At 35.8% G+C, this 143,392-nt stretch overlaps 1 protein-coding gene and 3 non-coding genes across 8 annotated transcripts; 3 read left to right on the top strand and 1 right to left on the bottom strand.

Annotated features, from left to right (window-relative positions):
- The first annotated feature begins 1,807 nt into the window (after nucleotides 1-1,807).
- Nucleotides 1,808-1,886, top strand: LOC114681951. The gene has a single exon (XR_003732965.1). It is a non-coding gene; the product is annotated as a small nucleolar RNA SNORD115 (small nucleolar RNA).
- A 1,762-nt stretch (nucleotides 1,887-3,648) lies between these two features.
- Nucleotides 3,649-3,727, top strand: LOC114681953. The gene has a single exon (XR_003732967.1). It is a non-coding gene; the product is annotated as a small nucleolar RNA SNORD115 (small nucleolar RNA).
- A 6,550-nt stretch (nucleotides 3,728-10,277) lies between these two features.
- Nucleotides 10,278-10,341, top strand: LOC114681954. The gene has a single exon (XR_003732968.1). It is a non-coding gene; the product is annotated as a small nucleolar RNA SNORD109A (small nucleolar RNA).
- Nucleotides 10,342-48,850: 38,509 nt separating this feature from the next.
- Ube3a (ubiquitin protein ligase E3A) lies at nucleotides 48,851-142,294 on the bottom strand. 5 transcript variants are annotated; one of them, XM_028855709.2, is made up of 13 exons: nucleotides 141,683-142,293; nucleotides 126,712-126,775; nucleotides 124,238-124,357; nucleotides 120,632-120,676; nucleotides 87,275-87,570; nucleotides 81,991-83,333; nucleotides 72,431-72,575; nucleotides 70,505-70,710; nucleotides 69,541-69,705; nucleotides 68,131-68,286; nucleotides 67,941-68,014; nucleotides 50,245-50,388; nucleotides 48,851-49,100 (listed from the first exon to the last, which is right to left on the bottom strand). In XM_028855709.2, the coding sequence occupies exons 3-13, from the start codon at nucleotides 124,255-124,257 to the stop codon at nucleotides 48,980-48,982; spliced, it is 2,715 nt and encodes a 904-aa protein (XP_028711542.1). In that variant the 5' UTR covers nucleotides 124,258-124,357; nucleotides 126,712-126,775; nucleotides 141,683-142,293; the 3' UTR covers nucleotides 48,851-48,979. The 5 variants fall into 5 exon arrangements, with proteins under 5 accessions (XP_028711542.1, XP_037054138.1, XP_028711543.1 ...); XM_037198243.1 differs by lacking the exon at nucleotides 124,238-124,357 and having other exon boundaries at nucleotides 141,683-142,294; XM_028855710.2 differs by lacking the exon at nucleotides 126,712-126,775.
- Nucleotides 142,295-143,392: the final 1,098 nt, after the last annotated feature.

The raw sequence follows: 143,392 nt of genomic DNA, 5'->3' as shown, positions 1-143,392 counted from the left end.
GATGACATAAAAATCATGCTCAATAGGATTACGCTGAGGCCCAGGCTGAAGGGCAGGGGAGAAACAGGTGCCTGGTCGCCTTGTGGCTTCCTTGAGGCCCAATTGGCAGGCCCTGCTTCCCGAAGCCCTGTTTTCCCCTCCTGGGGAATCCAAGCTATCCAGGTGCACATACCTAGGAGAGCCCTCAGGGCTCCATTCCAAAGCACCTCGTGTGACTCTCTATCCTTGGGCAAGGCTTTAGCGGCAAACATGCTGCTCATGTCCCCGCCTCTTCTGCTGTCTTTCAGTGACCCGGGATGCCGTTTCAGAGCCCGCAGCATCCTGGCACATTTCAGGTAATTGGAAAGAGCAAACCAAGGGCTGGGATCTCTAAACATCATGTGCCCTTGCCTTCTAAGGCCTCTGACACACCCAGAACTTTTCCACCTTGGAAGCAAGGCCTCCAGACTCTTGGTTGACGGCGCCAAACTTCTACCCCTCCAACCTGTGGGTGCCGAGTGGGATTCCAAATGTATACACTGTTCTGGACAATTCCAAAGGAATTGGACAGGAGCCACTGATCAGGGACTGCCTTGCAACACCCATAGGTGGAGTCAGGAGGCCCAGGGCTTCTCTGGGTCATGGCACAGGGATAGTACAAGTTAGCCTTCACTTGAACCCCACCCCCAGCCTAGTTTTGTCTTTGGACCTCCCAAACAGTTTGGCATGGGCAGGGAAAGACCTTCCAGGTCACATTGTGACACAAGGCATGAGACACACGTCCTTCACGAAGGGGCTTTCAGGAAGGGCCATCTGACACACCCTAGGGCTCCCGCAGAACCCCGCCAACTTCTAGGGCATACTGCACTTAGAGACATCTGGAATATTCTACTGCTGGATTGGACCCACAAAGCGTTCCCTCCCCATGTGACTTAGAGAGGCAACTTGATTGACCTCCCATGCACCATTCCCCAGCTGCCAAGGCGAGATTGTGTTTCAGGGAAGGCAAACTCTTCCTGGCCACGAGGCCAAGAGCCCTCACTGTTTTCAGAGCCTCCCAACCATAGGCGTTCCCAACGAATTTCAGCTCCGTCCATAAATATACGACAAAGCTCAGAAAACACACTTCTGTGACCACTGTGATGAGGATTTTTCCACTGGGGTGTAGACCAGGCATGTGACACAGGCTGGGGACCAGCAAATGACACGCTGGATAGATTGGATTTTTTTAATGGATTGATTTGTCTGTGGGTACCAGCCATTATATATACATACATATGGTGCTCTACCACAGAGAACTGCTGACAGGTCTCTGACTTGGTGCGGCCAAGGCAGGAATCACAAGGAAGAAAGTTGTAATTACCTCTGTACAGTGCCTTGACAATTGTCATCAGTCTAAGTCTCAATGTCAGAGCACGAGGGGAAAGGTGCCCTTTCTGAAAAACTCAAGTTAAAATTTGGGCAAGCCGGATAGACACTGATCCCTTCCTGTGTGGCAGGAGTCGCTCTTTGATGTTCCAAGGGCCAGAGATTTACTAAACCTTGTTATGGGTTCAGACCATGGTCCCAAAATCCCTAGGACTGTGCTGTGTCATCAGTGGCCCATCTCAAGAGTGCCCTGACATCCTCCCCTTTCTTCCTCCCAAAGAGGTGCCCTTAGGAAGAAGAGATCTCATTCTGCTGCATCCCTTGAAACAGAGTTCACCAGGCCGGGCTGTCCTTTGGACCTAACCTTCTCACAGCCAAGGCCCTCATCAGCACTGACAGCCCTGGTAAGCAATTTTGTTTTTGTCCTAAACGCATGTGTAGCTGTGCTCTCCGGAGACCTGGGTCTATGATGACAAACCTATGTCAGGAAGAGAGATGATGACATAAAAATCATGCTCAATAGGATTACGCTGAGGCCCAGGCTGCAGGGCGGGGGAGAAACAGGTGCCTGGTCACCTTGTGGCTTCCTTGAGGCCCAATTCGCAGGGCCTGCTTCCCAAAGCCCTGTTTCCTGTCCTGGGGAATCCTAGCTATTCTGGTGCACGTACCTAGGAGAGCCCTCAGGGCTCCATTCCAAAGCACCTCTTGTGACTCTCTAGCCTCGGGCAAGGCTTTAGCGGCCAACACGCTGCTCATATCCCTGTCTCTTTTGCTATCTTTCAGTGACCCGGAGTGCCATTTCAGAGCCTGCAGCATCTTGGCACATTTCAGGTAATTGTAAATAGCAAACCAAGGGCTGGGATCTCTAAACATCATGTGCCCTCGCCTTCTAATTCCTCTGAAACACCATGAACCTTTCCACCTTAGAAGCAAGGCCTCCAGACTCTGGCCTGATGGCGGCAAACTTCTATCCCTCCAACCTGTGGGTTCTGAATGGCAATTCCAAATGTATACACTGTCCTAGACCATTCCAAAGGAATTGGACAGGAGCCACTGATCAGGGACTGCCGTGCAACACCCATAGGTGGAGTCAGGAGGCCCAGGGCTTCTCTGGGTCATGGCACGGGGATAGTACAAGTTAGCCTTCACTTGAACTCCACCCCCAGCCTAGTTTTGTCTTTGGACCTCCCAAACAGATTGGGATGGGCAGGGAAAGACCTTCAAGGTCACATTGTGACACAAGGCATGAGACCCACGTCCTCCAGGAAGGGGCTTTCAGGAAGGGCCATCTGACACACCCTAGGGCTCCCGCAGAACCCCGCCAACTTCTAGGGCATACCGCACTTAGAGACATCTGGAACATTCTACTGCTGATTTGGACCCACAAAGCGTTCTCTCCCCATGTGACTTAGAGAGGCAACTTGATTGACCTCGATGCACCATTCCCCAGCTGCCAAGGCGAGATTGTGTTTCAGGGAAGGCAAACTCTTCCTGGCCACGAGGCCAAGAGCCCTCACTGTTTTCAGAGCCTCCCAACCATAGGCGTTCCCATTGTATTTCAGCTCCATCCATACATATCCGACAAAGCTCTGAAAACACACGTCTGTGACCACTGTGATGTGGAATTTCCCCAGCGGTGTAGACCAGGCATGTGACACAGGCTGGGGACTAGCAAATGACCCGCTGGATAGATTGGAATTTTTTATGGATTGATTTGTCTGTGGGTATCAGTCATTATATATACATCCATACGGTGCTCTACCACAGAGAACTGCTGACATGTCTCTGACTTGATGGGGCCAAGGCAGGAATCACAAGGAAAAAATTTGTAATTAGCTCTGTACAGTGCCTTGACAATTGTCATCAGTCTAAGTCTCAAAGTCAGAGCACGAGGGGAATGGTGCCCTTTCTGAAAATCTCAAGTTAAAATTTGGGCAGGCCAGAAAGACACTGATCCCTTCCTGTGTGGCAGGAGTCACTCTTTGATGTTCCAAGGGCCAGAGATTTACTAAACCTTGTTATGGGTTCAGACCATGGTCCCATAATCCCTCCGACTGTGCAGTGTCATCAGTGGCCCATCTCAAGAGTGCCCTGACATCCTCCCCTTTCTTCCTCCCAAAGAGGTGCCCTTAGGAAGAAGAGATCTCATTCTGCTGCATCCCTTGAAGCAGAGTTCACCAGGCCGGGCTATCCTTTGGACCTAACCTTCTCACAGCCAAGGCCCTCATCAGCACTGGCAGCCCTGGTAAGCAATGTTGTTTGTGTCCTAAACGCATGTGTAGCTGTGCTCTCCGGAGACCTGGGTCTATGATGACAAACCTATGTCACGAAGAGAATTGATGACATAAAAATCATGCTCAATAGGATTACGCTGTGGCCCAGGCTGCAGGGCAGGGGAGAAACAGGTGCCTGGTCGCCTTGTGGCTTCCTTGAGGCCCAATTCGCAGGCCCTGCTTCCCAAAGCCCTGTTTCCCGTCCTGGGGAATCCTAGCTATTCTGGTGCACATACCTAGGAGATCCCTCAGGGCTCCATTCCAAAGCACCTCTTGTGACTCTCTAGCCTCGGGCAAGGCTTTAGCGGCCAACACGCTGCCCATGTCCCTGTCTCTTGTGCTATCTTTCATGACCCGGAGTGCCATTTCAGAGCCTGCAGCATCTTGGCACATTTCAGGTAATTGTAAATAGCAAACCAAGGGCTGGGATCTCTAAACATCATGTGCCCTCGCCTTCTAAGGCCTCTGAAACACCAAGAACCTTTCCACCTTAGAAGCAAGGCCTCCAGGCTCTGGCCTGATGGCGGCAAACTTCTATCCCTCCAACCTGTGGGTTCTGAATGGCAATTCCAAATGTATACACTGTCCTGGACCATTCCAAAGGAATTGGACAGGAGCCACTGATCAGGGACTGCTGTGCAACACCCATAGGTGGAGTCAGGAGGCCCAGGGCTTCTCTGGGTCATGGCACGGGGATAGTACATGTTAGCCTTCACTTGAACCCCATCCCCAGCCTAGTTTTGTCTTTGGACCTCCCAAACAGATTGGGACGGGCAGGGAAAGACCTTCAAGGTCACATTGTGACACAAGGCATGAGACCCACATCCTTCACGAAGGGGCTTTCAGGAAGGGCCATCTGACACACCCTAGGGCTCCCGCAGAACCCCGCCAACTTCTAAGGCATACCGCACTTAGAGACATCTGGAACATTCTACTGCTGGATTGGACCCACAAAGTGTTCCCTCCCCATGTGACTTAGAGAGGCAACTTGATTGACCTCGATGCACCATTCCCCAGCTGCCAAGGCGAGATTGTGTTTCAGGGAAGGCAAACTCTTCCTGGCCCCGAGGCCAAGAGCCCTCACTGTTTTCAGAGCCTCCCAACCATAGGCGTTCCCAATGAATTTCAGCTCCATCCATATCCGACAAAGCTCTGAAAACACACTTCTGTGACCACTGTGATGTGGACTTTCCCCAGCGGTGTAGACCAGGCATGTGACACAGGCTGGGGACTAGCAAATGACCCGCTGGATAGATTGGATTTTTTTATGGATTGATTTGTCTGTGGGCATCAGTCATTATATATACATCCATACGGTGCTCTACCACAGAGAACTGCTGACATGTCTCTGACTTGATGGGGCCAAGGCAGGAATCACAAGGAAAAAATTTGTAATTAGCTCTGTACAGTGCCTTGACAATTGTCATCAGTCTAAGTCTCAAAGTCAGAGCACGAGGGGAAAGGTGCCCTTTCTTTTTTTTTTTTTTTTTTTTTTTTTTTTTTTTTTTTGCTTATAAACTGTATGGCCACAGCAGACTTCTTGTTATATAGTTCTTATATCTTAAATTAACCCATATCTATTAGTCTATAAGTTGCCACGTGGCTCGTGGCTTATTGGTACCTTACATTTCACTTTTCATGGTGGCCGCTGGCAGCGTCTCTCTGCCTCAGCCTTCCTGTCCCCAGAATTCTCTTCTCTGCTTGTCCCACCTATACTTCCTGCCTGGCTTTTGGCCAATCAGTGTTTTAGTGGCTTTAGTGGCCAACAGGTTGCTCATGTCCCTGTCTCTTCTGCTGTCTTTCAGTGACCTGGGATGCCGTTTTCGAGCCCACAGCATCCTGGCACATTTCAGGTAATTGGAAATAGCAAACCAAGGGCTGGAATCTCTAAACGTCGTGTGCCCTCGCCTTCTTTGGGCTCTGACACACCCAGAACCTTTCCACCTTGGAAGCAAGGCCTCCCGGCTCTCACCTGATGACAGCAGTCTTCTACCCTTCCAACCTGTGGGTGCCGAATGGCAATTCCAAATGTGTACACTGTCCTGGACAATTCCAAGGGAATTGGACAAGTGCCACTGATCCGGAATTCAGGGCAACTCCCATAGGTGGAGTCAGGAAGCCCAGGGCTTCTCTCGGTCATGGCATTGTGATAGGACAAATTAGGTTTCACTTGACTGCCCCTCCTATATTTGTCCTTGTACATCCTATACAGTTTGCATAGGGCAGGTGAAGACCTTCAAGATCATATTGTGACACAATGCATGGGACCCATGTCCTTCACGAAGGGTCATTCACCAAGGTCCAACTGGCACACCCCAGAGTTCATGCTGAACCCCATCAACTTCTTGGGCATTTCGGATTTATTGACATCTGGAACATTCTACTGCTGGATAGGGCCCACAAAGTGTTCCCAACCCTTTGTCTTAAATAGGCAACTTGATTGACCTCCCATCCCTCAGTCTACATCAGTCAGGTGGTATTTCTTTTCAGGGCAGGTATTCTTTTCCTGGTTGCAAGGCCAAGAGCCCTTATTGTTTAGAGACACTCTCAACTGTAGGCATTCTCAACAAATTTCAGCTCCATGCATATCCTGCAAAGCTCTAACAACATACTTCTGTGACCGCTGTGATGTAGAATTTTCCCAGGTGAGTATAGCAGGCAAGTGACATAGGGTGGGGACCTGCAAATGATGCCCCTTGTGTAATGGTTTTTTTTTTGGAGTGATTTTTCTGTGAGTATCAGCCTTTATATATACACACATATATGGTGCTCTACCCTGGAGAATGATGACAGGTTCTGATTTGGTGGGCCCAAGGCAGGAATCACAAGGAAAAAAGATTTAATTAGCCCTGTATAGTATCTTGACATTTGTCACCAGTCTAATGCTAAAAGTCAGAGCATGAGTGGAAAGGTCCTCTATTGAAAACCTCAAGTTAAAATCTGGGCAGTTGAGAAAAGTACCTGTCTTTTTCTGTGTGGCAGGACTCACTGTTTGATTTTCCAAGTGCCAGAGATATCCTGAACCTTATCATTCGTTCAGACCATGGTTCCATCCTGTATACTGGTGCAGTGTCATCAGTGGCCCATCTCAGGTGTGTCCTGACAGCCTCCCCTGTCTTCTTCCCATAAAGGTTCCCGTATTCAGATGAGAACTCATTCTGCTTCATTCCTTGAGGAAGAGTTCACCATGCTAAGCTGTCCTTTGTGCCTAATCTTCTCACAGAAAAGGCCCTCATCAGGGGAAATGTAGTGATATTTTATTTGTATGTTAATAAATAAAGTTTGTGTGGAGATTATAGGAAATAGATATCTAGCCATAAACAAAATCAGATGGTGGTAGTACATGCCCTTAATCCAATCACATGTCACACAGAGTCACTGTGTATTCAAGGACACAGCCAAGTGTGGTGACACAGGCATTTAATCCTAGTACCAATCATAGAAACCTGGATATGTGTCCAGACAGGTACTGATAAGAAAGTGATTTGACATGGCAATGTACCTATTTCTAAGAACCAGTAAGAGGGCAGAACAGCAAGGCAATAAAGGCACAGATTAGATAGCAAGAAGCTGCTTCTCTTGTGATGATATGATGTTGTTGTGAACTAAGGTTAGTTGGTGGCTATTCCTATTTCTCTGATCTCTATGGTTTTCACCCCTGTTAAAAAAAAATTGACTTTATAATGGAATATCCTATTTTCTCCATCAATGGTGATTGAAAGTTGCCTGGTATAGTAACCTTTTCTGGCATATGTGGTATCTTAATGTCTGTCACGTATCTATCCAAACTCTTCTAGAGTCTATCTATCCAGGCTCCTTTAGAGTGGACTTTGAGCATTCGGGGGTAATTCTAATATATCTGCCTTCATATGTTGCTTGTTGTTTTTCACATGCAGCTTTTAATATTCTTTCAATGTTGTGTAAGTTTAATGTTGTGATTTTTAGGTGGCAAGGGGACTTTATTTTCATATCCAATCTTTTTGGTGTTCTGTATGTTAATAAATAAAGTTTGTGTGGAGATTAGAGGAAATAGATATCTAGCCATAAACAAAATCTTGTATCTTCATAGGCATTTGTCTCTTAAGATTAGGTAAATTTTCCTGTGTTATATTGTTTTAATGATTTTGTGAGTCTTTGAACTGAGTTTCTTGTCCTCCCTCTATACCTATTATTTTTAGGTTTTGTCTCTTCATAATGTTTCAGATTTCCTGGATGTTTGTGTAAAGATTTTTTTAGATTTAATATTTTGGTACCTATTTCTTTGATCATATCTTCAATGCATGGCAGTCTCTATTCCATCTCTTGCCTCCTGTTGGTGAAGCCTGCCTCTGTAGTTCCTTTTTGAAATCCTAAAGTTTTCATTTCCATAATTCTGTTTGTGTTTTATTTATTGCTTCTTTTTACATGTTCAAGTCTTTAACAGCTTTATTCATTTCCTTAAACTATTTGTGTGTTCCAGGTTTCTTTAAGGGATTTATTCATTTATACTTTAAGGACCTCTATCATATAGTTCGGTTTAAGGTCTTTCTTGAACTTCAGCCATGTCGGAATATTCAAGGTCTGCTGTGGTAGTATAGCTGGGATCTAGTGGGAATATAGTGCCCTGGATAATATTGATTGTATTGATTGGCAAATATACTTGCACCTCAGCATCTGAGTTTGGAATTGTTAAAGGTCTAGGTGCTCATTTCTGGATTTGTCTTTCTTGAGTGGTTTCTGTTTCCTTTCTGGATTTTTGGAGTGTGATAGATGTGTCACCTATTTTCCTGGCCTATTCAGCTGATGTTGAAATCTGGGTAACTGGGATGAATTGGGGAAGGAAGGTTGAGGAGAAGGTCTTTATGATCCATTGGAAATAGTGTCAAAGAGGAAAGGGAGACCACAAGAGGTTTCTAGCTCCAGATCTGGAAATAAGACTGGGGCTATTGGCTCTCAGGAGTAGTAGGTGAGGTGTGGGTCTGCCTTAAGCATGCTTGTTGCCCTGAGAAGAGATACCCATGGGTAAGCAATGGGTGCCTGCTGGAGTTGGTGTCAGGGACAAAGCAATAAGCTGGAAGAGGTTAGGAGGGATTGTTTGTGGGATCCACAGGAGATGCACACAGGAGTGAGGGAATCCTACAGCTGATATTGTGTTGCAGCTCTACAGATGAGACTGTGGAATTGAGTCTTTCTCAATTGAGAGAGAAGAAAGTGTCTGTGGGAAACTTACCTCGTCTCTTGTAAGGTGTGGCCTGTGGTTTAGCAGGGGGTATCTGCTGGCATTGGTGGCTTGGATAAAGCAACAAATAGAGGAATGGAGGTTAAGAGGGAATGGTCTGTGGGATCCAAAAAAGATGTGGTGGGGGTGAGAGAAGGATGCAACTGGTGTTCAGTTGCAGAACTAGGGATGAGACTGGGGATTGGGTCTTTTTGAACACAGAGAGAGGAGGTCTGCAGGAAGCATACCTCCTGTGTGGCTTTCTGCTCTTGCACAAACCTCAAATGACCAACCAACATTGCTCAGGTCCTTGTCCCCTCTTGTGTCTTTCAGTGATCTGTGATGCCTTCTTTGACCCCACAGCATCACACTTTTCAGGTAACATGAAATATAAGGCCTATAAATTGTGTTCAGAAAGGCCAACGGCTCTCCTCCACCCATTAGAATTTCTGTCTAGTTCTAATGACATTCGAATCATCCCACCCATAGGGGTGGTTTCTGTACATCACCTACCACTTAGGCCTATGTGTCAGGAACTGGAGATACAATTTATCTTGCTTGGGTAAATTCTAAGACACTTGGACATAAACAACTGATCAGGTTAAAAAAAGAGGATTATGCATAGCTATAGTTGGGATACCTTGAGGTGGCCATGCTAAGGGGATGTAGGAATTTACCATTAACTTTCCTGCCTACTCTTTAACATCTGCTTCCCATCACACTGGTAATGGAGTGGACCAACACTTCAAGGGCTTATTGTGAAAATAGTCATCCAAACTACAAACCTGGAAGACTCTTCATAAAAAGTTGCCAGATTGGCAGCCCTAGAACACATCAAAGATACCAATATCACTTCTCAGGTCAATTGGACACACTGATAACTAGAAAATTCTGGTGGTGGACTGTGGTTCTGAGTATCCTTGACTATAAGCCCTTCATTTGGGACTTAGTGATCAATCTCCAAACCTGCAGGCAACACAAACTGTGGTAGGCAAGTACATCACAACAGGCATTCTCTTCTGGACCTCAGTGCCAGAATAAAATTAGCAGAACAAGATGCAGAGTCATTTAAAGACCTTCTAGTACTGCCAAATATGAGCTAGCTAGTGTTAACAGTGAAATGAGTGAGTAGTAGGGTGAGTGGAGTGGCCATTTGTGCTTTCCTTGCCCTTGTTAATATTTATCCATACATTCCTGTGTGTGCTGGGCCTCATGTAATTCAGGATCTAGGTTCTGGAGGTCTTTCTGCTTAATGGCACGATGCATTGATGATTTGATATAGGGCATACAAAACCCACTCTCAAATGTTCCTTCCTCTTGGTCACCTTTCACATTGCCAGCAGGTACTTGTTCATAAAGTAAGCAAATAGTCTACTGCACAATCATACACTTTCAAAACACAGCTTGCCCAGGTTTTGTCTGGCTGGGGAAATATTCATCTTTTAAAAGATGACTTATCTGGATCAATGATGAAAACAACTCTCTGAAAATGGTGAATAACATACAAATGGCAATCAGAGGTTCAGAAATGAGTCCTTCAAATAAGACAAATAAGATTTTCACAGTCTGCCTTTGCCTCATGAGCCACTGGTGAAGTCCTCTAACCACTATGTGTGGATTTTGTCTCCTAGCTTTTGAGATAATGTGTATAGTAATTTTGTCTAGTGACCAAGATTTGCATCATTCTTACCGTGAATGGAGCTGCTGACACTTTCATCAAGGAAATTTATAACAAATAAGAATAATGGAAATAAGGAATCAAAAGCAGGGCAAGGAACTGGAATATATGCTGACAGTCATACTAGCATTTCAAAAACAATATTGCTTTCCTGTTAGGTAAGTATAATGGAACATACTTTTTACATCTTCTATTAGTGTTAAGGTTTTTTTAGGCAATTTCTTTTCTTTTTTATTGTTTTAGTGACCTAAGACTGGAAAATTCAGTTCAAATACCATAGGTGAGTAACTATAAACTTTATAAACTGTATGTATTGTTCAGTATGCAAATTTCTGAAGTCTATATATCTTTTTTGGAGTCTTGATGGAGGTTACTGTTGTGATATTTTTTGAAACTTTATCTAAAGATTCATTATTGAGTGTTTGTTGCTTCTACTCTTTCCTTTTCTCTTTAGTGATTTTCTATAATATGTAAAAGGTGTAAATTTAAGGAAATTTATTTTAATAATTTTATATTGAATAAAAATTAGTAAGATCAAGTTGTTGTAAAACAATATCACACTGTACCTATTTGATTATTTACTAGAGTAATATATACTTTTGTATAAGTATTCTGTATTCAACAGATAGTAAAATATACCATCAGTCTAGTGTCTATTGGTTGAGGTTATTTCTTGAGAATGTTGGCTAGTAGATGGTATTTTACTTGGTGCTTAATGGTTGATGTCCTCAGAACAGGACAAATAGTCATAAGGAAAACATTAATATATGATACTTTGGTGGTACAATGGTTTGATTAAGAATGGCCCCTATAAACTCATGTGTTTGAATGCTTGGTTAACAGAGCATGGCATTATTAGGAGGTATGGCCTTGTTGGAGTAGGTGTGGCCTTGTTGAAGAAAATGTGTCACTAAAGGGTGGGCTTTGAGATCTCAGATGCTCAAGCTAGGACTAATGTGGCATTCTTTTCCTGATATCTGCTGATCCAGCCGTAGAACCCCCATCTATCTTTCCAGCACCATGTCTGCCTGCATGCCACCATGTTTGACAGGTACATTGTGAGAAAGCACAATAAACTAGTATATTGCTATTTAAGATATCTTAAATAACATTTATTAAAAATAAATTTTGTTAATATAAGTAAAATTGTTAGTTTTACTGTTTACAAACATATATCATGGTAATAGAATTTAACATTGACATTGATGCCATAAAAATCTTAATTTTCAATCATCCCACTACTTCTAATTATAAACCAAAGTGTGAATACTAAAATTTAAAGGATCCAAGTAATTGTATGCATAGGTTTCTAAGTTTCTATATTATTTATAATAAGATATTTTTTTTTTTTGGTTTTTCGAGACAGGGTTTCTCTATGTAGCTTTGTGCCTTTCCTAGAACTCACTTGGTAGCCCAGGCTGGCCTCGAACTCACAGAGATCTGCCTGCCTCTGCCTCCCAAGTGCTGGGATTAAAGGCGTGCACCACCTCCACCCGGCAAGATATTCTTGAATCACAAATTTATAACTTAATTTTATTGTTGTCAAACAGTGAAAAGTCAAAATGAACTACAATAATATCATATTAAGAAATTAATTAGGATAGACTACATGGTATGAATTTGGATAAATTTATAAGAAAAAATGCTCTGACATATTTTCCAAACTCTTAATATTTTAATACAAGTTTTAAAAAATGTTCCTTTACCTCTAAAGAATTTGAGTATATGTGGCATATAAGATTTTTTATTAATTGGATCTGTTCATTGACAATTTCATGCATGTACAAAATACATTCTGATTACTCTTACTCCCCTCATTTCCCCTCTCATACCCTTGTAAATCCACCCTATTGACAATAAATCCCTTTCTTATGTTTATATCTTTTTGTTTTATAAGCCAGTTAGTTTAGCAAGGGTCATGTCTGTCACTATGGGTTTGGAACTATCCAGTAGAGATTGTAGACTCACCAGCGGGTACAAATCTGAAAATAATGGCTCTATAAATAGTTTATCAAGAAAGGTAGGTCCCCATGAGTCCATCCTCTATACATGGCTGTTTGTGATAGTTCAAGTTTTGTGCTGGACTAATGTGGGTAACCACCACTGCTATGAGTTCATAGTTGCATAGTTCATCACATCCCGAGAAAGTTTTTCATATCCCTTATATCTATCTTCAGGTTCTTACATTCTTTCTACTCCCTCTTCCATGAGCCTTACATGGAATGGTATAAATGTGTTTTTAGTTGAGTACTTAACCACCTGTGAGAATTTTATTAATCCATCATCCTGACTATATATGAACAAATAAGAAAAGAAAAACATAATTAGGTTCCCAAGACACAGGGCAGTGGTTTTCAAATACCCTAAAGCTGAGACCATTTAATACAGTCCCTCATGCTGTGGTGATCACCAAAACATAAAATTATTTTGTTGCTACTTCATAACTGGAATTTTGCTAGTTATGAATTGTAACATAAATATCTGATATGCAGGATATCTGATATATGACCCCACAAAGGGCTGTGACCCATAGATTGAGAAATACTGACATAAGGGGTTTTAATCTAGAATGCTTGTGCAAAAATATAAATGTGAGTGGTATATAACATATACCGATTATTTTCATGTAATCGACAGGCCTTATAAATAATGAAACTTACATCTTTGTTTTATATTAATAACCCAATTAAGTCTGTATGGGTTTTCCACATGAATGACAGGTGTGTGTGTGAGTGTGTGTGTGTGTGTGTGTGTGTGTGTGTGTGTGTGTGTGTGTACGAGAGAAGCGCTATAACTGTAGTTTCCCAGATCTGGAGCAAACACATAAGAATTTTCTGCAAACAAGGCAATTTCAAATCCCTAAATATGTAATATTTCACTAGCATTTCATCACTCCTTTCTAAATATATAGTTTGTATGAACATAAATCAAAGACAATTTGGAGCCATCTTGAATGGGTGGTAATGCATTATTTATATACATACAGTTTTGACGATGGTGAGGAGAATGAGGGAAATGACAAAAGTAGGCCTGCTAGAACAGAAATGCAGGTAGAAGTTTAATGCCCTTGATTTGGATAGAAAATTGGAAAAACACATATGACAAGAAATCATTCATGTGACTCCTTTATTGAGAGAAATTAGCTAATTTTTGATAAACTGGAAATACTGGATATTGTCTTGAGTTACTTCTGGTAATATAGTCCATAGATGTGAATATGACAGTAATATTGTTTTTCCAACATGGAAATAACTTCTTGGGTACTGAGAAGAGATAGAATTGGTAAAAAGCAGGTTTGTATCGGATGTTTTAGTGTTCATGGCCTTTTGTTCTAGTCATCTCAGTGATACATGCTGAAAGTTTAACCTTGCAGCAATATTTATTCTTTTTAATTTTCCGAAGTGTCAAGCTGCCATCTCCCAAACTCTTGTTCTCCTACTATTGTTCTGCTATACTGTTCTGCTAAAGTTGATTAAGTGGACATACTGCTAGCTTTAATAAGCTAAAGGTGAAGAATAAAGCATCTTGAGAATCTAGACAACAGCTATGTCAGAAAGTAATCCAGTTATATAAAAAGCCTAACTTGTCAGGAACAGTCTTACCAAAATCAATGATGAGCACAATCATCTGAGGACTGTGAAGTATTTTAAGATGTCAAACAGAAAACAGCTAAAATTCCTTTGGTAGCAAAAAAGGATTTCAAGAATTATCTATGTGATGACCTTTTTACTCACAATATTCCTACATAACACTTTTCTTTATTTCCTTAATAAATAATATTGTCAAAATGACTTCCCTGGGGAGACTTTAGCCTTAATGTTTCACATTAAGGAGAAGTTTGATATTTTAACTATTGTGAATAGTTTGATATTGGTTGAATCAAAGGACTTGAGTGAATACTTGATTACAAAGCCATTAAAAATACACACATACATTTGATTACATTAGAGAAATATACATATCTCTATTACAGAAATAAAATGTAACCAAACTGTTATAAAGGGGCATGTAACTCAGTAATGTTGAGAAAGTTCTATGAGAATAGACACAAGTAATACCTAAAGACAATTGTGTTAGTTCATTGTAATTGCTGTTTATTATTTTCTAAATTGATTTATTTGCTTCTTCCTTTGCCATTTATTTCTCTGTCAGGTAGAATAGAAGTGGTAACATCAGGTTGAGGAATAGAAATCAGCAGATTCCTTTGTCATTACAAGTGATAAGATAGTAATATAATTAGTTGTTACATTTAGAATGAGTACAGTTCATACAAAACATGTTGATTTAATTCCACAATGGATTGAAATTAGCAGGGAAATATTTATTGATAATCTCCAAAATATTTGAAAAAAAATGAGAACTTCTAAGCAATTCATTGGACAAAGAAGACATAAAAAGAGAAACTGAGAAGCATTTCAAACTAAATACATATAAAAAATTAATAACTTCAAATTCAAATGTAGCTAAACTGGCTTGGGAAGATTTTGTTTTTGTTTTTGGAGACAGGGTTTCTCTGTGTAGCTTTGCGCCTGTCCTAGAAGTCACTCTGCAGTCCAGGTCAGCCTCGAACTCACAGAGATCTGCCTGGCTCTACCTCCCAAGTGCACTACCACTGCCCTGCTGGGAAGATTTTTATAGAACTGAAATTCTTATATTACAAATAATTAGAAGCCTTTAATAAATGGCATTATATTCAAATGAATGGCTTTACACTCCAGTATAAGAAACTTAAGAATGACATAACACATGTCATATAAGAATAAGAGAAATAGCACATTCATAAAGAGAACAGAAAGTAATCAAATATATACTTATACATTATATATTTACACATAAATATACATACATACATACATGCATATATAGAGGGAGATAGAATGAGAATGTGTTAAATTAAATTAAAAGTAACCCATTAAAGAATGCAGAAAGAATTAATGAAAACCTAGTCCCCGGGGTAAAGGTTAATAACTGGACTGTCATTTATATCTTCTGAGAGTGGGAAAATCAGTTTTCTCCAATGAAGGGACATTGGGTATATAAACCACTCAAGGGCAGATCTTCTGTTCAGGAGTAGCTAGTCAAAATATAATAGGCTCCACGGTTTAGTTTTTTGTTTATTTGTTTTTTTTATAGTTTGTGTGTTTTTATTTGGTCACGGTGTTTTTTTCTTTTGGGGTATTATCAAATTTTGTTTTTTTTTTCATTTGGGGAAGTTTGTTGTTGTATTAGAATTTTTTTTGAGAAAAAACAAAGTTGGGTATGTAGGGATGGGGAGAGGATTTGGAAAGAACTCATAAACCCAGCAACTTAGATGGTATAAAAATTTTCACTTGAAAGATGCAAATATAAAAATTAAGTCAGTAAGTAGATAACCAAAATAGTATTTTATAAAAAAAAATTTTATTAAAAATATTCTTGCAAGGAAATATAGATTACACTGAACTTTATAACCTAAATTCCATATGATCTTCCAGAAGATACAGAAGAAGGGAATAATTCCAAATTCAACATATATGAAAAGCAGTATCTTCATAGAAAAAATCCTACATTTAAAATGAGGCTATACAAAAATATTTTTTATGAGCATGTATATCTGTGTTCAAATTTTTAGAAATAAAATCTAACAATTTATAACCATGTTTCATGATTAAATCAAATTAAGCATAGAATCAAATTTGGTTTAACATTTAAAAATAAATCTGTATTTGTAAATCCCTAGAAATTCAAAGTGAAAACATTTAAAATGTAATTATCTATAAAATATGTGTTTACATAAATACTCAAAATTAGCCAGGCATAGGCACATACATGTGATCTTAGCATTCAGGAAGCTACAAAGCAGGAAAATGTTGGTTTGAAGACCAACTTGACAACAAAGTGATACTCTTTCAAACAAAAGTCAAAATTAATATTTATATTTTTGGAAAGTAACCAAAGACTTACACATTTCCAAAGAATATTTATGCAAGAAAACCTTCTGATTCTCAGTAAGAAAAACAGAATAACTATTTGGATCTGCTAATAAGTTCTCTAGAAAAAATATAGCCTGCGGTGGTGGTATTGTGTTCCCCAAAATATTGTGCACTCCAATAAACTTATCTGGGGTCAGAGAACAGAACAGCCACAATATTAAACATAGGATTCTATCATTTCAGAAGCAGAGATCTGCCTGGATCTCTGTGAGTTCAAGGCCACACTGGAAATAGTCCAGCATGGTGACTCACGCCTTTAATCCCAGGAAGTAATGGCAGGAGGTAGAAAAGTATTTAAGGCATGAGGACAAGGAATTAAAGCCTGGTTAAGCTTTTAGGCTTTTGAGCAGCAGTTCAGCTGAGATTCATTCTGGATGAGGACTGAAGAGGCTTCCAGTCTGAGGAAACAGGATCAGCTGAGGAATTGGCGGGTGAGGAAGCTGTGGCTTGTTCTGCTTCTCTGGTCTTCCAGCGTTGATCCCAATATGTGGCTCCCAGGTTTGTTTTCATTAATAGGACCTTTTAAGATTCATGCTACAATAGCCCATGAAATTTTTAGTTATTTGGGCTGATGCAGAGACTTTTCTATTAGTAGATTCCCATACCAGTGTTAAGCATAAAGAATTAATAGCAATTATTGACTATCATATAAGGTTAAATAACTAACAGTAACTGGAAGAAAAACACAACAAAATAATGAAAATGTAAAAACAATGGATGATAAAGATACATGTTGTGGTATATAAAAAGAGTTCTTTGGAAAACAGTAACACACTGCTTTTTATATGAAGTCCACATGAATGTGCAGAATGTATGGTAGCATAGGAAATACTTGAAGTTCCTAGATGCTTACTTCTTAAATATCACAAGCCCCTGTGCAAGCAGTAGGTTAAGGATAAGAAACAATTTTGAGCTACCTGAATACCACATGTGAAACAAAATACACGTAGAGAAAGTCCCTTAATAAAGAGTGAGTGACATATTGGTTATTTAGGAAAATTTTTAGCTAATCATTATATGTGCTCAAAGCTGCAAATATAAATCATTATCCACACATTACAATATACAAATTTTATACAGGAAAATCATGAAAAAGAACAGAGTAGCATCAAAAACAAACTATATGAATGGAGAAAACCTATTTGCATATGTAATGTTCAGTTTCCAAGAAAATAAAAAAATATACAAAGAAATAGTAAATTATGGCACATGCACAGAAAAAGAAATCAACAGAAAGTATTCCAAAGGAAAGAAAGGTGTTGGACTTACTAGACATTAAGTCAACTTTTAAAAATATATCCAAAGAACTAAAGAAAAACATCAGTAAAGATTTTAGTAAAGTATGAAGCTGACGCTTCAACAAATATAGACTGTTATTAAGATATGGATAATAAAAAAGAACTACATAAAAATTCCTCAGTTTAGAAATAAAATAAGTGGGTAATGCTTCCATCCAACGCTGAAAAAAATTAAAATATATATGACATAAAGGACCCTCAAGAATGGATTTGTAGCAGACAAGAAATCCACTAACTTGAAGATGTTCCAATTAAGATTATCTAGTCCAGGTATCAAGGGGGAAGCTAATAATGGAGAAAAATGAACTGAACAGAAGAGAACCATAGAAAACCATCCTTATACCAATGTATACATTAATGGGAGTCCAAGCAGGAAAATAGAGAAAGGGGAAAAATTGAAGAATGATAGCTCAAAGCTTCCCAAATACGAAGGAAAACACTAATGTACCCAATAATAATATCAAGAAGCTCCAAGTAAGATAGATTTGAAGACAAAAACCTAATTCCAAAGAGAAAAGCATCATTGTGAATTTCAAATAACTAATAAAAACAGAATGGTGAAGACTGTAAGAGTAACATTGAAAACATGATTCTTATCATAAACTGTGTAAAACAGCAAGTATTATATATATATATATATATATATATAATATACAGTATATATACATATTAAAAGTAATGAAACAAAATATTTAATAATTTAATATGTAACAAAATACACTCCTTAAATTGAGAAATGAATACATTTCTAAGAAAACACAAATTTGGAGAAACCCTTTTTTATACATAGAGCCCTGAAAAAGTGCTAAGGAAACTTCTAACATATAAAATAGGAAGACACTAGACAGTTAAATAAATCCACATCAGGAAATAAAAAAAAAACAGAAAACATAGTATCTGTAAATTTAAAATAAAACATAAATGTACTTTGCATGTGACATTTGTTTTTTATTTAGTTTATAATATTTCATGAAAATTCCGTGTTGATAGTCTCATATAATTATGGAGCAATTGAAGAATGATGGCATACAGGAGTTTTCTATCAACACCCCACAAAATTATCAACAGCAGAAAGAACCTGAGAACCTCTGGAAATAGCATGGGAGCACACATCACCTACTGGTCTGACTCTGGGGAAGAAATTTGTGAGTTCCAGGGTATGACCTAAGGAAAAAGTAACAAAAGGCTTTCTGAATTAATCTAGGATTAGAGGAATAAGAAAAGTCATACAACTTTACAGCTTTGTGGGAAAAAAATGAAGCAAATTTATGAGCTGAAAAAAATCAAAGCTTCAGTACCTTAAGCATTATTGAGGGGTGAAGGTAATTCCCTCTCAAAGCTAGTTACTGAAGACTGGGAGATGGGCCTCCTTCAAATGCATTTACAGCAGTAAAATAATTTTTTTAAAAAAAGGAATATCAAGGAAACAAGGAATCACCCAGTAAATATGATGACTTTGCAATAATTCATCCCAAATAAGATAAGGTCCATAAATAAATTGCTAGAGAAAAAACAGAATGATTGTCTTAAGAAAGCTCAGCAAGCTGTATGGACAAAAAATATAACAAAATCTGAAAATAACTACATGGACAATTAGAATTCTTCCATAAAACAGAAATAGAGACAAGAAATTTTAAAGTCCAAAATTGAGAAGCTGAATAATACAACAGCAGATTTGATGAAGCCGAAAAAAGTCTTAACTTAAAAAGTAGGTCATCTGAGGGACTGGCTCTTCCTGAGAACCCAAGATCAATCCTCAGCATCCACATGGTGTCTTACAGCTAGCTATAAGATATGATGCTCTCTTCTGGTCTCTGTAGGTACTGCATACAAGTGGTATGGGAGTCCAAGACAGACTCTATTTTCTTTATTTTCCTTCTTGGACTCCCATTAATGTATGGTAGAGACATAAATGAAGGCAAAACACCCATTCACAAAAGATAAAAATAAAGGAAGAAATTGCTAACTTGAAATTATCCACTAGGTGAGGGAAATTATAAATAAAAAGCTTATAGAATTAACATGGCATCATCAAAAGAAATATAAGGATTATAGTAGTTAAGAAGAAGAAACAAAGAGACAGAAAGCTTAAAGACATAATGGCTTAAAACTTCCCAAATCTGGCTTGGCAGCGGTGGCGCATGCCTTTAATCCCAGCACTTGGGAAGCAGAGCCAGGCTGATCTCTGTGTGTTTGAGGCCAGCCTGATCTACAGAGTGAGATCAAGGACAGGCACCAAAATTACATGGAGAAACCTTGTCTCAAAAAACCAAAAAACAAAACAAAACAAAATCCTCCCCAAATCTGTGGCACAATATGGACATCAAAATAATACAGTTCAAATATTCCCAAACATATTAAAACTTCACAAAGACACATATAATAAAAAATAAATGTCTAGCTAATCACCTTGCAAGCACCAATCACTAAGAGTCATGATATATATATAATTCTATGCTACAATTATATGCATATAACAAGTAAATTCTACTGAAAACTCTGTATATTAAAGGAATAAATTTGAAAGAATGTAGTGAAAATAGACCCATTACATATAAGGGATCATTTATAGTCAAAATATTTCTGAGAAAAATAACTTACAGACAAGAAAAGAGTGTGATAATATATTCTATCTTCTGAAAGAGACTGTGGAAAGTTGGTCTTCTTTCTTACAGTAGCCATTTATTTTTATTTATTTATTATTTATTTATTTACTTACTTATTTTAACTTATTCTTAATTTTCTATTTTACATACCAATCACAATTCCCCCTCTTCCCTCCTCCTGCTCCTCCAACCTCCCCCCTCAACCCATACCCATTCCCTCTTCCAAGAAGGTAAGGCCTCCCATGGGGTGTCAGCAGAGCCTGGTATATTCAGTAGAGCCTGGTCCAAGTCCCTCACCCTGCCTCAAGGCTATGTGTCCCACCATAGGTAGTGGGCTCCAAAAAGCCATCTCATGCACCAGGGATGTATTCTGACCCTACTGCCAGGGGGCCCCTTAAGCAGATCAAGCTACACAACTGTTTCTCTTATGCAGAGAACCTAGCTCAGTCCATGGAGGCTCCACAGGTGTTGGTCTAAATTTCATGAGTTCCCACTAGTTTGGTTTGGTTGTCTCTGTACATTTCCACATCATGATTTTGATGCCCCTTACTTTTAGAATCCCTTTTCTCTCTCTTTGACTGGACTCCTGGAGCTGGACCTGGTATTTGGCTGTGGATCTCTGCATCTGCTTCCATCAGTTACTGGAGAAAGGCTCTATGATGACAGTTAGGGTACTCACCGAACTGATTACTGGGTAACCCTCTCCATTAGTGCTAGTAGTCTAAGCTGGGGTCATCCTTATGGATTCCTGGGAATTTCCCTAGTACCTAGTTTCTCCCTATCCTCATGATGTCTCCCTCTATCACGGTATCTCTTTTATTGCTCTCCCACTCCATCCCTTTTCCAGCTCAACCATCCCATTCATTTATGTTCTCAGATGGCTCAGCCATTAAAGGCTAGGCTCACAATGAAAAATATATCAGTTGTCATATTTATATCTGATAAGATAGATTTCAAGCCAAAGATAAGAGATAAAGTCAATGTATTTTAATAAAGAGAAAATTCCTCAAGACTATATAAACATATATGCACCAAATGTTAGCAATGTAATTTCATACCACAAACAGTATGAGGCACCGAGGGGAGGATAAACCTATATAAAATAAATAATATAGTGACTTCAATACCCTAGTCTCATCAATAGATAGACTGTACAGACAAAAATAACAGATAAATTTCAGATGAGCTACATCATAAGCCCAGGATGAGATGAAATGATTAGCTGATAAGTTCCTTCAGATCATTAGTGAAGCATTATCATCAATCTTTCCCAAATTATTTCCTAAAATAGAAAGTTAAAAAAGAGCAACATAATTTATGAGGCCAGTATTACATTGATACAAAGCTTGGATAAAGAGACAACAAAGAAATCTATACACAAATTTCCATGATAAACATGCATACAAAAAATTAATAAAATTATCAACCAAATCCAAAAGTACATTTTAAAAGATGATGTACCATAATCAAACTGGCTTCATTCCAGAGATACAAAGATAGTTCAACATATACAAATCAGTATGTGTTAACAAACATGTACAAATATGTAACAAAGGCTTAAGGACAGAAATTAGATAATAATTGCAATAAATACAAAACAGCCTTTGAATAATCTCCATCATCCCTTCATGAAAAAAGACTCCAAAGAAACTAAGAATAGAAAGACCACAGCTTACTATAATAAAAGCTATGAATATAAGATTATAACCCAGGTGGATCTCTGTGAGTTCGAGGCCAGCCTGGACTACCAAGTGAGTCCTAGGAAAGGCGCAAAGCTACACAGAGAAACCCCGTCTCGAAAAACCAAAAAAAAAAAAAAAAAAAAAAAAAGATTATAACCAACATCATACTCAATGGGACAAAAACTGAAAGCACTTCCTCTAGTATTAGGAGACAAGTATATCTTGCCTCTCCATAATTATGCAATATAATGTTTGAATTCTTTGCCTGGGTAATAAAGCAATGTAAATAAAGCATAGATTAAATGAAATAATTCAATTCATTCCTACTGCAGACAGTATGGACCCTAAAACTCTCACCAAAGAGGAAGACAAACTTTGATCTGACAAACACTTCTAACAAAATGGAAGGATATAAAAATCAAAATACAAAGGTCAACTGCTTTTCTATATGATAACTAACATTCTGCATAGGAGACTGGTCCAATTTACAAGGATCTAAAAAAAAAATAACAGCTAGAAATAAGTCTTACCAAGAAGGTAAGTAAGCTCAACAATGAAAATCTTAAAACACTTCCAAAAGAAATCAAAGACACTACAGGATGAATTGGTAGAGTTAATGTTGTAAAAATAGCCATGTAACAGAAAGTGATTTACATTTTCAATGTAATCCCTATCAAAATACCAAATATTCTTCAAAAAATTATTTTAAATGTTAAAAGTCATACAGAAGTACAAAGGACTATGCACTAAGCACTCCTAAGCAGAAAGAGCAATATTGGAATTGCCATAGTATGGAATTTCAAACATACTATAGAGCCATTATGTTGAAACAACATGATACTTGCACAAAAACTAAAATATAGACCAATACACTATGCAAACTAAATATACAAATCAAAACCAAAACCAAAAACAAACAAACAAACAAACAGAAATAAGCCCATGCAGTTATGGCCACTGGTTTTGATATAATTTCAAAAATCATGTGTAAGGATTAAATACAGCAACTTCAACAAATGCTTCTGGGAAACTTAATATGCACATGTTAAAGATTGAAATTTGATAGCTCTGTCTCACACTTCATGAAACCCACTCAAAACAAGAAAAGACTTTAACATAAGACCTGAAGGACTGAAGCTGCTAACAGGAAAAACACTCAAAGGTATAGACACAGGCAAGAATCTTCTGAAAGGAACTCAAGTAAGTCAGAAAATAATGGCAAGAATTTTCAAGTATAAAATTAGGACATTTCTATGCAGCAAAAGAGACAAAAGTCAAATCTGTAAAGATGGGTGAGTTGTCACATTATATACTCACAGAATAGCTTGGTTTGGTGCCACACTACCTCTAACTCCAGTTGCAAGCAATCTGCTGCCCCCAGGTCCCTGCATACACATGGTGCATATACTCTCATGAAGGCTCACACACATAAAAATAAACAAATGAATAAATAAATCTTTTTTAAAGAGTCAAGTTTCAGCCTACAAAATTTGAGAAAATTTTTGCCACTTATACATTTGAAGGGAACTAGTATCAAGAATATATAAAATGCTACAAATATTAAAAATCAAACTATAAGTAATGAGTAAAACAGCAAAAAAAGGGCCAATAAATATATGAAATAACAATCAGTATTCTTAGCTATTAAGGAAATACAAATAAAAAGATTGGGATTCCATCTTGTCTCCACTGAAAAAGCTATCATTAAGATAACAGGTAGGGCTCCTTCTGGAGATAGTTCTTTTAGTATAATTTCTGTCTTCCAAGCATGAGGACATGAATTTCAGCTATAGAACTTAAATAAAAAGAAGCCAGGTCTGGTAACATATGCTGTAATGCCACTGCTGAAGAGACTGAGATAGGTTGGATCCCTGGGACTCACTGTCTAGGTAGTGTAAGCTACATTTCCACGCCAGTGAGAGACCCTATCTCAAAGCAAAGAAAAACAAGCAAGCAAACAGCAACAATAACCACAAAACAAACAACAGGTAAACAGAACCTGAAGAAAGACACCCAAGATTGACTTCTAGCCTCCATATGCCTGTACACATGTCCATGCACACACACCCCACACACATGAAAAGCAACAACAGAAAATACTGAGGAGGGGTGTGAGGGGGACCGTTATACAAAGCTGGTGATAATATAAATTAGTCCAGCCACTATGAAAGTCTGTGTAGATGTTCCTCAAGAAAACAAAAAATGACAAACAACCAGGTGATGTGGCAATACCACTCTTGGAAATATAATTCAATACAGAATAGAGGTATGAGACCATCCTTGTTCACTGTGAAACTGTTGCTGGCTCTGCAGCTGGGGTCTTGCTGTCTCTGATCGCAGGGGAATGGGGTGGGTAGATGCAGAGTCAATGAATACAGACTCCGGGAGGTTTGCAAGGTGTCTCTCTTTCATTAAACAAAGAGCTGAGGTTTATATATATGGATTTTTGGCGGGCTTTGCTTCTGGCTGCTGTGGTGTTTCTTGGTTGGCTCTAGGCTGCATGTCATCATCTTTTGGTTTGGGGCTTATGGGTCAGATTTCCTCTGGCCAGAGTGCTCTCTGCACATGTCACATCTCTTTGTTTGCTTAAGGCATGGCCCAGTGCTTTGGTCTTACCCACCTCAGTGAAACAATTTTTTTTTTTTTGTTTTTTTTTTGAGACATGGTTTCTCTGTGTAGCTTGTGCTTTTCCTGGATCTCGCTCTGTAGACCAGGCTGGCCTCAAACTCACAAAGATCCACCTGGCTCTGCCTCCCGTGTGCTGGGATTAAGGGCATGCGCCACCAATGCCCGGCTTCAGTGAAACAATTTAAAATGGAGGTGGTATAAATCAGTTTTGATGTCTATTAGCACATTAACAGAAAAATGAGCTTTTCTTTATCTCTAAAGAATGAAATGATCACATTTACAGGAAAATATTTCAATGGAACCACACTTAAATTATATTAAGTGAAAATAGCCATACTCAGAAAGACAAAATGTCAGAATTTCTCTCTTATTTAGAACCTAGATTTCACACACATGCACACAGATATACACACACACACACATGAACGGCAGAGAAGTAGGGGAGGGAGGTATTCAGGGAAACGGGGAGGTTAGCAATAGGAAGACAAGGTCAATAGAAGAGAGTAATAAGAATATGGTAAATATGGTTGGAGTAGATAATGTATTTTAATGAAAATGCCATGAAACCTACCACTTTGTACAAGAAATATATTCTATTAAAGCAAAGAAGAAACATTTATCTAGCCATCTACTACATTTTTGTAGTTATTAACTATAGATTGCATGATCTCTGACATTCCACCACACAGTATACATTGGCTGCATCTATGATGCTAAACATATCAGAATTAACATCATTATAATTTTCGATTTACTGGCTTGAAAACCTGTTAGTACAAAATTCAGGCTTTCAGTAAAAGTTACAATATTTTACTTAACTGTATTTTTATAATTAAAACCTACTGACATGATTATGGAAACACAATTATAGCATTTAGCACAAGTTAACATACACACACACTTCTTCCTTACATTTGTGATTGAGTTTAACAGTGAGAACGTGTAGCCTTTGCTTTCTATTTGGAATGTTACTGGTCCTTATTTTAATTTCTTCAATAAGTACATATTTGCTTAGATTTCTATTTATTGTGTGAGCTTTATCAGGTCAATTGACCAAGGAGTTGGTCAATTTCAGTGAGGTTATTAAATTGGACGCAGAAATGATCATTTTTAAAGTTAGAACAGCATTATCAATTTTATTTATCTTTTCTAAAACATAGCTTTTAGTTTTCTTGATTCATTTGGTTTTGTTAATTCTAGTAAAAAACTTTTCATTAGTTTAACATCACTATTTTTTCCTGTTTTACTTTAGATTGAATTGTTTTTCTAGTTGCCTGAGGTAGAAAAATATTAATTTTAGAATTTTCTTTTTCATCATTGCTGTAAATTTCTAAGGATTTTTTCATGCATTCTGAAGTTATATTTTCATTACTTTAAAATAATTTTCAATTTCTTGAAACTTCTTATCTAACATAATTTACAAGTAAGTTTAATTTGGACTAGGACTGTAGCTCAGTGGGAAAAGGTATGTAGCTCACATACATTATTGCCTAGCATATGTGAGACATAGGCTTTGAATCTCAGCACTGAAAAAATATGTTTTAAAATCCGAAAATGCAGTGGACATGAGACCAAATTCCAAATCAGATTTCATACCTAGTGCCAGATTGATAAGAGCCCTATGCTGTCCTTATTCTTTAGAGGTGATTATATGTTTAATTTACATTTAAAATTTGTTTTTATTTTCTCTGAGTATTTTTCAGGAAGGGCAGAGTAGAAAATTATCATAATATTAGTTACCTTTGAGAGAATATATAAAAATGAGAAAAGGCTTTTGACTGCTACTTTATCTCTACTGATTATTTGGTGTGGGATAATCTAATGAATATTGATCATCTGATTAAAAGTATACAAAAGAACCTATGCAGCACTCAGGTATATTTTGACACAATAAATAAAATCAATCCTGTGAAGCACTCAATTTAGAGGCATGTTCATTTCAAATAGTTACTGCTGTAGTTTTCTGATAATTCTCTTACTAAGTGAATGTAGTATTTTAAATTCAGAATTAAATGTTCATTTGACTCTTAGAACACTACAATTTTCTGGTCTTGGTGCATATATAATTATTAAAAGAATTAAAACTTTTAAAAAACCTCTGTAAATTCTTAGCACTTTTTCAATTATGTTATTGATTTAAAGTTTAATTGCATTGTGGTCTCAAAGAAGCATTACATGTCTTATGTGTTGTGGGTACTGTTGTTCAGATCCTGAACAACAGATTCCTTTCACACATTCTCAATTCTTGTGTGCAGGGTGGGGAGGGCTGGCACAAAACCCAGGCACAGTTCAATTTCACTAATTCTTTCATTTGTCATTGGTATTTCATTTGAGTACATCCATCAAATTTTTAGTTGCATAATTTTATTTCTGTAATTTGCATTTAGTTGTTTTTTACAACTTTATTTCCTGAAAATAAAATTGTCTTCATTTTCATGATGATTGAAATTGTACTCTGTAGAATATTTATGGTGACACCTTAAAATCCTATAGATATTTCCAACATCTGATTCGTGTTGATGTTGGCACTTGCAGAATATCTTCCATTATTGAAGGTATAAGTTTCTTACAATTTGCTATAATGAAAGGTTTTTCAGTCATGACTACGACATTTAGTAATTATGTGACTCTCAGTCTAATAGAATCTTTAATCAGTCCTCCTATGTAGCTATAGCTCAAGGTCATAGTGACTGCAAATCCAGCTTCCTACTTCACCAGGTTCACCACTACCCAGCAAAAAAAAGGGAGTCTAACTGGTTTACTTGTATGGTTAGAATGGATTTCCGCTTCTTAGTCCCACTTATACTTTCCCAACATAATGCAATAAATTAAGTCACTATTGCCTCCTATTGAGGATGTGGTTTTGGTTTTTCATTGTAACCTACTGATGCTGGGTTGAAGAATCTGAGTTTTGCTTATTTTCATTTATATTAGGTGTAACTGGAAGTTCAAATCTCTACTGGGACCACTGATAAAAAGGTGTGCTTCACATAGGGTTGAACAGTGATGACTAGCCTTGTCTAACACTAATTCTTACTACCTTTGTGTTGGGGGTAGTTGAAGAGATCTTAATGTTCCCCTAAACTCCATTGATATAACTCTAGTAGAGAATCCAGATCTCCTCATGGCACCACTGGAAGGTGATAGAAGTTCAGTTGACACAACCCTGGCAAGGGAATTGATACACTATTATTACCAGTACATTTTTCCTATTCCGTGTTGTCATTTCTTATGAAATATAAACATTGAGTGGAAAGTAATAAAGTCATTTTGCATGTACTAGAAATACATTTAACATTACCTAACAGGGAAAAAATAATTCCCAGATAGATATTCTTAAGCAGAATGTGCCATACTATAGAGGAATTACTAGCTACTATAGTAAAGGATGAAAAAATAATGGTCTTGCAGGTTTGAAAAGGAAGAAAAACATTTATTCACAGATGACATGATTATCAATGAAGAATCCCAAAGAATCTAAAAACAAAACAAACAACCTGAAGTTTGACTAGGAATTACATATATATCTTACAATAAGAGCAGGGAATATTCTTGTATCTTGCTATTTATCTTCCAGTTACTTCATTATAATGAATTCACTTTTGTTCAACTATCTTACTTCCTAAGGCTTTATTTACACACCACTAAAGAGCAGAGAGGACTATTCTTTTGTTTCTCAGTGCAGATCAGTGACATGACTTGAGTACAGAAAACATAAATCTTACATAAAGTAGCAAATGCAGAACTCTTTGCTAGTCTGGTTTTATCTAGATACAGATAAACTTACGACACTAGTACAATGACTGTTTATTGCTCACCAAGAATAATGTTTATGGATGCCTACTTACTTGGGCAGAAGATAGAACAAATGGTTTCTCTTATGAAAATTGAATAGCTATATAATACAAATATAGAAATTGTAGTTTTCTTTATGAATCATAACTAGATTTGACTTTCACTCAACCTGTCTATCTTGGGAACATTTGATGTATTGGCAAGGGGTTCCAAACTTTAGACAATGTAGCACAACTTTGTTATCTACAAAGTTCTCTGTAGAGGAATTTCTAAATGGTCTTAATAAATAAAAAACACAGAGCCAGAAATTTGGGTTAAAGCCCAAGAGAAAGATCAGAAGAATAGGACAAACCATGAGCTAACCTCACCTCACCAACTCCATAGCTTCCAAAGTAAGCAACTTCCTGTCTACCCAGACTTATATGCCTTGCTGTTCTGCCATCTGATTTGCTGTCTAGCTATACAACTTCCTCTTCCTGGCCAGCTCTGTTACTTCCTGTCTGTACAGGCCTCCAGAATTTATGGTAGGTACTAGGATTAAAGGCATGTTTCACCACACTTGGCTCTGTTCCCCAGTGTGGCCTTCAACACACAGAGATTCTGCCTGCTAAGTGATAGGATTAAGGGTATGTGCTACTGCTGCCTGACTTCATTTACTTTAAATGGCTTGCTATTTCCTCTGATCTCCAGGCAAACTTTATTTATTAAAGCACAAGTAAAATATCACGTTTCAGTTCTCAGTTAAGGATTGTCACACACACACACACACACACACACACACACACACACACACCCTCAAATCTTACCTTAAGTAAATTTACAATTTTGTTACATTGTATCCCTAGCTATCCTTGTTTCATGAGGCCACATTCAGCCTACAGGCCACAGGTTGAACATATTTGGATAGTTTAAGCTCAGTGTTACCTTGATGGCTTTTTGTCTTGATAATCTGTGCACTCTAAAGTAGCATATAAAGGTCTTAGGCTGCATGAATGCTATCTCTCACTTTTCATTGTTCAACAATTGCTTTCTACATTTACACAAACCAATATTGGGTGGATATATATTTACAACTGTCATATCTCCACTTTGAGTCTAACATGTGACAATCAGGTGAAACGTATCTCCTTAAGACAGCAGTTTTGTTGTATTTTATTTCATTAAAAAAATAATTCCACCACTTTATTCCATTTGGTTGAATAATTCAATCCATTTACATTCAAGGTAAGTTCTGATAAGGAATGTTATCATTTTGGTTTTTTTCTGGTGGTTCTGTAAGTCATTTTTCAATTTTCATTGTCTTCGTTGTAGTTAAGCAAATTTCTCTAAAATTTGTATTGTAGGTTTTGAATTTTGGTTATAATAAGGCTTACAAAAGGATAATTAAACAAATACTCTTAAGGTATTAACAAATAATTTAATATCTCCCTTTCTCTCTCTTCCTCTCTCTTTCAAATTTCCCCTTTCCTCCCTTTTGAATTTTCAGGTCACATTTTAAAGGATTACAAAATGCCTATCTCTTAATGTTATTGCATTTATTAGAATAGCTTTGGCCACCTCTGGTGGCACATACCTTTAATTCCAACACTTGGAATGCAAAGGTTGGTGGATCTCTGTGAGTTGGAGGTCAGTCTACTCTACAAGGTGAATTCTAGATGAGCCATGAACTCATAATGAGACCATAAACAAAGAATAATACTTTTTATTGTGATATTTATATAGAAGGTATCAGGAAGTCTTTTACTTTCAGATTTATTATTTTTAATTTTTGCAGTGTTGAGATAAAATTTAAGGCAGTACACATTCTAGGCAAGCAGTCTACCTTTAAACTTTGTATCTGGTTCCCTTTCTACTTTCATTAACCATTTTTGTAGGGCTGGGAAATCAAACCAAAGGCTTTATTCACCCTAGGCAAGAAATCAACTACTGAGCCAAAGGCTCTGTTCATTTAACATTTTGCATAAGGCAGGTCACTGTTTATCACCTTAATTTTTAGGAAGAGAAAGGGTAGTCTGCAAAGTCTCTCTTTTGTTCTGAAGGACAGTTATATTAGGCATAGTAATTCTTGGTTGGCAGCAACCCCCCCCCCCTTAATAGCTTGAATATGGATTCATTTAGGGGTGACTGGAACATAGAAACTGATCTAATTAGTGTATTAAACCTAATTAGTGGGTTAATCTGAAGGTATTATTGGGGAATGTTAGGTGGAACAAATAGTTCACTGGGGCTGTGGTCTGGAGGTCTGAGCCTTGTCTTTGGCCTTTCCAAACCAATGGAGGCAGTAGATCATTGACTGAAACCCCCAATACCATTAGCCAAAACACGTTTCCTCTTTTTAAACTGTTCAAGTATTCATCACAGAATTGAGAAGCTAAAGTATTCTTTAGCATTTTAAATACCATCCTACTTTCTCAAGGCATGATGTTTCTGTTGGGATATATGCTTCATATATGAGAGGACTCATATACTATGTTTTCAACATTCTCATTTTTTTCTTGGTGTGTGTGTGTGTGTGTGTGTGTGTGTGTAACACAAGATTACAATTATGTCCTGGGGCATAATATATAGATTAAACCCAGAGACTGGTGAACTTCCTATACCTGGATATCTTTCTGCTAGTATAGGAAGTTTCCTGTCATGAATACTTGTCTCTAAACCTTTCTCTTTATTTTAACTTGAACACAAATCATTCAAACATTTGTCCTGTTTTAACACTTTGTGCTTTTAATATATTCCAGGGAATTGGGTAATCAAAACAAATGTGCCAACTTCAAGCTCAAACATTTGCCTTTTAATAGTGTTCCACCAATCCCACAAGCTTTTTTAAACTCCTTGTTCATTTTTCTCTTCTCTCTATATATTTTCAGATAATTAATCATCTAGATAAGGTTTTCATTTTTTAACAACTTGTCATTTCACTGATGTTATTTTCCAGCTAATTTTGTTTACTATTATTTCATTCTTTTATCCTTACAGTCACTTATTGTTTCTCATTTTGAATTCTCAATTAATCTTAAATGTCAGTTCAATTTGTAGTTTGGTGCTCTAATAAAGTTATTTTCATAACTTTCACATAATCTTTCTGGTAGTTCACACATTTTCATTTCTTTGTGATTAGCCATTTGTTGTTTGTTTTTCCCCATCTTACAATAATTCTGACATCACCTTTGACTCTTGTAATAAGGGCATGGCATTTGTATACTGAAGTATTCATTCCAGATTTTGCAGTCTTCCTTTGAAAATGCCTGTTCAAAGATCCTGGACAGACCGCTGTGGCCTCTGGGCCCATACCAATACAGCCTTTGAAACACTAGGGTGTTATCTCATTACAACACTGAACTGGCTGGCATAATGCTGCACTGGAATTTTGTGTCTATTGATTCAGGCACATATTTAAGAAATACTCAAAACCTACAAGCTACTAAGGCTAAAACAGCACTAAAACATGCCTAAATTTCATCACCACCAAGCTCCCTGTAGTCAACCAGTAGTGTATAATATAAGCAAATGCAGATAAGTTCCATCTGGTTGGTGCTACAAGTTCCTGCCTAATACTGGGGAAAGGGTTGAAGCTCAAATCACAGGCATCTTCTTACAGAGACCACAACATTTGCTCAGTAAAGGGTTTCATTGACAGTCCTGGTTAGTATTGGGGTCCTTAGTAAAATTCCATGCTTATTTATCCATTTCATTCAGTGTAATGACTGAATATCACTTTATGAATATACTGTTTTGTTTATATATTAGTTGATGAATATTTGGATTTTTCTCTACATATTGACTATTTTGAAGAGTGTTGCTTTGAAAATTGGTGGAAAGCTTTTGTTTGAACACTTCAGTTCATTTGGCAATATACTTATAGTTCAAATCAAGTCATATAAATAGTTCTCTTTAGTTTACTGAGGAACCACCAATTTCTTTCTACCATGTCAGCATAATTTTCCATTCCTATTAATACGAGAAAAATTCTAATTTCTCATATACTTACCAATATTTAATTCTCCTCTTTGAAGAGGAAAGCCACCTAATGGGTATAATGAAGCATCTGATTTTGATGTAGTTTTCACTTGACTAAGGAAAACTAATTTTGGGTGCCTTTTCAGGTACTTGTCACTATGTGTATGTATGCCTTAAAATCTAAAGTTTAGATGTCAATGTCTTTTACTTTGTCCATTATTTAACTCAGTCTCCTTGGCTGCAGAATTACTATATGCATAATTCCTACATATTTCAGAATTTCTCAATTTGCTGTTACTGATTTGTTGGCCCATTCCATTATAATCAAGAAATATGTGTGCATGGTGATTTAAAATTTTATTGTTGTTCTTGCTTTTTTTCTTCTGCTGTGTTTTATATTTAGCTTTAGTTTTTGACAACAGGGTGGTGATATGTAGCTCAAGTTTACCTTGGCTTTCTGAGTGTGTACCTCAAAGCATATGACATCAGATTGGCATGAAAAATTAAGACTGGGTTTGTGGCTTAATATATAGATTTTCTTAGAAAAATTTTAGGTGGAACAAAGAAAAACATATATACTACAACCTTTGGGCAGAGGAATAGTCTTGATTTTTTAGGTCTGAATTAATCTATAATATAATATAATGTCTTTTATTTTGTATTGGTCAGTTTTCTACCCATTAGTGAAAGTAAGATATTATGTATATTAATGTGGAACTGTCCTTTTCACCTTTCAGTTTTGTTAATGGTTACTTTTTTTGGAGATTTGAAATTTACAGCATTGGAAATACTGTTATGTTGTCTTAGTCAATTGACTCTCTTAATCCCCGCACACTATTCCTTGTCTCCTCTAAGCATCTCATTTTTAAAGTGGCTACCACCATTCCTCCAAGTCTGAATACAGATCTCTTGCTCCCTGCCCTAACTCACTTTTGTCATTTGCATAGAGCCTTTCCCCCATTCTTTCACTGTTGACCTGCTTTTTTTTCCTGCTTACTTCTGTGCCTTTAGTGTAATGCATTTAAAGTGATGGCTGACAAAATGATACTTGCTTTAAATAGTTTGGATTTTGTGTCTCTGAACTTACTTACTTATTTAATTTGAAACTGGGTCTCACTAAGTAGCCCTGGCTGGCCTTAAACTCAGAGATCCTCCTGCTTCTGCCTCCCCAGTGCTGAGATTAAAGAGATGAGCCAACTACATCTGAATTTAAAAAAAATCAATCTAGTAGTAATGAGTTCTCATAGCTTTTGAGAATGTTTTAATGTTACATCCATTTTTGCAGAAAATTCCCTGGATACAAAACCTCAGTGTTATTTTTATGTTCTCTCTCTCCACCCTCCTCCACTCTTCTCCCTTCATTCCTCTCCTCTCAGTTCCTATGAATCTATCTTCCTCTTTCCTTTAGATGTCTAAAATTTTATTAAGTCAGCCAATAATTTAATTTGAAGTATATAAATTTGAGTTGTCTTTTGTTTTAGACTCTTTCTCTGGCTTTTAATAAGTGTGATAATGTATCTTGACACACATACACACCCTTCCTTTAGAGTTTATCCTAGACTATACAGGATATCTTACTCATGTAAATTTATGCCTCAAAAATTTTGCAGTTTTTCAGCCACTATTCTGAAATTTTTCTCTTCTAGATATTCTATATTGGTTCCTTTAATTGTATATTACAATTATAAACCCTGTACACTTTTTAACCTCCTGCTTCATTCTGTTCCTCATACGTAATTCAAATGTCATGTCTTCACTTCTGCCAGCTCAGATTTTTTTCCTTGAACACTATAATGAATATTTAAAGTTGTGAGTTCATTTTGTCAGGTCCATTGTTTTGATTGGTTCCTTTTTGTACTTTGGTGATATTTTTATTTGCCTTATGTATGTTTCATTTCCTCCATTATTGTTTTCCTTTTGCTCTTTTACCATAACTAAGGCACTTTAGAATCTTAAGTCCAGCTATCTACACTTCTTCAGAGATGGTATCTGCCAATTTACATTCTTCTCTTCAGTTTGCTATATATTCCTATTTCTGTGTGCTCTTAGTTTTTGTTACAAATAGGCATTTGAAAATATAGTCATCATTCCCATCTTGGTTAGAGAAATCTAATCAGTTTAAATGAAACTTAGGGAGGGTCTTCTTATATATCTTCCTGGGCATGCATTTTTCCTAAGCCCATGTATGATTTTCTCAATGGTCCTATATAAAAAGCTACTCTTTATTAGCCTCTGTTGTTTTTTCCAAGGTTTGTCTGGGTCTACAATAGCACTGCTACCTTCCCCAGCCACACCACACTCTGCTCCCTATGTTTTGGCTTAGTTGAGATAGAAAATATTCCTTTAAGTAGCCCTCAGAAATGTAGGTCTTTCATAGGGAAGTTTTGGTGCAAATCCAAGTAAAATCATTTTAAGGGCAAGTTTTGCTTATAGAGCTCCAAAAATGTTACTTTTTCAAGTTTTTGATGGTTCTAAAGGAGACCAAGTTTTTCTCACAAATCGTTTTAAGGGCCTTTTGCATGCTAGGTAAGCAATATTCCACTGCAGTAAATCAACAACCCTGATTGTCCTACTGAGATTTGCTTTATGGTTCAGAATAAGGTCTGCTTTGGCAAGTGCTCAAAATGTAAATGAAAAAAATGTACACATCACTGTTGTATGAGGTGCTTTGTCACTTAAGGTAGTTAGTGATCATGTTCAAGTAACTAAGTACTCTACAGCTTTACTGTTATCCTAAGAATGACTCAAACAAGTATTTAAGATCTATAACTTTAATTGCAGATGTTTTTTTCCTTTGTGGTTCAGTTACATTAGATTTTGCTTCCAGTAATCAAGGGCTGTTCTTAAGTACAGGTTTGTCTTCTGGTTACATAACTCCTTAGCCACTATTAACTTATTATTTGCTTCAAAGCATATTTTGCTATTAACATAGCTCAGCATTTCTTTTGACAAGCTGTTATTTTTGTCTCCATCCTCTTTAAAACCCATTTCTCCTTAAAGTCTACTTCCAATATTCTTATGCATTGCATAGTTCTTTGTAAAGAATCCATACAAAATTCTGTCTTTTCAATGCAGAATTTATATTATAAAATTATCACTTTGCTATTCAGTTTGTTAGTCCCATTATATATTCCTCTTGTTTCTATTGAGCATTGAATTAGTTTCCTAAGGCTTCTGTATTACCACACACTAAGTGAGACAGTATAAGAGAAATTCATTGTGTTAATTTTGGAGTCTAAACAAAGTAACATTCACCTTTTTAAAAAGTCAAAGTATCATCAGGGCCATACTTTATCTAAAACCTGTATGGGATAATCCTTGTCTCTTATAGGTTCTGATTTTTTTTTTTTAAAGTAATCCCCGGCATTCCTTGTCTCTCAGAAGCAATGGCCCAATCTCTTGCTCCTTAATACACACTCATTTCTTCCTATGTGTGTATGCTGTCCTTATCCAATAAGGGTATCAGGCATACTAAATCAGAGCTCATTCTAAAACCATCATCCTCAGATGACTACAACTGAAAAGATGTTATTTCCAAACAAGCTCCCCTTCATAGGCATTAGGACTTCAATATATCATGTTGGGGGAGAGGTTAGACCATAGTTTGTGTGATTGCCTTTTAAATATGTTGTGTTATTAACTTCAACTGTTTGATCTAATGGGCGTTTTAGAGCTTATAGTATACATCTTGATCAGTCTACCTTCAGGCTACAACCTTTGTGAATAGTATAAGAAAGTTACAATGGTGTTTTCTCATTCCTCATCCTTGATCAATATTTGCAGTTTGAATATTATTAACAATATGATAGCTTTTAAGAACTGTTATTTCTGGCTGACTTAATTGTGTGATGTTTGTGTATACACATTACTCTGCTCTCCCTTGTATATTTGCATTCTGCATCATTTCCTGCTACCTGAAAGTTATATGTCAGATTCTTCTCATCACTATTTAGGTTAATGGGTTATGTGAATTAGTATAATTTTCTTCATGCTTACAGTTATTTTAAATCTGTATGTACAGTTTATCACATTTATATTTGACTGTGTCTTAAAATATTCCTTGTTGCTTCTGCCTTTCCTCCTGTTATGGCACTTTCATTTTCATACTACAGATATTAGGGCTAAATTATTGCTTCTCTTGTTACCATTATGGTAGCTAAATGTTAGTCCTTGTCAACATTCCTTATGAAATAGCAACCTGCAGCTAACTGTCCCAGGTACCTGACGATTTTAAGTCTTAACACCTGGACAGCTGAGCTTAGTTTAAGGAAATTAATGTACCAGTGTTTTACCAGGGTAACTAAATGTTTTGAGGCATTTCTTTAGTTTTAGATATAAGAGACGCTCAAGTTTTGGTGTTTATGTATTTTCAAAAGTACTATCAAGGATAATTTTAACACAACTTCAAAGCTATTACCCGCCTTGGAAACCTTCCAGCATTCTGACTTCCTCCCTTAGGTGCCCCTTTCCAGGCCCACCTTCACACCTCTCTTTCTACATTGTAGCACACAGAAAGGGCAAAGCTCAGGTTGCAATGAGGCAAGTGAATTGCTACCTTCTGCCTTTTCATTTCCCCTTCTGATTTTCTGATTTTAGAACTAGTTAAAAGACAAGGCCAGTGAAATGGCTCAGTAGGTAAAGTGTATTTGTTGCTAAGCCTGACAACTTGTTCAATCCCCCAAAGCCACACAATAGAGAAAACCAACTCAAAGTTTCCTTGCACATGCACACTCGAAGAATACTGAGCAAAATCTTTTTTCATTGTTTGTTTTGTTTTGTTTTTCGAGACAGGGTTTCTCTATGTAGTTTTGGTGCCTGTCCTGGATCTCGTTCTGTAGACCAGACTGACCTTGAACTCAGAGAGATCTGCCTGACTCTGCTTCCCAAGGGTGGGATTAAAGGCATGCACCACCACTGCTCAGCACTGAGCAAAATCTTATCAAATAACAAATACACACACAAAATAAACTAATAATGTAAGAGTTGAAAAACAGACTTTGACAAATTAAGAACATACTGAGGTGGGGTGGAGAAACATGAGCAAGTCAGTTTTACTTGATATGTTTGTTGATGTACACATTCTCTGGGGGACCCTTTGGATGCTAAAGATCAGGTATATATACCCTTCTATAGCATCTGTGCAGAGGATCAGAAAGAACCACACCTCTATTTTTTTTTAACAGAAGGAACATGGAAACTCATTGCTACCACCTAAATAGGAGGGTGGTTTTTCCTCTGGTATAGTGACAAAGTACATTAGTTAGCTTTGTTTTTTGTCTTATATCCCTCCAACAAAGCTATGAGCAGAGGCAATTCAATGCAGTAGAGTACTGGCTTAAGGGCTGTGTGCGTCAAAACAGTCTATACAACCCTGACAAACACCATAACTTTCTAGGCTTCAGATCCCCTCATCACTTGGGCTATGTGATCTGATTGCCTCTCTGCTTTTGTTCTGTAATCCAAGAGCAGTAGAGCGGCCCAGAACTCCTACTTCCTCTAAGCTTTAGGAAACTGTCAGTAGTTACAGAGAAGCTCTACACATTTTGTACCTGCCCAGAGCTTGCTCAGTGGTCAGAAGCAATTTGGACTCAGTGACAGATTTGGACTGTGATGAAGGCCTGAAGAACCCTGAACCTCATGCATCTACTATTTGAGAAACTTGACTCTATATTCCACTGACCAGGCTAAGAATATATTTGGGGTCATCTCTCCAAATTACCTATCAGCCATTCATTAGGGGAAACATGGCCTAGATTCATGAAAATTTATTTTGATTTAGGCAACATCTTCAAATTTAGAAGTCACTCATAATTTCATTTCACCCATAGAAATAATATCTCTTCACTCAATATAAGACAAAGGTAGAGTCTCCTTGGTAAGAAAGGTGACAAATCTACCACAGATTAATATTTTTACTCAGATAGCAAAGCAAAGTTGTCACTACTAGGGGTGGGGATAAATGCAGATGGAGTCTACAGGATGTGAAATTCCAGAATAATAAGGTTTGATGTGCTGCAAGAAGGGGCAGAAGTGTTGCAGGCATGCAAAGTTCTGAAGAGATTTGGGGATAGTCTGGGAAATAAAAGAGAATTAGGAGGCAAGGAGTCTAGGTGATTTACACATGGCATAGATGACCATCAGTGGACCCTACAATGGGGAGATTATAGCTATATATATAAGGACAGTCACTGACAAATCTAACAAGTAACAAACATGAATTCCAAAACAGCTGGAGTCACATAATACACAAATAACTCAAAACAGATCAGCAGTGTATGTGAAGGTACACATGGGATTAAGGAATGACATAACAGAAAAAGTAGCCCTTATCATTTATACAGGAGCTTGAAGAGGGAGGGAGAAAGAATAACACTAAGGGGGTTTGAAACCACCACAGGAAATCATATTTTGTTTAGATAAAATTATGTAATATATGTATCTTTAGCCAGTACTCAAGTGTTGTACAGAACCACTGACAAGAAGAAAAGGCAAGTCTTAAATTGGTGAGATGGCTCAGTGGGTAAAGGCCAGCACCAAGCAACACCTGAGTTTGATCCCTGGGACCCAGATGGTGGAGAGAACCAACTTCAGAAACACAACAAAATAAGTTTAAAATGTGATTTAAAAAATAAATAACAAGCTTTTTAAACAAACCCTTGGACAAAGTGTGGAATACTCCAAAAAGAAAAAGTCAAACACAAAACACCTCTGAGGACTAGAGAATGTACACATACACACACATAGACCCAGCATTGCTGACTCACATCAAAGCCACCCTAAGCCAAGACACTGTCATAGGTCAAAGAACCAAGAATGTTATATAGACTCAAAAGTCCATCAAACTTCTCATGTTTTGCTAGAGTAACCTGGTGAAACATGTAAGGGAGCAACTACATGCTCCACAAGAAAAATAGTAATCAAGAGACTGAAAGTAATGACTTTTACCTTTCCCAGCAATATTCAGCATCTGTGTAATACTACCAATAAAATATCTTAACCTTGCCTTCAAGACTGTTACTGAACTCAGCACACATGAGGGAAAATTTTCTTCTACAAAATCACAGCAACAGGCAAGATTTAATAACACAGCAAACTCAGGTCATGACCAGTCAGATGAACATAATGAAAAAAAGTGAGAATGTGCAACGAAGATGAGGTCAAGATGGGACCAGGGAATTCTTGAACTTTCTATACCAAGTTTTATCTTTGGAGAAAATTAAGTTTATAAGGAGAAATATATTAAGAAAGGACTCTGAGAAACATTTTTGGCAACAACACTTTCTCTAAAAGAAAAAAGTAAAAGAATTTGGGGAATATTGAAATGTTATCTTTTCTTTAAAATTTAAAACCAGCTTGGGGTGGGAATCCAGTTATAATTTTTAAAGTATAATTTTTATAATTTTATAATTTTTCTAGAGTAAAAATCCAAAATGACTACAGAATAGACCCCTACACACACCCCAACTGAACCTAACATTCAGGACAATGATCCATGAAGGAAGCTGGCTAAACCAGGACGCTCTGGTGAGATGATTGTGTGTTAAGTGGAGGATCTAGTTTCTAGCTGTATTTGTATGTATGCAATAGGTGAGTGATCTTGGGCAAAAAAATGATTTATAGGTTTGGACCTGGGATATCCTAAAATAAGGGTTGAGCAACCTAATCTTTTGGGTTACTTTTAGCCTCAAGCATTCACAATCAAATTATCTCAAAAGCAGATATTGGAACGATATTTTAAAAATAAATAAATAAATCTTTAATTATGTATACAGCATGTATGCCTGCAGGCCAGAAGAGGGCACCAGATCTCATTACAAGATGGTTGTGAGCCACCATCTGGTTGCAGGGAATTGAACTCAGGACATCTGGAAGAGCAGTCAGGGCTCTTAACCTCTGAGCCATCTCTTCAGCCCTGGAAAGATAGTCTTGTATAACCTAAAATACTAGCCATTTTCTCTCTAGTGAGAGGTCAGCATTTTAGACCTTATTCCTTGAAGTTGTTACCATTTAAGTGGTTGGGACGTGTGTGTGTGTGTGTGTGTGTGTGTGTGTGTGTGTGTGTGTGTGTAATGGCATTTAAATGAAAATGTTAGGGATCTCTTCTACATATTTCCCAAATATTACCGTCTATGCTAGAAAACACTGAGTTCATCTTTAAATAAATGCATTCACACCACTTAGCTCATCAATAAATAACTGCAGGTTTAAAGTGTTACTAGATAACTAAAGGCACACCTAACTAGGCAAAGGACTTATGTCTCAAAAAGTAAGTGCTGTTTGTTCTATAAGACAATTTCACATGGACTGTTTTCATTTCCTTATTTTCCCTTATGAGTTGGTTATGTAAAAACAGAAAGTATAGATCATAAAGACCAAAAACATACCCTTGCATAAGTAAAGTGATTATGAATGCAATTTAAGGACTTGGAGGAATAAGTAAAAAGTAGCATAATAATGAAGGGATGATTTAAAGTCACATACAAAAACCTGGATTTACCCATCACCTTTTAAGGAATAAAGGACAAGCAAGCTCATTTTCTTCTATTGTTTTTCCAAAATGGGTGTAAACGTAAGACCACTGAAGGATTGTGTTATCCTTGCACAATAGAGAAAAGGTGCAAGGAGTGTCTGAATGTTAGTAAAGCTGTACCCAGGATGGGTCTTCATATACAGGAACAATTTTTGTAACAATTTTTCTTTTTACTGGTAGTTTTATAGAAGTATGCAAAAGGTCTGGTTGGCTAACCAGGTCACGTCTTTGCAATCATTTAATTCATACATTCAATCAACAGATATGAATTACAGAGTGGTCATTGGGATTAAAAAAAGTGAGACCATCCCTACTCTTGTACAGCTCAGTGAGGAACTAAAAGCAAAAAACTGAAGTAAATACACAAATACAAATGACCTGGAAGAACTATGGTACATATTCTGAGAAACACAATATAAATATATATTGTTCCTAAATTATTATATTGGGAGCTCTAAGTGGGAGCTCGTAAAAGATGCAAGTATTTTGAAAACAACTTCTGAAATGCAGTTAGGTAACAGACTAGCTTCCATTACCCAAGTGTACACCATCTAGTTACAAACTAGAATCCCTTTGGACAATCTTATCTTGAAACACTTCCTGCTACATCTATTTCTAGGCAAGTCTAGTTTATATGAGAACCTGGGCTCCATCTCCCAATCTTCCAAGGTCCCTCAAAACAAATCTTACTACTGTGGTCTTTGGAATCTACCAAGAAAGGTCAAATAGCACAATGAAGCACAGTGATGGGACCTGAGAGAAAAACTAACAATTATTTTAGAGTTAATATTACAACTATTTGAAATATCTGCACTTGGCTAACTGGATTTAATATAGTGTATATCAGGTTATCTAATAGTTATAATGAGAGTTGTAATTGGAAAATAGAGCTAGTGGTATGGAGATGGTAAGAAGTAGGATGAAAATAAGATTCTAAGACAGTCTGATCATTGTATGATTACAAAAAGTATATTCAAATTTTGATGTAGATCCCTCAGGTTGAGCTACAAACAAAAGCAAGTCTCTAACCTGATCTAGTAAGGAAGCCTGATCTAGTAAGGATAACACAGATAAAGTCAAGGAAACCAATAAACCATTTTTTCTCATTTTGCTTTACTGTGAGTTCTTTGTGTAATTTTCAAATGATAGTTCTTCCATGGACTTTATCTTTAGTCTTCTCTCCTCCCTTCATTATTGTTTCCTGATCATAATACTCCAGGGAAACAGTCCAAACTGTGCAATTACACACTATTATAAACACTCTGGGCTTTGCATGTATGTCTAGTCCAGTAAGATCCTCTCTGTGTATGACACCTTAATTAAGCAAAGCAGCTCTGAATTAAACTGAAGCATCCAGCAACCTGGAAAACAGCAAACATCCAATAGTTTTGTTAATGAAAAAAAAATGTTAGTGAAAATCTTTAACTTCTGTTAGATTATGATAACAGCAACTTTTAAAATGTTTAACATATAGATTATTCTTCATCATAGATATTATCCCACATTTCTTAAATCCTTTGCATAGATCTGATGATGCAGACTTTATGTATGTATAATGTTGGTGGGGTACAAAAGTTTTTGTTTTTTGTTTTGTTTGTTTGTTTTTTAACGTGGTCTCTGTATTTTTTCTGGTGAGGAAACATCAAGCTTTGAGACTTTGGGGGTCATATTCAGGAAACAAAATGTTTATTTTGTGAGCACCAAATATCCCATAGTACTTAAATATTAAAATGTCTTTTTAACCGAAGATTTTAAGTCTTCCTGCTCAGGTCTTCCTATGGATGTAAAGCCTGAATGTAGGGCCTATAGCAACTTGACACCCCCACAAGCCCCACACCCACATACACACTCCTTCCATCATCCTTTAGGCTTAAGGGCTATTTAGGGCACTTCTGCACTAGAGGGAATCATAGAAAAGATATTGTCTTAGTTATCAAGTTGTTAGGATTATGAGAAAGTTGTGGTAGGGTGTGGGGTATTAATAACTTCCTTTCAAAAATTTACCTTCTTGGCAATCCCACCTGAAATTCTTTGGCTTTCCCATTAGCTTCCAATGCTTCCTACTGTGAATGCATCTATGTTGGGTAGCACTCTGCTTCTAGGTGTGTGTCTTAATGAGAGGTCATTTGTGCTAGGTAATTCTTAAGACAGCTGATGGCTTATCTCCTCTAATAACTACACACAGCTCGTGAGAAACACCCATCTTGACCAAAGATGGATGTTAACTGCCCTTTATTCAGCTGCCAAAGGCCACGCCACTCATGTCTTACCTTGGAATCCCTGCAAGAGTCAATCACCATTCCTGTGACACCCAATATCTAAAGATCACAGATTAAGTCTCAAAGTATGTAATTTCAAACACACCTCACTGGGTTTAAGAATACTTGGAAAGCCTCTGGCATATTTTGAGACCAGTCTTACCCTGATAGCAAAACCAAAGATAAGAGAAAAAAAAAACAAAAACTACAGACTAATATCATTTATGAATATAAATGCAAATATGCTAAACAAAATACTAGCAAACCAAATCCAGCAGCATAGAAAATGGTTTATGTAGCATAGACAAGTGGGGTTATTCCAGGAATGCAAGATTTGTTCAATATACAAAAATCCATCAATGTAATACAACATATCAATAGAATAAAGACAAAAACTACATGACAACCTTAATAGATACAGAAGCATTTGACAAAATTCAATACTCTTTTTTTTGATAAAAAAAAAACACTCAATAAAGTAGGAATAGATGGAAATTTCCTCAACTTTGCAGCATCTATGAAAAACCCACAGCTAACATCATATTTAATGGTGAAAGAACTAATGATTTCCCCCTAATATCAGGAACAAGAAAAAGATGCCTACTCTTGCCACTTCTATTTAATATTATACCGGACGTGCTAGCCAGGGCACTTAGGAAGAAAAATAAAGAATCTAGATTGGAAAGGAAGCCAAATTATTTCTATTAACAGATGCACAATCTTGTAAACAGAATCAGCTCAGAATACCTATAGTATACAAGGTCAATACACAAAATTCAATTATTTCTAGATGCTTGCAATGAATTCAAAAATTAAAAAAATTGTAATAGCATCAAAAAAAAAACCTTCAAAAAACATTTAACCCAAAAAAAATCAAGATGTATACACTAAAATCTATAAAACAGCATTGAAAGAAATTACAGACCTAAATAAATGGAAAGACACTCCATGTTTATGGATTAGAAAATTTAATACTGTTAAAATACCAACATACTTCAATCTGATGTATCGAATCAACACAAAAACTATCAAAATCGCAGGTGCTTGTTATGCAAAAATTAACAAATTGATCCTAAAATCCATGTGGAAAGCAAAGGACCCAGAACAGGTAAAATGATCCTGAAGTAGAACAAAGTTGGTGAACTCACACATTCTAAATTCAAAACTTACTACAAGGGTACAATTAAGACAATGTGGTACTGGTATAAGAACAGACACAAAGGACAATGGATTAAAGTCCAAGAGTCCATTTTTACAGTCACTTGTGTGTGTGTGTGTGTGTGTGTGTGTGTGTGTGTGTGTGTGTGTGTGTGTTGGGGGGGTTGTTTTGTTTTTGACAAGGATGCCAAGCCCACTCATAAAGAAATAATTATTAGTCTATGTAACAATTAGTTATTTGTTCTACTGGATACTCACATATTAAAGAATGAAACTGGGTCCCTAAAATGCACCACATGCAAAAATGGATCAAAGACCTAAATTTAAGAACTAAAACCATAAGATGCTTACAAGACATAAGAGAAATGAAAATTTAATGTGTACACAAAGTATTCATAGTTGTATTCATAATATGCAAAAAGCAGAAACAACACAACTATCCACAACCAAATAGACAAGCAAAAAAATACATTATATCAATACAATGACAATATTCGGTCACAAAAGAAACAGTACCGATACATGCTACCACAAGAATGTACTTTGAACTCATTACTTTGGGGACAGTGGGGGAACAGACAAAAAAGGCCACATATCATATGACTCCATTAACATGAAATGTCCAAAATAGGCAAATTCATAGGCATATGTAGATGAGTAGTTGTCAGGGTCTGGGGGTTAAGAACAGGCAGTCACAACTAATGGATACAGAAAACTTTTTACAGTGATGAAAATGCTCTGGAATTATATATAATGACAACTTCACAACTCTGTGAATATACTATAACCACAAATTTTACACTTATTAAAAGGGTGAATTTTATACTATCTCAAACAAAGATGAGAGAAAGCACATCTCTTCCATTTAAAGGTGGATGAGATAAGATCAATTCTTCCAAAATAAAATCTTTATTTCAGACAATTCCAATCTGTTTGTTTTTTTTGTTTGTTTGTTGTTTTTTTTTTTTTAGTTAACAAGCAAAGGTTAGGAGAACTCCTCTCAGGATGTCTTCCAAGATGTTATCTAGCATCTGTATAGTAATTTCATTAAAACCACCCCAGAGATAAGGTACAATTGAGTATAATCCAAATCAAGGGAATGGCAGGGCCAAAACTAAACTCAGGAGTCATTTCACTGAACGCTGTAATCACGAATCTCAACCACTCTGTACTACTATTTTCCTTATTCCTTCCACATCATTTTCTATGAATTTTGGGGAAATGAAAAATAATGAGGATAATGATCTTAGAAAAATAATTAGGATATTGATTCTAGGTCCCATGCATGTCAGCCTAAGAATCTTAATTTGATACTTGATTTTTTCTTTCAAGGGGAAGATAACAAATATTAGGTGGTCATATGGGCCCACCCATACCACTAGTCTGGCTGTATGACTTTTGGTAAGGTGTATAACCTCTCAAGTTACAGCGATTGGCCTATTTTGTGCAAGAACCATATGCAGTTACTCAGCAGTCACTGAAAGTTCTCTTCAGAATTTACAGGAATCTGATTTACAAAGAATAAGAAAATGTTAAATATGACTCACATACATTTACAGAGAACTGCATCTGGAGGACTCCTCCATGAAAATTTGAGGGACTAGTAATAGGAGAATGATTTAAGGTGCCAGCTGCCATCTTTGCTGGGATAAATAGAAGTGTGTGGGTAGCATAAAGAAGGTGGCTTCTGCTATCTAGCTTACAAGAGAAGGTAGAAAGCAGTCACAAAAACTTGCTTTCAACAATCTAGTCTTTTCAACTCTCTGACTTCCTTTTCCATGAGCCAATATGATTCAGTGAGTCCAGAATATGAATATGTGTGTGTGTACACACATATACCTAAGAGACAAAAAAAATCTATGGTGATCAATGGAATAAGAGGAGAAAAGAGAAGAGAAGCAGCAAGCAGAAGTTGCTATTATTATTTTACTCTGGTGGCTGTGGTAAGGGTAGAAACTAGGATAAAGGTAGTATTAAAATCAGCAAGTAAAGCGATGAACATCACAAAGAGTAGCCTCAGAAAAACACTTCTTTCTCCAGTACGTTATATGGATTCTTGAGAAAAAATTCCTTAAAACAGGTTTAAGTTTCAGCATAGCCACCTTATGGAAACAGGGAGTGATGCTGCCCAATTATAAGCATGTGCCACATGTTAACATGAACAAGTTCTCTGAAGCCTCATTTATAGGTTTCCTTGGATATATACCTTCCTATACAGGGATGTATCTCCAAATAAAGCTAAGGTAATTGTAAGTGGATTGGATCACACAATTAACTATAAACCACAATATATACAATTAGACACTCAATACATTTGCTGCAGCTGCAGCTGCCAAGTCTCCAGAAAAATTTTGCTGCAGGCTGTGCTTTTATGCTGTAAGTTTGAAATGTTCTACAACAGTAAAAGGTATTCTTTTACTCATAAGATACTGTTTCTTGACATTCTAAGAAAGCAATAATGAAAAGGCAGCCATAACAATGTGGTAACATGCTGAGAAAAACTGAATAGGAAGTAAATCAGAGTTTATTTTTTCCTCTTAAAACTTTTTAGGGAATTTTTTCCCACTTTCTCTTAATATATTGATGTTACTTCTGTCTGATAATCTATATTATCACTTGAAAACTTTCACACAGTTATAATATCACAACTACTTCAATACTGTAGTGATAATAAAACTTGAGAACTAAAGAACACAAATTTCTTCACAAATTTATTTTATAAAATGTACCCACTTAATTTGTCTTCTTATTACTTTCATAATACGTTAAGAAGCACAGTGGATGAGAGAGGCCCTTTAAGATGACTATAGTCACATTTAGGGGTCTTAGAATCAAGGTAGCATACATACCACAATAGTGTTCTAAAGGCTAGCCCAGAAAAAAACCCATATTACCTTATCACAATATGGAAAGCACTGAGTTCTTTTTCCCATTAAGATATAATTTGTTTTTTTAAGCCACTGCTTTATTTAGCATTACAGTAAATAATAGTTCTGTGTCAACTACTACAAGAATGAAAAAAAGAAAACTCTGACAGACATCCTTTTCCCACTTCCAATGATTTGAAAGCTACTTATTTTCTCCCCTGCCAATTTTAAAATATAAGGTTGATTTGCACTAACTGTTAAAACAATCAAGGCACAAGCTCAACAAATTAGCTGCAGCTTGTAGTAAAATGATATACCAGTATGTATCTCCTTAAAAATACATAATTCTTTTATTTTATTATGCAACAAAAGAAATTAACATCACAGACATAGAAGACTACCAATGGGAAACTACATTAAATATCCAGTAATTTAAGCCTATTTGTACTTTCCTATAGCACATGAAATATTTAACACTTTTTGAAGTAAAATTTAATTTGGGGGATATACAATGTAATTCTCAGGAGTAATAGTTCCATTCATTTGCAGGCCTGCTTACTGTGTGACTAAGTAACACAAGGCACAGTAGCCATCCTTTCTGTTATGCTGCAACACTGATCGTGTGTCTTGGAAAATAGTTGATTAAACAAGATGATGGCAACAGAAGGGGAGACTTTGGATTGTCTATTAAAATCTAGGTAATAATAAAGATTCATTTTAAGTGCACTTTTACATGCTTGTTTATACAACAAACTTTCTAATTTTGTTGCAGTAGGCTTGACTACCCTATCATTTGGCCAAATGCACTTTCCCCAGTAAACTTAAAACAACAACAAAAACAAAAACAAAAAATCCCTGTCCTTTCATATACTAAGAGGATTGGCTACTGAAACAGTTCATTGCAAGACACATGAAGACAACGTACTGTGGCATGAGTTGTTTTAATTTGTTGTGCTGTTACTAAAGAAAAGTTCTGAGGGCTGTGATTCAAACATTCCAAGTTCTCCCTTCCATCTTTATTAGATCTCAAAAATTTGTACAGAAAACTCTTTGGGGGCTAGAACAGCAGTACTTGCACCACACTGTTTCCAAGACTTCAAGTTTCAAAAGAAAATTGATAGGAGGAAAAAAAAAAAAAAAAAAAGGTCCTGATTTGAATTAGATACAGGGACAAAAAAAAAAAAAAAAAAAAAAACACCAAAACCAAAACCAAAATAAAACAAAACAAAACAAAACAAAAAAAACAAAAAAAACCACCACCACCACCAAAACCAAAACACCAAATACTTGAAGATTACATGGTCTACAAATGGTGGCAATGTTTTCCTTTCGAGAGTAGTTTTGTTGGTATATATATTTTAAATACTCAAAAAGGCTCAACCTCAAGCAGTAATAAACACAAGCAAAAGTGATTTAACCCTTAAAATAAATATTCAGAAAAACCTCTCTGTACATACAAGTGAAAGAATATGTAACACTTTCACACAAAAAAATAATTATAATAATAATAAAGGATTTGTTCATATATGTAGCTGAAATCTGCTGTTCCAGCCCACAATGTCCCCAATGAAGAAGGGAGGCGCAGACATAGATGACTACTGTGGTTCATTATCTTACAGCCTTTTTGTACTGGGACACTATCACCACCAAATTATCCCTCTTACTATATTTATTAAGTTTTTTTAAGGTTTTTCTTTTTTTTTTTCTTGTTTTTGTTTTTGTTTTCGTTTTGTTTACAGCATGCCAAATCCTTTGGCATATGTGATGGCCTTCAACAATCTCTCTTTAAGTTTTTCTTTGTTTGAATATTCCGGAAGTAAAAGGACATTAAAGCAAGTATGAGATGTAGGTAACCTAAATAGAGAGAAAGAGAAAAACAGGAAAATCGTTAAGTCAGAAAAAATACGCTCAGTGTTAAATGCTCCTATTAGATGCTTATCTAGTTAAGATGGTTTGTAATGAGAAACTACAGATTATATCATAAACATTGTACTGTTCATCTACAAAGATCAGTTGGTCTTTATTTTATGAAATAATGCTAATATGATGAAGGTGATAGTGATGATAGTAACATTTTGCATTTATTAAGTTTACACTCATTGTTTTAGATACTTAAACCTTCGTAGTTCGTTTAAATCTTCAGACAACAAACATACAAGATAATACTAAACCCACTTAAAAGCTAAAGTTATTAAATAACTTACTCTCAAGTTGAAAAATAATTCAAACGTAGTATTAAAGATTTCAGAGTCTGTGCTCTTTAATACTGATTAGAAATGCAGTTGGCAAAATGACAATGAAATTGAGTGGATGGAAAATATAAATTAATTAAAATTAAGAGCCATAATGTATCAAATAAAGGAGAAAAGACAGCAATGAAAATATATGTTGATGTATAGCAAAGTCAACATACTTCTAAGGCTATATTGTCCAGCCCCACCATAAATTAGTAAGTATTTAATGGGGAAAGGATACAATTAAATGTCAAAATTATGTAACTCAGGATTAGAATAAACTTTAAAGAACTAAGAATCCTCTACATTTCAGTGTAAGCATTCTAAATGGCTTTTTTTTTTTTTGGTTTTTCGAGACAGGGTTTCTCTGTGTAGCATTGCGCCTTTCCTGGAACTCACTTGGTAGCCCAGGCTGGCCTCGAACTCACAGAGATCCGCCTGCCTCTGCCTCCCGAATGCTGGGATTAAAGGCGTGCCCGGCCCTAAATGGCTTTCTTAACAAACTGTAAAACAAAGGAGAGGATACATCATACCAATTTGACATACTCTGAACTCATGTAGCTCCACAATTACTTTTTAAGTATGTCAACTTTACAATTGAGTAGTAAAGGCAAAATATTCCCTCCACTGATTTTTTTGTTGACTTGGCTATTTCTATATAACAGCAGAAGAGAACACAGAGGCTAAATGTTGCCTCTGCTCACATGTGTGCAGCATGAGGTGAAAGGTTTATAGTAGGTATGGAGTTGCACTTCAATAATTACCTTTCTGTGTCTGGGCCATTTTTGGCTATGATCATCTTCAATTTTCCCAGCCCTCCAACAGGTGCTCTGTCTGTGCCTGTTGTAAACTGTAAGAAGAGTCTTTTCTGTTCATCTGTAAATGAATGAACAACTTCCCAGAACTCCCTAATGAAAAAAGATACAATACTAGTTTTAATTTGACATTATTACAAACACAAGCTCATTGTTACTACAACATCATTAAGGACAATTTTACAGTTAACACTAGAGATACCAATATCATCCGGAATATATTTTATTTACCATTCTTCCATTACTCTGTTTACTTATTCCGTACTCAACTTTGTGAAGGCAAGGTGGTAACAGATTTAGATTATAAGAAAAACATGAACTGAAGTAAAAAAAAAAAATACAGACTTAATAGCAAGAATACAAATGTACTTTTCATATAGTGTTTTTGAGCAAGAGGTACAATGGTATTTATACCACATGTATTAACTATAAGATATACCTGGCTGACTAAAACCTATAAACTAAATTTAATAACGCAATAAACTTTATGTTACTATAAATTCAAAAAACAACACACAAGCTCATAATGAACAATTTTGGTTTGCTTTAATTAGTTATCTGTAAAATGAGTATGTTTGAATCAGCTATCCATAAAATGCATATAGCAATAATTTACAGCTAAGAAACTAAAGATTTCAGAAAAAATTCAAAATTATTTTTAATTGGCAATAGAGTATATTTTATGCTTTATATTTAAAGTTCTTTCCAAAATAATCTTAGAAGAGGGCTAAATAGATTGCTCAGTGGTTAACTGCACTTGCGGTTTAATATGTTAACTCCTTCATGCTATATTTTGTCACCTCTACTAGCTCCATGACATGACATCACACATTCAGTCTCTCTCTCTCTCTCTCTCTCTCTCTCTCTCTCTCTCTCTCTCTCTCTCTCTCTCTCTCTCACACACACACACACACACACACACACAGAAATATAAGAAAAAAATTTAATCTCAAAAAAGACATCAAGCTTTTCAAGCTTTTGAGATTCTATCCTTTTGACATTCTGATATACTAGTTTTATTACCCAAATGTTGGTATTTTTATTGCTATAAACCATTATTCTGACATTAATCACATTATTTCCAAAATTTCAATATCCAAAAGCTTTATCAGATTTCATGGCTTTCTTCAATCTCTTATCATGATTCCTATAAAACTAATACACACCTAGAGAAAATAATAATGGTACACACATTCAACAGGAAACTGGACTAGGAATTTTTGCAAGAATTCCCCATTTAGAAGGAAAAGCTCATACTTCCATTTGTAGACGTCGTTTTTGGGGGTTGGCAGGAGAAAAGTAATCTACTGCAGCGCCAAGACTCCTCCTAGGACACAAAAGCTACACAGGAGCCATTGGCAGCTAATGGCTGTTGGAGAAGGGAAAATCAGATTTTCTTTGGGAGTGTGTCCATGGACAGGTTGACCATGTTCCAGTGCATGGGTTCACAGGCATGCATATTTGGGTCACTCTACTTTTAGACTAGGGGGTTAGTTTTTAAAAAGAAGGCCTAAGTTGGGAAGGGGCTTGGGGAGTGCAGTAAATCTAGTAGGAGTTGGAAAAGGGTGTAAGGGGTAATATGATCAAAATACACTGTATACATATTTGAAATTTTCAAAGAATAAATTATTTTAAAAAGTTTAAAGCTGTATTGTAAGATGTGTGGTTAAAATAAAAGCCTTCTCACACTCAAGGCTCTGACCTAATCCATCATCTAAGAAGGCAGACATTCAGGCATCACTACGGATCATGGAGGAAGCAGATAAATCATGGTCACAGTGACCAGGTCTGGCTATGTTCCATTTCTATAGTTGTTTTTAAAATAACAAAAATCCTCAGAGGTCCATAAAATCTACTTAATGAAAACAATGCTGAAAGAGATCTCCTCTTCATGTTATACCCTACTAAAATCTTTTAATTAAAAAAGTATGTATTTAGAAAGCTCAAATAAAGTATCAAATAGATCATATCCTATTCACATTCTCCAAAATCTATTCAGATCAAAGAGAGAGACAGAGACAGAGACAGAGGGAGACAGAGAGAAAGAGTGTAATAAAAATCTATGCAGAGAATAAAACTAGGCCTTCAAGTAATAAATCTCCAAAGACAGAAGATAAACAGAGTTAGGGACCATACTAGGACCAAACAAAATGGCAGGCATAGGAAGTTGTAAAGAAAAGAGTGACAAAGTTTTTCAAAAGGGATAGATATGCCTGATGAAAGGGTTTCGAACTAAAATAAGATATAGTTAAAAGCCTAGAGAGCACTGGATCGTGTAAAGCAGAACCAAATGTTAATGAAATATTGTACAGCAGTAAAAAGAGACCCCCTTCAACAGAGAAACCACTTAACGTGACTCTAGAATACTTTGCTCCCCCATGACATTTATTAACAGCAGGTCCAGGCAAAAAAATATAAAAAAAAAAGTAAATGAGAAAAAAAAATGTAATTTTAAATACAAATACAAATATTATGAGGAGTCCTGCAAATAAGAAACAAAGCTTTCTGGCACAGGAAAGTACATAAGAAAGACTGAATCATGAATAATTTAAACGTTAACATGAAAAGTTCAGCCACAAAGAATGCCATGGATCAAAAAAAAAAAAAAAGAGAGATGAATAAATTCAAATGGAAATGAAAATACTAGAAAATTCTGAAACACTATGCATAGGAGAAAAAAAGAAGTCATTTCTATTTGACAATCATCCAGTATTTGTATCTGACATCAGTGTAAAAACAAAAGGCAAGATGGGAGCAGGTAAGGGAGGGGGAGAAAGAGAGAGGAGATAAAATAATTGAAACTAAAGAAATGCATATCAAAGTAGAATAGAAAAAAATTGTTAAGTACATTGACAAAACCTTTCACTTAGTAAAAACCCTAATAAATAAAGATAAATGGCAATGTAGAGGAAATACTGTAAATTTTTCTATCATAAGGACCAATGTCTTTAATGTGTAAGAAAAGGATATGTAAAAAAAGGATAAGGGAAAGGATATGTAAAAGATATTCCTATAATTAATTCAGCACTTATGAGGTGGAGGCAAAAGTTAGGCCTAGGCAAGATCTTGTCAAAACAAACAAACAAAAAGGAAAAAGATCAATAACTGAACAGTAAAATTAAATATATTAATATTAAAAATACAGATAGTTAATACAGTGTCCATGTATTAAAGAAAGAAAAATACATGTCCATGAAGATTTAAAAACCTACATTGCATCAATACTTTGTGGCAGTAGTAGGCAAGCAAAAATGTTGCAGAAGTAACTTCTACATTAATGAGGGATTGCTTTTGAGATATACTTAAAAGAAGATTATTTCTAGGTTTGTTCCTTGAAAGTCCTACCAGCAATAACATTCAATAGTAAATCATAATCCTAAATGCAATTCTCTAATCATTTCTTTGGACAATGTTTTATTCCAGGGTAGAGGATAGTAATGTTCAAGATAAGCTAAAATTTCAAACTTTAATGGAGTCATGTGTCATGTTAAAAATAAAGTCCTAAAACACATACACTACATAAAAAAAATCCATGAATTCATAGTATTTGAACACAAAAATAAACTCGCCTAACATTATTTAAATTGTCACATTATCTCTTCATTTTCTCAAACGTAAATACATTTGACTTTACCTTTTCAACAAACTCTGTTCTTAAGGCAATAAAATAGTGCTTGCTGATACAAAAAAAGATAGGAAAATAGGAGAATGACAGATGTAAAATGATCAGATAAAAGGAAACTGTTTCCTTAAATCGACATTTTTGTAATCTCAGGTTAAATGGTGAAATAATGGATTAAAGAAAGAGACAAAAATAAGATACATACAAGGCAAAGAACTATCAAGTCACAGCTATTTTGCTTTAGCTCTACAATCTCTGTCAAAAGAACAAATTTAATTAGAAAAATCAGACACCTACATTAATGTTTTATCTCAGTCTACTGCAAATAAGACAGAAGGAAAATTAGGAAGGAGTTAGGGGGCAGTGAATCAGCCAAGTAGTGTTGTTATGGTTCCTGCCCTGACACCCTTCAATGATAGATTGTGAACTGGATGGGTACAAAAATATACAAGGCTTCATAAGCCCAAACCACATATAGCAAATATGAACATTTCACTTAACAGAAATGTTTGCTTCTCATAATAAGACACTTTCTAAAGTCAAAAAGGCACAGTCTTCAACGTGACAGGGAGGTTTAAAGATAAATTTGCTGAAATGGAGAAACAAAGACAGAAAGAATTAAAAAAAAAAAATGAACATGCAGAAGAAAGGAGGATGTGTTTTTATAAAAAGAAAAAGAAGACCGGACAGTGGTGGCGCACACCTTTAATCCCAGCACTCGGGAAGCAGAGGCAGGCGGATCTCCCTGTGAGTTCAAGGCCAGCCTGGACTACAGAGGGAATTCCAGGAAAGGCACAAAGCTACATAGAGAAACCCTGTCTCAAAAAAAAAAAAAAAAAAAAAAAAGGAAAAGAAAAGAAAAAGGGAAAGTGAATTAGTAAATAGCTGAGCAAATTAAGAACATAATACAGGAACTAACAGTGGTACCTGTCAAATCATACATCTAGAAAAGGCAATTTTGGAGATCTAGAGACAGAATTAAGAAAAGAACTGAAGAACTGGGGCAACAAAGACAGAAAAATTGAAAGATGCAAGAGGAAGAAGAAACATAACATTTAAAGTGAAGAGTGCTTTTGAAGAGGCTAAGAGGAAAATTGTAGATGTGAGGGAAAAAAACAAAGATACACACAGACTGACTCTCTCTCTCTCTCTCTCTCTCTCTCTCTCTCTCTCTCACACACACACACACACACACACACACACACACACAAATGTAAAGAGCATAGCCCTGAAAAACTCAAAACTCAGTTTTGACAAAGCAGAAAGGCAAAGAAGAAAAGTAAAAAAAGAAAACAGATGAGACTGAAAGGAGACTGAAGAAGGAAAAAATTCATCTACTGAATCAAGGAGAAGTAAGGTACTGAATGATTCCAGAGATGTTAAAAACAATATCGTATACTAAGACAGCTGGAAATTAATTTTTAAGAAAACTAAAGCCAAAAATGGAAGAAGAATGATTAACAAAGGAGCAACAGGAATACAAGCTAGAAACAGAAAACAAACAAACAAAAACAGAGAACTAAGACAAGAAATGGGAAAAGAGGAAGAAAATGAAACCTTTTGACTGAGCAGAGAATATGAAGAACTAATCAAATTAAAAGCAGTAGTTCTATCCACACTGAAAACCATAAAAAAAAAGGTTGAAACAAGTTAATATTTCTGAACAAAAAATACAGAAAAAAATAAGCAAAAAGGACTGCAATTGAATTTGAAATTAAAGAGAAACAGAAAACTTTCACAAGGCAAATGGATCTAAAACTTGCAAAGAAGAAATGAAGCTCTACTCATAAGGTGAGCATGAAAACTATATTTGAACAAACAACTAAGGAAAGAGAAGCACAAAGAAAAATTAAAAAACAAGAGTTACTAACTCAGTTTGAAATAAAATAAACTGAAGTAGTTCTACAAAAGAAAAAAGTTGAGGAGAAAAAAGGGAAGTAGCACTATGATTGACTTCACTGTGAAAGGTGAAGAGCAAATCAAATCAGAAGCTCAATGTTTCAAAAAGTTGGAAAAACAAAAACATATCAATTGTACATGTATACCCCTTAGATTTAAAGTAATAGGAGCACCAGAGCCAGAAATTCCAAGGTGATCTGAGATAGAAATATTGCAGGATGGAGAATATGGCCAGTAGATTGAAAGGAGAAGCTTACTGGTATTATTTACCAGAAGAAGGAAGAACATAAGCGTAAACTAAACAAAAATAAATGTTATGTAGCTAGCTAGATAGTACTTCTATTTTTACTGTACAGAGTAAAAATTGACACTTGATCTTTTAGTCTACTAAAATGTTTTCTCCATAGGGTGGGAGAAATCATTTTTCTCTTTTCGAGTAGACAACAGATAGGATTCCTTTCCTTCCCCCTTCAGTACTTTCTCTAAGTTTCTTACTATATACATCTTTTCGATGAGGAGGCCAAAAAACAAACAAACAAACAAACAAACAAATAAGGACCAGAGGTACCACTATATTGACTTGCTAATTCCTTTCTCTAAGTCTTCAAAATAGAAGTTCAACTAAATAGACATTTTTACAAATGAACATCAGATTTATCATTATGCTGTGTAGAAGTCAATAAGTATTTAACAAGGGTGAAAAATTTACTCATTTTCTCAGAATTTAAAACGCAGGCTGTGGATTTCCCATGTTTATACCAATTATACTTACAGTGTATATTATTTTGAATTAAAAATTTATGAGCATTTACATAAAAAATTAACATAACAGATAATGACATTGGAACCTATCAATATGAATGGCCCCTTTTTACCATAATAGTATGTAATTTTGACTGCTACAGTTTCAAAGTCTTTCTGAAGAAGATATACTGATGGAGTATCATTCTTTTCATGGGAAAGGAACACAGAAAGCAACAACAAATCAAAAGTGACTTTTAAGAAACAATTGCCAAACACAGCTAGCAGCTTTAAAAACATGCATATCATGTAACATTCACAAATGTATAGTGTGGTCCTGCTGAACACATTACAAGAAAACTATTTGTATTGCATGGAGGAGCCAAGACTTCCAAATAATTGAAGGCCTCAAGATCTAAGAGAATTAGATATAGGAAAAAGTAATACAATTTTAAATTTAAAATTCAAGAAGTAGACCTGGAGAGGTTGTTCAGTGGTTAAGAGTATCCGCTGCTGTTGCAGGGGTCCCAGGTTAGATTTACAAGACCTACAATGAGGGCTCATAACCATCTTCAACTATAGTGCTAGGGGATCTGACTCCCTCCTCTGGCCTCAGCAGACACTGCACACACATTGCATGGACACATGTAGGCAAGCTACCCATATACATAAAATTAAAAAACAACTCTATCTTTAAAAGTAAGTCGATAAATAATTAGTATTGTGTTCTTTTATTGAGTTGTCTCATATTTTAATTTACTGAAAGGTAATTTTATTCTACAATGTAAATTGGTAATAAAGTTACTTTTTAAAAAAAATGAAAAACAAAACTGGGGATTAAAATAAAACATCACACACATTTTATTACAAAGTATATGCATGAGAACTTTGTCCATTTAGAAGATATCAACGAGATGAAAACTACAAAAACATGAAAACTAAGGCTATAAACATAATAAATTATAAGTAAAATTTTGAAATAACGGAGTCTATGAAAGAACAACTAGTTCAGAAATGCAAAGTGTAGAAGACATTAACAAAAAACTTTAAAAGATGTGAAAACACTAAGGTATTAACTAGAAATAAGTTTTTAAAATCATGCCAAATATAAAGAAACTAAAGCTAAATTTATAAATATACATTAAGAGTAAACATAAAAAATTTGCAATCTTTTAAAAACCTAAGACAGAAAGATTAAAAATCAAAGATGTTGCACCATGCTAGACATTCTTTCTTGTTACTAAGCACTGAAAATGATTCTGCTATGACTAGTTCTGTCCCTGAAATGCTATCCTTTGAGCATTAGAGATCCTTAGGTAAGCCTAAGATAAACACATGGGCTGGGAACCCCACCAGCCAGTCAGCAGCAGGCAAGACTCCTGCAGTCATGCCAACCTACCACCTTCCCTGCAGCATCAAAGGCCCCCCAGAGGCACAGGCTCCACCTACACCAATTGGAGGAAGAGCAGTACAGATATCACCTGCACCAATTGGAGGAAAAGTCAACACCTGTACCTATAATTACTTCAAACCCAGCAGTGTAAGAATAAATTCAACAACTTAAAGGGCAATATGGCACCACCAGAACCTAGTGTTTCTATAACAGCAAGACCTGAATATCCAAGTGAAAATGAAACAGAAAAAAACGACCTTAAAAATAACCTCATGAAGAGAGGCAAGAGGGATTATATGAGCAAAGGGTGGTCAGGATCACGATGGGGAAATCTACAGAGACAACTGAACCAAGATCAGAGGAACTCACAAACTTTAGAAGGACAGCTGTGGAACCTGCATGGGAACAGACTAGGCCCTCTGCATATAGGAGACAAGTTGTGTAGCTAGGTCTGTTTGAGGGGCCACAGGTAGTGGGATCAGGATCTATCCCTGGTGCATGAGCTGTCTTTCTGGAGCCCAATACCTATGGTGGGATGCCTTGCTCAGCCTTGATGCAGGGGGAAGAGGCTTGGACCTGCCTCAGCTGAATGTACCAGGCTTTTCGGACTCCCCATGGGAAGCCTTACCCTTTTGGAGGAGGAGATGAGAAGTGGGTCAAAGAGGAGAAGGCTGGGGGAAGGAAGCGGGAGGAGGGATGAGAGGAGATCTGCAGTCAGTTGGTATGAAAAATGAATTAAAAAAAAATACAAAAAAAAAAAAGAAAAGAAAAGAGGCCCTTAAAGAGGAAATGAAAAATTCACCTGAAGAAATGGACAAGACAAACAAAAAATTGGAAGAAATCATTAAATCCCTTAAAGAAAGCCAAGAAAAAAACAATCAAACAGGTGAAGAAAACAGTTCAAGACTTGAAAACTGAAAGATATGCAATAAAGAAAACACAAACTGAAGGAATGCTGGAAATAGAAAATCTGAGTAAATAAACAATGAACTACAGATGCAAGCATAACCAACATAATGCAAGATATGGAAAAGAGAACCTCAGGTGTTGAAGACATATTGGTCAAAGGAAATGTTAAATCCAAAAAACATCCAGGAAATCTGGGGCACCATGATAAGACCAAATGAAGGAGAATTCTAGCTAAAAGGCACAGAAAATATATTCAACAAAATCACTGAATAAAACTTTCCCAACCTAAAGAAGGACGTGCCTGTGAAGGTACAAGAAGCATACAGAATACCAAATAGACTAGACCAAAAATAAAAAAGAACCCTCGCCATATAATAATCAAAACACTAAATATGGATGGTAAAGAAAGAATATTAAGAGCTGCAAAGGAAAAAGCCCAAGTAACATATAAAGGAAGACCTATAAGAATTACACCCAACATCTCCAAGGAGATTATGAAAGCCTGGACAGACATTTTTCAGACACTGGGAAACCACGAATTATACCCAGCAAAGCATTCAATCACCATAGACAGAGAAAATAAGATATTCCATGACAAAACCAGATTTAAACAATGCCAATCCATAAATCCAACCCAACAGAAAGTATGAGAAGGAAAACTTCAACCCAAGGAAGTTAACAACACCCACAAGAAGGACATTTTCATATTCATCACAAGAAAAATCCATCAAGATGAAGGCCCCAAATACAAGAGCACCACATTTGTAAAAGAAAGATTACTAAAGCTTAAAACACACATCAAACCCCACACACTAATAGTGGGAGATTTCAACACCCCACTCTCATCAATGGATAGGTCTGTCAGTTGGAATCTTAAGAGAGAAATAAGGAAACTAACAGATACTATGACTCAAATGAACTTAAGAGATTATCTATTGAACATTTCATCCAAACACAAAAGAATATACCTTCTTCTCAGGACCTCATAGAACCTTCTCTAAAATTGACCACATACTCTGTCATAAAGCAAATCTCAACAGATACAAAAAAAATTGAATAACCCCTTTATCTTATCGGATCACCATCACTTATAACAACACAAATCACATAAAGCCTACAATCTCATGGAAACAGAACTATTGACCTGAATCACCAGTGGTTCAAGGAAGAAATAAAAAAATTAAAGATTTCCTAGAATTCAATGAAAATGAGAGCACAACATATGCAAACTTATGGGACACTGAACGCAATGCTAAGAGTAAAGTTCATAGCACTAAATACCTGCATAAAGAAGTTGGAGAAATCTCACACTAGCGATTTAAACAGTGCACCTGAAAGCTCTAGAACAAAAAGAAGCAAAGTTACCCAGGAAGAGTAGACAATAGGAAATAATCACACTGAGGGCTGAATCAATAAACAGAAACAAAGAGTTGGTTCTTCGAGAAAATCAGGAAAGGAGATAGCATGATAGATGAGGACATCATGGGAAGAGGAAGGGTGCAGGGAAAGCTCTCAGGAAGACCCCACCTTGGAGTGCTGGCAGTGGTCTAGAGGGTGCCTGGACTGGTCTACTCGGGTGACCAGTCTAGCGAATATCCCGTCATCATAGAGCCTTTGTCCAGTGACTGATGGAGGCAGATGCAGAGATCCATGGCCAGGCACCAGGCTGAATCCAATCGATGAGAGAGAGGAGGGATTCTGCTGCCAGGGGACGTCGAGATCATGATGGGAAGATGTGCAGAGATGACCGGCCACACTAGTGGAAGCCCATGAACTGTAGACTAGTGGTTGTGGAGCCCCAATGGGATTGGACTAGGCCCTCTGGATATGGAAGATTGTTTGGCTCGAACTATTTGGGGGGCACCCAGGCAGGGAGTTAGGGATCCGTCCCTGGTGCATAGGCAGGTTTTTGGGAGCACGGTGCCTGTGATGTGACGCTTTGTACAGTCTTGGTGCAGTGGGGAGGGGCTTGGACCTGCCTAGGCTCAGTGTGCTGGACTCTGCTGACTCCCCATGGGAGACCTTGATTTGGGAGATGTGCAGTGGCTTGGGAGGGAGGGCTGAGAGGTGGGAGGAGGGAGGAGGGGGGGATCTGTGGGTGGTATGTACAGTGAATAGAAAATTTAATAAAGAAAAATGAAAAAAAAAAGAAAATCAACAAGATAGACAAACTCTTATCCAAACTAACCAAAAGGCAGAGAGAATATCCAAATTAACAAAACCAGAAATGAAAAGGGGGACATTAAAATAGACACTGAGGAAATCTAGATAGTCATCAGATCATACTTCAAAAACCATGCAAAAAAAAATGGAAAATGTAAAAGAAATGGACAATTTCTGGATAGGTACACTTACCAAAATTAAATCAAGATCACATTAACAACTTATATAGACATATAACTCTCAAGGAAATAGAAGCAGTCATTAAAAGTCAAACCAAAGGGGGAAAAAAAAAGCTAGGGCCAGATGGTTTCAGTGCAAAATTCTACCAGAATTTTAAAGAATAGCTAATATAAATACTCCTCAAACTATTCCACACAATAGAAACAGAAGGAACATTGTCAACCTCTTTTTATGAGGCTAGAGTTACCCTGAACCACACAAAGATGCAACAAAAAAGAATTACAGACCAATCTTCCTCATGAACAAAATACTCAATAAAATACTGGCAAACCAAGTCCAAGAACAGATCAAAAAAATCATTCACCATGATCAATTAGGCTTCATCCCAGAGATGCAGGGATGGTTCAACATACAAAAATCTGTCAATGTAATACACCATATAAACAAACTCAAAGAAAAAAACCACATGATCATCTCACTAGATGTTGAAAAAGCCTTTGACAAAATCCAACACCCCTTCATGATAAAGGTCTTAGAGAGATCACATATACAAGGAACATACCTAAACATAATAAAAGAAATTTACAGCAGCCTGACAGCTAATATCAAACTAAATGGAGAGAAAAATCAGAGTGATTCCACTGAAACAAGGAACAAGACAAGACTGTCCACTCTCTTCATATCTATTCAATATAGTACTCAAAGTTCTAGCTAGAGCAACAAGACAACAAAAGGAGATCAAGGGGATACAAATTGGAAAGGAAGAAGTCAAACTTTCAGTATTTGCTGATGATATAATAATATACATAAGTGACCCCAAAAATATGAGCAATTGGGGGGGTCAACATCATGATGGGTAAACTCTGCATGTGGGTGACAGTTGTGCGGCTTGGTTGGTTTGGTGGGGGGGGTGGCTAGAGTGGGATGAGGATTTATCCCTAGTGCACGAACTGGTTTTTGGATACCATTCCCTATGGAGGATATCTTGCTCAGACTTGATGCAGGTGGGAGGGGCTTGATCCTGCCTCAACTTGATATGCCAGACTTTGTTGACTCCCCATTGGGAGGCCTTATGCTCCTTGAGGACTAGCTGGGGAGTAGGTAAGAGGAAGGGGAGAGAGAGAGAGAGGAAACTGTGGTTGGTGTGAAAATTGAAAAATAAAGAAGAGAAAAATCAGAAATGGGAAAAACAAAACAGAAAAAAACACATGGGCTGAGGTACTGCTAGGGGCACCAGCAACAACTAGCTACACGAAGTATATATTCTATAACATACAAATAGTTGGGGAATGTTCTTTCTCTACTTAAAGACAAGATGTATATATACCTAAGTTGAGAAAAGACTGCAAGCAGTACCAGAAGGGATTTGCCAGAGCCTGAGCAGAATGAGATTAAAACAACAACAACAACAACAGTACAAATGAGAACTGAAGTGTGAGAACATCAGATAGTCAGTGGAACAATTTACAAAAGTGAACTACCGTAACAGAATAACTGCCTATTAAACAATTTAAATGGGATCATGAATCTCTTAACAGCTGAAATGTTCAAGATATGATTTAAAAAACAAACAAAAAAAAACTTCCTATCAATTACTATTCATGGTACTGGAAGGTACTCTGCATACTACCAAAAGAGAACGGTAAACATCAATCAGATACAAACCCTTTGATCTACAAGAGTGATCTGCCTGCAAGATACACTGGTGCAATAACGGTACAAAGTTTGTGGGAATAACCATCTAATATCTGAATTGAATTAAGGAAGGCCTCCTCCATGAGCTGGAATCCATACCCAACATTGCTCAGGTGGCTATGAACCTGAGACTAAATAGCCTAAGAACCTGGGGGCAAACCTAGCACTACTGTTCTGCTAAAGGAATGTAGCAATAAAATGACTCCAAATAACATTCTACTACACTCATAGAGCTGTGCTGTGCTCGGCCACCATCAGAGAAGCTTCCTCCTGAAGCACAAAGAAACAAATACAGAGCAAATACGCAGAGAGACTTTGGAACACTCAGCTCTAAAGGGGATGTTTTCATCAAATCACCTCCCCACTGGGCTCAGAGAACTCTATGGAAGGGGAAAGAGTATTAAGAACCAGAGGGAATGGAGGACACTAAGGAATTAAGGCCTTTTTGATACAACAGAGCTGTTGCACATATGAACTCAGAGACTGTGGCAGCATGCACAAAGTTTGTCTGGTATGCACCAGATGTGGTCCTAGAGCTTAAAGGAGAAGTGAACACATACAACCACCCCTAACCTAGAAGTGATCTCTAACTGATAGCCACTTGCAAATGAAAAACTGGCTTTCTCCAAGTGAGTCTCAATGGGGAAACGAACTACTCATATGGGTGGGCCCCGTGTCCATCAATAGATGCCAACACAAACCTAATTCACCAGCATCTACAGAGGTTCTTCACCTCATAATGGTAAGTTTTCCTCCCTACTTAAAGATACTCTGATTATGTATTATAGCTTTATGTTTTGGGTTGTTATAAGATTCCTGAGTATGCAAACATGTGTCTCTACATCTATATGTGTTTCTTGTGCCGTTTTTCTTCACCTCTTTTTCTTGGTTTTGTCATATTCCAATTTGTTTTTTCATTTATTTTAATATTATTCCTTAGATGCCTGTTTGATTTCTTACAAGAGAAAGAAAAGGTATAATCCAGATGGAGGAGAAGTGGGAGGACCTGGGAGTAGTAGGGAGAGGGTGAAATTGTAACCAGAATATATTATATGAAAAAAACTATTTTAGATAAAACAAAACAATAACAAAACCTTCAAAAGACAAAAATGAAACAAAAATACTAGCATACCAGAAAGCAGGAAATGAAAACAACTGATGCCAACATAGATATCAATAAGATGTTTGAATTATCTTATAAGATTCTTTAATACAATTTAAGAAGTAATTATAAGCTTGGTCTCAGAAATAAAAAATAACACATAAGAAATATGTCAGATTAGTATTTATTCCTGACTAAAGCATACATTATTTCAACATTAAAATTACAAGACAATGCTAGGAGAAACTAATGCATAATAAATGGAAAGGTCTATGTCATGCTTGAGGTTTAGAGAATCCATACTGGTGAAAATGACAATTCCCTATGGTGATGTATTGTGTTCCCCAATATACTCTGTCTCCCAATAAAATTTACCTGAGGATCAGAGGAAAAGGCCAGCCTAGTAAGCACAGAAGTCAGACAATAGTAGCACACATCTCTAATCTTATTTTGGCAGGCAGGGGTCTGTCTGGATCTCTGTGAGTTCAAGGCCACACTGGAAAAAGTGTCAGGCACAGTGGCACATGCCTTAAATTCCAACACTAGTTAACCATGGAGGTCTGTAGGTCTGTACAGACAGACAGGAAGTGACAGACTTGGGCAGGAAGAGGAAATGATATAGCTGGACAGAGAGAGCAAATCAGATGGCAGAACAGCAAGGCATATAGACGTGGGTAGACAGGAAGTAGCTCGCTCTTTGGAAGCTGTGAAGTTGGTGAAGTGAGGTTAGCTGTGGCTTTCCCTATTTCCCTGATCTCTCAGGTAAATTTTATTGGGAGACACAGTATATTGGGGGACACAATACATCACCACACAATTCTCAGATTGATTTATTCAATCAAAGTAATTCAAATCAAAATCTCAAAGGAATTTTACTCTATCCATGTAAAATTCAGAAACAGATTTTAATATTTCTATGGAAGTAAAAACAGTAAAAGGAATTGAGAACAAGGAAAAAGTAAAGGTGGTCACACACACCTTCTGAATTAAAGACCTGTTCTATAATGTAAAGAATCAACAAGATGTGAATCTGACCAAAAGACATAAGAATACTCAGAACAGAATCTAATCTAGAATTAACAAATAATTCATTTTCAACAAAAAAGAAATTCAATGGGGAAAAGAAAGCTACAAACTTATGTATAACATGTCAGTAACAATCTTTTATCAAGAATATATTTTAAAAGAAAAAATCATAATCAGTGAAAAACGGGGAAGACAATTAACAAAGTAACAGCAAAAAAAAAAGTGAAGCCAGTTCAACATCATGAGTCATCAGAGATATGCAAATTTAAACTACAACTGAGATTTTATTTCACATTCCTCCAAGAGAACTAAAGATCAACATGACCAAAGACTAAAAGAGATATAGAGCTGAGAGCTGCTGGCCATCCTAGGGTGAAATGGCACTATCATTTAGCAAAAACAAAAAGCTAAAAAGCTTAAAACACAAACCTCCACCTCCTATGTTTGTATAAGAGAAATGAAAACATTTCAACAATAAGACTGGATAACTTTATTTGTAATAGTTCTAACCTCAAGAAAATCTAATTGGCATCAATAATAGGAGATTGGATAAGCAAACATCATACATTCATCTAAAACATTACTTTGCCATAAAAAACTCACGATGTAAATCAGAGTAATAACATGAATAGATTTCAAAAATGACTCCATATATATATTTAATTCAATAACAACCCCCCCCAAAAAAAAAGAAAGGAAAAAAAACCCACTGTTACAGAAATCTAAACAGTGATTGCCCGTAGGAACAGGAATTAACAGGGAAGAGCCACAGGAACTTGGATAATAATCTGTATCTTGCCGTTGCAAAGGTGTAATTATCTTAATCTCCAAATTGTCCAGTAAAGTTCTGCGTATTTCACTGTACCTAAAAGCTACCTCACACATTCGTATCACCATTATCACCAACACCATATTCATAATGTTTAGATAACTACTGTTTAGAGAGTAATTAAGCTATTATAAGATTTTGGTAAACAAAAAAAATAGTAATGAGAAAGACTCATTTATCATGAAAGGTATACAATAAAATATATATCTCTAATTATAGAAAAGCAAATATTGATAAGCACTACAGATAATACTTATCAATACTCCAAGTAGTAAAATGTGGACTAAAAATAACAATATTATCATCTGATAGCACTAAATGATTTAACAAACTCATCTATCTTCATCTAGGGCAAAAATTACTAAAAGGCAGAAATGGTTAAGTTTAAAGTATCTCTACAAGGAAGTAGAAATAAAAACTTATTAGGTAGGGAAGAAATCAAAAACAGCTGAATCAAGCCTTTGAAGTTGAAATTATCCATTAAAAGATAAATTGCTGGGGCTGGAGAAATGGCTCAGCAGTTAAGAGGACTGGCTGCTCTTGTAGAGGACCTGGGTTCAATTCTTAGCATCCACATGGCAGCTCACAACTGCCTACAACTACAGCATCTGACACCCTCATACATATATACATGCAGGCAAAACATTGATATACATAAAATTTAATTAATCAAAAAATAAAAAAACAGCTATCTCTAATCTCAAAAGGGGGATGGAACATTAAAAAAAAATCTCTGAAGTAGAAAACAGGGAACAGGTAAACTTTTCCAAATGAAAAATAAATATATGCATAAAACCTTACTTGTGCATTCTGACTTTATAAATTCTGAATACACAAGATAATTATTAACAACATACCAGTATTGTAATATTTTAGGGCAAAGGATTATTTTAGTATTTGACTCCTACTAACTATAAATTCCAATGAATGATTTCACAGTATTTATAGTGACAAAAATAAAAAAAAAAAGTTGAAGTAGTTTCACAGGATATAAGATACCATAAACTGTTAAGTTTGAACCATTGTTACTGCTGTAATTTTCTTGCCATTAAAGCCTGAATTCACAGATAATCTTAAGATATGCCTGAAATAAGAATGGAATTGTTACAAAAGCATACAACTTTGATTTCTAAGATAATTTATTCAGAAATAACAGTCCAAGATACTTCTACTGGTCTAAAATGAAATGTACTGTAATTCTAGTTTTCTCATATTAATTCTCTGAGAAGGCCTATCTTGGATCAACATTATTACAGAGATATAATATAATACATATATGTTATGATAATGATAATATTATATGATAATTATAATAATAATGTCATGATATTCCCATTAAGGCTTTACTATTACCATGTTATTTCAGTCCTTTTATGAATAACCTTTGAAACTGAGTTTTTAGGAGCAATATGATTGCCATTAGTAAACACACTTGTGACAGCTGTTAGAAAGGGCAAAGCAACAGTAATCTTCTACAAACCTAGATAAATAATAACACTGTAATATAAAATTAACAAACAATGTATCATTACTAGACATAGTTAATATGCATTCTGTTCTTCACATACTTGGGTCTTACAGCTCTAGAGGGATCTTCCAGTTTAAATGCCTCTGATTTTACAACAAATAGTGGATGCTAAAAGGGCCTATCTGTCATTTTGACCAGTTACATTAGTGGATCGGAAACCCATCTTTCAGAATTGGATATTACAGAGAAGTAGGAACAATAACCAGGGCATTTGGCTAGAGAAAGACAGTATCAGTGACACTGTTCTGAGAATTGTTCAGAAGCACCAGTACATATCATTCATCCCAAATATCTTAAAGACCAAAAAATGTACCATTTTACATATTACCAGAAATAAACCAAAAGCAAGAGAAAACATGAGACTCGTATAATCACTTAATTAAATAAATCATTAGATTGTATGAAAACTGGTAATATTAATACAGGTCTATTTTTACAGATGAGAGCCTTTGAGCTAGCTTGTTTGGGAAGCAATACCGACAGATACAGGTCTGAATTATAACAGGACACATAAACTTCTTTGATGAATAAAATCTTCTTAAGAATAAAACACCTCACCTAATCAAAACAGATTCTCTGGTATAGCCACCGTCATATTCTGTAGTTTCTTCTAGTGCCTGGAAATCTAGATTCTGAAAATTATAGAAAAAAAAAATACACCTTAACATTTACAGCAAACCATTAAAAAAATAAAATGAGGGTTTTTTGTTTGTTTGTTTGTTTTTTGTTTTGCAGATGTCTTTCTTACCCGGCTTCCACATATAAGCAATTCAATCTCTTCTGGTCTGAATAGGTACTTTAAGGGAGATTCATTAGTCACCATATGAAAACCTCTGCGAAATGCCTTGAACTGTTTTTCTACTGATTTATTGAGAATGTAGTCAGAATAGAGATTGACAAATTCCTGTATAAACATTAAAAACAAAAAGTCACATGCTATACAAGTACAAGTGAACACAATTAGTTATTAGGTTTACATAGCCGCTTTTAGCTCCACCCAAAAGAAATCCTTCAGGAGTATTTTTTAAAAATAAGTTAAAAAAATAAATTTTGGAGAGATGGGTCAGAAATTAAGAGCATTAGCAACTATTCCCAGCACTAGCATGGAAACTAACAACTATCTGTAACTACACTTCCAGGATACTCTTCTGGACTCCATAGGCAATACATGCAAACAACCCACCAACATATATACAGGCAAAATATTCATGCATATAAGACAAAAGTCTTAAAAATATTAATAAAATGTTGTATATACAAAGAAAGATACTTTCACAATTCCTCACTTCTGATAGATACTAATCTATAAATAGGTCATATACAAGAATATATAAATTATGATTCTGAGAGAAAATTAAATAGGAATTAATATAAAATATAATTTTATACTAGTAAGATTAATATAAAAGATTAAAATGACTTAATATTAAAACAGAGCCTCAACACAATGTTTCAAAGTTCCTTAACTAAGTATGCAAATATAAGTTTAAGATATGAACACTGAATTTGAGCAAACCTCAATCTCATGTTTTCTACTAGAGACTTTGGTAAACTACCTACTGTATCCAGTTCAGCAAAAACACTATTTGTTGGTAAGCTAAGCTACTCTATTAAATTACAAAAATGTATTCTGTGTTCTGACATTGTAATATTTTACCAAAAAAGTAGTAATATAAACTTACATATTTCTTAAAAGTTAAACTATTTATTGTAATTTTCTTATTCTGTTACTTCCTGTTCCTAAATGAATACTGTTTTAAATTAACAGAAACTAAATCCAATGAAAAGAATAATTTTCAGATGTATAATTAAATTTCAAATGGGAAATATGTATACACACTAAATAGGACCTTAATCACTTGGGCCATTACCTCTACAGTTTAATATGGTAATGCCCTGTTTTTGGTGTTACACTATAGTTATATTTACCCATTCATTCTGTCCTAGTCAGTGTACTCTCTCTAAAGAGGGATTAGAAACTAATTGTATATATTGACATTGGCTCTTATCTAAGAGTTAGCAAACTGTACCTATACTATCTACATAAATTTGTTTATGTCATTTTTTTCTGTTACTACTTCAAGCCATATTAGATAATTCTTTGAAAACTGCTTTGAAATTACATATTTACAAAACAATGTCAGAAAATTTTTATTACCTTCCTGTTTTCATTTGTAATTGGAATTTTATCACCATTTTCCTTTAGATCATACATCATTGGGTTACCAAAAAGATCTGTTTGTGATATCTGGAAAGTGATCATCATATCATCTTCCACATTCCCTTCATATTCCAATAAGTCCTTTAAACTCTGATATAAAACCTAATAATCAGAAAGAGCAGTGAGGCTACCAAATGACTTGTAAAAGACATTTTAAAAAAGAGAGACAGAGTGCAACAGCTTGTTTTCATTCCCTTTAGAAACAATTTGTCAATAAAAATGAAGCCAAAATTATTCCTCCATCTTCCAAATAGTTTATTAAGGCATAAAGACTGTCACTGAGCTGGGCAGTGGTGGTGTACACCTTTACCCAGCACTCGAGAAGTAAAGGCAGTGGATCTCTGTGGGTTCAAGGCCAGTCTAGTTTATAGAATGACTGCTTTAACAGCCAGAGCTACACAGAGAAATCCTGTCTTGGAAATAGCAGGAAAGAAAAAAGAGAAAAAAAATTGTCACTGTTACTGATAATGTATCAATCTTCGCTTAGAAATTCTTCAAATCATCAACTCAGCAACATATTTCATACTGGGCTCTAGAACATCCACAGTGTCTCCAGGCTGGAGGCCAGGTACACGGAGAAAAAAAAAAAACCACATCAGCTGTATCTATCAAGGACCAAGCAATGCTCATTCTACCAGGCAGTCATAGGTTACATTGAAAACAATGTTACATTTAACTATGCAGTCAATCAAAAGTTGCTTGATGCAATCTATAGAAACAATACTCTTTAAAAATTTAAGTGTTCATTACTTAAACTGATTAAAAGAATTTTTACCACACTGGTTAGTAGTATGTATTGACAAAAGATCTCCCCCAAAAACATATTTTTATATGAATTAAGATGTACTTCTATATTTAGATAGCATCTTAGAGACTATTTAAAGAATGACAAAGAACTTACTGGGTGAGAGTCTCCCAAGTCACGAAAGGTTCCTTTTTTCCCCATTAGCTTCCTGTAGACAACCATGGGAAAATGGACATCCAGTATACAGTTATTGTAAATAGCCAGACCGAGGACTATGCCAATCAGAGTAAACTGACCCTCAGTCTCAAAAGAAGATGGATTAAACCAAAATAATTTTGTAGCTTCATCATATGTGAACATACCTATAAAAATAAGTTTTAAAATAATTTGTACTTTTTGAAACTCTAAAAATTTAAAAATAATTTTGACAAAAAATAACAGAATTTTAATGGAGTAGATTTTAGTTTTTGCTATTACATGCATGTAAGAAAACTGTACAAATATAGTCTCTGATTATCATTAAGTGTATTAATTGGTGGTATACAATTCTAAGAACACAACAAAATAAAATAAAATGCAATCTGGGTAACATTTCAGGAAAGGTATTTTTAAAAAGCTTTATTAAATTATTCAAGGCTTACTATAGATTTTCATTGACTAATGAAAGGTTAATTTACAATCATATTTTAGCTACTTGACTGAAACTTACATAAGAAGCAAACTCATGATCAATTACAAAAATTAGATAAAGTTGATTAACTTTAAGTTACTTAAGATATATATCTAATGTGAGCTAATAGTTTAAAAAGGCAACTTTATAATATTTCATCTTTACATGATCTTCATTATTCAAAACCAAACTTGAGAGACATTTCTCCTATCATCATTATTTCATCTACGGAGCAGTAATAGAGATGTCTTCTTTTTTTCTTCAGGGAACATCAAAGATAAAAATATTTAAAATATATTCATATGCTTTTTAATTTTTTCTAAGTTCATTTTCAGTTGCTTCTCAGGAAGTACTTGTAAATTAAGGACTAATATGCTGGGGGAGAAGGAATTGCACACATTAGCAGAATGAGGCAGGAGGATCATGAGTTTAAGGCCAGAAAGCACTAATATAGTATAAAAAGACTATCCACAACCAAAACCAAGACCAAAGGAAACAAACCAAAGTAGGTTTGGGAAAAAAACGTTTTTCTAATGGAAAAAGACTATTCAAAACCAAATAAAACAGCATTAAAATGTACTTTTAAGTTAATTTTGTAAGAATTTTGAAAAGATTTTAAAATGTTTCATTTTCATTTTCTGTTTTAATGAAAAAAAAACTACAATTTTCTCTCTAACCTGTAGGAGTATAAATGAAGTCTATGATTTTTCTTGCAAATTAGTATTTGTGAAATGTTGGTTTTACAATTATCCAATTTAGCCGGGCGGTGGTGGCGCACGCCTTTAATCCCAGCACTCGGGAGGCAGAGGCAGGCAGATCTCTGCAAGTTTGAGGCCAGCCTGGGCTACCAAGTGAGTTCCAGGAAAGGCGCAAAGCTACACAGAGAAACCCTGTCTTGAAAAAAACAAAAAAAAACCAAAATACAAAAAAAATTATCCAATTTATACTTAAGTTCCACAGTTTTAAAAATATGTATACATTGTATGTATAGTTATTTATTTTCAAGCCAAGTTATAGATCCATGGAGTATCTAAAACTTCAGTTGACAAGCAATAAATCTAACAGAATGTCACAAATAGATGATTTTGTTCTCAAGAACATCAAGCTATAAATTAACCAGAGTATAAAATTTACAAGTCATTAATCTCATGCCTTCAGTTATTTTCAATCCACCATTCTAAGATTTTCCAAATTAAATTTACCAAAAATTGTTCTCTACTAGAATATTTGGCTAAGTAATCTAAGGAAGAACGTGAGTATGTGAATGACAGATCAGTTCCTGAAGCATACATATTTGTTATCTGTAATAATTATACTCAATTCTTTTGTTGTTTATCATAGCTGAGAATATTCTCAAAACAAGTTCATAATTCAAAAGATTAACATATCATAATCATATCACTAACACTTACCAATATCTGGATTAAAGATTTCCTCTACAACCAACTGAAAAAATTCTTTGGAAACACCTCCCTCATCCACTCCTTGTTCTCCTTCAAATTCCACATACAACTGCTTCTTCAAGTCTGCAGGATTTTCCATAGCAATCATCTCTAGCTGTTAAATGAAAAGATAAAGAAGACTGATGATAATAGGATAAACGCTAAATGCAAGTAGAAGAAAACAAGGAATATTATTAAAAGGAAACAATTTTGTTTCTGAATAAAGACAAGAAACAAACTGACTCCCCCTCCAAAGAGTATGGTAGAGTGCTAGGGACATGGCTGATTAGAGAAGAGTACTTCATCTGCAAGCATTAAAATCTCAGTTTGAATCCCTAGTATCAATGTTAAACTTCTGGCATGGCCACTCATGACTGCAATGTTACTTAACACCAGCAACATGGTGGGGAACAAGCCAGAAGATCTCTAATGCTTGCTGGTTAGACAGCGTAATCAAAATGGGTGAGCTTCCAGTTCACTCAATGATCTTATCTAAAAGTGGAAAACCACCTGACATCATAGACAGGCTTCCAGATGTTCACGCATAGGTACATACATCAGCACATTCATAGGCATTAACCACAAACATACACCACACAACACATACACACAAAACTACCACTAAAGAAAATAGTTACTTCTAACTTATTAACTAAATTTTCTATTATTATATTTTTATATATTAATATAATCCACAGAACAAGACATGAGAACAAGTTGAGGCAGCAAAATACTTAATTGTTTGCCTACTCACACTGTCATTTTAGCAAAACCAAGCATAGAAATGTGACCTATACACTGTTTACTAGTAGAAATTATAGTAGACCTATAAATAACTTATACATGGAAATGTAAAGAGTTAAGCCTTCCTAACCACCATGTTATAAGTGAAATAATTTCAATTAAGAAATATACACTGGAAAGCCAGATGTGGTAGTTCAGGCTTATGAGACAGGAAAATCATAAGTTCTAGGAAATCTTGGATTACATATCAAGACTCTGTTGTTAACATAATTCCCCTTTTGCCAAAACAAATTTATTGTTGTTGCCACTTTTCAGTGGATTATAATGTGGCATGCAATATCCACATTTTCACAAAGGCTAGTGAAACATACACTTCATATCTTAATTCTTCAGCTAACAATTAGCCAAAACTGCTCTACTAGCATTAACTTCAGTCTGCTATGAAATTAATATTAAATTCTAATGTGTTATGTTTAAAATGTAATTTATCTACTTAAACTTCTCAAATAATATTCATAACTAATTATTCAATGTATTTTTAACATTGTTTCCAAACATGTTGGCTTTAAAAAAGTAACATAAAAGATGAAAGCTTGGCAAAACAATATTTAAGGATGTTAAAAACTGCTTAACTAGTCCAAGAGGAATTTTAAAAGGGCTTTGAAAAATGTAAATGGCACTAGAGTAAGTATACTAGCTTCCTAAAGCAAATTCCATAAACAACAATAGTTTTTTGGATAAGTGTCTATTAAAAAACAAAAAACACTAAGTAGAATCTCACAAATTCAAGAATCTGGCCAGGCTGCCCTAGATCTGTTTTTGAAACTGTGCTGTAATGGTTTGCAACCACTAAGAAGTTTGAAAAACAAAAAAATGACCCACCACATCAGAATGCATTCCAAAAGGTAATAGGACCTACTATTTTTGGCAAGATATATTTCAATATATAGGTATATATTTTGTTTAAAATGCTATATTTTTCTTAGTAGGAGATGTAACCAAAACTTTTTAGGAAAAAACAAATGGTTCAAATTAATTCCTGGATATCTTCAACTTTGGGGTTCTAGGATACTATGAATTTTTTTTTAAAATCTGTCTTGTTCTTGTTTAATTCATTTGTATGTCTTCATGTGTGCAGATACATATGTGTGATTACACGTCAGATGTTATTCCTCAGGACCTGTCCACCTTGCTTGTAAACGGAGAGTCTGTGACTTGCCTGGAAGATTGAAGATCAGCACAGGTTATACTGTCAAGAAGCCCCAGGCATCTGCCAGTACCAGTACCTGACTACCTAGTATCAGGATTGCAATGCCCACTCCATTTTTCTCTTCTTTAACAGGGTTTTGGGGATTAAACTTGGATCTACTGTGAGCACTCTACTAATTGACCTATCTTCTCAGCTCACATACATAATTTTCAGGTCAGTATTTATTGAAAATTTATTTTTGAAGCACTATTTTGTTGCTGAATATATAAGAAACCAAATACTCTTTTATAAGTCCTAAATGTTACTACAGATTAACATTTAACTATTAAGCTCCCTAAATCTTGACAACTTTCTAATGTACAAAGAAAAAAGGTAATATTCTCCTTACTAAAAGATGGTAAAAGTTTAAGAATATATAATTTCTATTAAGCATGCAAAATTGGTATGAACTAATATTATCCTTTAAAATATAGTTTATTTCCTAGCCGGGCGGTGGTGGCGCACGCCTTTAATCCCAGCACTCGGAGGCAGAGCCAGGCGGATCTCTGTGAGTTCGAGGCTAGCCTGGGCTACCAAGTGAGTTCCAGGAAAGGCACAAAGCTACACAGAGAAACCCTGTCTCGGGAAAAAAAAAAAAAAAAAAAAAAAAAAATAAAATAATATATATATTATAATATATATATATATATATAGTTTATTTCTTAAAATCCACAATTTTATGTCCCCTCCAAAAGATCAAAAGGAAGACTAGTTCTGAGACTCTACAGTCAAAAAAATACGTAGATTCAAAATTAACCCTGAAAATAGAAAAGAAAAGCACACTGACAACAGTGCTAATTGAAAATTTGTCTTAAGAATAACTTTGAAACTTTGAATTTCAATGATCCCACACAACATTACTATTACTGTGTGACCCATCTCAGCAATTTCTTCCAGTTCTCAACTTGCTAAGAATTTAAGAGATTTAACTAAATGTCTTCATTTGTTTTTCCAACACAAAAGCAAAACTTCTTTGATCAAATATTACTAAATAGGAAAAAAGCCCAATATTTATGCATTTGATTGCTTTTTCTATTAAAACATGTAAATTATTTGATTCAAAAGCCTGTTGGTAGTCTTAGCCCATTATGATTCAAATAAGACAGTATATGTCTGTCCATTTCTATCAATCTCTACTCTTTTTTCCCCCAATACTGGTTACCAGAATAATACTGTATGTTCTATTTTGATCACTGAAAACGTAATTTTCTGTCTTTTTTTGCTTTGCTTTGAAATATAAAGTAAACATAATTATAGTATCAAATAAATTAATATGTAAAGTGCTTAGATTAATTCTCTAACATTAACTCTGGTTATAAGCTTGTGGTTGCAAGTACTATCATTCTATTAATTTAAAAATGTTCCAGGCTCTCTACACATGGCAACACATGCATTTAATCCCAGCACTCAAACTCTGTTAGTTTAATGCTGTTTCATCTACATAGAAAATTTCAGGCCAGTGAAGGCTATACACTCATTCTCTATCTAAAATAAGATTAAAAAATAAATAAATATTTCCAGTTTTGTAAGAATACTTAACCAGAAGATTTTTAAGACAAAAATTGTTCGGGAATAAGAGCAGCAGAAGTAGTATATAAAACTTATAAATTGGGGCTAGAGAGATGGCTCAGCAGTTAAGAGCACTGGCTGCTCTTCCAGAGGACATGGGTTCAATTCCCAGCACCCACATGGCAGCTCACAACTGTCTATATAACTCCTGTTCCAGGGGATCTGACACCTTCACACAGACATACATGCAGGCAAAACACCACTGTACATAAAATACAAATAAATAAATAATTTTTAAAAAGATGACTTTAATTAAAAAAAAATTTATGAATCACTTTACAAATAAAAACTGGTTTGATTATCTACAATCACCTAGCAAGCAATGGCTAAAATCAATTTACAGATGGAGCTTTGAAGTAATAAAAGGCTGAATAATTTAAGAAACAGTAATTCAGAGAAGAGAGGTTCTAATTCAGACAGTAAGCTTTAGACTACAGTTCAACTACTTCTCCACAGAAACTAGAGATAATACTTGTTTTTAGATTTTATGTGCCTTTTTACTTTCTTCTTTGGCTTTTTACAGTCTTATCAATACTCACATATTATTTTCAGAATCAGGGCGTATTCGAAGGTTATGATTTAAAAATAGTTGGCAACTTAATTCTGTAGGTAGAAGTGTCCAATTAGCTATTTAAGAAGACCATTCTCAATGTGCCAAAGTGATTTTGTAAATTATTATCTTCTTTGAAGATAATGCACTAGTAGCCTATCTTTCTAAAAACTGTGACAACAAAAACAAAACATATTTAACAATAACCAATGACAGAAGCCATTATCATAAGAAGTCACATTAAATTTTCTTTTTCTTAAAAATAATAACCCTTAAAGCACACACACACAAAACTTAAGCCATCATTTCGTCAATCAAAGAATAGTGTAGGAATTAAAATTATACAATTATATTACTTTATATAACAGCTTTTATTTAAAACTGAATTTGTAAAATCAAGTTTTTTTATGTAGTTGGGAAAATGAAAATTGTTGGAATATGTCAGATAATTTTGAAAATAATCTGTAAGCATCCTTAATTAATCCTCATTAATTAATCAATTAATCCTTAATTAATTAATCCTCGTTAATTATACAGCAATGGATTTTATATGTATTTATATTTCTTTAAATATAAAATAGATAGTATTGCCATAATAGACAATAGTAGTATTATTATACTGTATTAAAATACTATGCCACTTCCTAACTCGGCTTCCTTTCTGATTAGGAATTCTTGCTCTTAACAATTGTTAAAATAATTTTAAATTCCTTAACTTTTAATTGGCAAAACAAATCCTAAAGAGATCATTTGTTACAAGGTGACCTGATATGAAAGTATTCCCAGAACTCTAAGTAGGATGATATATTGATGCAAAACATTCTATTCCTGTATCTTCAAAGGTCAAAATATTTTTTCAAGTTCATTATTTAAAACATTTAGACATCCTGAGTTACTACCTCAAATCCTATGTTGACATAATTTAAAATAAAAGAAAAAAGACTAGGGATTTAATTATTTAAGTAGAAGCAGCACTTAAATTAGTTCAATAGTGCTAAAACTCTCCAAGAAAGGTGTTTTATACACTTTGGTAAATAACTCTAAGATAGTGATCACAAATGCAATTACCTTGATGAATTTAAGTTTTTCATGCTATCTGTAAATAAATAAAGACCAGTCTGTTGTGCCTTAAAGTTTAAGTGGGTTATAGCTGAGTCAAATGATTACATCTTAGGTTCTAAATCCAATTATGACATTCATTTCTGCAATAAAAATCTCTCTAAAATTTATTTTCCTCACATGAAATAGGAGTTTAATGAATTTTATTATTTTACATTATTATATAATGTTGACCCTTTATAATTCTGACTATTTCATTTCTCATTCTCATTCTAAGAAATTAATATGAAGATAAAGTGAGGATTCCAATCATTTCTATTAAAATAATTTTAAATAATACTAATTACCATAAGCACAATTTAATTAATGAATGATTGATAGAATTAAATACAAAGCACAGAAAACCCCCATTATTAAAGCACTATAGGCCAGCTGATTAAAAAATCTCAAATTCATGTAGCAATAGGTATTCATACTAATGGTAATTATGGAAGCTGAGTTAGACAATGCTTCTAGATCCCTAAATAAACAGGGTTAGTGACTTTGAGAAGAAATTGGGCAACAATTCTCACAACTTTTTCTTTTAACCAATTTCCTTCATCTGTGTGTGCCAGCTCCTGGTTTTTGGACTTTCTTTTCCAGTTCTACATCTTAACCAATCCTTTTGATCTTCAGATTAACCATTTAAAATTCGATAATTTACTAAATTTAATCAGGTACTATAACACCATCAACTCCTATTTTAGTTACACTAACTTCATTATTCCTTTTAAATACTGGCAATATTCTAAGCATGTAAATTAACACAGCCAATAACCTATACATATAAACTGTACTAAGAGCCATTTCCCAAATATTGGTCTGCAGCATAGATGTACTTTGGTATGCTAAATATTTTGATATCTAATGTACAGACACCAAGGCTTCATATCAGAATCCCTAATCTGAATTGCTAAAAGGCAAAACCTTGATTTTTTGTCGCTGTTGTGTTTTTCATTTGGGCAGCTCTCTGTTTAGACTGTGAAATCAGTCTGGAGCAATATTGTCTCTTCCTTGATACAAAGAATCTTGATCTCCTACTCCTTTAAAAACAAAATTTTAAGATTGTATATATATTACATCCCTCAAAAAGTTTTGTTCAAAAGGGAAAGAGAACATACGTTAATTATTTACTGGGGAGTAGAGGGATACATGTAGCACAGCACACACTGGAGGTCAGAGGATAAGATTTGGGCTTCAGTTCTTTCCTACCATGTGCATCTAGGGGATAGTCATCAGGGCTGGTGGCAAGTGACTTTTACCCACTAAACCATCTCAGTAGCCTAAAGAGGAAAAAAAAAAAAACAACCTTCCACACTAGAACTGTTATCATTCAAATGGAAGAAGGATTCTCATTAATATTTATTTCTGTATTATTTTCTAAGCAATAAAAGCAAAAAATCAAGGCTTGGGAGAAATAATGCAGTTTTTTTTCCTCTTTAGTAGGAATAAAATAGTACTTTTTAAAAAATAGTACCTTATACTTAATAAAATATTTCAAACACTAACTATTCTTTTGTCAACAAACAGTTCCTCTAAAAGCACCAGTTAGGGAAGAGTTGTTAAGACTGATTTGAATTTAGTAACACATGAAAGCAATGGACATACTTTGGCTAAAAAAAAAAAAAAAAAATTGACCAGGGAGTTTAGCACTCAAAGGGAAGCAGAAACAAGATAATCACACGTGTAAAAAAAAAAATCATAATTATTAATTCTAGTTTACTGACCTCTCTACCTTCAAACTAGCAAGTCTAATTAATAATTGTAAAATAAGATTCAATATAAAAAAAATCACATATGCAATCTTTTCTAAGCCTCATTTGTAAACTAAGGAAAAAAACTTATTATCATCTTCTCAGCTCTTAAGTTTAGGGTACTGTAACTTTCATTATTAATTTATTAATGATGAATTCATGGCAGAACTTCTCTTTTCTTCTCTATTCAGCCTTAATATGCAGTTCAAAATGATTAGGTAATAAGCAAGTGTGATCAACAGGAATTATTTTGTCAAGCATTTTATGAAAGAAAGCACGAGGCTTAAAAAACAAAAGGGATGCGTGGAAAATAAGACACGGAAAGAAAGCAGTTCATCAGTGGGGATCTTTTTAAATACTGCTTGCTGTAAACGTCCTTTCTGTTACTAATCTAATGTGACTTGCTGTTAATATTGCTTATGGGGGGGTCATGAATTTGATCTCTAAGGCCTGTGTCTATACTTACATTCTAACCCTTTCACACTGGTATGTTAAAAAAGAAAAAGAAATCTGGGGATGGGAGTTAAAATGGTATAGGAAGTCGAAGAAGAGAGGAGGAAAAGTAGGGAAGGAAATGCTCAAAAAATACTATTTGTTTGTAACTGTACTGCATATCAAAGACAGGCACACAAAATTGATGAAGGCAAGGGCTTCTGCAAACTGGTACTAGTCAAGTACAGATATTATCTAATGAATTATGATTTATAACATGTCAACGCATAATTACAAAACTTACTGTCGATTTTATTCCAATACCTCTTTAGAGAAAGAATTTTAAATACAGAAATGGCTAATTTTCTCTTAAAACATAACTTAAAAAAATGTAAATACTATCTCAATTTTTACTGGTTCTTACCATCACTATATTATAGAAAAAAAGGAGGAAAGGAAGAAAATAACAAAGGAATCAGGTAAGAAAGGTAGACAATTTTGGTTAAGTCTGAATTTAGTTCAGTCTTATTACTTTTCAGATTTAAACAAATCCATACTAAAACAAAAATACATTTTCAAATAAATACTATTTGTTAGCTGTTATGCGTTCTTATTATTTGTTAGTGTATAAGGGTTATACTTCAATTAGAACAGTGCTAACTTTTACATCAAGTTCATAGAAAAAGAACTAGCACTGACAGGAATAATTAACACCACAGAATAAAGACCTAAATTTGTTAAATATAATTCTGTAAACATATGACTGGCAATTGGCAAACCAATTTTATTGCTTAATTGACAGGGACACTGCAATTCTTGTCGTCTGTAGAAGAAAGAAACACATAAGAAGCAATGTCACTTGAAAAAAATTCAGGGAGTTAGTAGTACCTGACTTCCCAGTTAAAAATTCTAGATTTGACTGAAAAATTGATATCATTAATCCCAAGGTCTTCCAGAAGTCTCAAGACTTTTATTATTACAGTGAAGAAAAAAAAAAAAAATCCTACAGTGTTATGTAAGACAGAGTGGCTTAGAACTCCAACGTCTTACTGACAAAATGGACCAAGCTATCCTGGTCATATTACCAAGTTCATAATAATGAGTTTTACATAATGAAATTTGGTAGGCACCTTTCATACATCTAAAATTCAGATTTATTGCATTACTTCTCCCCCTATATCCATTCTTAACACTAGGTATCACATTTCCCTTTGTCATGTGTTTCAGTATTCCAGTCTTTGAAGTCTTTTCTTCTGAATGAAAATATATGGGGCTGGCTTTCAAGATTTAGAAAATCCATTCCTTTTTTATTTTTTTCCTTTTTTGGTTTTTTGAGACAGGGTTTCTCTGTGTAGTTTTGGTGCCTGTCCTGGAACTCACTCTATAGACCAGGCTGGCCTCAAACTCAGAGATCCACCTGGCTCTGCCTCCCAAGTGCTGGGATTAAAGGCGTGTGCCACTACCACCTGGCTGAAAATCCATTCCTTTTTAGTGCTTTTTAAGTGTGTGTGTGTGTGTGTGTGTGTGTGTGTGTGTGTGTGTGTGTGTGTGTGAAAGAGAGAGAGAGTGTGTGTGTGTGTGTGTGTGTGTGAGAGAGAGAGAGAGAGAGAGAGAGAGAGAGAGAGAGAGAGAGAGAAAATGCATTAGTGGAAGTCAGAGCACATCAAGTATCAGTCCTTGCCTTCTACCTTCTGAGACAGGATCTAGTTATTTGCTACTTTATATAACGGGCTATCTGACCCACAAGCTCTGAGGGTTCTTCTGTCTCTACCTTCCATCTTGTTTTAGGATGTGGAATTATAAATGGTACTACCACATCCTGCTTTACACATGTTCAGGGAATCCAAGCTTAGGTCCTCATATTTGCACAGCAAACTTTATCCAATAAGTCATCTCCCCAGCACTATAAAATCTATTCTTCTTCAAAAAGAAAATAATCATTAGATTAGACAACCAATATAACCAATATTTTTGGTGAGTAGCAAAATAGGTGTAGTAATATAGATAAGAAATACAAACATGTTACTAAGTTGTAAGATTTTTTTTTCAAAACCATAAATAAAATGAATACATTAAAATATGTCACTTTGTAGCTTTTAGTTTAATTCTGATTTTAAATAGCAGTCAAACTTACCCGGACAAGTGCATCATCTATGATATGATCACGTCTGACTTTGAGTCTCAAATATGGATTCAACTGCTGTCCTTGAACTAAGCTGTAGAGAACAGTGATTCTTCGTTCACTGTACATGCGAATTCTATTGTCATAATATAATCCCAAATTCTTTGTGACAGCATTCAATATAAAGGGACATGTCATAAAAGAGAATTTGTTCTCTGTTTCAACTTTGAAAAAGGTATAATCTTTATCCATTTCTAGAACATCATTCAGTGGTTCATTAATGAATTCTTCAAAGGAGATAAGTGGTTTTCGACAATCTAGAGTTTTAACACCAAGTTCAGTTTCTATTGGGTCCACCCGAGGACCTTTCTTGTTTCTTCGTTCCTCTCCCAAAAGCTCCTGCAATGTCAATTCGCTGGAATCAGGTATGGGCTCTTCATCATCTTCCTCATTGTGATTTGTGTCCACTTCCCCTCCCACGACATTTGCATAGTAAACCATTTTCAAACACTTTGAAGCAGCAACAATGGAATCATCATCATTCACTAGATTTCGGCTATTAAATTCATTGCTTATGACTTTGAACGTAATAAGTTGCTGAAATGTTTCCATCATTCTCCGAATCTGATCTGCACTGTATTTAGACCAAAGTCTAATCAGTTTTCCTTGAGCTGCAAGGGGTAGCTTACACATAGCTTTGCAAAATAATGGCAGCGCCATTTCCAGATATTCAGGACTGTGGAGGTTTCCATTCTCCATTACAATAATGAACAAATTGAGATAATTAGGATCTCGGGCATACACACTATGATATGTCAAGTCACATTCCACGTTAGGTGACAGATATACAAGTGCATTGAGAAAGGCAGTTTCTAAATTTTCATTAGCAAGCAATCTGGCATAGACCCTTCTAATAGCATCAATATCCACAGTCACTTCATCAGGACCCAATTTTGGTACATTGTTGTCTCCCTGTGAGCTATCACCCATCCTTGAAGAAGATGCTTCTGAGTCTTCTTCCATAGCAGCAGCAGCAGCAGAACATGCAGCAGCAGCAGAACATGCAGCAGCAGCAGAACATGCAGCAGCAGCAGAACATGCAGCAGCAGCAGAACATGCAGCAGCAGCAGAACATGCAGCTTTTTCTTTTTCATCTTCATCTTTGTCTTCATCCTTTTCTTGAAGAGATTTCAATTCCTCCTTAGTATGTTGTTTGACTTTCCGAAAGCTCATAACCAGTGCCTCAGCACTAGAAAAAATTCTTCCAATTACTCGAATTAAAGGGGAGTAATCATCACTTTCTCTACATACGTCAAGAATTTCATACACTATCTCTTCAGTTAGGTAATTCACATCTAAAAAAATGGAAAGAAAAAGAACATTTACTGTTGTAATATATATGTTTATTTTGTCATAATAAGTTACATAATAAATGTAAAATACCTAAACATTCTGAACTCAAAGGGCTAGAAATTGTAAATAATAAATCTAATTTACCTATCAACACACTACACTTAGTAATTCCTTTTTCATTCAAGTAATACCAACAACCTCATCCTTGGCATTCATTCAACAACATATAATTATTAATTATGTCATGTTGATTAAGATTTGCTTTGTAATCAAGACGTATTAGTATATAACTTTTATAAGTATGAACTAATATATGTGTGTGTGTGTGTGTGTTATTTCATCACTGTAGTATATTACAACCTTGATGAAGAGCTACTACACTGATATACTGAATGCATTTTTCCCTAGCATTGTTCTCAAAAGATTAATTTAAGGAGGCAAGGTTTTATAACAGATGTTCCTTGGTCCCATCATATGCAAGCAACTTTTCCTACTTCTGTATATATTAAAATCAAGTGGCACACACCTTTAATCCCAGCATTTAGGAGGCAGAGGCAAGTGGATCTCTGTGAGTTCAGGCGAGTTCCAGAACAGCCACAGCTGTTACACAGAGAAACTCTGTCATGAAAAAATAAAACCCCCCCACCCTACCCCCCCCCAAAAAAACCCAACCAAACAAAAACTGATTCATTTTATGTTTTCCTCATTTCTTCCAGGGATTCTATTCTGTGACTACTACTCATACAAACTCTGAAGTATGATTGCTGCTGCTACTACTACTACTACCTGTTACCATAATTCAGGTCCTAATAACTCTTAAGAGAGCAACTGGAAATGATTACAAACAGCGGGTAGAAGCTAAGAAAGCAAAGGCCACAAGCACCAAAACTTATATCTATTTTCTCCCAGGCACAAAACTGGGATCATAAACTTCCTAGTTTCCCTCACCTTTACAGTAAATGTCACTTTCACCAAAGGCTTTACCCTTTCCGGTTAACAAAACACAAGACATTTTATCTTATTGGAAAAAGATGAATGACATTTTATATACTAAAATTTTAGAAATTAAATATCAAATAATGCTCAAAACTTAATCCTTTAATCAAGAGTATTATACTATAATCATTAAATATTTAGGGGAAGATAATTTTATAGTTATGTTGCCAATTCATCCCTACCTTCACTGTGTCAAGTATTTCCTTATATACATTCAGCATGTAAAAATCCTTTTTTAAGAAAATTATTTATTGATTTTTACATCCTGGCCACAGTTTCGCCTCCCCCTCCTCTCCTCGCAGTCCCTCCCTCTCATCATCTCTCTGTTCCCACCCCTGAATCCACTCCTCAGTTTCTGTTTAGGAAAGGGCAGTTCTCCCATGACAGTCAAAAAAAACAAAGTATGCAAAAACCTTTCCTATGATTCCTACATATTATTCAAGGTACCTACTCAACAGTAAGAGACAATATAAAATTCAAGTCATCACTGACAGAATGGCTTCCAAAACATAAACCATGGAACAATAAGCTTTATATACTGCAAACCTGATCTGTAGGCTGTTCCAAGAATATCAACACATTATGATCTTGAATTCTTTCTTTTAAAAAGAAGTGTTTTTCTTATATATATTTAATAGGGGTAAGAGGGCAGCAGACATGTGGTGGTGAGAGGATAACCTGAAGGATTTGGTTTTCTCCTTGTATATTGTGGGTCTCAGGCATCTAATTCAAGCCATGAAGCTTGGCAGTAGGTACATGTACCTATGAGCTAGCATGCCAATCCAAGGACTAACTCTTCAGTTTCTTAAGAATAAGTAAGTATAAAGAACTAACATTGAGCTTATTTCTCATTATAACTGGAAAATACTATAGTATCTTCTTTGATCATTCAAGTCTACCTAATTTTTCTCTAAAATGTAACCAAAAACATAGAAAATATCTATAATGAATAAAGAGCCTGCTAGGAGATAACATGTTTGACCTACAATCCTACAATGTACCAATACTTGTTCTAAGCAGTGTTCTACTTGAAATGTTTAACTGACAACTCTCCTCTCTTCCCCACCCCTCCCTCCCTCTCTTCTTCCCTCTGTGTATGTGTATCTGTGTGTCTGTGTGTGTATGTAAAGCACTTCCCCACCCCTCCCTCCCTCTCTTCTTCCCTCTGTGTATGTGTATCTGTGTGTCTGTGTGTGTATGTAAAGCACTGCTATCAGAAATACAAATAGTTACAGTCTGGATATCAATGAATGGGTAAGTGAAGAAACATTTTTAAGATTCACTTCGATTTCAAGATGCTTCTTCCCTGGCTTCCTGAGTACCTAGACTACAACGACACAAGACTCAGCTAAAAGACAATCTTAAAACATAGTATTTTATACTCTAAAAAGTACAAAACAGTTTCATGTAAGAACACAGCTGTCATACAATAATCGATACCTATACATCTAATTAGATTGAACAAATACAATTATCAAAATGAGAGCTGTAGTATGATTAAGCATGTGTAATTCCTAATAAAAAATATTATAATGTAAAAATTGAAGTGATACACAAAACAAGAAATTACAAAAAAAATGACTAATACACCCATTATGTACTAGATTTCCTACAGCTAGCTGCATTCAATCACAGTGGCATATTATACTTCATTTACTGTTACTCTGTGATGCCCCTCTGTGGCAAAAACATGTAAAATGAAGCTAACACAACTTCCACATCCAACATATTGATAGCATTCACCTATTTATCCATATGTGAGAAAATTCATGAAAAAGGACTGACTGTGTATCTTGAGTAGCAAAGTTTCTGATTTTTCTATAGTTATATTGTGGAATAACAGTATAAAGTTTTAACATAATTTTATTACACCAATTCTTTTTTTTTTTTTTTTTTTTTTGGTTTTTCGAGACAGGGTTTCTCTGTGTAGCTTTGCACCTTTCCTGGAACTTGCTTTGGAGACCAGGCTGGCCTCTAACTCACAGAGATCCGCCTGGCTCTGTCTCCCGAGTGCTGGGATTAAAGGCGTGCGCCACCACTGCCCGGCTACACCAATTCTTTTAAACATGTTTCAAATGACAGTGGGTCTAAGTCCTGGCAATCTGAAAAATTAAATTACCTCATTGCTAATACTAATTACTTACACTTAGAAAAAGAAAGATTGAATATCCATGAGGGAAAAGAAGAAAGTTTTAAGATGTTTCAAAATATAGGACCATTTTAAAAAGAACAGACTGGTTGGAATGTAACTCAGTTGGCAGTGCTTATCTTGCATTTACAAAGACTTAGCTATCATTCCAAGTACCACATAAACCAGGTATGCTGGCCCAATCCTTTAATCAATAAAAATCCAAAGACAGTCTTAGTAACCTTGCTTAAAACAAAACAAAACAAATAACAACAACAAAAAACAACAAGACCTGAGTCCCTTATGAGGATAACAAATACCCAATGTAAAGGCAGTATATGGGAAGAAAATGTTACAAAAAAATCCAACACTTTTGAGATAACTATTGCAAATATTGCCCTGATATATATATATATATATATATTATTTATATATATATATATATTGCTTCTTTTACCACTGTCCCTGAAGTTTCAGAGCTCATACCAGGATTTACTGCAAATGCAATATATGTAATAGACTTTGTGAGCTAATAAGCTATTAGGTATAATGGAAATCATTACATATTGAGATCAACTCATTAACATATCAACTTTTAGATTATAATCTGCTTCTGACTATCAACTACTATATCAATAAAATGTAATAAAGTAACTAATTCAAATATAACTGTCCTTTACCACATCTTACCAAAAGAGTGGCTTTCACTATACTGTGATGTCTTTAGGTCACAAAAAGGCAAAAGAACAAAAGCAAAACATATAAATCTCTGATACAGCTTTTAATTAACTATTCTCAAATGAAAATACAATCTCTTACCTCTAAAATCAGGCTTGGCTCCTTTTCCGTCCTTGTTCATTTTTATGTCTGAGTTAGGTGTGCCTTTTGAGTTCTCAAGGTAAGCTGAGCTTGCTCCTTTCTTGGAGGGATGAGGATCACAGAGTTTTCCATTAATTTTATAAAGCTCAAGGGCTTTAATAGCTGCTGCATTGTTATCCATACGAAGAAAAGTTGGACAGGAAGCACAAAACTCATTCGTGCAGGCCTCATTTCCACAGCCCTCGGTTAACTGGTGGTAGTAGCGTTCTATTAGATGCTTTGCAGCTGCTCGCTTCCTGTACCAGACATTCAAACAATAAGCACAGTGATTAGTATTGCTCAGAAACAAAGCTGAACAGAAAAGTTAGCTAAGCAATGAAGCAATAACCTAAATATTTAGATGTAGAAACTAGAAATCCACTATTATCAAGTGTTTTAAGTAGTAAAGTAATACTAAGAAACTGATAAAATACGTCATCTTATAAAAATCATTTTAATATAGTATGCTTTTCTTTGGTTTAAAAAGATAAGCTTGCCGGGCGGTGGTGGCGCACACCTTTAATCCCAGCACTCAGGAGGCAGAGGCAGGCGGATCTTTGTGAGTTCGAGGCCAGCCTGGTCTACAGAGCGAGATCCAGTAAAGGTGCAAAGCTACCCAGAGAAACCCTGTCTTGAAAAACAAATAAACAAACAAAAAAGATAAGCTTAATTTGATGATGTATGATCCTTAAACTGTTTAGCACAAGTAAAAACAACAACAACAAAAAACCTTAAATGTATTGCTGTCACACCTCTATGCCAGTTTTCCTTTTCATTATATATAAAATCACTAATTCATTCCAATTAAGTCTCAAATACTTAATTTGTAGTTAACACTAAATTCCTATCTAGAGTTTAAGAAAACTTTTTTTCTCAATTAACAATCAAGAGATTTAAAAAGGAACAATCTAAATTTCATATAATTCAAGGGAAAGCAGTACCAACACATACATCCTTGAGTCCAGATTTGTTACTAACCCTCTTCATTAAACCCATGTCATAGGAAAGACAAAGGTTTTAACTTCCATTAGGTCAAACTCATATTCATCTTACTTCATGAACTTTAAACATGAAGATTAACATTTGATTATCATTTTTCACACAAAGTGATCAATAAAACTTAAGGAGTGAATTATGTCACCAACCAAGAAGTTGTTCTACATAATCTCTTTATGTTGACTCTAAAATCTATTCTTTGAGATTACCACTGTAAGCAAGTGTTACAATGTTTGGGGAAAAGTATCCGGACTGCTCCGGAAGTCAGGCTATACCTGGAGTTGGGGTGCAGTGGCTGACAGTCTCCCTGCAGGATATAGCAATCCTGCTCCTCTCCTGGAGAGACACTACAGCTGAGCTCTTAAGGGAGCTTCCCAGCAGAGCTCGGCCTCTCTTTCGCCCAAGACGTTGCTTCTTTTGCTTCAACTCTGCAAAGTGTAGCAATCTCCTGACTCCTGAGAAAAGCTGTTACTTTTTCTGCTCTACCTTGCTCAGTCCCCTTAAGGGAGATCTCAGCAAGGTTCTGTTCTGCTCCGCCTTGTTCAGCCCCTAAGGAAACCTCTCAGCAAGGATTTTTCCTGCTCAGTCTCCTAAAGGACGTCTTGGCAAGGTTCTTCTTCTCTGCACCAGCAAATGAAGATCTTCACCCAAGACTCTTCTGAGAAAGAGATTTATTTAGAAAGTCCAACAGAGTGCCTGCCTCAACCAGGGTGGGAAAGACAATTTAACAGGCAGGGTGGTAGGGAGTTTTGGGGCAGAGTTTCTCCAGGGAATTTTCTGTTCAGGGATTGTTTAGTTTCATTGGTCAGGGGCACAGATGGCTCTGATTTCAGAGACAAACTGTTGTGGTTTTTTCACTGGCTTTTTTTTTTTTTTTTTTTTAAAGCTTTTTGGCTCTAATTCTAAGGCCAGGGCATATTTCTTTCACTGGCTCAGGTCCCAGATCCAGTCTGTGTTTCTTTCACTGGTTCTGGGTTCCTGGGTCAGGGTGGATGTCTTAAGCTGGTCCCTGTTCCCTACAACCACAATTTAAGTAGAGTTGTATACTTGACCCACAGTAATATAATTCAAAATTATTCTTTTGAATCTAAATTTACAAGCATGAGAACTGCAAATAGGAAGAATCTACCTACTTTCATTCTCAAAACTTCATGCCATTATTTTGCTAATGGATAGAACTAAGTGGCCAAAGGGAATAGAGGTCAACAAGTAAATAGAGAACTGGTAAGTCTTAGAACTATGACTCTACACAACACAGGCAGATGGTACAGAATTGTATGCCAAATACTACCAACCCATCCAGGTGCTTATATTTAGAAATGTTTCCTATACATTTACCACTCACAGTGTGCAAACAGAGAATGAACCACAGGCCAACCTTGATGACCTGATTTTGATCCCTGAATCCCACTTGGTGAAAGGAGAGAACATATTACCGCAAATTATCTTCTCACCTCTACACACACGCCACAGCATATACCCAGCCAAACATATCCACAGAATATAAATAAATTTAATAAAGTTTAAAATGTATCATATGAGTTAAGAGATCCCACTTATGGGAAAAAGTGGTCGGTTAAGGAAAACATTATTTCCCTATATCTAGGGAAAATCAGCATGTTTAGTAACAGTGATCTGCTTCAATAAACTGACAGAATTCACTAAATTAAATAATTACCAACAGCCTTCCTGCTATATCACTAACAAAACTAGTGATCAAATTATAAATGTAGGATAAACCTGTTTGTTTCAAAATATAAAATAAGAATTTTCTGAATGACATGACTAAGTTAAATATTCCATGCCTTTTATCCTAGCTACTTTTTTCTGTAAGTATGTACTTACAAAATAAAAATTACTAAATATCAATGAGGAAGAAGCAGTTTCAAAACTGCATCTACATGATTTTAAGGGGCCCAAAGTTCATTTTTGTATCCAAGATTTTTAAGTATTAATTTTGAAGTTAAAAATACTAACATACCATTTTTCTTAAGAATACTAGGTTTTGTTTACAAAGAAGCCCAAAAGAGCCCCCTCTTGTGTGTGCATGTGTGCATGTTCATGTATGTGTGTGTGTGATGCTTCTCTATGAGGTGAACTGTGAACAGTGGCAGGAGAAATCAGAACATCAAAGAGTCATCTCCCATGTAGTTAGTTGGGTGATCTTAAGGAACTAATTGTCTAGGCCTCAATTTTAACATCTTGAGTTCTTTAACTTGTCTAGCACTCAACATCCAATAATAAACACAGTACATTGCCTGGTACTCTGATTATCATGCAAACCTTGACCTTGAAGACTATCTTCAGTCTACAGCCATTAAGAGAGGTGCACGCCTTTAATCCCAGCACTCGGGAGGCAGAGGCAGGTGGATCTCTGTGAGTTCAGGGCCAGCCTGGTCTACAGAGCAAGATCCAGGAAAGGTGCAAAGCTACACTGAGAAACCCTGTCTTGAACCCCCCCCCCCAAAAGAGACAGAACTGAAAAAGTAAAATCTTATAATTGAAACCTTATGCCTAGGACCAGAAAAGGAGTCAGCAAGACTTCCGCTTTCAGAATCTAATTTATATCCAAGCACTGTTTTACAGATGGTAATTTCAGAATAATATGTAATTGGAACACAAAACCTACCACCCAAAAAAATCTAATCTGAACTTCATAATCATGTGTACTGCGTAGGTACAGTCTGAAATTTCCTGAATAAATAATATCAATCTATTATATAATGAATCCTCAAATAATTAATGGAATATTATACTTCATTAAAAACAAAAAATATTACATGCTATATTCTGGGCCCTAGTGTAAATATCAGATGCTATTACAATTGCTTTAATTGCTGTCACTTGCACAAGTATATGACTTGGCCAAGAGAAATCCCACTCCACTAAAGCTCAGAGGAATGACACAAGAATCCTTAATAAAGGATTAAAATTCAGGCTTGACTCCAAAATTTGAACTTTTATATTGCAGAGTAACTGCTTGAAACTGACCTGCTTCTCTGCACCCAGCTATAAATAGCAGCTCCACTAATAGTAAAAATAAAAATTAAATTAAATTAAATTCATGATAGATCCTCCAAGATACTGGCAGAATCAACCATATTAAGCACTATTCTTTTCTCCTCATGATAACTTAAATTACTTGAATGCCAATTTCAGGGCACATAAAAGGCATACACACACACACACACACACACACACACACACACACACACACACACAGAGGACATGTAAACAGTCTCAATTTGTGAAACATGTTTTTTTATAAACTTCCTGTACAATAATAATCTATACACAGAAGTCACTAAATTATAGCTATTGTACCAAATCGAGACATCCACCTCTTTTTTTCAGTTCAACTTCAGAATATTTTGCATTTTGTGGGGGTGGGGGAAGAAATTCAAGACAGAAACCCTGGCTGTCCTGGAACTCACTCTATAGAACAGGCTGGCCTCGATCCACGTACCTCTATCTCTCAAGTGCTGAGACTAAAGGTATGCACCACCACACCTGGCTTAGAATATTTTCCGTTCTTAAATCATTCAAAAAATAACAGCATTCTGTTTTCATGTGTGAAAATTGCATGAAATTTAAATTTCTATTTCCATATTTTCTAACAGTAAATTTCAAGTATTTATATATTTTCTGCATGACCTCTATCACTTGGATCTAACAAAAAACAAAAGATGTGCTAACTAATGCCCGTGCACTCCAGTGAAACTTTCATCTAATAATCTGGCCTCCTAACTTTCTCTTTTCTCTCAGCAGGTGAATAGAATAAAATTCTTTTCTCCATATTACAAAAAAAAAGGAAGAAAAAAAAAGGACATAGAAGGAAAAAAAAAATGAAGTGAAGCCTTTTTCTGACATTTGTAGCTAGAGTTTTCCTGCCTTGCCCACAGTCAGGACAAATCTTTGTCACCCGCCAGTCCCACAGCCGCTCAGACCCAAGTAAACACAGAGACTTATATTGCTTACAAACTGTATGGCCATGGCAGGCTTCTTGCTAACTGTTCTTATAGCTTAAATTAATCCATTTCCATAAATCTATACCTTGCCCTGTGGCTTGTGGCTTACTGGCATCTTCACATGCTGCTTGTCCTGGAGGCAGCTGGCAGTGCCTCCTTCTACCTTCCTGTTCTTTCTTTTCTCCTCTCTGTTAGTCCTGCTTATACTTCCTGCTTAGCTACTGGCCAATCAGTGTTTTATTTATTGACCAATCAGAGTAATTTGACCTACAGACCATCCCACAACAGACATTCATAATCAAAACTCTGCAAAGAGGAACTACTTTTAGCTTCTTCACATTCCACTGACTTTTCTTACAAATCAAAGAACAATATATTCATTCCTTAAATAAAAATATGCCATTCTTACCTAACACATAATAAGTATAAAAAGCACCTAGCCATTAAAAAGGTTTCTACAAGTGACAGTAAAATAATAATAATAATAATAATAATAATTTCAATGTTCTCAGTAGCACTAGTAACATTACTTGCTGGCTCTTATTAATTCCAGTTAATTTCTGGAACAGTTTGATACTTAGCAAAAGAAAAAAAATTAAAATAAAACTTACAAGTTATAAGATAATCGTAACTGTACATAAGAACTTATCAAAGAGATTATATACTACAAGAATAAAGAATTCCTACATAAGTAGTTAAGCATAGGAATTAAAAACACTGAATAGCAGCCATGAAAACAAGAGACAAAAGCTGAAAAATGAAAGATAAATAAGAATGTGACTTAAGCAGATGACTTTTTGTTGTTGTTGGTTGAGAAAGGGTTTCTCCACAGCTTTGGATCCTGTCCTGGAACTCGCTATGTAAACTAGGCTGGCTTCAAACTCACAGAAATACACCTGCCTCTGCTTTCCAAGTGCTGGGATTAAAAGTGTGAGCCACCACTGCCCAGTCAGAAAATGACTTTTATTAAAGATAAGTAGAATAAAAACATGAAGATTTGAGAAGATAGGTAAGAAACACAAATGGTCCAAGACTTGACTAACCTGTGCATAAACTAGTAAGCACTGCTTAGTATCTTTCACAGGTGAATGTCCCTTTACTTTTAGGATATGCCTCTATAAAATCTCTACTCCTACAAAGTGTGGTGGCATATGCTTATGATAGTAGCCACATTAGAGAAATATATAGATGTAAACAACTATTTCAACATTATATTTAAAAGATTTTAAATCATAAATCTCCACATTATTTACTAGATAGGTCAGTTTCAAAAAATTAGTCAATTTCATGTATTGTATTAACAGAATAAGAATAAAAAACAAGATAAACTGGAGGGTAGAGAGAAGGCTCAAAGGCAGAGGCAGGCTTATCTTTTTAAGTTCAAGACCAGCCTGGCTGACAGAGTTCCAAGATAGCCAAGGCTACACGCAGAGAAACTTTATCTCAAAACAACAACAACAACAACAAAAAAAAAAAAAAAAAAAAAAAAAAAAAAAACAACCCCCCACTATCTGGTCTTCCAGAGGAAAAGCGTTTACTTCTCACCATGCATACCAGGTGGCTCACAAAACTGTCTGTTACTCCAGTTTTGATATTCAATGTCCTCTTCTAGCCTGCCACAGGCACCCACCCACACATACAGCATACACACACACACACACACACACACACACACACACACCCCTTATTAAATCTAAATACAATCAAAATCAATGCATAAAACACATGTGACAAAGCAGAATACATGCTCATGCTAAAAACATATTAGTAAAAGGAAACCATGTGAAGAAGCCAACAAACTTTCAGACTCCAGTATGAGAATACAAATAACTACTCCCAGGGATGGAGAGATAGCTCAGTAGTTAAGAACACAGATTGCTCTTCCAGAGGATCAAGATTTGATTCTCAGAACCAACAAACTATAGCACAATCAAGTGTAACTTCCAGGGGAATCCAACACTCTTCTGGCCCCCATGGGCCCCAAGGCATGCTGCATGTGGTACACAGACATATATTCAGGCAAAACACACACACACACACAATTTAAAAAAGTAAATAATGTTGAGGAATATTATTTTAAGGTGTGTTACTTTTGTTAATGTTGCATTTGTTTAGCTCTGTGAAGCTGTGTTACTTTGCCTGTCTAAAACAGCTGATGGTTTAATAAAAAGCTGAATGGCCAATACTGAGGCAGGAGAGAGAAATAAGCAGGACTGGCAAGCAGAGAGAATATATAGAAGGGGAAATCTAAAAGGAGAAGAAAGAGCTAGAGAAGGAGGAGGACATCGGGGCCAGCCACCCAGCTACACAGCAAGCAACAGAGTAAGAAACAAGGAAAGGTATACAGGAATAGAGAAAGATAAAAGCCCAGAGACAAAAGATAAATGGGATAATTTAAGTTAAGGAAAGCTGGATAGAAATAAGCCAAGGTAAGTAAGGTCAGGCATTTATAATTAAGAATATGCCTCCACATTCCATACTTGGGAGTTGGGTGGTGGTCCTCCCAATGAAGAGTAAAAGCTAACAACCATAAATGCCTATTTTCACCACTTCTAAATGACACAGTAGTGTCCAGACATAGCAATGAGATAAGAAAAAGATAAAGGGACCTTTGGGAGGTTGGAGATACCTCTGGGGTTAAGAGCACTGGATATTCTTCCAGAGGACCTAGGTTCAATTAATTCCCAGCACCCACATGGCAGCTCACAACTGTAACTCCAGTTCCAGGGGGTTTGACACCCTCACAGAGACATACATGCAGGGAAAACACCACTGCACATGAAATAAAAATAATAATAAAAAGACATTTGGGATAAGACAGGAGATTACAAGCTGCTGAATTTGATTACATGAATGAAAATAGCCAGGGTAACAAGGAGTGGATTCAATTCTTAAGAGAGAAGGAACACTGGAAATCACAAAAGAGGTACTACAACAGCTGAAAAATAGAGCAAAAGGCTATGCAGTAAAAAAGCAGCAAGTGGTTCTAGCCAAACAACCAGGTGCTGATAAGGGCTATCTCATCCACAAGGTAAGCCAGATGGCACTGATTAAAAAGACAGTGTTTTGATCACAGGACAAGCAACAGTAATCACAAAGCTTAATTCAACTTGGAGTTCTGCCATGACACTGACTTATTCTAAGTCAGCACTGGAGAGGGGAAAATCCAGTTTGGAACTACATTCTGGAGAACTACAGTCAGGTTTTATGAGAAGGGACCTATATATGTTTGACAACTATTGTGGGGACTGAAAACTGGAACAATCACAGGTAAGGAGAATGGGAGATGTTTTGTCAGTCACAGCTGAGCAAGGCAGTTGTGGAGTAGAGAACTGAAGAGAAAAAGGTTGAAAAATTCAAGCAAAATAGACAAGGCTTGAAGGGGCACTATGTCAATGAACCAGCCTTTCTGTGGCAAGGAACAATATCCCATTACAAGATATGGAGAATGAAGTGTCAACCTGTGTTCATGGGCTGCTCAGGCAACAAAACTGAGTCACTGATATGAGGTTTGCTGCCTACAGCATTTGACAACTCAGAAGGTAAGGTCCTGTGGAGAAATTGATACCCCTTTCAGTATGCTGACTACAGGCAGGATCTAAAAGCAGAGAGACAAGTTCTCTAGAACAAAGTGCTTTGTTAGTTGGCTTCCTCATTTTAAATCATTTGGGAGACACTCCTTGGCTTGGAATTAGCTAACTAAGATATAAAAACTGGGATGCCCCTGAAAAATAAGAGAATCTCTAGGCCATGTACTGCAAAGTGCAGCCAGCAGAGACCCTAGTATTCAAAAACACTGGCAATCTCAAACAAAGGCAGTTCTCTAAGACATCTTACCTTTGACTGGTTCCAAATGAGCACCAGCCTGAATAAAATAGTAAATGGGAGACACTCCAAAATCACCTGACAAGCTGCTCCATACAGTAGACTGTAATATTAGGGAATGCAGAAGAAATTACTCCAATATTTTCTTTTACTTGTTATTTTTAAGACTATTTTTTGTTTTCTTTTGACTACTCTTTACTATGATTTAGATTATTTTTAAAATACCACTGTGCTCTCTTATTCTATTTAATGTTGTTTGCTTTCTTTACTTATTTACCATATGTTCCTTTCTTCTGTTCTTTTTATTATATCTTGTCTCTTTTCTTTTAAGCTTGCTTCCAACTTTTTCCTGCATCTTTCTTTTTTGTCATTAAGTTACTATTTCTAATTAATTTTAATTTCTTACAATATTCTTAGCATTTTTTAATAGTCACTGGTGTTATTAATGCTGGCATCAATCAATTTAAAGTCTACTTCTGTATCTGGTTTGATTTTATTATTCGTGTTACAGAGGTTCTTTTTTTCTTCTGAGTGGTACTAAGGATTGAAACCTCAGAGGAATATCCATTCTTACAACTGTACAAATCACAAGACAGAAACAAACAAAACATTAAAATGCAAGGCAACAAAACTATTTCAAAAGATCACCATTCAGTAACTAATACAAAGATACTCAACTGGTTGAAATGCTGTTCAAAAAGAATTCTAAACTCTAAAGTGTCAATGACCACAGGAATGCAAAACAAAGAACGGAGTACAGAAGTAACTTCAAGATCTAAATAAGAGGGCCAGCAAAATAATGGCTGAGAAATTCAACAAAGAAATTAAAATTGGGGTGAGAAAAAGATGGAAATGAAAAAGCGAATCAAATAATTAAAAATCACAGTGGAGACCATGAGCAATAGACCAAGCCAAGCACAAGACAGAATTGCAGGAATTGAAGAGAAATACTCTATTCAGATACCAATAAAAAAAATAGTAAACATAACCATGACTTTAGACATGATCAAGAGAAACTGAAGGATCCATGGAGTAGAAGGAACTGAGATACGGAAATTAAATCAATGAAATAATAGCAAAAAAGTTCCAAAATGCAGGGAAAGAAATGGATATCCACACAGAAAAATGTTTAGAAATTAATTACTCATGACCAGAAAGAACTTCTCCACAGCACATTATAGTTCAAATGTTAACACTACACACACACACACACAAATTGTCAGCTGAAAAAGTGTTAAGAAAGGGAACTATGAAAGAACAAATTTGGTCAACAAGTTTATCTCAATATAAATATTCTTAGCATTCCAATTAAGTCATAGATTAGTAGATTGGATTCAAAACAGGATAAAATTATTGGCTGTCCACAAGAAGTGCATTTCACCAGAATATATACTAAAAGAGAAAAGAGACTATGAAAAGTTAATGAAGGCCAAAAAAGAGCTAGAATAGTGACACAAACATGATTATATACTATAAAAGGAAACACCCATGAGGGAAATATAATTATAAATATGTATGGATGTATGTGTGCATGCAAACACATGCACAGAGACACATATATACACGCACACATACACCACACACACACACACACACACACACACACACTTTACACACTGAATGGTTGTCCACCGAAGTTCATTAAACAAGCACTAGTGAACAAAAAGCAACAAGTTAGGCCCAAATAAAATAATAATGATAATTTCCAAAACTAATAGCTCATCTAAACAAAAAACAATAGAAATATTTTATCTAAACTGTACCAAACATCACATGGACTTATCTCAAGACATCTACAGAACATTTCACCTGCTGCAGAATAAACCTTCCTGGCAGCCAATGGAATTCTCTAAAAGACAAACCACATTGTGGAATTTAAGACAAGTCAACAAAAACAACAACAAAATTACTTTCTTGCACTTATCAGATCATAATGGAAAAAAATTAGAAATGCAAAAGCAACCCTGTAAGCTATACAAATACATGGAGACTAAACAATACAATCTTGAACGTCATAAGAGTAACTGAAGAAACCAGGAAGGAAAACTTGTAAATTAGTAAGTCAAATGAAAAGAAAACATACTAGAATACAGCCAAAAAACATCCTGAGTGAGGTAACCCAGACCCAGAAAGATAAATACTCTACATATCCCCTTATAAGGGGATATTAGCTGTTATTTAAATGAATGTTAACCAAGCTACATAGACCCAGAGAGGCTTGGTAAAAAGGAAGGGTCTAGCAGGAAGGCATGGATCTCCCTGGAAGGGAGAAATAGAATAGATTTCATGCTGATTGGGCACAGGTGAAGACAGGAGTAGGGTGAGTATCTTTTGTGGAAAGAGAGATCGGGTGGAAGGAGAGAGTGCAGACAGAGAAGGCTGGAACTGGGGGTGGGTGATGGGGGCGGGCATTTGGGGATTGGTGTGGAAATTTAGTGCAATGGAAACTTCCTGGAATCTATGAAAAAAAAAAGAAAGAGAGAGAATATAGCAGGAATGGACAAATGAGACTGCAAGAGTTAAAAGGCAAACAATTAGTAAAGTGAAGAGATAGCCCACATAATGAGAGAAAATCTTTGCCAAGTATACACCTAAGAGGGAATTAGCATCTAGAATGTATAAGAAGCAAAAGTTAAACATATATACAAACAAAATACCCTTCATCAAAATAAATAAATGTACTGAATAGATCTAAAGAAAGGGCATACAAATGGCAATATATGTATTTAAAACTTCTTCATCAGAAAAACGCAAACTGAAACATTAAAAGGACTAACCCTAGTCAGAAAGACATCCATTTCTGGCTAGGATGTGAGGGGAATACCCTATATATTCCTGATGGAAATACAAATTGGCACAACTAGTAGGAAAATTTAATACAAAGAGTCCAAAAGTAAGAAATAAAAAAAATCTATCATATAATCCAGGTATAGTACTTTCAATTTAAATATCTAAAGTTATCTATTCCATGGATCAGAAAGATACTTAACATATATTTACTGAGGCACTCACTACTCACAGTAGTCAAGATGTAGAACCATCTTAGTAACAAAATGTGGTGTATATACATAAAGGAGTTTTATCCAGCCATAAAGAACTAACTTTTTCATTTGCAGGAAAAGATAGGACCGAGACTATGTTAAGATAAATAAGCTATCCTTAAAAAGACAATTATATTTTCATTTGAAATCTATCCATAAAAAACTCTGTCTAAACATATGCATATATACATACTTTTTTTTTTTAAACTCACATCACATGAAATAAGATGAATCACTTCTATAAAGCAAAAGGACTAACAGAATAGGGAGCAAAGCATGGTACTGGACCTCCTGTTCTGGCCCCTTTTCCTCTTTTTGAGGATTCCCCAGATTCCAGAACTGTCACTACCATCACCTCTCTAGCCTGCCCATGTAGTGTACTCACATAAGCTAACTGCACTCTTCCAACAGGTCTCCTCCATCCAGGTCACCCAAGAGCCATGACTGTTTGCCAGAAGCCACCAACTTCTTGTAAACAGCATTCATTCCTTGGGAATTCATCAGAACCAAGCTTGATCTCCAACAGGGACTCTCTAGCCACCACATGTGACCCAGAGACCCAGAGCCCTGACATATGCCTGACTAGTACTATCCTGTTGTCCCTATCCAGCCTCGAAAAACAGGGATTATTGAAAACTATTCCAAGCTATAGTGCAGGCTGCTGAAAGCACTAAGATTGTAGCTAAAAAGCTGAAGGACTGCAACAGGAGGTGTGGCCCCAATACAAGACTGAGGAACTTGATATCCCAACCCTGCTATAATAAAATAGCCCTCTTCAACATTGTAAACACCTCTGATGAAAGAAAACAGTGACCCAGGCAAAAAAAAAAAAAAAAAAAAAAAAAAAAATTACAACACAAAAATAAAAAGAACACATGAAAAAAATGTTTACTCCAAAAAAACCACAAATCCCTTAATAATGGTTCTGAAGAAAAGGACCTGGGAGAAGTTCCAGACAAAGAATTCATAACTGTAACTATAGTCGATGAAAATAAAGACAAAGAGATGTGTAAAATCAACCCAAAAATAGTTTGAATTGTTGAAGAAAACACAAACAGAAATAAAGTATGTTGGAAAAGAAAACTCAATAAGCCAGTTAAAAATTTCAGTGGAATGTCTCACCAACACAATCATGTCAAAAACAGGCAGTCAACAATGGAAGAGAAGGAAGAGAAAGTGAGCCACTCAATAAACCAAATTATATATGTAAATGAAAGGAACATAATAAAGTTTTGCAACTGTATGGAAAACCTAAACTCATAATTATGAGCACAGAAGAAAAGAAAACCACAGAAAAGGCATAAAGACTATCTTCAGTAAACCTTCAGAAGAAAATTTCCAATCTATGAGATATGCCCAAACAGGTCTAAGAAGCTTAGAGAACATGAATAGAAAAGACCAGAAAATAAAGTCTCTTCAATATATTATAACTAAAAAATTTTAAACACAGAATGAAAGGTATTGAAAGATACAAAAGTGAAGTCACTCATAAAAGCGGGCCCATCAAAATTAATATCTCTTCAACAACAACAAAAAAAAAAAAAACTTTAAAGCAAGAAGTGCCTGGATCAGTGGTCCTCAACTTTCCTAATGATGCAACCCTTTAATACAGATTCTTATACTGTGGTGACCCCCAACCATAATATTATTTTTTTGTTACTTCATAATTGTAATTCTGCTAATGTTATGAACCATAACATAAACATCTGATATGCAGAATATCTTATATCTTACCCCTATGGCAGTCACGGCCCAAAGGTTGAGAACCACTGACCTGGATCCTGAATGACCATAACTGTCAACAAAAAGCACTATACCAATAAAACTATCCACAAAAACCGAAATACAAATACAAACTTTTCATCATAAAAACAGGAATCAATACGCATCTTTAAATGACTCAATATAAATGGTCTCAATCCCCTCCCCAAAAACACAAATTAAAGGAAATCAAAGGAAAAAAAATTCAAGTAGGTGCATGTTACAGTTTTAAACATATAGGCAACTAACACAGGGGCACACAGTTTCATAAGAGAAACGCTAATAGATCTGATACTACACATTAGTCACAACATAGTGATTGATAGTGGGTAACTTCAATATCAACTCTCACCAACAGACAGGTCATCTAGACAAAAATTAAACAGAAACTTAGAATTAAACGACATAATAAATCAAACAGACCTAACAGATACCTGTACAACATCCCACCCACATACTAAAAAATGCATATTCTTCTCAGTTCATGGAATTTTCTACAAAATTAACTACCTATTAAGATACTGAAAATATATGAATACTGTAATAGCATGCTTCATTGTATCTGACCACAATGGAATAAAAATAGGTATTGACAACAACATATACTACAGAAACCATGAAAACTTAACAACACATTATGAACAATTAACTTGGTCTAGAAAAAAAAGTGAAAGACTATTTAAAAATTCTTGGAAGTGAATGAACATGAAAACAAAACAAAACAAAACAAAACAAATTATATGGGACATAATGAATGCAATACTATAAAGAAAGTTTATAGAACTAAATGCCTAAATAAAAAACTGGACAGATCCTATATTAATAACTCAACTGCAACCGAATACGTTGAAAAATCAAAAAGCACAAGAGTAGAAGAAATAATAAAAATCAGAGATGAAAATAATGAAACAAAAAACAAAACTACAAAGACTCGATGAAATGAAGAGTTAGATCTTTGAGAAGATTAACAAGACTGACAAACCTTAGCCGAAAGAAAGACAGGATCCAAATTAATAAAATCAGACATGGAACAGGAAATATTAAAATACAGAAGAAAGTTAATGAAATATAAGGGCATACTTTAAAAATCTGTATTTCACTAAACTAGAAAACCTAGTGGATGAATTCCTAAATATATATGAGACACCAAAATTAATTATTAAGTAATCTAAACAGACCCATACTAATCACATAAAAGCAATAATTTAAAAAAAATCACAGCCGGGCGGGTGGGGGCGCACGCCTTTAATCCCAGCACTCGGGAGGCAGAGGCAGGCGGATCTCGGTGAGTTTGAGGCCAGCCTGGGCTACCAAGTGAGTTCCAGAAAAAGCGCAAAGCTACACAGAGAAACCCAATCTCGAAAAACAGAAAAAACAAAAAAAATCACTCAACTAAAAAAATTAGGACAAGATGGATATAGCACAGAATCCTACCAGAGCTTCACAGAAGAATTAGTACCAATATTCAAGTTATTTCCAAAAAACAGAAGGAAAACTTAAAACTTCTTTACATGATGCCAACATTACCCTGAGACCAAAACCAGAAAAGGAAAAAAAAAAAAAAAGAAAAATTATAGGCTATTATCTCAAATGAACACAGTCCAAGAAATTCTCAACAAAATATTTACAGAGTGAATTGAAGAACACATCAAAAAGAGTAGCCACTGTGACCAAGTTGGATTCATCCACGATGTAGGAATTGTTCAAAATTTACAAATAAATAAATGTAACCTACCACACAGAGATTCAGGAAAACTATAGGATCGCCTCATTAAGATGCAGAAATATTCACTAACAAAATCAAACATTCCTTCATGATAAGTGTTCTGGAAAATCTAGGGATACGGAAGATATACCATAAGATAATAAACCCAATATATAGAAAACCAGCATCCAACTCCATACAAAGCAGAAAAACTCAAAAGTATGTCAATTAAAATTAGAAATTTAGACAATAATGTCCACTCCCTCCATTCTTGTTCAATACAATGGCTTAAGTCTTATTTGGGGCGACATATTAAGTAAAAGAAATAGAGGGGATAAAGATTAGAAAGGAAAGAAAAAGTCCAAGTGTCCTTATTCACAAATGAAATTATTCTACACCTAAAAGACACTAAAGACTCCATCAGAAAAATACTAATAGCTGATAAACATATTCAATAATACATAGGACACAAATTTCACACACACACACACACACACACACACACACACACACACACCCAGTAGCTTTCCTATACACCAATGAGAAGCAGACTTAAAAGAAATCAGTAAAACAATTCCATTCCCAACATCCCCCAAAATTTAACAAAACAAAAATATATTGAAATAACCTTACCAAGAAGTGGAAAACTTCAATGAGAGCTGTAAAAGACTGATGAAAGAAACTAAAGAATCCATAAGACAGAAAAGACCTCCCATTCATGATTGGTAGGATTAATATTATTAAAATAGACGTCCTACCAAAACTAATCTACAGATTCAATGCAATTATCATCAACCCAGTTAGAACAGCTAAAAAAAGACAACAAATGTTGATATGGATGTGGGAAGACAGGAACACTTACATCTAGGAACGTAAATTGGTGAGAGTCACTATGGATATCAGTGTGCAAGTTCCAAGCTAAAAATAGATCTACCATTCAATCCAGCTGCACGGATTCTCTTGGGTACCCAAAGACTCCATGTCCTACTCTAGATATACCATACATCTATGTTCATTCTGCTCTACTCCTAACAGTCAGGACATGAAAATAAATTAGATGTCCATCAACTTACGAATGGATAAATAAAAATGTGATACTTTTACAGCAAGGAATATCAGTCACCTGTTAAGAAAATCAAAATTATGAGTAAATGGATAGAGCTGGAAACAATCATTCTAAGTGATGTAACTCAGACCCAGAAAGACATATGTCACATATATTCTCTCATCTGTGGATGTTAGTTTTTAATCTTCAGATATGTGTATTTCATTTTGAATATTCATAGAGGTTGGGTCCATGGGATTGGAGGATGACCTTCAAGGGAGAGTAGACTGATGAAATATTTAAAATTAAGATGGAATGATGAAATTATAAAAGGTTAAATTGGAGTAGGAGATGAGTCAGTGGGATAGGGGAGGAAATATAGGGGAGGGATAACAACACTAAAGACCTTTCAAGTTATATGATGACTTCCTACTATAGACTTCCTAAAATATATACACAGACATACATAAAGAGTTTAAATGAACAGCCCCCTACCTTTCTGCCTGGGACTCACACCAAGTAGTTTCTACCTCCTAGGAGTCAGTAGATCCCACACAAAGAGCATCAGGAACTATAGGTAGGCAAAACCCAAGTTCCCATCTCTCAGTCATTTGCCACACTCACCACCCCATAAGGCATTGCATGACATGGTCTGACCACAAATGTCAATGAGCTGAGACAGTTCAGACACCCCATTAAAAACCAAAACAGTTGGCCCAAGATTAAATACCAAACTCTATTCAGCTGGTTCATAACCTGGTAGGTTATGGTAATACCAAACAAGGGACAAAACAACCATATAATAAAAAGCTAGCTGTCTACAACTACCAAAGACCTAATTCCAGAAGCATTGATCCAATTGCAAAAATACAAATATTAATAACTAAGAGAATACCTCCTCTAGAAATTAGCACTTGCAGTATACTGATCTCTGAGAAAAGCAACACAGATAATGCACAGCAAGATGACCTCAAACAGCAATTTTATATTCAAGGAACTCGAAAGACAATGTGAACAAATGCCTGAATGAGAACTGTAAAAAACCACAGCTGAATAAACTAATGAAAGTAATTCAATATGTCAAAATGGAATTTAATAAAAAAAAAAAAAAATTGAATCCCTAAAGAAAAGTCAAAATGAAACACTACTGGACATGAAGAATTCAGGAAATCAAACCAAAGAGTTCAGATGAAAATATTGCCACCAGACTGGATCATGTAGAAGATAGAATCAGGCAAGAGGGTAAGGAGGAGAAAATGGAAAATTGGAAATCTTAAAAATCTAGAGAACTTAGTATGCAGGATATAAAGGATACTATAAATAAAACAAATCTGAAAATAGTAGTTATACAAGAAACACAAGTCAAAGGCACAAAAAAATGTTTTCAACAAAATCATAGATGAAAATTTCCAATATCTAAAGAGATGCCCATTAGGGTACAAGATACATAGAGAACACCATATAGGATCAGAAAGGAATTTTTTCACATTCACATAATAATCAAAACACTAAATGTATAGGGCAAAGGCAGAATACTGAGATCAGCAAGAGAGAAAGAACAAGTCCTATCAGAGTCCCATCAGAATACCACCCAACTTTTCAATGGAAACTTTGAAAGACCCTGGACTAATGTTCTCCAAATTCTAAATCACCAGCCCAAGCTACTACATCCAGAAGTCATCATAATCAAAGGAAAGAGTTTCCATGCTAAAATCAGATGTAACGAATTTATGTCCACAAAATTCAGCTTTACAGAAGAAACCACAATCCAGTAGGCTTCATACTAGAGATATGGGGATGGTTCAACACACATAAATTGATTAATGTAATTCAACATATAAACAGACCCCAGATCAGAAATCATATCATTATCCCATCAGAGATGCAGAGAGGCTTTTGACAAAATCCACCATTCCTTCATGATAAAAGTCCTAGAGAAACTAGGGATACAGGGGACATATCGCAACATAATAAAGGAAAAAAAAAAGAAACTCATGACAAACATCATGAAAATAAATAGGGGTGGAAAATACTCAGAACATTTCCACTAATAGGAACAAGACAAGGATGTTCATTCTTGCTATTCACATTCAATAATGCTTGCAAGTTTTAGCTAAAGTATTAAAATTATTGAAGGAAATAAAGGGAATACCAATAATTATTCAAAGAAATCAAATTATCTAGATTTATAATAATACAGTTCTATACAAAAAAGTAAATCAGTAAGTAACAGATCATAAGATTCCACCAGAAAACTCCTACAGCTGGCAAATACATTCAACAAAGTAGCAAGACAAAAAATAGACACAAAACGCAGTGGCCTTTCTATATACAAATAATAAACACAAAGAGAGAGAAATCATGGAAACAATCCTGGTCACACTAGACTGAAAAAATATCTTGGAATAAATTTAACTAAGGAAGTAAAATAGTTACATAATTAAAACTTTAAGAAAAGACACTGAAGATACCAGAAGATGGAAACACCACCCATGCTCAGGACTGGTATGATTAATGTGAAAAATGGCCACACTACCTAAACCAAGTTACAGGCTCAACACAAAATTACGGCTCAATTTTTCATAGATACTGAGAAATATTAAATTTCATTTGGTAACACACACAAAAGAAAAACAGTCCTGAACAGTAAAAGAACTGCTAGATGTATCATCATCTATGATTTTAAGTTATACTACAAAGCTTTAGTTATAAAAGCAGCATGGTACTAGCATAAAGACAGACAAGTCAATTAATGAAATGGAAGTGAGGTTCCAGATACAAGTCTACAAAGCTACCTGATTTTTTAAAGAAGCCAAAAATACATACTGGAGAAGACAGAATCTTCAACAAAATGATGCCAGTCAAGCTGGCATGTATAAGAATGAAACTAGATCCTTATCTCTTGTCATGCATACAATGCAACTCCAAGCGAATCAAGGACCATGACATAGCCTAAACCTAATAGAGAACTTAGAAAATATAAGTCAAGGACTCCAGTAGCAATGGCATTAAACCAAAAATTAATTAAATGGAACCTTAATGAAACTAAAAACATTCCATACAGTACATGATTCCTGCAATGAAGCAAACTACAGAATGGTTGCAGCTATATACTCAACACAGGGCTGTTTTCTACAAAACAGAAAGAACTCAAAAAATTAAACATCAAAAGAACATCCAATTTAAAAATGGCACATAAATCTAAATAGTTCTCAAAAGATGAAATACAAAAGTCTGAGAAATACTTTTTGAAGGGCTGAACATCTTTAGCCATCAAAAAAAAACACCAATTAAAATACTGGCATTTCATCCTACCTTAGTCAGACTGGCTAAGTTCAAAGACACAAGACATGCTAGAATGAATGTAGGGAAAGGGCAATGCTTATTCACTGCTGGTTGGAATGCAAATTAATGCAAACACTATAGAAATCAGTGTTAGGTTCCTCAAAGAACTTAGATCTACCATATAAGCCTGCTACACCAATATTGGCAATTTAGGATTTCACATCCTACTACTGAGATACCCACTAATCCATGTTGATTGTTGCTCTATTCACAATAGCTAGGAAATGGAAACAGCCTAGATGTCCATCAACCGATGAATAAATAGTGAAAATACAGTACATTTACACAATAGAATATTGTTCAGCAGCATTTTAAGAAAAACATGAAATGTGCAGGCAAATGGATGGAGCCAGAAACAGTTACCTGAACAGAGTAAACCAAGGAAAAATAACACTGTATGACCACCCTCATTTCTGAATGTGAACTTTGAGTTGTCAGGTATCTGTGTTCCATTTGGAATATACATAGAGGTCAAAGATTTACTAAAAAGCCATTAGGAAGAAGGGACTTATACTAACAGGTAAAAAACAGTAGCACAAGTAAAGAACAACAGAATGAGAAGGGTTAAATTGGGGTGGAGAAAAGGAGAGCAGTGTAAGAAGGGAATACGATGAGGAATAATCAGCATTAAAGGCCTTTTGAAATAGACAGATGGAAACATAGTACTACAGAACCTTAGTAATACACACATACAAAAAGAAGTTTAATAGAGCTATTCTATAACCAGGGACAATACCACAACCAGACACTCCATGCTATTGAATAAAAACCCTAGTATCAGGAATTAGTTGTTGGCCATTGGGCTCATATTGAAACCCCAACCATTATAGTAGGCTATTGCTAATACTCCTGGCTAAGCTCTGGCCTCAGTTACTTTTCTACTGCTGTGATGAAACACCACAACCAAAAGAAATTTGAGAAGGAAAGGTTAATTTCATTTAGCCTTCCATATAACAATTCCTCAGTCAAAGTAGTTAAAGCAGAAACTCAAGCAGGGTAGGAACCTGATGCAGAGGCCATAGAGGAGTGGGGCTTACTAGCTTGCTCCTCTTAACTTGTTTAGTATGCTTTCTTACAGCTTAGGGGTGGCACAAACCGTAACACACTGGGCCTTTCAAATCAATCACTGATTTAAAAAAATGCCCTGATGGCTTACCCATAGCACAATCTTAGGAAGGCATTTTCTCAACTAAGTTTCTCTCTTCTCAGATGACTGTAGCTTATGTCAAGCTGACATAAAACGAGCCAGCATAACTCCAAAACTTGAGAGTACGACCTTATTGCTGAAGACACTAATAACATCCTTGAAACACTGAGCATGCAGATGTTAACACTGGTACTCAGATGCAAATTTCATCCTGACTGGCTAGCATTCACTACGCTGGGAGGTGCTATATAATCAGAGGAGAAAGGTCTCAATCTCATCCAGTCCTGAACCCTGCAAGTTAAAAGTGCCCCAATAAGAGAGGCCCACTGGTGCAATAGAAGCACAAATATTATGGGAATAACTAACCACTACATGACTGGATCAAAAGTCTACTCTATAATTGTTTCTACCAGAAACAATTAAAGGGGCCAAGAACCTGTGATTAGATAAGGTCATAGGTCCTAGGGCAGAACCCAATACCATTACTCTGCAAAAAATATAATATTAAAATGACTTCTAATGATTTATTGCTATACCCACTACCAAGAGTACCTCTCACCCCTCATCAGAGAATCTTTGCTCTGCAAGAGATGACAATTAACAGAGATTCTCTGAACCCCCAAACTAGTAAGCATATCATGAAAAGATCAGGGATCTTCTTGGAAGAGGGGCTAGAAAATGGTCAGAATCACAGGTGACAGATAACTTCAAGGAAACAAGTGTTTTTCCAAGATACTACAGAGTAGATGCACATACAAGCTTACAGCCATTATGATAGCATGCCTAATCTCCAGACAGCCAAAATCCCTGCATAGAGGGCAGAGAGGTAGAGAGTCATCCCACCACTACCTGGGGAGCTATTAGTATTTTATGACCCCTGATAGAATGACTACAAACTAGAACAGGCCCCAATACTAGCAACACAAAACTGGATTCAATGGGGGAATGAAGAAGAAAAAAAAGTAATCTTAAAGGAAAGGAATGGGAGAGTTAAGAGAGTTTTAAGGGGAGGAATTGATGAGGTGATTATATTCAATTATACACTGGATGAGACACTTGAAGAATTTTTAAAAGGAAACAAGCAAGTTACAAAACAAATTTAAACGGAGTTTAAGTGTAAATAAAAATCCCAGTAACAGGGGTGGGTTACATCTGGCCAGTGAGATCCCAAAGAACTACCATTTTCCAACATTACAGCTTATTTAATGCCAATGTTTTTTATCAACCCTATAACTTGATTGATGTTAAGACACTATTGCTGAAAACACCACATACCTTAGTTAGAAAATGGAAAAAAAACGAGCTAAACTCACTTGGAAGCTTGATCCCTACTACTGACTATCATCTGTAGTACTTGACAGTGCTATGCAGGCTACCAAAGGAGAAAAGTAATCATCAGTCAAACCCAGCTCTGAACACTGAGAGCTACAATAACAACTAGCTTGGCAAGAAAGTCCCCTGTTGTAATAGTAGCATAAATGTCATGAGAATGAATAATCAACTACTCTGATTGGCTTCAAGGTCTACAGCACAATATGAAACATATACCTAGCCTAGAACCAGGGTCAAGAATCTGTGGCTAGATAGGTCATAGGTCCTGGGTCAGAACCTAATATTAATACTGTCAAATGGCTACAGTATTAAACTAACTCCAAATAGTTTATCATTATCTCTCCATCTTTCAACACTCTTAAGAACAGCTTTGTTTTTCCATAAATGGTGATTAACACAACTGCAGAGAATAAGCTGTGGAAAGCCCAGCTCTACATGGGATATCTACATCCCATATACATAACCCCTCCCAAGGCTCAGGGACCATTTCAAAATAGGGTGTGGAAAGACTGTAGGAGCTAAAAGTGGTAAATGACTACAAGGAATCTGCTTTCCAAAGACAGCTGGCCAGGTATATATTTGTTTTGTTTTGGTTTTTGGTTTTTTTGTTTGTTTGTTTGTTTGTTTGTTTGTTTTGTTTTTTCGAGACAGGGTTTCTCTGTGTAGCTTTGCGCCTTTCCTGGAACTCGCTTTGTAGACCAGGCTGGCCTCGAATTCACAGAGATCCGCCTGGCTCTGCCTCCCGAGTGCTGGGATTAAAGGCGTGCACCACCACCGCCCCGTATATATTTGAACTCACAGCAGTTGTGACACCATGCACAAAACCTATGTGAGCTCAAGCCAGACAAAATCCTGGCCTGGAAAAGAGAAGGGAACATGAAGCCCCACCCCTAGCTGAAGTGCTATTGGCAATTGATAGCTGTTGGAAATAGTTGTCATTAAGAGTAACCATGCTCTAATGGAAGGCCACAGATCCAAGATTATATGGGCAGCATAAATTATACTTTATGGGTTAATAAAACATAAACATCACATACAGTGAGGGAGTTGGGAGGAGTGGATCTTGGGAGATTTATGGGAGAGGTGAATATCATCAAGATATGTTTTGAAAAAGTATCAAATAACTAAAAATAATCCTCCCCCCAAAAGCCATATGGTATTAGGAGGATGAATATAAATAAATTATGCGCATACACAGAGATGTCACAAGAGAACACAGTATTTTGTTTCTCTGGCCTCTGAAATCTCTGGAATTCTGGCTCTGTAACTTTTCCTAGTCACTCTGTATCTTACATAAATATATTACATATACATTTATGTGTGTATATACACATACACATCATGTGATATATAATTTGATATTTGTAACTGGAATAAATTAGCCTGTGTTTGTTTCAGCCAGAGATGTCAAAGAAAGCAGGAATAGCTGGCACATTGCTATCACCAAAACCACCACACCTTTTGAATTTGGTATTAATAAATTATAACACTTTAAAAATCAGAAATGTGTTCACCTGTGTTTGACATAAAATAAAAATAAAATTTTAAGAAAAGATTACAGCCATGCGGTGGTGGTGCATGCTTTTAATCCCAGCACTCGGGAGGCAGAAGTAGGTGAATCTCGGTGAGTTTGAGGCCAGCCTGGTCTAAAAAGTAAGTTCCAGGACAGGCTCCAAAAGCTATACAGAGAAACCCTGTCCCGAAAAACCAAAAAAAAAAAAAAGATTACATAGGTACATTGCAAATTAAAGAATACAGAAAAGGGGTCAAGCCTAAAAGTCTACAGACAAAGGTGAGTAGTAAGAACTTTCTAATTCTGGAGAGTTGGGCCACCGTATCTTAGGCCATCTTCAGCCCTTCAATAGCTATTCATTGCCCACTTCTGTACACTACCTAACATCCTACTTAACTATTGGATAAAATCTTTTGGGATGTTAACAGATTCTAACTTCCACCAAACTAAAAATTAATGATGTCATTAGATAGCACCTGAAACATAGCAGAGTATTCCCCATTTTGCTGTAACCCACTTTTGTGACGTTTCCATTAATATGTTTGAAAAGTGCCAGATTTACATGAAATTCATAAATACATATGTATGTAACAATTAACAACAACAACAACAACAAAAAAGCCATGAAGGCAAGTGTGTATGGAAAGGTTTAGACAGGAAAGTAGGAAATGATGGATTAATTATACTATAATCTCAAAAAATAAAAGTAAATAAAAAATAGAACACAAGTGAAGAAAATTCTGAAACCCCTGCTCAAAAAAAAAAATGTTTCATTAAAATAAATAAATAGACAGGGAAAATAATTTAGCTACGATATCTTATTTTCCCAAGTATTTAGATATAAAACTACTTATAAAATTCACATTTTTTTCATTTCAAATGAAGTTTCTTTCAATCAGAGAAGTATACAGTATGAAGTAACAATACTAAACTTGACTTCTAATACCTGTAGGTTTTTTTGCTTGTTAATTTTTTTTTTTTCTGGTTTTGGAGTAGAATGTGGTAAGCATTTAGATGCATCGAGTAAACATTAATGTGCTAAAAAACAAACAAAAAACCACACACATACTTCATGAAAACATTACCAAGACAAGTTAGAACATGTTATTTGGGGTGTCCTAAAACTTCACATTTTCTATATGGAGACTTCTATTTGGCTCTACAATAAACCACCTCTTGTACCTTTACAGTGATTTTAGCTGTTTTTGTGTTGACACTGCTAATTAATCCTCATAATAATCTGAAGTAAGAGACTACAGTTACAAAAAAAATAGAAGACCTTATGAGTAAAAAAGGTTCTGCTTTTCATTAACTTGAAAGAACATCTCTTTTATTTTCATTGATTTCTCTAGGCACTGAATTGTACTAACAGCAAATAAACTCTATGTGCTAAAGGTTAACTATCTTCATTTCACTGACGTTCCCTAAAATCTTTTGATGGGAAGAAGAAAATATAAATGAGTAAAACTTACAGTTCACATAAAGACTAAGTCTTTCCCTAGATAAACCTCAAAGAGGATAACCAAGTATAATTTACTGAAAAGACTTAGCCAGTTTATTCAGCCAGTCATTTCTAATGTAAACTAGGATATTTCTTAATATTTAAAAGAAAAGCTATAGCTTTTATGTTTGGTAAAGCTGAAAAATGAACAGATTGTGATTGACATCACTTCCATATCTAGTGCTTTACATTGTATCAGGAGATAATCAACTTCCATGTCAGAGTCTACTATGATCTACTGTGCTTTTCTACATTTAATCACACTTCACATCTCCCATCACCTTAACGCTGCATTCCAATAATACTGAGCCTATGCATAGTATAGTGGACTTGCTGGTAATAAGTATTCTTCCTACTGAAAACACCATGGTCCTTAGTTATCACAGTTCATGCCCAAAGCTTCCATTTACATGCCATTTCTATATTCCTACAGCAATCACTCCACTACTCCACATTTACTCCACTTCCTTATTGTATCTTCTAAACTACAAAATTAAAAACTCAATATTGTCTAATTTCTCTTTAACAAAGGCAATAACAATAACTTACTGTTTTTAGCTGGGTGTTTTTCTAGTTATTTGACTTTGAAAAAAAAAAACATGTTGGACAATATACACTTCTTCTCCATCCCATATAAGAAGGCTAATCTGCTTAAAGGACCTACAAAAGTTCAATAGAACCAAGAGTATGATGACAAAACACAGAAAGGAAATCCTTTAAAACAGAACCACCTATGATTAAAGGTAGTTCTTTTATTTTAAAAAATATTTGAGATATTAATTGGTGCATACTTACATATTTGGAAATGTGCCTATGTTTAACATCACACAGAAACTAAAAGCATCCAACCTTATAACCAGAGTTCACTGATTAAAAGGCTCAGCTCTCCCAAAACAATCTGAGAGAACATTCATGGAGCATGGAGCACAGAGTAAAGTGACTTGCCAAATGGCAAATATTAAGGATCAAGATGTTAGGCAATAATTCCCATACTCACAGGGGCTGAGACTATATGAGAGTTAGATAAATTAATACCACATAATCTTTTCGTGCTTCTGAGATACTAAAACTTTTTCATACATTTAATGATTTTCACTCTTTCATACAGTAAGCATTATTGACTACTCACTACATACCTCACTAGGTGTTCAAAGTAGCTTTAGTTGTGAACTGAATATACCCTAGTATGACCTAAGAAGAGAGTCGCAATTTGGGGGGACTGCCTAGATCAGACTAACCTGGTCTTTGCACCTGGGGGATTGTCTTGACTGATACTGGAAGGCCCCAACTACTGTAAGCAACACCATTCCCTGGGCAAGTGATCTTGGACGGCAAAAAAGAAGTGGGTAAGCTAAGCTTAGGTCTTCAAGCTGAGTCAACAAGCAGCAGCATTATTCCATACTTTCAAGTTCTCTCAATGGTGGCCTATAACTGGAAAGCTGAAATAAAACCTTTTATCTCCTAAGATACTTTTGGTCAGAATGTTAAATATCAACAGAACACTAGGTTCTCATTCTAGTAAGAGCTTAAAAAAAACTCAAGTGATATTAGGTATTATAAATATAAATAGTAAGAACTAAGATGGGCATAATTATACTTAGAAAAAGTTAATCAAAAAAGACATCTCTGACAAAACATTATCTAAAAATTCTGGAACAAATAAAGAAGAAAAAGATGTGGGTAAGCCAAGAGAGGGAACAGATAGTAAGTACCAGGCTTACGAACTCAAAAGTTGCAGGATAAGAACATAAAGCTAGTACAGGATGTCATATAAATTAAAGAAGGCAATTCATACAGGCTATATCAGTTTCAGGGTACAGTTTAAGAAATGGCAAGTCTTTGAAAAGTTTTGAGTATAGAAAAGATAGTTTAACTTCATTATCAAAAAAAGCATATTTAGTTGTTTCTAGAACAAAAATACTGAGAAACAATGACATCCCTTATCAAAACAAGATGGCAATGGTGCTATAAATGTATCTTAAGTGGGTGAATTGTATTTTGAAGATAAATCCAGCAGGTCTTACAAATGGTTCCAAAATGAGACAAAGAGAAACTGAGGATGTTTTCCAGGATTTGGTTAACGGACGTGGAAAAAAACTACTGAATATGATGCAAAGGTCTATAAAAGAAGATTTGGGGGAATTAAGAGCATACAAATAACAACCCTATTTTGGATTACTCAATTTCTGTTTGTGTGTGCCAGGGGAGGAGGATAGTGTGTGTGTGCATACATGTGCAGGTATGCATTACCTATGCATGTGCAATCAATGCCCAACTTCATCTTCTATTGTTCCACATCTTAACATTTTGAGACAGGGTCTCTCAGCAAATCTGAAGCTCAATGAATTGTCTAGACTCAACAGTGAGTTTCAACAATAATTTATGTCCCTCCACCAAGAGTGAGATGAGAAAGTCACGTCACACTTTTTACATAGGTTCGAGGAATCTGATCCACAAACTTGTAGAGCATCTACTATACCAAATGAACAAACTCCTTAGCCTGTTTTCAGCTGCCACCTGATGTTGCGGTTATTTAGAGCCAGGGTCTCATGTAGCCTAGACTGACCTTACTATGAGCGGAGCTAACCCTACACAACCTCCCAAGTACTGGGATTATAGGAGTGTACCAACATGCCCAGAAAAATACCAAGATTCTTAAAAACCCTAAATGTACAAATTTCTAACATGAAGCTTTCATATAACCTGAGTACCTTCTGGCTTTCCTTCCAGTTCTATTAGACTCATAGGCTAAAAGGACATTTTTTTTCTACCCCATTATATCACCAATAAGGTGACATCAATGTCAGTGTGCATGTAAGATCCAAGTATGAGTACCAAAATTCTTTATTTCAAACAATTACTCCTTTATCTTAAGCATATTAAACACCATACCTATGATTACTGAAATTTTATCAATCTGTTAAAAACTTTCATTCATGCAATAATTTTGATATATGAAGACACAGGTGTTTTTCCAAAATTTTTATTTTTGTTGACAAATAAGAACTGCATATATTCACCTCACATACACAACATATTTGCAAGAATACTTAAAATTTTGCTTTTAGAAAATATTCAAGAAAACATACATTAATAAGTCACAATGTTGTACAACAGGTTTCCTGAACTAAACTCTATCCATTTTCAATTTCTGTGATAATCATCTAGTCTATCCTGAGTAACAAACATTTTTAGAAAATCAATGTTTTTATATTCTAATACATGTGAGATCACGCAGCACTTGTTTTTCTGTGCTTGACTTATTTCATTTACTATGAACCATCAATTCCATTCATGTAACAAATATAGGATTTCAGACAATTTTTAATGGTAAATAATACATCATATATATATATATATCAACTTTCCTTTATTTATCCACTGACAACCACAGGTTTATTTCTGCTTTCTGGTTACTTTAATGTTGCAATCAACATGAAAATGCAGGTATCTCTTTCAACACACCAGTTTTATCTCCTTTAGCTATATATTTCTATAATGTAATTGCTAGGTCATGGCAATTCTACTTTTAAATTTTTGAGGAACCTATTATTTTTCCATAATTGATCTAATTTACATTTTTCAAATTGTGTACAAGATTTCGTTTGTTAAAAAAACTCACTATCATGAACATTCATATTTTTATAAATGACCATCCTAGCAGGTATGAGGTGGTATCTCACTGCCACTTCAATTTGGATTTCCTAGATGTTTATAGAGATTAAGAATTTTTTTCTCAAGAATTTGAAGCTGGGTGTGGTGACACACACCTTTAATCCCAACACTCAGTAGGCAGAGGCAGGAAGTTTGAAGTCAACTTGGTCTATAGAGCAAGTCCCAGAACATGTAGAGCTACACAGAGAAAACCTGCCTCGAAAAGCAAAACAAACAATCAAACAAATAAATACAATTTTTTTCTCAGATAAACTTGAAAGAACAAGGAAAGGTGTATGTGAGAGTTTGCAAGGAGTAGCGGGAAGGGAAAAATACTATAATTATAATCTCAGAATAATTATTAAAAAGTAAAAGATGAATTTTTTTCTTATTTAGCCACTTTGCCATTTGTACTTTTTTTCCTTGTGTTGGCCACAGCAGAGCCTCACTTTTCATCCTCAGAAACGTACTCCAATTCTACATTCTCTCATTAGCATAGAGCTTACCAATTAGACTAGCCCCAGAGATCCTCCTATGTCTTCCTCTCCACACTAGGATTTTATGTGTACACTACCACATACTGCATTTGTGTGTTGTCATTATTTTATCAAATCAGGTCCTTAAGCTTGTTAGGCAAGCACTTCACCTATTGAACTATCTTCCTACCTGTATTACTTTATCAGAAGCAACTATTTAAGTCCTTTGTCTACTTCTTCAATCAGCTATCTGACTTACACAATTTATGTATTAACTCCTCAGAATGCAAATGCTTTCTTTCATTTCAAATTCATCTTTTCACGTGCAGAGAGCCTTTAAGTTTAGTATAATCCCATTAATCTTTTTGTTGTTCATATCTAAAAAAATTCACAAACACTAATATATATAAGTCTGTCCTGCCTTCTTACAGTGGCTGACAGTCATAAAAGATATTAACTATGTACATAATTTCATTCTTCTATTTATGTATACCCAATTTTTCTCAGCATCATGTACGGAACATATTGCTCTTTCTTCTGCAAGAATGATCAGTGCTCTTAACAGCTGAGCCAGCTCTGCAGCCTCAAGAATCCTTGACTTAGAGAGTAAGGCAACATGGTTCCTGTTGTGAGACAGATTTGACTTGTTTTTGTTGTTTCTTTGGTTTTCGAAACAGGGTTTCTCTGTGTAGCTCCAGCTGTCCTAGAAATTGCTCTGTAGACAAGGTTGGTTTAGAACTCAAGAGATCCACCTGCCTCTGTCTCCTGAGTGCTGAGATTAAAGAGATGCACCCCCATACTAGACTAAGATAAATCCCATTTAATTATGGTGAATAATAATTATGTGTTGTTTAATTCAACTTGTTATTACTTTTTTGAGAATAACAAGAAAGTTTTGTTACTAGCCTATAATAGTAGTTTCTCTTTTGTTTTCATATCAGAATAATTATTGACTCATAAAATAGTTTGGAAATCATCAAAATTTTGGATCGAGCTTGGAAAATATTATTAGTTCTTCAAATGTTCAGTGGATTTCACGAATGAAGACATTAAGTCTGGGCTTTACCTGACAAGAGACTGAATTACTGCTTTAACATCTATCTGTGTCAGCAAAACCTTCTTAACCGTGGCCTTTAGTAATAGTATGTAAATGTAAAATGCTCTAATGCTACAAGTGTACTGTACACACCAATAGTCTGTCCTAGCTATTCAGCTAATATTCAATCTAAAATATTACTCATTAGAAACTACTGGAGAAGTCTCTAAAAATTACAATCACTATAAAGTTTCTAAGCTCAGCTGGCCATTCAGTACATGAAACTTTGAACATTTAGTCTGCTTTTTTATCTCAACCCTTTACTAGCTTTTTAAAGGTTTTAGTATATTCAATCCCAACTCAATTATTCTTTTTTTTTTTTTTTTTTTTTTTTTTTTTGGTTTTTCGAGACAGGGTTTCTCTGTGTAGCTTTGCGCCTTTCCTGGGACTCACTTGGTAGCCCAGGCTGGCCTTGAACTCACAGAGATCCACCTGGCTCTGCCTCCCAAGCGCTGGGATTAAAGGCGTGTGCCACCACCGCCCGGCCCCAACTCAATTATTCTAATTATAGTGTTACACAGAATACCATTAAAATTTTTTCATAAAAAGGTACATGGGAAACTGGCAGTAGTGGTGCACACCTTTAACCCCAGCACTTGGTAGGCAGAGGCAGGTCAATCTCTGAGATTGAGGCCAGTTTTGTCTACAAAGTGAGTTACAGGGTAGCCGGGGCTACACAAAGAAACCCCTGTCTCAATGAAAAAAAGAGGGGGGGAGGAGTTTACATGGGGAAGACAGTTCTTTAGTTCCTGACATACTTGCAGCTATTTAGATATACAAAATAAATTTGTTTTCTTTTTAAGAATAAAATCAACAAAGAAAAAAGCTGCTTGGTTACTAAACTATATTTAAAATACCACCTCACATCCATTAGAATGACTACTACTCCCCCAAGAAATTTTTATACATTAGCCAAGTTGTAGAAAAATTATAATGCTTTTATTGTAGGTAATTAAGTAAAATGGTATAGCTGTTTAAAACAGTATGGTATGTTCTCAAAATATTAAACATAATTACCATGATATAATAATTACATTTCAGATATAGACCCAAAAGTATTTTGGACAAGGTCTCAAAGAACTAACCCATGCTTATAGCAACATTATTTGCAATTGCTAACATAGAAATAACCCATTAGCAGATAAATAGATGGACAGAATACAGCATTCAGAAGTGAAATTATTCAGTGTAAAAATAGGAATTTCTAGTATTTGATACACATGAATGAACTTTGAGGATGCTATGCTTAGTTTAAAAAAAAAAAAGACAATCATTAAAATAAAATAAAAAAAAGCTGACGTGACTGCACTTACTTGAGGTAGTTAGAAGCACCAAAACTCAGACAAAAAGCAGAATCGTAGTTGCCAGCCACAGTGGGAACAAGAAGTCACTATTTAATGCATACAAAGTCTCAGCATAGTAAAATACAACAGTTCTGATGATAAATGCTCAAAAGCATTAATGGCCACAATATCACTGAATTGTATACTTTAAAACAGTAAATAGTAAATTTTCTATATTTATAATTGTTTTAAAGTTACCAGAGAAATTACATGGTCACATAAATTTAAAAAAAATATTTCATAGTCATTTCCTGGAATTCACAATGTACATAAGCATTTAAAATGATGTAATCTGCTTTCAGTAAAGAAAACCTTGACTTTTTCAACCACATTCTTCTTCTTTTTTTTTTTTCCTGGTTTTTCAAGACAAGGTTTCTCTGTGTAGTTTTGGTGCCTGTCCTGGATCTTGCTCTCTAGACCAGGCTGGCCTCGAACTCAGAGAGATCCGCTTGGCTCTGCCTCTTGAGTGCTGGGATTAAAGGTGTGTGCCACCATTGCCTGGCCTCAACCACATTCTTAAACACAGCTCCACATACCTACCTTTATCTCCTTCCAATTTCAGAAGACAGGGATGTGTGTCTTATGCATTTGTGCAGGTATATTAACACATGTGTGGGGGTTATATGTAGAAGTCAAAGGCTGACACCTAGTGTCTTTATCAATTGTTCTTTATTTGCTGAGGAACTCTCTCACTATACTCAGAGCTTGCCAATTCTGCCAACCTAGCAGCCATCTTGTCCCCTACTCCAGTCTTCATATATGCAGGGCAGGTGCAATATTCACCAAGTCACTGCTACAGTCTCTTGCCTGAATCCTTGTAATGATGATTCTTATCTCCATTTTTCATTCCTCATTGCCAAATTTTGAAAAGGTCTCAATTCCTCAATCTTCCCTGTACTCAATTGCCCTGCTTCAGAACCTTGCCCATGACTCTGCCTAGAAAACTAGTCAAACTTCCAGCTACTTAATTCCCAGTAACATTTTAACACTAAACCTAGTTTTACCTAGTTATGCCAATTTTCCTACTATCTGCACTAGATTTCTATTGCAAAGTTTGGTACTCCTCTTTATTCCTACTGTAACCCAACTACGATTCTATCTCAATAATTAAAAATATCTGTTTATGCTCTTTCAGAGGGTAGGAACTAATTCTGAGGCATCTTTATATCTAAAACACAGGACCTGATGACTTATATTTAGAGTAAACAGAGGTCATAAACAGTCATCATTAGTTATAAATTAGTCAATAGCAGGCACTAAAATGGCTGAGCCTTCCTATCATTTCCCTATTTAGCCACAACTGGTAAGGACATAAAAACATAAGAATTGAGAATCACATATGCAATTATCTACTTCCCATTGGACATATAATGGTTTGCAGAGGATGGAAGTATTTGGTAAGGGGAGAAGTAGATATTTTCTAATCTCGAGATAAAATATTAAGTTTTTTCTTTTTTAAGTACTATTTTATTGATTTATTTATTGTTTTACTTTAAGCCTGGAAGTATTTTCAAATAAAGCAGTGTAGGGCAACTTAAAACACACATACCCTGAACCAAGTTATACTTACATTCGGCTAGCTTCAATGTCCTCAGACTGGGATTCTCCTGGTGATCTGTAAAATGTAATTAAGGACAAAGGTTAGTGAGTTCCAAAAGGGGATAGAAATGTAAGTACTGAAGATAAATTTGAAAGCAAGACTTAAGTTCTAATGAAAGGGTATTTTAAAAGATTTAAAAATGAGAAAACAAAATGGTTAGATCAAATCAGTCATAACACATTTAAGGACAAATTTTAAAAGCCTTGATGCTTTTTTAAAAAAAGAAATTGGAATCATTAATATTAGATATCAGATCATTGTAAGCCATAATGATTTACAAAGTCAAGCATCTATGAAAAACAAAACTGTAACTTTCTGTCAAGTTGGGTTGCTTGCATTAACAAATTGGTATTCACTGTCTTGAAATTAAATAAAGTGTTAGCAAACTGTAACCTGGGCAAACACACCAAGGTGTGGAATAAACACCTGATTTTGGAAGTAATGTTTTACTGAGACAGTCACATGTATTTAAACACTGTATATGTATACTGAAAAAGCAAGGTTAAGTACTTTCAGAAAAGACCAGATTTTCCTCAAAACCTAAAATATTACACAACTCCTTAAACAATATCTGCCAGCTTCTGCTCTAGACAATTCAAACTAAAATATAACAGTATATGTAAATCTTAAAATATTTAAATTCTATGTACCATTCTAATCATAATTACTGTGGTCCAGTCCAACAAGGAAATTAGATTTCTCTAAAAAACATTTATTTGTCATCAGTATGTACATTGAATATTATATTTGTTATATAATTGTAAGCTAGTTTTAGCTTTGATAGCTGCTGGCTATTTTCCTTATTTTTAATATATTAGCTAATATAGAAAATGCATACATCTAAAGCATCAAAAAGCATCCCATTTTTATTGGGTTGGAACATAAGGCAATTTTGCCTATTCCTAGTACACGGTTAAAAAATGAATTCCAGAGCTGGACACAGCAGCACTTTCCTATAATTCCTGTACGCAGAGGGTAATCCAGGATCATACATATTTTGGAGCCAGCCTAGACTAAATAGTAAGACAATGCATCACAAAAGTAAAATAAATTTTTTTAAAAAAAATCTGTTACTCTGTTAGTTTTTATAAATCTTTAAAGTGTGAGAGTCAATGTTCTAAAAATGAACTGATTTTAATACCTATTTATAATATTTCAAATTCCCAAAATGGGTTAGAAAAAAAATAAAAGATTAAGTTAAAATTTTCAAATTGGTATACGAAGAATTGATTTGTGAATTATCAGTTACTTTAGACTTTACAACTTAATCAAACAAAAAACGTTTAGAAAACAGTTTATTTTGGCTGTTATGGAAGTAATTTTTAACAAAGAACCTTAAGGGGCTGGAGAGGTGGCTCAATGGTTAAGAGCACTGGCTGCTCCCAGAGAATTAAGGTTTAACTCCAAGCACCCACACAGTTGCTCTTAACCATCTGTAACTCCAGTCCCAGCCCTGGTGCCCTCTTCTGGCCTCTGTGGGCACCAGGCACACATGTGGTACACGTACATACCTGTAAGCAAAACACTCATACACTTAAAATAAAGAAATAAAATTTAAAATAAAAAAGAATCTTAAAGATTACTGTATTCATTTCTTTAGTGTCAAAAAATTCACTTCTTTGCTAGATCTTCAAAACAACACTCACTGCAATTCATTTAGATTCCAAATTAGTAACACACACACACACACACACACACACACTCTCACAGAGAGAGAGAGAGAGAGAGAGAGAGAGAGAGAGAGAGAGAATATAAAAGGCATAATTAATTAAAAACAACCCCAAAGCTCAAATATTTTAGATTTTCTTAACAGTGTATTTATATTTTCTGTTTAACAAAAAAGTACATAGGAACTGAAAAATGGGGCTTGGTAGTGACAATAAATGCAACACTTTTCCACCCTCTTCCCCCAAGGGAACAAGCAAATCATCTGGGACATACTGGTTTCCACCAGCCTTAAATAAATACTCCAAGATTATTCTGAAACTTACATTCCAAACAAAAGGACTAGAAGAGCTAAAATATGATGATAACCCATATGTACTAGCTAAGTCATTTTTTAATGTGCCCCTCCAACATTCGTCATTAGACTGTGAGGTAAAGCTGGCTTAAAAAAAAAAAAAGGAAGCCTGTAAGCAATGAGAAAGACAAATTATAAACTTTTAAACAGGTAGTAGAAAGCAAAATGTTCAAACAGGGAAAGGGAAAACTTAGGGAATGATGATGGGGAAAAAAAATTGGAAAAATGTAAGACAAGAGGGAAAAAAACATATCTCAAGAGAACATTATAGAACTATTGCTTCAAGATCCTAAAATGGGATATAGAGCAAATATATCTACAAATGGCCAACTATAACTGTTTTCCCAAATTCTCTTCCCTAAACAGAGGATGTGAACAGCAGAATCATAATGCTAATAAAATATTGTATATATACGATTTAATGTTTACATATATTAGAACCAGCTATTAAACACTATTAAGCCAAACTAACAACCTAAAACAACCCAATCGAGCAAACAGAGTAAAAAAGGATTCAAATATTATTATCCTAAAATTATTTTCTCTCGATCTCTTAGACATAGCATAGGCTGCTTTCATTTAAACTGCAGTTTTATTTTAGTCAAAAGAAAAGTAAATATACAAAACAGAAATATGTTGATAATTACTGTGTACATCTGAATAATGTCTACTCTCAGACTACTTCAACAATATTTTAAATAAGTTACTAAAATATACCCTAAAACTAGAATTAACTCTCAAAACTATGAGTATATATAACACCCACTAACAGTTCCAAAGCTGTACCTTGGTTCTTAAAGAGCTTATGGTTTCTTTACTACCAATGCATTAGAAATAAGAATACAGTACATGCTCCTAATTTTACCAAATTCAAAATTTAAAACCAAAGTTAAAAAAAAAAACTACTGAAACAAGTTATCCTAAAGTTTGCCCAAATAAAAAATGAATAAATATATGAAATTAGTAAACTGAAACATACCTAGTAACACTGGTGAGAAAAAAAAATCTTAAAACTATCAATTTAGCTATTAACTTGAATGACAGAAAATGTGATCATAAAAGACCCACTAATCTGAACAGTGCAATATGAGCTTGCAAATCTAACCTTTTAAGGATGTAAAGCTGCACTTTTAACTCCACTGTAACTCTTGAGAAGAAAAAGTAGACTAGTTTTACAAAGGTACAACACTTCTAGGGAGGCATTTAAACTTCTACCACAAAAGAAGGTTCACTTAAAAACACTAATCAAAGCATTTTCCGTGTATTTCTTAAAATTTCTATAATGTAATCTTCTTTTTTGAGAAACACTTTCTTATTTAGCTATATAGAAAAACAGATCTTTGATGACTACTTATCTTCATGAATGGAAGGGCAGGAACGAAATTCACTATAATAAACATTTTAGAAAGGAAATTAAATGGAGGAATAGCTCAATTTTTAGGTCCTCTATTCTTAGCAGTATTCCTGCCACCTATGCATTTTCTTCATTTTTACAGCACATATTTCACTTTACAATGACAGCCTTTTAAAGACTGTAAAATAACATTCAAAATTACCTTTTACAAGCTGTGGCCATTCGGTGACATCAGGGTGATAACAGCTTTGAGTCACTGATTAAAAACAGGTTGTCACACCAGTCTAGCTGCTAACTTGATCTGAACGTAGGCTTAATAATTCTAATAAATTAAACAAACCTTTAGTTAGAACACTAGCATAAACCCAATTCATTGTTCAAATCATAATCTTCAAAGCTTCAAATCAGTTGTCAATATAAAATTAGAAGAATTACCATAGGAAAACCTTTATGGACTATTTTCCAGTATATTGTTTTCTTAAACGATCTCATCACTTGAAAAAAATGAGGAACATTCTCAATCTAAAACTTAAAAATGCTCCAAAAATCCAGAAAATTTTAAATCATCATGTCAGTAACTCAAAAAGGTTTAGATTTAGGGGTATTTCAGATTTTGCATTTTCAGATTCTGACTAGATATGCTTCACCAGTAAAGTCTACAGAAACATGCCAAAATCTAAAACTTCTTAAATCTGAAACACATCTGGTCCCAAGCATTTCTGAGAAAGATAATAATCCCTATTTTTCAATGTTTATATGGTTCACAAAGTACAATGATCAACAATACCCTTATGTTTGACTGACTTTAGTTAGCTATACGTGATCAAAACAGACACTATAAGAATAATAATAATAAGCAGCCTCAGAGTGATTAACCAACTTGCCCATGATTTTACAAATAATGTTGAAAGTAAGATTAAAACCAAGACTGACTAACCTTCTACTGATTATTGAAATTTTGCTATGGCTTAGTTTTACTTTACAGATTTTTGAGATATAAATAAGCAAAGATTTAGAATATGGATTATGGCAATAGTTAAAATGAGACTGATTTAATACCAGGAGTCTTAAATGGATAGAGAAATCATCTACCAAAAAGGCAAATTCTTGATGAAATAGCTGCACACACACACACACACACACACACACACACACACACACACACACACACATTCTGTATTTAAGTAGAATCATCTAAAATTAACTTAAAAGCCCTTGGGTTGTATAAGAAAGTGTTCATTCTCAATCCCCTTAGACTCAATTCTATGAAATCATATGGCAAAATATGAATGTGTATCCTTATTCTTCAAGTACCTTAACTCACATACAAAATTTTAACCAAATTTTTCTGATTCAAATTACACAGTACTCCTTAATCATACTATAATTCTGTCAAAATGCCCTATGTCAGGAATATATCGGTACTGAGAAATCTTTTTTTTTTTTTTTTTTTTTTTCGAGACAGGGTTTCTCTGTGTAGCTTTGCGCCTTTCCTGGGACTCACTTGGTAGCCCAGGCTGACCTCAAACTCACAGAGATCCGCCTGGCTCTGCCTCCCAAGTGCTGGGGGGTTAAAGGCGTGCGCCACCACCGCCCGGCTCCTGACTGAGAAATCATTTTATCCAGTTAGTTTTCCCCACAAACATCTTTCATTGATCCATACACACAGAACAAATTTCAATGAACTAAAGAAAAGAAGCATAAGATTAGTAAGGGGAAAGCCCCTTCACAATTAACATCCTCAGACAGCAATACAAACAAGGTGACTAAAAGCATGAATCAGAACCCAATTTAAAATAGGAAGGTATCTGAGAATCTCAAAGGAATTATTGAAACATCGATGTTTTTGCTAGTGTTGGCCTGAGTATATACACATGCAACTTTAGGGGATTCCAATATGTAGCATTTATAATCTCTGCAAGAAATAACTCAATTTCCCAGATTTTCCTATCATAACTATGTCTCCTAATAACAACACAGGCATCACTGAGATAGCAAGGGACAGAGGAAACAACATCCTTAAAATGCATGAGACAGTTCCCTTATGTTTCTCATGAGACTAATAGCTTATGTGGATTGAGAATATTCAAATGAACCTAACTTCCAACTTAAAAACACAAAAATGGCAAAAGTGAAAGTAAGATTGATCAATTCATTAAAGAACTGCACACACTCTAAAGATTAAGTCAAGCACTCTCTTTTAATCTTTTCCTTTTTTATGAGGTAGAGTGCTCAGCTGAACATTGGTTCCAAAGCCAATCTGAGATTCCACTCTCTGCTTGATCACTTAGGACCTGGAAAATCTTGGGCAAGTTAGATCACCTCTCTAAACCTCAGTTACCTTACAGATAGAATTAAGACTATAGTATGCCTTGTATATAATATGCTTGCAAGTAAATCAGATTCCTCACACCCACAACCTAACAGTCAAATCTATTTCCTATATCTTCTTGTCCATATTACTTTATGTCTCTTAGTACAGTAATATTACTCTTATACATTCTTTCAGCATCCCACTTATATCTCTCAGTCTACCTGGTAGCATACTCACCACTTAACATGATCCTTTAAAAATGACAGGCGCTCAAATTTATTGAACGCATTTGGCATTATGCTAGCCATGACATTAAGATAATTCATGCAATATGAATTTCAAAAAATAAAAAAGAAACATACCATATTTCAGCAAACTTCTGAGGAGCTGGTGAATTCTAAAATCAGGCTCTTACAGATTTTTAACCTAAAATATAAAACACCTCACTCAATTCTTTTAACATAAACAACTGGATAGTCTTTCAGAAAAAAAAATGAAATTCATTATAAAATAAAAGCAAATCCATCTTTAATAATACTTATAAAAATCCAAAAATATACTGAAAGACAAATTATCCTACTCCTGTTACCAAGATAAGTAGCAGGGTAGCTAAGCAGGCTGTGATCCAAATATTTTCATCTGGGAAAGCATGTTTCCCATTTTCATGTACAAAGATTAACGCTCCTCATTTCCTTAGCCTCCTTACAAATAAGATGAAAATTATGAAAATTGTCACATACCTCAAATCCCTCCAGAAAACTATGGTAATTTTGCTTTCAGATAAACTCTATATGCAAAACATCTGCTATACAAAAACATAGATGCTAATCTACTACCTCTCAGAGTTGTAACCATGGCTAAATTCTTTGACCTCTCAGTCTCTCAAGTGTTAAGTGGTTGAATTAAAGAAAATGTACTGAAAGAATATAGATGCCTTCCTGGCACATAACAGGGCCATATTACACTGTAGCATTACTTAAGTAAAGTACTCCATATATATCATAAATCTTTACAAATAAAAAACAACAAAAACACCCAACTTAATATCACCATGCACAAAACTAAAGTCCATGTGGATCAAAGACCTCAACATAAATCCAGTTACACTGAACCTGATAGGAGAGAAAATGGGAAGTAGCCTTGAAAGCATTGGAACGGACCACTTCCTAAATATAACACCAGTAACGCAGACACTGAGAGCAACAATTAATAAATGGGACCTCCTGAAACTAAGAAGCTTCTATAAGCAAAGGACACAGTCAACAAGACAGAACAGCAGCCAACCCCACATCTGACAGAGGGCTAATCTCCAAAATATATAAAGAATTCAAGAAACGAGACATCAAAATACCAAATAATCCAATTAAAAAATTGGGGACAGTTCTAAACAGAAAATTCTCAACAGAAGAATCTCAAATGGCCAAAAGACATTTAAGGAACTGCTCTACTTCCTTATTATCCATCAGGGAAATGCAAATAAAAATGACTCTGAGATACCATCTTACACCTGTCAGAGGTAAGATTTTGATCAAAAACACTGATGACAGCTTATATTGGCAAGGAATTGGAGTAAGGGGAACACTCCTCTACTGTTGGTGGGAGTACAAACTTGCATAGCCACTTTGGAAATGAGTAAGGCGGTTTCTCAGAAAATTGGGAATTAATCTACCTCAAGACCCAGACATACCATTCTTGGGAATATACCCAAAGGATGCTCAATCATTCCACACGGACACCTGCTCAACTATGATCATAGCAGCACTGTTTGTAATAGCTAGAACCTGGAAATAATCTAGATGCCCCTCAACCAAAGAATGGATAAAGAAAATGTGGTACATTTACATAATGGGGTATTACTCAGCGGTAAAAAAACAACGACATCATGAAATTTGCAGGCAAATGGATGGAACTAGAAAAAAATCATCCTGAGTAAAGCAACCCAGACCCAGAGGGACAAACATGGCATGTACTCACTCATAAGTGGATATGAGAGGTAAAGCAAAGGATAACCAGGCTACATTCTACAACTCCAGAGAAGATAAGTAACAAGGATGACCCTAAGAGGGACAAGCATGCATCACCTTAGGAAGAAGAAATAGATAAGATCTCCTGGGTAAACTGTGTGTGAGGGGGAGAGGATGGGGGATGAAAACATGAGGGAACCAATGGTGGAGTTGGGGAAGGGAGGGATGGGAGAGTAATGAAGGAGTTATTTTGATAGAGAGAGCCATTATGGGGTTAGGGAGAAACCTGGTGCTAGGGAAATTCCCAGGAATCCACAAGGAGGACCCCAGCTAAGACTCCTAGCAATAGTGAAGAGGGTTCCTGAACTAATGGTCATCATAGAACCTTCATCCAGTAACTGATGGAAGCAGATGCAGAGATCCACAAAGAAGCACTTGGCTGAGCTACTGGAGTCCAGTCGAAGAGAGGGAGGAGGGATAATATAAGCAAGGCAAGGTCAAGATTATGATGGGGAAACCCAGAGACAGTCAACCCAAGCTAGTGGGAGCTCAAGGACTCTGGACTGAAAGCTGGGGAGCCTGCATGGAACCGAACTAAGCCTTCTGAATGTGGGCGACAGTTGTGTGGCTTGTTCTGTTTATGGGGCCCTTCACAGTGGGACGAGGATTCATCCCTGATGCATGAACTGGCTTTTTGGAGCCTATTCCCTAGGGTAGGATACCTTGCTCAGCCTTGATGCAGAGGGGAAGGACTCGGTCCTGCCTCAATTTGATATGCAAGACTTTGTTGACTCCCCATGGTAAACCTTACCCTCTCCGAGGAGTGGATGGAGGACCACTGAGGAGTGGATGGAGGGATGAGGTGAGGGAGGAAGAACCATGGTTGGTATGTAAAATGAAAAAAAAAATGAAGAAATTAAAAAAATAATAATAAAAATAATTAAAAAAGAAAAATGTACTTAAGCTTCCCTGCAGTGATTCTGATTCAGTGCAATAAGAATGCACGAATTTGTATTTTTAACATATTTTAAGTGATCTTAATATCATAACATATTTTAAGTGATCTTAATATCATAACTATATCATAACTATATATATATCATAACTATATATATATATCATAACTATATATATATACATATATATATATCTAGCATTATAACCTCCAACTCCCAATTATCAAAGGTATAACACCATTTCAGTAAGTCAGCATCTAAAGTAATTTAAAATTAAAAACAATAATCTCAATTATCACCCATAACACCCCAAAAAGCAAAACAAAAAAGCAAAAAAACCACTCCACTCTCTATATCTATATATCACCAATCTCATTGTCCTAAGGGGGAGAAATAGCTTGTGCCATCACGTTCTGCTATTTCTATTTAACCTAAATTCTTCATTCAAAATATGTCAGTTAGATTTTGATTGTATACTGGTAGCTGAAAACACCATAGTAAAGAAATTATACATGATTTCTTATGCTGTGGGAGAGATGAGGATAAATTAAAAAAAACACAATAAATAATTACAATTCAAAGTAAAAGCTATGAAGGAGATTCACAGTCAGTGATGCTATTATAATAGAATCCTGACTTAACAGGGGAAAAAGAAAGTCTGTCCAAGAGCTTAGATTTATCACAGACTAAATAAATCCTGTGACGTACTGGCAGGATTCATAGGCCAATAACTAAAATCAGAAAATTTAAATAAAACTATAGAATCTCTCCTCCCAAGTAAAATATATTTCTCACTGCTACAAATTCTACCTCTGGAATTCCCCCACAATCCAACACTATCCCTAAGAATTCTTTTGACAGGATTTAGTTGCTTTCAGAACAAAGTTTAATCTATCACAACATTTAAGACTATGTAATCAAACCTTGCTAGCACAGCTTCTTCTTCCTGACTAGACAAAACATTAAGAGTATGTCAATCATTCATTTTTATACTTCCAATCCTTAAAAATGTAAGAATAAAATAGTTCATAAAAGAGGAAACTTGGGTGGCTTGCTATACATAGTACATAAATACAAGGCTAAGATTCAAACATAAATCTGATTCTAAAGACTATCTATGGCCATTTCTTTAGAAAAACATTCTAACTTATATTCAGGCCTGGAAATATTAACTTTAAATTATTTCTTAATATTTCCTCTTTAAAGAATCTACTGATTCTTTTCCCTACATTGCTACCAAGATTGTTGTGATACAGAGCTTTATTATTTTACTAGTTTCTTTCTCATATATTTTGACAGAATTATCTTCCTAGAAATTAGAATTTGATCATCATCTCTCATATTAAAAATTCCTATGCCTTCTCAATGGTAACAACATAAATTTCAAACATTTTTTTCATATTAACTGAGATCCTTGTCACATGGCCACACCCAGTCATCCAAATGTTACCCATATGTGCTAACATCCTGAGATATCAACCTCCTTGGGTTATTGCACTCTTTAGAAGTCCCTATTTCTGATCTCAATAATTTTGCTTTTCACGACATTTCTCTAGAAATATTTCCCTTTGCCCTGCCATTTCCATCCCTTATTCACCTATAAAAACTTATTTTAAAAAAATATTATTTCTAAACCTTTAGAGCACCCCAAATGAACAATGACAATTAAAAAGACTGGAAGTAATAACAGCAACAATAATAGAGAAATCAGAACCTTCACATGTTACTAGTAAAATTATTTTTTTAAAAAATATAGCCACTTTGAGAAGCATTTAAAAGTGTCTCTAATTTTAAATAATTACCCTATGGCCCTGCCAATTCACACCTACATACATACTCAAGAGATGTATAGTTACAACAAAAGCTGTAAACATATATTCACAACACTAACAACCAAAATTGGAAGCAACCCAAATACCTATCAGCTGATGACTGAACAGACAGATAACCAAGCATAAACAATGAAGTACTATTATATGCTACATGAATGAACATGAATGAACCTTAATAATGGTATTATGTCAAGAAATAAATACACCACACACAAAAGGATATCGTGTTTAATTCCCCAAAGGAAGTTGATAAATTGGTTTTATAGTATTGTGAAGAATAGAGGTCCAAGAAGAGCCAAGATAAATCCAAAATTAAGTAGAGATCCTTGGAATCCCAGTTTTCAAAGCTGTATATGAAGTTATTACAAATAAAATCAATGATGAAAAAAAAAAAAAAGCCCTAAAGCAAATCAAATGAAAAAGCATAAGGGAGATGATACAAGTGACATTTTAAAAAATTGGGGAAAAATTTAACTCAATGTTAGGACCACTAGCTTTTCATATTCATTTTTTTAAAGGATTCCTCTCTTCAGATGGACCAAAATAAATGATCCATACCAAAAACCCTCAACTAATAACAGACAATATCACAAGCAATTTCACTTTTTAAAATTGTAAAGAATCATGACTTTAACCTTAGAAATTGAGACTAAGATTGTATACCAGGAGAGAATGCTACAGTGGACATAACATTCTATTTTATTCTTATTCTGAAAGCATTTCTCAAATGCACTCTAAAGCAAAAAGGATGGATAAGATAGTTCTCAACGTCCTTGTCAACATGAACCCTGTACAGTGTCTTTTCTTTTAAAAATTTTTCTGTAAATTATAAGACACAAAGAAAATTACTTAGCATACAGCAGGCCCTAGATTTCAATCCGCAGTAGCAAAAAGAAAAAGATTTTTATTTTAAATTTATTAAAGTGAAGCATGAAGAAAAAAATCATAAAACTCATACCATTTTACCAACCATTCAGAATTAAAGCAAACACAAAGTAAGATGCCATTTGATATCATTACTTAAAATCTGACAAGTCCAAGCAGGGGGAAAAGATGCTAGAACAAAAATGGTCATACACTGCTGATAAAGTATCTGTAGGCAAATCCAATTTACATAAGAATTTGGCCATATCTAATCAACTTAAAGATAAATTCTATTCTTTAGCAACCTCATTTCTTTAATTTCCCCTAAAGAAAAACCCGTACAAAGGAAGTATTAAAAAAAAAAATCTCAGGCAGAGGCAGGCGGATCATTGTGAGTTCGAGGCCAGCCTGGGCTACCAAGTGAGCTCCAGGAAAGGCGCAAAGCTACACAGAGAAACTCTGTCTCGAAAAACCAAAAAAAAAAAAAAAAAAAAAATCTCTTTATCATTAGTCCTAAGAGCAATAAAGGAAATAATCCAAAATATTCATAAGTAGTGGGATACAATACTATTTAGATATCCACACGGTGGAATACCACAGAGCAGTAAAACAAAATAACAGATCTGAGTGTGTCTATATACATATCTCAAAAACATAACAGAGTTAAAACAAGTCAAGTGATGACAGGTATATACAAAACACATCTACAAAAATCTTAAGTATGATATATTATTTATGAACAAGGGTCGTATTTAAGCACAAAACAGGAAATACTCAAGAACTTCAAGATACCTGTTACATGAGTAAGAAAAAGGGTACTAGGACTTGGAGGGAGGGATTAAATTTCTAAAATAATATCAAAACTGGCATCATTTATATTCCTGGGTTAGGTAAGTAGATTTTTACTACATTATTTACTAAATGCTTTAAGTATTTTATACATATGTTTTAAAAAGAAAAAATAAAATTAAGAGTATACTACGTCCAAGCTAAAAACAAAGCCCTGGGATCTAACAGAATTAGGTGACCCAATCTTCCTGCCTTGTGAAAAATATCCTAATAAGATAAAAATGTAGGGCTGGTGAGATGACTTTGTGAGCAAAGTGCTTGCCATAAAAGTCTGACACCTTAGTTAGATCTTGGGGACCAAAGTTAAAAATTGACAGAAACCAAATTATCCTCTGACCTCCACACACATAGTATGGCACTCCCATGCCCAAACATACATCATACAAAACATATTAATATTAATAGCAATAATAATAGAAACTTGCCCTGGACATAATGCCCAGAACCACAAAAATAGATGATAGGCAGGTAGATAGGCAGGCAGGCAGGCAGATAGATGAACAAATGAATAGATAAATGCTATTATAACATAACAATTTTAAGCACAGAATAAGTGTCTAAATAATCAAACTACTACCTCTTGACCAGTAAAAAGAGAGATCAATCTTAATTTCTCAAAATTTGGCATGAATAATTGTCCAGTATTGATCTAGTACTGCCTATTTCTGCTTAATTTTTATCTCCAGCCTAGAGGGTTATTCACTATCATACAGACATGTTTCCCAAGCCTGTAGCAAGTATCCTAGACTTGCAAAAACTAGAAAGTAGTTTGTTCATTCTAGCATTTACAAATACCTATATCTGCAGAATGAAAAGGTTGACAGGGAAAGACAAAGGAAGAGGGAGACAAAAGGGTGGAAAGAGGAAGAAAGAGATGAAGGAGGGAAAGATGGAGAAAGGGAGAAAAAAAAGGATAGAGAATGCAAAATGTGTACATGAGAAAACATTTACTGTTCTCACAGACTCTTCAATACAGGAGTAGACATTTAATTTCAATTGGTAAAGTTATGTACATATTCCACCGCAAAAATACACCTGTTTTTAAGTTCACTTCTTCCCTATGTTTCATTTAGCTCAAAAAATGGAGTAAGATAAATTTTCAGGCCGGGCGGTGGTGGTGCACGCCTTTAATCCCAGCACTCGGGAGGCAGAGCCAGGCGAATCTCTGTGAGTTCAAGGCCAGCCTGGGCTACCAAGTGAGCTCCAGGAAAGGCGCAAAGCTACACAGAGAAACCCTGTCTCGAAAAACCAAAAAAAAAAAAAAAAAAAAAAAAAAGATAAATTTTCAGAATGGGGTAGGCAGATGATCCATATACAGTTAAATCAGACCAAAAAAGTCTCATTTTTAAAGTAGCACGAAACATAATGTACCAAGCAGTAATTATACACGATCTAAAGGACAGATACCAAGTTTTATGTGTACAAAAGACTAAAACTAGCTCAGTTCTACTATGCTTATGGGTTCTTATTTCAAAATTATATAGTCCAATCTATGGAATAAAGTATATTCCTCCTTTAAGTTCCCAAACTTTAATTTCCTATTCCTATCTCCAATCTAAAAACCTATACCTTACAGAATCAGTGAGAAACAGTAACAGAATGAGAATGGAGCAGCATTTACAAGTGGAGAAATTTCATTTATTAGAAACTTGGGATTTGGATTTTCCTAGTGTGTTTTCCAACAACAGCACAGGATACACTGTCATCTCACTTCAAAAGCAAGGAAAGAAAAATATTATCTAACTAGTCTTTATTTGAAATAAGATCTATCAACTAATACACATAATATACAGGTACTCAAAAAACATTATTTTAAAGTCCCCCCCAAAAAAAACCAAAAATATTTAACAAAGACAAATATTAAATAGCTTCATTTTTGGCATGTTGTATGATCAGCAAATGTGGTACATATCCACACTGAGGGGCACAATAAGTAGAAATTTTAAGGAAAAAAATACTAGTAAGCTAGAACCTACTTCCCTTTATGACACACTGGCTTTATATACAAAGCACAATTATGCATTTCTTCTTTTGCCTTCCAAAGAACACCATTATGTTTCACATCCAATACTAGGTGAAGTGTTGAAACTATAATGAGAAGGAATTCTTACAGTGTTACTAAAGGTATCAACTAAAAAAAAAATAATAATGAGTTTTGGAATGCACAACAGAGTACAAGGAAATAAAAAAATGTAAAGTTTGTTCATACTGAATATGTGGCTCGTTATAGTATCCTCTACATTGTCCTTATCTTCTATATTTAAGTAGAAGCATCTAAATTTATTTTACATCACAGACTATAAAACTAAAATTACGGCCATGTTTCATTCCACAAAGGCAATTCTAAGACTACTTTCTTACATTTGAGAGAAAGTCCATTAGAAGTCTGAAGTGGACAAGTCATCTCTTTTATACAAGGCAGAAGTTATTACATGCAAAGACCATCCATAGAAGTACAACACTGAGAGTAGCTTCATTCAGACCATGAATAGTTTTATGTGTTAAACTGCTAGATTTAAATGCCCAAAAGAACATTTTTAATTGAACATGTATGCAACAGGCATAAGTAAGAAACAGTGGTTCACAACCATAGACCCGGCACTGCAGCAGTGAAATCAGAAGGATAAGTAGCTCAGGTCATCTTCAACTATAGAGTTTGAGGCTAGCCTGGGCTATATAAGACACTGTCTTTAAAAAAAAAAAAACAAAGGCAACAAGAAAGTATCCCAGCACTTGGAAGGCATAGGCATATGACCAAGGCTGGGCGGTGGTGGCGCACACTTTTAATCCCAGCACTCGGGAGGCAGAGCCAGGTGGATCTCTGTGAGTTCGAGGCCAGCCTGGACTACCAAGTGAGTCCCAGGAAAGGCGCAAAGCTACAGAAAAAAACCCTGTCTCGAAAAAAAAAAAAAAAAAAAAGAATTCAAGGATAGCATGAGCTACACTGTCAGGTACAGTCTAGCCTGGGCTATGTAGCCTGACTCTTTTTCAAACAACTGCTACTGCTACTACCACCACCCCACACAAAACATCACCAATTAGAAAAGATCTACAAGGCTCCATAATACAAAGAAGTTAAATTATTTTTTTCAACCTGGGGATGTAGCCCACTGGTAGATATCCTGCCTGGCATGTAGCAGCAAGGCCCAGCAATCCATCCTCAGCAATGTAAAACCAAATTCAAAGTATTTCTTTTTTGAATGTCAGACTTCTATCAATTTATTGAGATATGTACCACACTGCTCAAATGATGCTGACAGGTACAGAAGACCAACTTCTGAAATGCACTGAGATGCAAAGAGTAACAGCATTAGATTCTACACAGAACAGACAACAGATGTGTACGGAAGATTTTATCCTACTTATGTAACAAATGTACAAGATCTATACACTACTTCTGTGCTTTTACTTACTTCAAATAAAGATGCCAGCTTCAGTAAGACTTACATAGGATTCTCTTTCACAAATCAGGTACAATTTCTTAATGAAAGCTCCTACTCATATTTATCACAAGAATAAGCCTATCTAGTATGTTACTATCACTCATAAAACTTGTTCATAAAACTGATTCACTCACCAATCACTTAATTAATAAAACAGGTGAAGTAGAGCAAATTACAAGGATTCAGTATTACAACTAAATAACATGACACTAACAATTAAGAGTTATTGTTCATGTTAAATGTAGTTATCATATCTGAAATAAATTCACATATTGTAAATGCAGCTGGTTAAGGAAGCACAGACCTGCAATCCTTGCACTGGATAGGGAGATCAGGAGTTCGATGTTATGCTACCAGTCAGTTCTATGCCAACCTAGACTGCATAACTTTTGTCTCAAAATAAACAAAAATAAAAATGTCCCCAGATAATATTTCTTTAAAAGGCTTAGCATATAGCATATTAACAGAAAACAGTTAACAGAAAGTCACGGTTCTATCACTCTTTCTACTACAAATTTCCTGGGCAAATTACTTTATACAGTATCAATCAACTTTCAAGAAATATTGTATATGAGCAACATAATCCTCTGAAACTAGAAAGCAGTAACGCTTTCATGTGTGAGATTATCATGTCTTAGAAAGATAAATCAATAGCCTGTTCATTTTTAGTTCATTCTGGCTCAAAAAAAAAACAGAAGTAGGGGGAACAAGACCTTCTGGCAGCAAAAAATGTGAAATCTTTCTGTTATTTCAATAGTCCCAGGTTTTTGTTTCCTGAACCACTGAAACTCTGAAGCATTTATTATTTCTTGTATGGTTTCAAGGAAGTAAGACCTAGAAATGCTAGAGATGCATAACATATACTTGAACCTCTATCGAAAAGCAGTGTTAAAAAAAAAAAAAACACTATTTCATTTGTAGATAGTCCTAATACTAATCATCTTTCCAAATTACTATCCAGTTAGTTTACTTGTTCTAGACAATTGAATTCAAGGAACTATAGCTAGTATTTTGTAATTAAATGAAAACATGAGAAGAAATTTGATGTATATTTATCAATAAGTCATTCTGTTAAGAAGGAATAAAGCACCTTTAAGTATTTCAAATACCTCATGTTTGGAAAAAGAAATTATGAGAAAAATAACAGTATTTCTATTTAATACAATTTTACTTCACATCTTTTATTAGAAAGAATAAAAGGTCTGTCTGTGGCATCTTCTAAAGGTTACCTTTTATTAATAGTATGGAAAATACATACCTCCATAAAAGCAGGTGGGCAATTACAAAGTACATGTAACTATTCTTCTAAACAGATAGACCAGAACACCTGCTCATATATGTAGAATCATGACCTAGGAGCCAGAGACTCCAGACTGATTCTGGCCCTAGGTGATTTAAGAAAACCATATTAAACCTTAACTCTTTAATTTCCTTGTGTTAAAAAAAAAAATGCAGTAGCTGATCTCAGGCAGAGGACTATTCTGGTTTATAACAGCTATGACTCCATTATCGGAAGTTAGAATGGTAATCACTCTCCCAAAACTAGTACTAACAAGCCAAATACCAGAGTAAATCTATTTTATTTTACACATACCACACATGTATGCATACTATAAATCAGACATTGAATGATAGGCTGGAACCAAGACATGAATGAACACATGTGCTTGGATTGTATCTCCAGCCAACTCCCCAAAAAAGGTACCAACAGTAAGTCTTAACAATTGCAGCTAAGGGCTAAGGGACTTAAGACTGGAAGGGCATAGAGAATCTAGGTTCAATTCCCAGAACCCTCACAGCAACTAACTGCTATCTGTAATCCTAGTCATAGCAGACCAAACACCTTCTTCTGGCCTCCACAGGCTCTGCACACATGTAATGCAGTCATGCATGCAGGCAAAATTCTCATAAAATAAAACCTCAAAGAAAAAATAATGAGAGAGGCAGACAGAAACACAGGGACACATTTCAAAGCAAACATGGTGGTACAGGGCTGTAATCTAGCTACTATGGAAGATGAGACAGGTGGACTCCCAGCTCAAGGTCTGCCTGGGCTAGAGTAAGTCTAAGGCAGCCTGGCCAACCTAATGAGGCCTGCTGTCAAAAAACACAAAAAGGACAAGGACTGGCATGTGAGAGGATCTAGGTTCAATCCCTAGTCCAACTAAACAAATCCTCCTAAAACTACTCGTTTTCAATGAAATTAGCTTTGATCTTAGGAATTCTCAGTGTCCCTAACTATGAGATACATTTCTACTTAAGGTGTGTGTGTGTAGGGGTAGGGGGTGGGGGTGTCTTTTTCTTTATGTAAACTACCCAGTGTTGAATAGGCTTAAGGCATCTGGAAAGATACTCTCTGATTAAACAATAGAAATCTTTGCACTTAAAGACTGAACTCACAATAAAAAAGAAAACAAGCAATAGAACAAATGATGGGCTACAGACCACTATATACAAGATAATTCAGAAAAACTGGGTATGATGTCTTCTAAGGTAAAATTGAAAGGCACACTGTACAGTCTTTAATCCTCACATCTGGGATACCTTCACCATCCTGTTTATAAATAAAACCATAGCTCAGCAAAAATGAAATCAAGCTCTAATTACAAAGCTGTTTCCAGGCTGCATGATGCTGGCACAGGGCTTTATCCCAGAGGCAGAGGCAAGGAGATCTCTTTAAGTTCAAGGCCAGGCTGGTCAACAGAGCTAGTTCCAAGACAGCCAGGGATATATAGAGAAACCCTGTCTGGAAACCACCACAACCACCACCCCACCCCACCACCACCCCATGCCAAAAACAAAACAAACAAACAACAACAAAAAAAAAAAAAAAAAAAAAAAAAACACAAAGCTATTTCCACTACACATTTTATCACATCTCTATCATTAACTTTTTTTGAGACATGCTCTCACCTCTTATCCTAGGCTAGCCTCGACCTTGCCACAATCCTGCCTCAGCCTCTCAATCGTTGAGTTTACAGATATAAGGCACCATGCCTGGCTTAACATTGTCTTTATATTTATCAGTGAGGAAAAAAACTGTCAAAACCATCCAAAATTCTATTATCCTAAACCCTTATGAAGAGAATTATCAAAGACGTTTTAAAGACTATTTTTATATGGCCCTCTGTCACATGCTTTCTGTACTTGAAAGTACTTAAAAGACCACTTCTGAAAACTCATCTCCATTTTTAAAAATCAGAAAACTGATATTTTAATAGCTACATATGCACTTAATATATAGATCAATTTAACAGTAATGTTATCATTAATAACAAAGATAAACCTAAATAAAATAAATTGTAGGAATATACCAATAGTCATTTAAGTTTTCTTTTTAAAGGTATCTGCAATAATCATTTTAAGCTCTTGAGCAGAAAAATATTAGCTATGGTTAATTTAGAGGACAAATGTTCACAAAATTGAGAGAAACATTATTACAGCAATTATTTGACAGAAGATAGAGATTGGCATAAATGTATAAAAAAATACAATTGACTTTAACGTTACATGTCAGAAGCATTATAGATACCCAATGAATGCTGTTAAAAGGACTAATCAAGTGGGATGAATTTCAGACTCTGGTAAAAATTACATTTAAAGACATAAAACCGGACAGTAGCCAGTCCTGCTGGCCTTCACCTTTTAATCCCAGCACCCTAGAGTCAGAGCCAGGAGGAGAGTTCCAGGTCGTCCAGAGCTACACCATAAGATCTTTTCTCAAAAAATAAAATAAAATAAAAGGTGCTGAGGGAGTAGATTTCAGGGATAAAAACCAAAGCCACCTACAAAATCTGCTTGCAAGATATTCTAACCCCATAAAGTTAAACTCCTCAGATATGGGGGCAATGTCCAAAGGAGTATGTGTATACTACTCTACACACCAATGCAAGTTAAATATTGACGCAAGTCTTTCATAGCTTACATTCTGATTTTGAAAACAAAGCTACAAGTCATCTCTTTTTATTATGTAGGGTATCTCTTATTTAAAAAAATACAGATTGCAAATTATTTGTTGAAGCTCTCATTTTTGTTACAGATTTTGATGAATGGACTTTTCTGTAATGCTAAGTATTTAAGGACTTACAGTCATCCTTAAGGTTTATCAGCAAAATAGATGTGGTATTCATTTCCTTAAAAATGCAGTAAGCAGATTAGCTTTAAATGGAGAATCTAACACCAAAGAAATTGCTATCATACATACTAAGACAAAAAAAATTCTTTTTAACCTCTACTAAATTCTAAATTTACCTGAACTGCCAAAGCTATCTTAAGAGTAGTCACTAATCTGAGCTGTGAGAAAAACACTTCTCATGTCCCTTTTCCCATTTATTCAACAAGATTTACTGGGTAGCGACATGACTTTGGTATGTAGCTTTTTAACAGCTGTATTTCTTAAACTTTAGGTCTTTATTTCAAGCGCATTTTCCTCTCCAAAACATTCTGACATAATCTGCTACTCTCCCAAAATCATAGGTTATACCCATAGTCCTTCACGATTGAAGATAATCGTGGATCATACATTCAATATACTATTTAGTTTACATTTGCAACAGCACACTAGCTACTTAATACAATCCCAAAGAGATTTTGTACTGTTCTATTTTAGCATGCTCATAAGTCATTTTTAAAAAATGACATAAAATTGTCTTTCGAGGATTCTAAGTCTGAAAAGTCTTATTAAAATTATATTTTCTATTTTTAGGGCTAAACCATTTAGTACGTTCAATTCTGATTCTTCCAACAAAAAGCCTCCGCATCAAGACGGGGAAAACGTCCTTTTCATTTTCTCAACTGAAAAGGGGGAGGGGAGAGGAGGAGGTGGAGGCCAACTGCTTACAGGTTTGCATTTAAATTTAAAACAGCAGTTTCTGAGGAATCCAGTAACTCACGTTCAACTACTGAATTCTATCAGAAGCAGCACACGGAGAAACTGAGAGCGCAATCCTTGGGCTTGATGTGCGGCTTCATCCGTCTTTCCTTTCCAAGATCCACCCCCAATACCCCAACCCGTTAAGCACACGTCTAAATATGTCTTCCCACCCAGAGCGCCCCTTTGGAGGAAAAGGCCTGCCCTTCGCAGCCTGAAGCCACGGCAGGCTCTCCGATCCCTGCTTCGATGAGGCCCCAATTTCGATGCCCTGCACGTCCGCCCCACCCCGGGCCCACACGGGTACCCGCGGGCGACAAAACCCTCCCTCCAGCGCTCCGCCAGCACTGACAGTTAAGGCTGCAGCAGCCGCAGCCACCAGGGCCTACTCCTGGCACCGGCCCCTCCAGACCACGCGCCCCAAGCACTCGCTCACGGAGGCGGGTGAGGGCCCGGGCGCCTACCCTGCCTGAGCCGCCCAGAGGGTGACGAGAGGGCCGGCGGTACAGACCAGAGGGAGCGCGCCGGGCAGGCCGCGGCCGCAGCAGCACTGACCTGTCCTCGCCCCCGCGCCTGGGCTGCGGCCGCCTCACTGGTCCTAGTTGCCCTCGTCTGCCGCCGCCGCCCGCCACCGCCTCGTTCCCTTTCGCTGGCGCCACCGCCGAAGCTCATGCGGGACCCACGCTACTCCTCAGGAAACCGAGGCCGGGAGGCCAGGCGCCCGGGCAACGCTGGAGTCGGCGCGCTGGTCCGCTGCTGCCGCGGTCTGTCCACAGTGGGGTGCGAGGGAGGCGAGCAACTCCGAGGAGAAGCAGAAGGAGGCGCCACCGTCCGCGACAGGTAGACAGAGGAGAGGCGTGAGGAGGCGGTGGACGGCTGCGTGGCCGGGTGCGCGAGCGAGCGCAGGAGGGGGCAGCGAGGTGCGGGCGAAGAGGAAAGGCCCTGTCGTCTCCTATAGTCACCCCCAGAGGAGCGCCACCATCTTGGGAGAAACACACGGGTCTCGCGAACGCAGCGCAGGACGGGAGGACTGGGTGGGCGGGCCGAGTATCCCGACAGGCAGCGCGCGCCGCCCTGCAAGGCGAGGGCTCCGAGAGGAGAGGCGGGATGCGAGGCGAGGTCGCGCGTGCGTGGGAGGGCGACAGGCAGCTGCCCCGCCCCGCTCGCAGCTCCGCGAGGCCCTCCCCCCAGTTCGACTTCGCTAGCGGCGCAGGGACCGGTGGGAAGGGGAGATGGCCTTGGGCTCAGTGGAAGCCAGCCAGGCGCTGTCGCCATCTTGAGACAGGGCTGGGAGAGGCTTGGTGCTTTCAGGCCGTGCTCCTTTCATCCAGCCCCCTGTTCTGCAGTGTACTCGGGGAGAGCGGCCCGGGCTAGCCTGCCGAGGACAGCCTCAGGGTCAGTTAGGTGGACTAATTGGTTGCGAGAGTCGGCCGAGGCGGTGTACTCAGGCCGAGGCTCGAGGCGGAGCAGAAGTGTTTCACTTGCTAGGGCTGACCCCTATGGCTTTTCACCCGAGCTGCCCTGGTAAACGTTGCAAGGGTTGCTGAGAGTGGACAAGCTTTCAGCACACGAGGTCATCAGCTCAGGCCTCTGCCAGCACAGGCTATGTCCCAGGGTTACCAGACTAGAAGATAAAAGCCTAGGTCCTGCAGAGTCGTCTTCCAGTAGGCTGTCAACTGAAAGAAGTAACCGCCTGCTGAATCCCACATGGATAGAGGCTAATTTTGATGTATATAACAGCTGAACCATGTTAAAGCCATGGGTCTTGATGGTACCCGAGTGACCTTTTTACTTAACGGGTTTTGTTGTTGTTGTTGTTGTTGTTAATGGCTTTGACACTTGCTACTAAATTATAAAGACTGGCTGACAAGTCATTTTCTGTTTTATAACATTGTGGATAAGCCTTAATCATATAGTACTCAAAATGTAACAATCACAAGTAGCAATATATTTTTTCGTTACTTAGAACTTACACAAATGTGTACATATATGTGTGTATACCCCATCTTCCCACTATAAACAGTTATTTATTAAAACTATGAAAACTAAGCCAGAGGGTGAAAAAAGAATGTAAGCTATTCTGGGATAAACGATAATAAATGACATTGTTGTAATGTCAGGTTTTAAGATTCTTTAAAAATATCTACTCATTTTTTTTTTTCATCTTGCCCTCCCATTACAGATCTTTATTTGGAAATTACCATTGTATTTTATGGAAAGAGCCAGTAACAAATATAACCTTTTAAGGATTTATCTTTGCAAATT

This window comes from Peromyscus leucopus, chromosome 1 (genome assembly GCF_004664715.2).
Source record: "Peromyscus leucopus breed LL Stock chromosome 1, UCI_PerLeu_2.1, whole genome shotgun sequence".
NCBI classification, from domain to species: Eukaryota; Metazoa; Chordata; class Mammalia; order Rodentia; family Cricetidae; genus Peromyscus; species Peromyscus leucopus.
Note: the sequence above shows the minus strand (reverse complement) of the source record. Positions and strands in the feature narration are given on the sequence as shown.

What these genes read in the sequence shown, in the direction of transcription:
- Ube3a (XM_028855709.2), bottom strand. Translation starts at nt 124,257, where the DNA reads ATGGCCACAGCTTGTAAAAG. An exon ending in AGAGAATCTGTTTTGATTAG is followed by an intron (nt 50,389 to 67,940) that starts GTGAGGTGTTTT and finishes TTTTTTCATTAG; the next exon opens with GGAGTTCTGGGAAGTTGTTC. An exon ending in AATGGCCCAGACACAGAAAG is followed by an intron (nt 49,101 to 50,244) that starts GTAATTATTGAA and finishes CTCTCTATTTAG; the next exon opens with GTTACCTACATCTCATACTT.